This window comes from Ammodytes marinus (assembly GCF_949987685.1).
Source record: "Ammodytes marinus genome assembly, chromosome: 4".
Classification (NCBI taxonomy): Eukaryota; Metazoa; Chordata; class Actinopteri; order Uranoscopiformes; family Ammodytidae; genus Ammodytes; species Ammodytes marinus.
In genome coordinates, this window is record NC_137233.1 from 32874514 (window position 1) to 33018692 (window position 144179).

The following is a 144179-nucleotide window of genomic DNA, read 5'->3' on the forward strand; positions in this document are numbered from 1 at the left end:
TCCATTTCATCACTCAATTTTGCCCATCTGATTGTGTTTACCTTGCTCGATTTAAGCAATGCAGCTCAGGGTTCACAAACTTTTGCACATACAACAGTTGTTAAATAATTTGTTTTATCTGTTTTAACAATTGATTTCTGGAAAAGAAAAATGTTGTATTGATGAACAAACATCTGTTATTTCATATAAAAAATACTGGTATTGATAAAAATTAATTAATAATGGTTAAAATAAATACAATTCCAAAAGGCTCAAGGGGTTCACAAACTTTCAAGCAGCACTGTATGTTCGCCAAGGGAAGGGACCAATGTAAATAAATGAATGCTTACACTTTAGAGATATACAGTATATCACAAAAGTGAGTACACCCCTCACATTTCTTCAAATATTTCATTATATCTTTTCATGGGACAACACTGAATAAATGACACTTTGATACAATATAAAGTAGTCAGTGTACAGCTTATATAACAGTGTAAATTTACTGTCCCCTCAAAATAACTCGACACACAGACATTAATGTCTAAACTGTCGGTTACAAAAGTGAGTACACCCCTGAGTTAAAATGTCCAAATTGGGCCCAAAGTGTCAATATTTTGGGTGGCCACCATTATTTTCCAGCACTGCCTTAACCCTCTTGGGCATGGAGTTCACCAGAGCTTCACAGGTTGCCACCGGAACTCTCTTCCCCTCATTCATGACGACATCACGGAGCTGGTGGATATTGGAGACCTTGCGCTCCTCCATCTCCTGTTTTAAGAAGCCCCAAAGATGCTCAATAGGGTTTAGGTCTGGGGACATGCTTGGCCAGGCCATAACCTTTACCCTCAGCTTCTTTAGCAAGGCAGTGGTCATCTTGGAGGTGTGTTTGGGGTCGTTATCATGTTGCAGTACTGCCCTGCAGCCCAGTTTATGAAGGGAGGGGATCATGCTCTGCTTCAGTATGTCACAGTACATGTTAGCATTTAATGAACTGTAGATCCCCAGTGCTGGCAGCACTCATGCAGCCCCAGACCATGACACTCCAACTACCATGCTTGACTATAGGCAAGATACACTTGTCTTTGTACTCCTCACCTGGTTGCCACCACACATACTTGACACCATCTGAACCAAATAAGTTTATCTTGGTCTCATCAGACCACAGGACATGGTTGCAGTGATCCATGTCCGTAGTGTGCTTGTCTTCAGCAAACTGTTTGTGGGGTTTCTTTTGCATCATCTTTAGAATAGGCTTCCTTCTGGGACAACAGCCATGCAGACCAGTATGATGCAGAGTGTGGCGTATGGTCTGAGTACTGACAGGCTGACCCCCCACCACTTCAAGCCCTGCAGTAATGCTGGCAGCACTCATACGTCTATTTTCCAAAACCAACCTCTTGGTGTGACGCTGAAAATGTGCACTCAACCGTCTTAAACTGGGCCGCAGGGCAGTATGGCAACATGATAACGACCCCAAACACACCTCCAAGATGACCAGTGGCTTGCTAAAGAAGCTGAGGGTAAAGGTGATGGACAGCCCAGCATGTCTCCAGCCATAAACCCTATTGAGCATCTTTGGGGCTTCTTAAAACGGGAGATGGAGGAGCGCAAGGTCTCTAATATCGACCAGCTCCGTGATGTCGTCATGAATGGGTGGAAGAGGATTCCAGTGGGAACCTGTGAAGCTCTGGTGAACTCCATGCCCAAGAGGGTTTAGGTAGTGCTGGAAAATAATGGTGGCCACACAAAATATTGACACTTTGGGCCCAATTTGGAAAAATTTTCTTAGGGGTGTACTCACTTTTGTTGCCTTCAGTTTAGACATTAATGGCTGTGTGTCGAGTTATTTTGAGGCGACAGTAAATTTACACTGTTATACAAGCTGTACACTGACTACTTTACATTATATCAAAGTGTAATTTCTTCAGTGTTGTCCCATGGAAAGATATAATGAAATATTTGAAGAAATGTGAGGGGTGTACTCACTTATGTGAGATACTGTATGTTCAAGCTCATGTTCAGGTAGTTTATTGTCATTATATGCCAGATTGGTTTAATCCACCCTGTGTCTACCTAGCGATGGCTTAAATGTAACCGACATTCCTTTATATGAAAAAGTTTAAAGCACAGACAGTGTTGTTGTAATTACTCAGAATTCCTCATGGGGGTGACAGAATTTACGCACTATAGCTTTAAGACATTTAAAACATTTTTTACATGCTAATGGTATTGTAAAAGGAACTTTACCTGTCTTCAGTTGGTCTACTGAGTATCAACCTACAGAATAGCAATTTATTTTTTTTATTAACAGTTTTTAACACTGGTTCATGTATGGTATAGTAGGTCTTCCCTAATCAGAGTAGCCTCCTATGTTGTGAGGGGGCTACTCTGGAAAGAGCACAAGGCCATTGTGGATGAAGAAACAAGTGCTTTTGGAGTTTTCTTGTAAGCAAACAAACGTTATGTTTATATTTAGTGTCACACCTAAACAGGGAACCACTCATAGAAGAGAAAGGCGCAAGGCGCTACCAGAGTTCAAAAACCATACTGAGAATGATTCACGATTAACATTATGACATCATGAATTGGTTGAAATTAGTCAAAGTCAAAGTCGAAATTATTTCTATAGCACATTTAAAAACAACATCAGTTGACCAAAGTGCTGAACAAAATAACATATAAGATACAAGAAACAAAAGTGAGTCTTCAGCAATATATTAAACTGTTCAACTTTACAGGGATCCAGGTTCTATTCATTCACACACAGTCATACTAATGAGCATATTTGAACTTTCACGATCATTAACCTCATTTACCACCAGCGACAGATAGCTGTTTTTGGGAAAAGGCTTTAAACCCCCCACTGTAACTGTCCAGCAACAAATGCCAGCCAGACACACCCTGCGCTCCGAATCGCATACTCTTTCTTTTTTCTATTCTACATACTACATCCATCGATAAAAATAATCTAGTTAGGATGCAGTAGGCATACTATTGGGACATACTTTTACTTATTTATTTCATCATAGCATTGCGCCTTGATCTTGCCTCTTGCTTTTATATCCGTCACATTCCTGTTTGTTTTCATATGGAGGCTCTGTCGATGTGACGTCACTTCAGGTTCGCACTGGATTAAGGGTCAGAATCGACCAGATAGGATGCTGTTTTCAACACTAAAAATCTTGGCCAGATATAGTAGCCATCCGGGTCTTTCTAACCATCCTAAATCTGGCCACAAGAATCGGGACATCCTAAATCTTTTTTCTACCATACTAAATAGTAGAAAGTGTGTGATTCGGAACGCAGGGACCGTTAGTGTTTATAGCTGGCGAACAGAAGGGCAGCACCTCTAATCTTCCTGCGTATCGGAGAAGTGGAAAAGGAATATTGTTACAGGGGTAAATCAAGACGAATGATTTCCCCTCTTCTTTTTCCACACTAAGTCCCTCATTCATTCGTGGTTGTTCCACACGATTCAAAACCTGTGCTATCTCTCACTGAAAGCTTATGATCCACGTTGACTGTTGAGGTCTGAGCGAACAGTAATTTGCATTTTAAGTGTTGAACTGCAGTACGAAAAAATACATCCATTTTGCATAGGCCTGTGGATACACCCTTGAAAGTCCCGAGGGGGCTAGGAGTGTGACCAATCAGTGGTTGAAATCTATAGCTCTCCCGGCTGTGAGGGAATTTTGGGTCTTTAGTTGTAATATTAATGGGAAAGATTGAGAGGTCATATATGCCAATCTTGTGTGTCTGTCTGTCTCTCAGACTCTAGGTCAGCCTTGGAGCCTGTTAGGAGACACTTAGGTCAGTTGTATAGATAAAGTCTCATCTCCTTAGACTCTAGAATGTTATGTTTCAATGTGTTCAGCTCTGAACCAAAACATTGGTACGCTTGGTGCCCGAGCCGGGGAGGTGATAGAGATAGCGCGAGGTTAAAACACAGCTCTAAGCATGAGTTTGTCAGAATTGAAGTGCAAGTCACGAGAGTTGCAGTCCGGTTCTCCTTGGCCAAGTCTGTAATAAATATTGCTTCATAATTCATCCAAGTCTCCTGAAATATTCTTCCACCTGAGTTGACCTCCAACCTTAAACAGAACTTCCATCACACCGGCGAAACCTTATCCATGTGTATCTGTCATTCACCTTGTCAACACAACACTATACTTGTTAATGGAGCCGAGCTAATACAGCAGTTAGGCCCTGCAGTAAACCTAGTACACGCCTATTCCCCGGATGGGGGGGCCACGGGGAAAATAAACTCACACTGAAACAAACAAGCAGAGCAGCACAAGGCCTAGCGAACAGAGGAAGTGGCTTAGAACGATGACGTCGAAGTCTCGCTCCAGTTTCAGTTGAATGCTGCGTTCCTTTATACTCGGAACTCGGAGATTTCCGACTTGGTAGTTCCGAGTTCCGACCTGTCTGTGTTCCAGTGCATCTGCTCGCAAAAGTATGGACGCCTAAAACCTTTCTCGTCCAAACAACTAAACGTTAGGCTCTAGCACGTTACCGTTGCCAGGTACCGGTAGATCCATAGACTACAATATGTAGTGAAGTCGGAAATTTCCGAGTTTCCAGTACAACTGGAACGCACCGTCAGAAGCCGGATCATGATACGTCCCGGCCAAACGTTTTTCGGTTGGTTGGCTAATCCAGAGTGACACTGAGCAGATCCAATAGTTTTAAACTTCAACAGACACCCACCTCCAAGTGAGTGAACGTTTGTCAATAGAGCAGTTCCAGACCTTCTGTACAAATGAAATGAAGTAAGATTGTCTGGTTGGACCAGGCTAGTGCCACTCTGGATCATCCAACCAATGGTTTGGTCGTGGCGTATGTCATGAGCCGGCTTCTGACGGTGCGTTCCAGTTGTACTGGGAACTCGGAAATTTCCGACTTCACTACATATTGTAGTCTATGGATCTACCGGTACCTGGCAACATTAACGTGCTAGAGCCTAACGTTTAGTTATTTGGATGAGAAAGGTTGTAGGCGTCCATTCTTTCGTGAGCAGATGCACTGGAACACAGACAGGTCGGAACTCGGAACTACCAAGTCAGAAATCTCCGAGTTCCGAGTATAAAGGAACGCAGCATTCAACTGAAACTGGAGCGCGACTTCAACGTCATCGTTCTTAGCCACTCACCCTGTTCGCTGATTGGACGGCTTGAGATTTTCCTGAGCTAAAAATCAGAAATTCGCCGCAGCCCCAGACTACTGAAGGGAAAATGAAATTTGAGCGGAAGTAGGTAGGCGGAGCCAGGCTACTGAGTCTTGTGTGCGTCATTGCCCTTGCACTGACTTCTCAGTGTGTATTCCCACAGGTCGCCTGAAAAATAGTCCACTAGAAGTGTCAACTGTAATGTCTGGTTCTGCCTTAGTCACTGGCACGTTTTCACTGCAACATTAAGCATGAAGCCAAGAGCAAGAATGTTTTTGTAGGAACAAAGAAATGCAGCATACAAACTTCATCATTGTTTGATAAGAAGTGCCAAGGAACTGTAAAAAATCCTAGACCTCTGTTATCGACTGGCTACCATGCCTACACCCACCTGAAAAGGCTTTCCTGAAAGATAACAGCTATTGATTGTGGTAAATATCTTGTGTAGGAAAATGTTCTTTTCTGTTTTATTGAACAAAACAACAGCTGTAAATCAGAGGCCATGTACGTGGTCACAGAAAAAAACAACGTTTCTAGTTAATCTCATGCTCTTCTTCCAAGAATCAGGGGCGAAGGAGGGGTGAAGTCAGGCCATGTATTTCACTAAGTCCCTGTGTCATATCTGTGACTTCACATAACTACACAGTGAGTCTTGAAAAGCTACTTGTATAAATAAGTCAGTTAGCAGCAATGAACTCAGTTTTAACCCTCACATGTTTTCAGAAGTCTGGTGTTAGGAATAAGTGCATAAAGCATGGCAGAGTTGTCTTAAAATGATGCAGAATCCATAGATTGTCCCCGTTAGGTCTGGCTGCACCACAATAAGCATCCACTATGACACCCTGCATGCTGTTTGGAATGAGTGTTCAAAATGAGGGGAAGCGACTCCAGGCTCAGCAGGTTTCTATACACAAGCAGACCTTTCTGCCTTAAACTCCTCCTCATAGTCAACCAGCAAATGTGTCAGACACTGCATTCCAAATCACATCCTTTTTCTTTTTACTACACTACATACTAAAGTACAGAAGAGTTTTAGAGCCACAGGAGAGAAAAAAAAAATCAGATAGTTTTTTTTCTTCATTATGTCGAGAAATTTCAAGAATAAAGACGAATACTCTTCAATGCTATTGGAGTTAGTGGGACATTTATGTATTTTCAGCATACTACAATTGACGTGCATGTATTGGGACGTCTTAAATCTTTTTCTGGCATACTAAATAGTATGGAAGTATGGGAATTGGAACGCAGGGTCAGTGTTCATACTTTCACATTCCATTGTGGTAAATCACTGCAGTCTCTTCTCAAGCTCAGGTCTGCACATTTTCAGAAACTAAGTCCTTTGTGTACAACAAGCAAATCAAATGTACTGTATGTTATCCCTTTCAGTTGGACATTCACAGACATTGGCAAATAAATGGCAGGAAATGGAACTTTTCCAAATTCCAAAGTGCAGAATTTCATACAAGAACAACATCCTACTTTTCTTTTCTTTTGAACTTTATTAGGAAATTTGACAAAAGATCATCAGTATAAAAAGGCTTCTCGTTTCACAGTGTTTCACAGAAAGACTTAAACATAAAAATACTGTAACATTTAACCGTAAAAACATCTCAACATCTTACTACATGTTCTCAAGCTCAGTCACTTTGGTTTCACAAGTTGCAACATCATATCATGTGACTTTATTGTTGCATCATCTGTTTGTACGGCTCCTGAACCATAACATATGGGTTTACTCCCTCTGTCTGTGTATGTGTGTGTGTGTGTGTGTGTGTGTGTGTGTGTGTGTGTGTGTGTGTGTGTGTGTGTGTGTGTGTGTGTGTGTGTGTGAGTCACCAGTGTACAATGGCCGATGAGAGTATTATAGAGTGAGTAGTGACTATTGCTTCACTCTTCCGACACAGGTTGGATGAGGTTTTCCAAGAAAATCCCAGAGTGATTTTCTAGATCCCTGTGCTGGTTCCAGGTCTCCTCCCTGATCCCCTTCACCCGGCCGTCCTGCAATGACACCATAGATAGTAAATAATATGGATGTATCATCCGGGCTGACCTCAGTTATTCACATGGCATCCAATAATCCTGGTATATGCGCGTCGCCATCTTGTGAGATTTTTACTCCGCCTCACGTCGGGGGGAGGGAGATACGCCCATCTAGCTGACGTATACCTCCGAGGCAAAGTGAGGGACAACGGGAGGAGAGCTGTCACTCGAGATCGCGCCAATACATTTTAACCTCAAAAAGAATAAAAACTAGCCTGCTAGAAAAAAATTCACCCCCCTCAGTGTTGTCATGGAGATATGACCTAAACATACAGACTAGAATGGTTCTGTGGACCAGGCTGTAAATAGGTTTAATAAGACTTTGAAAACGGCCTGTCTAACAAGTGAGTCAAAGAAAAATTGCTCAGTCTTGGTACCACCCCCAGTGGCCACCGGAAGGTACTACAATTTGTGTCACTTCCTTATTGGATGCTGGTAAAAATCGCTGAGGTTGGGGCTTGAATGACACACAGGCGTTTAAAACAAACACACCAGCTGATCCAATTCTCTTTGTGAATAGAAATACTGTCCAAAATTGACTTGGTGTGATTTTCTTCTTTCTGGGGGTACTGGCAAAATGACAGTAGGCCTACCCCATATTGGATACTAATGAACTTGCCCATTATCAGAAAATATGCTTAAAAAAAATCATTAACTTTTTTGAAAACACTGACGAAGATTAGGCACATTGACCATGACTCAGCCTCTAAACTTCTATCAGACATAGGAACTAGTTCTGATGGAAGTGTGGCCACTTCCTACCCACAGACAATTTTTTTTTAATATAATTACATAAGAAACAAACTAAAAGCCTCAACAACATATTGTGGTTCAGAAGAAGGGAGCAGACTTCACAGGGAAATGTGTCCTCTCCTGTCTGTAGTGGTTTAGCTTCTTATAACAGGAACGCACACAAACCTCTCGAGTGTCAGCCACCACAAGGATGATGTCTCCCTGCTCAAACCGGAGCAGGCCGTCTTCAGAGCCTGCATGGCTCTCCAACGCCACCCCCTGGTGAAAATCACAACTCCCATTAATGCAAGCTTACCATTTAGGGGCAGTTCACTTGAATCATTGCATTACATTTTCCCAAGTTTGGAACAAGTTTGAGATTTGTTCTAACCCAATACAATGGAAGTGCACTTATTTTTGTTTTTGGAGCACCTCACATATATGAAAAAATGACATAAATACATTTCAACAGCGACCAGTTTTTCCAGACACTGTGTCCGTGATGATATGGTTATATGGCTTAAGGTGGCTAATCTAGCAATCATTAGCTAGATAGTGTGTGTCATGAACATATTATAAATGGTATCACTACATTGTAGTATTTAGCATTTTCCCAAAGTTGTCACTTGTGGTCACTGTTCACACAAGTTAAATAAGCTGTGTTTACACCACAGGAACTAGGGTCTAAACCTGGTCAAATAGTTCTTGGAACTCAAAGTTCCTGGTAGTTTTGGTGGAAATGCGGCAAATATCATTCTCATGTTGGTAGGAAGTTCGACTTGGAAAATGTTTATCAGCCAAGCTAGCCATTAAACAGGAAGTATTAGCATAGTATTCACGCTAAGCTAATGTACTAACTCCATGTCTGAACTAAAAGGGGAACTCCACTGATGTTACACAACTGTGTTAGAGGTCTTGGGCAGGGGTGGATTACTGCACGGGCACACCGGGCACAGGTCCAGGGGCCCATGGGCTCAGGGGGGCCCTTAGCCAGAGATACTGATAGTAACGTTTCATGTCACATAGTCAAAGAGCTCAGTCACTCATGTCAATAACAGGGTCCAAAAAGGAATAGCCTAAATATAAGGATACTCATTAGATTTAACAAAATAGAAATCATCATAGGCCCCTCAACAAGTAGGGGAGAAATACAAAAGCAAGTTAAAAACAACAGCATTAGTAGCTCTGTCTAAGGGGCTCCATGAGGGGCCTTGAAGGCCCCCTCACACATAAATAAGCTTTCTATGTGTGAATTCTAAATGGTTCATAAACAGTAGCTATCCACCCTTTATCTGTTGAAATGGGCCCCTCCATCGTAGAACATGGGTCTGCAGACCAATCTACTGTTTTTACAGTTGCAGAGTAAAGAGTGCTGCCTGTTTAAGAAAAATCTGAAAAATAATGTTCCTTCTGCATCTCAGGATTTGATATAGTCTCTAAAATTTCCTCTCAAAGTGCACCAGATTGATGCATTTTACTTTTAAAAAGGTAAAAAGTACCCCCGCCCGGACCCCCCAGCAAGGTACAGGGTCCCTCCAACAGTATCCCAAACTCCTGTGGAAAACACTGACTTCCTTAATATGTTTTTGCCATTAATTGTATGTATCGGTGCGGAAAAGTCAGTGTACCTGACTGGATAGGGACAAGTGGGGGGCCCTTTAAGAGTTTGTGCCCAGGGGCCCATTATCTCATAATCCGTCTATGGTCTTGGGGAGTACAACTTAATAAGGCTATGTAAAACAAATCTGTAGTCAATCTGTAGTTCTGTCGCATAGATTTATGATCCTTTCTTTTCCTAAAAACCGGTCTATCCTGATTCAGACAATTCATTGATAGAGTAGGCTACTCTTTAAAAACGAGACAAGACATGACATTGATATTGACCTTATCATCTCACCCAGACAGAAAGCAGGGAAAAAAATATATTTGCCAACATGTCTTAAATCATAGTTCTGTACAAGGGTTGACCCCGAAAAGTTGGCTACTCCATCGTAGGAGCCCCGAATTTGAATGACAATCTCACAGTCAAATAGTCGCAAAATAGTCGGTTATGAATGTATGTATGGGGGGCTGAATGTCTGATTCTACATGGGATTGCTTGGTTTCTCCCAATAAGTCATGATGCATCGCCTGTTGTGGTATAAATATCAGCCTATTATACTTGTATTAAAACTAGGGCTGTCAAACGATTAACATTTTTAATCAGATTAATCACAGGATTCTGTGGATTAATCACGATTAATTCTACCATTCGAAATAGGCCCAAAAAATTACCATTTTCTCTGTATATTGTTGTATGAATTGAAAGATGTGTGTGTGTGTAGAAAAGGCCCCAAAGTTCATAAGTTAGTGTTTGATAGTTCTTACAGTGTGTTAAGATGTGTTTTATTCAGTGTGGATAACTGTCAGTTAGGGCCGTGACGTCAGTCGGCCAGAGAGTCTGTTTAGTAAGTTTCCTTTCTCTTCTCCCTTGGTCAGGTGTGCGAGCGTGCATGTTGCCGCAGTAATCGATCATTCCACATGTGAAACGTATTTATTTAAGTTTATGTGAATCACCCGTGTGTGAGTAAGTAGGCTACATTCAGTCCCGATTGCTGTGATATAGTTTATGCATGTTATTAATGGCCACGATTCGGGGTCGCAACAGCTGTTGTAACGTCTCCTCACGAACGGAGTTTAAGCCTTTGTTTCTTTTCCTGCGATCTATGCTGCTGCCTGCTGTGTCTGTGAAAGAAGGAAAAAAAAACGGATAAACCATACCTCCTCTCCTTGTCTCATGCTTATAGTCTGACGTTTTTGGCCCTAAGTGGTGTTCTGGCCGACACCTCTGAAGTGAAGCCAGTGATAGCCTATAAGCAGATCAGCGCGGTACTGGTACATCCACCAGTTTCCTCCGCTATAGTGTGTGTGTGTGTGTGTTTGTACGCACGACCACGTTCTATGGGAATGTTAATTTGTAACTTTATATGTCCATGGGTGGGATGCACGGGGTGGATCATTCTGCACATGCCTGAATTGCGCATGTGCAGAATTCCATTTGCATAACGCCGTTAATTCCAGAAATTAATCACCCTGCGTTAATGCGTTAATTTTGACAGCCCTAATTAAAACAAATGAAAAGTTGAATCAATTTCCATTGAAAGTGTGTGTGTGAATAAAACACCATGGTAGATTAAGTCTCAAAAAATCTATTCTTATGCCAAGTCCAGAACACAAACTGTAAACCACAAACCCATGTCTGGTGTAGAAAGAAAATTAAAGCCAATGTCGCAAATGAGAATATGGACGAGCAGAAAAAAAAAATCACGATTCAACGATAAGTCGACGAGAGGAAAGATTGGAGCAATCAGACTGGACTATGTACATGCTCTGTGTGTACCTTGTATAGGAAACCTGGCAGATTGCAGGGAGTGGATTCATCCCCTGAGTCGGCCGTCTCGTCCTCATGCTCAGCAGCTAGAAGGCGGGGGCCTAGGTCTGTGGAGCGGAAAGAGAGGCGTGGGGCGGGGACCGGTGGAGGTGTGGACTTGGCCTCCTCAGACGGTGGATCGGCCCCGTTGTCCTGCAGTGCACTGTGGGTACCTTTGCTGTTTGCAACATCAGAAGGACCAGACACTTCCCGAGTTGCCAGATCTGACTTTGGCACTCCGACCCCAGAATCATCCGAATGGTTTGTAGCGAGTTCTGCTTCCGTGTGGACCACTGTCTCCACCTCCTCTGGACTGTGACTCCTCGTGCTCCTCTCACTGTTCTCCTCCTCACAGCCGGACTCTCTCCTCGGTGTGTCTGTGCCGCTGGAGCTGAGGTCAGAGTCCGAAGAGTCCACTCTCTTGGATGAGACAGCGCTTTCTTCCAGTGGCGGGCTGCTGGTTTCTTTAGACATGCTTTCGCTTCTCTCCAGAGTCGGCGCGGCGTCTTTTCCGTTCTCGCCGGAGGTGTGGAGGGAGACGTGATCGGCCGGGAAAGCCGTGTTGCAAGGGATGGGATTGGAGATGACCAAGGACTTTCTCTTCTTTGACTTGCTGGTCGTGCTATTTTGAAGAGAAAAGTACATTAGTTATCTTTTGGACTTACTGTACATATAGCATATTATAATGCCTCATTTCCACTGAGCATTTCCTAGGTGCAGACTAAGGACAAAAGGTGACAGAGCATTTGCTGTGGCTGCTCCCAATCTCAGGAACAGTCTTCCCCTGAGTCTGAGAACTGCCCAGTCTATTGACCAGTTTAAAACGTTACTAAAGACTCACTTCTTTGCTTTGGCTTTTAACACAAATTGAGCTTTTTTGTTGTTGCTGTGTATCTTAGGCCTATTAGTTTAGCATTGTATGTACAGCACTTTGGTCAACTAATGTTGTTTTTTAAACGTGCTATATAAATACATCTGACTTTGACTTTTTGACTGAGCACCACGGGTTGGTTTGGTTTGGTTCGGCACAGCACAGCAGGATCTGGCTTGTTACCACTGCCGACCCTTATCTATCATGAGATCATAGCTGCAGGACATGGGTGTAGCCCGCTGATGGAAATCGCCACAAAATGCCCATGTTGTATAATCAGTCCATTATATTGCACACAAATTACATTGATATGTTGCGTGTTATTTACTAACTAGGCGTGAGGCAATCTTGTTGGGAACACTGTAACCATGGATGAGTAAACATGGCTTACCTGTTCAGACCCTTGATTATGAACGCTTTTCCCGAGTGTTGAGTCTCGAGCTTCTTCATCACATTGTACAGATCGTGGTTCAGCTGCGACAGAAGCACAACAAATAACTCAATTCAATTCAGTTTAATTAAGAAGGGGACAGTGCAAATGAATAGAACACATGATCATACATGGGTTACAATTGACAAAAAGGCTATTTTTCATCTGTAGTCCCCTGACATCAATGTTAAAAGAAAAAATACAATTAAACAAGATACAAAAAACAACATAAACAGGACGGAACTCCAGAGCACAGAACAGAGCATCACAGAACAGACAGAACTGACTAACCAAGGTAAAACAACACAACACAAAGCACCAGTGAAAAAATACAACAAAATAAAAACATAGTGTGTTGACTGTGAGGGAATTTTGGGTCTTTAGTTGTAATATTAATGGGGAAGATTAATAGGCCATATATGCCTATCTTGTGTGTCTGCCTCTCAGACTCTAGGTCAGCCTTGGAGCCTGTTAGGAGACACTTAGGTCAGTTGTATAGATAAAGTCTCATCTCCTAAGACTCCAGAATGTTATGGTTCACCGTGTTCAGCTCTGAACCAAAACATTGGTACGCTTGGTGCCCGAGCCGGGGAGGTGGTAGAGATAGCGCGAGGTTAAAACACAGCTCTAAGCATGAGTTTGTCAGAATTGAAGTGCAAGTCACGAGAGTTGCAGTCCGGTTCTCCTTGGCCAAGTCTGTAATAAATATTGCTTCATAATTCATCCAAGTCTCCTTAAATATTCTTCCACCTGAGTTGACCTCCATCCTTAACAGAACTTCCATCACATTGACCACATTCACAACAAAGTATTCACAAAATATAAAAAGTAATTTATTTTCTTTTTTTAACATGCATACAGTTCTTTACAGGACTAGTGTGAGTGAGGGGAAAAAAAAGAGATCAGTGTCATATCTCACCACGCTCATTTCCTTGTAGAAGACATCTCTCAGATTGGATATGTTTTGGAACACCGTCACATAACAACCTATCCGGCTACAGAGACAAAGACACAATCTCAGTTTTTCTTTCAGTTTGTCCACATGACGCTCTTGAACAAACTACAAGTCAGCTTCAGTTATGTTGTCCACACTTTGACACTGATAAAGACAAGTGGTAGAGGCGTGGTGATCCCCCTATCAACCCCCTCCCCCCCCCCGGGCCCTCAGATCATCCTCAGCCAGTCTCCTCTCCACCCACACATCAAAACTCCGCAGCCTTGGTGACAGAGCCTTTTCCAGGGCAGCTCCCAGGCTCTGGAACAGCCTCCCCCAACATATCTGTGACTCTGAGTCCCTCACCATCTTCCAGTCCCACCTCAAGACCCATCTCTTCTCCTCTGCCTACCCCTAGATCACCCACCAACCCAAGCCCCATCAACTTTACATTTTTCTTGTGTTTGTTTACTGTTATGCTCCTATGTAAGGCGCTTTGAGTGCGAGAAAAGCGCTATATAAATTGAATATATTATTATCAAATATCATTAATTCATCCATATATCTGCTATAGCTATCTTTAAAAAGGCAAAAAAAAATCCCTTTCAAATAAAAAATAAATAAATAGTTGTGTGTAGTTGTGGAAGTGTGTATTTGATATTGTGGACCTACAATACCTCTGATAGAGAACAGGCAGCTCCTCTCTCAGCTCGCTATTTAATTCTTCAAAGACACTTTGGGCTTTGTTGAACTCTTCCTCTGCCTGTAAAAGAGCATTTGAATTTTTTTTTTAAAGAATTAATTACTTTTTATAATGTATGTGCAATGTTTACTGCAATACTAATAACTAACCTTTGTTATTTTGGCTTCATCCTTTTTCTTGGCACTCTGCAGCCCTTCCAGGTGGTGCCGTGCTGAGTCGTAGTCCACCAGCTTGCGACCGCGTTTCGATACTCGTTCCTAAAAAAACAGACAGAGGTTTTAGTTTCTTCAAGTTATCATGATCCTACAATAAAGTATAAAAAAATAAGTCAAAAAGCATGGCGTTACCTTGACCTCCGGGAACTGGCTGCTGTAGTTCTCCATGGTGCGGACAATCTGGTCGGTGAGTTTCTCTTCGTAGTCGTTCCACAGCAAGTCTTCACTCTATCACACACAGTTGGTAACACATGAAGGCATCTCTTACTCTCCAAAGGCTATAAGCAACTTTAACCGAGGCACACACATTGTTTCAGGATAGGAACGCTGTTACACGCATAAAAAAAAGCATGACTGTCTGGGAAACCATGATGTTTAATATTCTCCAACTGAGAAGCTTATTAGCAATCTATTCTGTTAACTGACATAGGCAGTGCACTCTTCCCCGTGGAATGCTCATTGGTGAAGGTAGAAATTGCATTTTGTAGACCGACTACTAATCTGTGGCAAAAAAATAAAAAAATAAAAATAATCAGTGTATCCAGTACATTGTTAATTACTTTTATAATAATGATATATTAACTTTCATACTTTTAATAATACAATAATGTACAAGCGGAAGCTGTCGCTCACAAACAATTAGAAATATTAATTTAAACTCTTCGGATCCCTTCAGCTCTGAAAGCCATTTCAGGATCTTTCAGTTCATTTTTCTAGCTTCATTGCCCTGTAACTTTACTGTTTTGGTTGAGTCTCCAGGCTCTCATCACCCTTGTTTGCAGGAGCAGCAGGCAACTTGTTAGCAACTAGCTGGTGAACATATGTGGACTATTTAGCAGTTGAAGATAAGGCCTGGAACACACATCCTACCTCTGGAGCGTGTCTGCATCTGTTACTGCTGCGTCTCTCTTGTCTGTTTTCGGCCATACATGCAATGTCTCAGCGCTGCTTCTAAAAGCCCTGTCTTTCTACATAGAGTTTTCATAGTTAATTCCCATGAATATGAGGTTGTTTCATGTCATTTTATGACGCATATGATAAATATTGAGTTTCAACAGTAATCCGTGTGCCTCCCTGCCTTTTGTTTTTCCTCCACATTTTCGCTTGTGGGATGTTTTATATTGAGATAAACAGGGAAATCTTAAAACTACAGTGAATGCTGCTGGTATGACTCAACAGAGTATTTCTCTATCAGTTAAAGTAAAGAGACCCGAGAGAGACGCGCATCTCCCTGGAGAAAATAGGCTCCTCCTCCTGAGGTAAAGTGAAGCGTTGCTGCAGACGGGCCTCCGATGGGCGTTGGCAGGGCGTCAGAGGTCTGATGTGTTGCTGCTGTAGTGTGTTTACACGGTCGCCAAAAAAAAGTCAAACACAGACACGCAGTAGAGGTACGATGTATGTTCCAGGGGTAAAGAAATTCAGTTTCAGTAGTTGGTCGAGAGTCCAAAACAGAGCAAGTGAATGTTGGACTAATATTTGCCAGGTGGCCATAAAACAAATGAATGATTCTGCTGCAGGATCTGTAGATAAGCATTCGTTTGCTTATACGTTAGCCGTCAAACTATAAATTACAAGGCCAGAATATGTCCAACACATATGTAAGTTTAGCTTGTCATGGAGTTTTGCAGCAATTAGGCCAAACCAACAGACACACCGAAAATGGAGTAATGCCACTTTAACTTGAAATGGAAAATACGCTTATTTTCATATACTGTATATAAAACTTTGATCACTTTATTATATTACCCTGTTGGCATTCTCTTATATGCACAAACATTCACATAAAGCCATCATTATAAAACCTACCTCTGTAATGACGTCAAGGTCCTCCACTCCATTCCAGTCTGGTTCGTAGATGTCTCGCAATGTCTGGGACAGCCGCTTGGACGTCTCATGCACGGCTATGGAAAGGAACAGCGGAAATTGTGGAAGGAAGAAAACAAAAGTCTTCAAATATAAATCATGACATTATTATCTAGCATCAGCAGTGCATTGTGGGTGGTATTGTTTTCAGGGAGGTTTGTGGAACTGTTGCTACACCCACACGGAGAAGGTCAGAACAACACTGGTTTCCTGGCTGGCTTTGCCAACAATGCAGGAGCTTAAAAGCTGACAACTCTAGAAAGTCACAGCGGTTTCTTGCCCGTGATTCACATATGCAATGCTGTGTCTGCACTTTTTTTCTCTCAATCCAGGATTCCGTTTGTTCTTGTACAACATGGCAACGCAGACAGAATTGCAAAAGTCGACACCGAAAAAAAATCCAAGAATAGAAGTAATTTCACTTCCATTTTTATTCACCGACTCAAACGGGTATAGGCCTTCCAAACCTACCTTTAACTGCTGCGTGGTGGGCTTTGACATCTTTAAACAACCTGCTTCCGTCCATCTGTGCACCGCAGCAAAACATAAAAGCAGAGAAAAACAATGAGGATGATGTTCAATAACCCCCAGTCATTTGTGGCTTATCATTTCTCAAGAGCTCGTGTGGTCAGAATCACTTTTGGTCAAAATAAGTGAATATCTCCTCCTCACGATTGGCTACCTCCACGTAGCCTACTGTGACCAAGTGCTGAAAAAGTAAATCCATCTTAAATATAAAGCCCGGGCTCTGTAAACATGCATGCTGCTAGCTATGCCCCCCCCCCTCCACCCCCCTCTCTTAGCAGAGCAACCACACACACACACACACACACACACACACACACACACACACACACACACACAGACAGACACACACACACACACAGCTATATGGTGCATCAAGTTCCACTCTGTGTATATTCAACAAGGTGGAGTTTAAATTCAATAACAATCAAAATATTTCATGTGGTGATGATAGTGGTAAAGTGAAAGCAACATGTCTCGTCAGCGTGTAGACTTCCTTCCTGTTGCTGCTAGTCAGTTTCCCAAAAACATGTGCTGTGTTGCATTTAACAGTGAATGAGCTTTGAGCAACTTTAAAGTAAAAAACCTACAGTGTGTATCTTAAGCCGCACAGCAGCAATTGTAGCCACAAGTGAGTTACGGCATAACAGTGAATGCCTTAAAAATGTTGAAAATACAAACAAGGTCAAGACATTTTTCATTATAAATCTAAATCTATTTCAAAGAATCTATTTTTTGCATACAAGTTAACGGTCAAAGCAGACCACATCGGGCTGCTGTAGCTGAGTGTTAAACCCTGCTTTAATGGTTTTTCATTTGTAAAAGTAAGAGTGTTTTATTTCCTCTTTCAAATGTTACTTAGCCTCGCTCAAACTCCTTTCAAAATGAAAAAAACTGGGTGAAAGTTTTAGTCTGTGAGGATGTGGGTAACCTCCTTCGAAATGTAGTTTATTTGTACATCCAGTTGATTGCATATTACACATTATTTTTCATCACATTGCACATTTCATTTTAAAAAGGTGCAGTGTGTAATATGACATCATCAAGAAAGTTCTACAAAGTTCTAGAATGCAACACTCCCTGGGTAACCCCACCCCTTTCGAATAATAACAGAAGCTACAGTGGCCTTCAAGGACAAGAACAATTCTAAATTTTAAACAATGCACCTGATGACATTCCAACTATGATACTTTCAAGATGGCGGCACTAGGCTTTGGTCCAAGATATGCAGAAATATGGACATATATGAGACCCTTTCTAAAGGAAAAAAATAATAATAAAAACATTTTTTTCAGCTATTATGCACTAAATTAAATGTACTTATGGATATTATAATTACTTTCTACAAAATCTGCTAGGAAATAAAACCCAAAATTCTACACACTGCAGGTTTAACTCTATATTTTTTATTTTATCGTTCTCACTGCACTGTGGGTCAGAGATAAACGCCATTTTGATTCTGATGTATGTCTTGCATATATCAGAACTGACAATAAAAGACTTTGACTTGACTTTAATGTGATCATACACCATCTCCATTCTAAATGTGTACACAGGTGTCTAGAGGAGACGCAAGCGTTTGGGCAGTATGGATAGGAGAGTAAGAAAGAGTTGCTTCCTGTTTTCAAGGCCAAGCTGACTGTCTGATCATGTGGCATGGAAACTCAACGACAAAACACAAAACACGGTCGGACTCTTCGGACTCAGCAGTGTGAATAAATGAAACGTATTAAATAGAGCAAACTTTTTCATGACCACTTTCTTTTCCCAATGAAAAAGCTTTAGGCACTGTCACAGTATAGAGATCTCATTGTGTTAGAGTGTTTGCTTCACCTGTTGTTTGTTGAGGCTGGTGAAACACTGCTCGAACTGTTCATCCTTGGTTTCCATGGTTTTGCCCAGTTTCTGAAGGACCTGAGAGAGGACAACGGAGTCACAAGACGTTTCAACAGCCACAATACTTAAAAGGTGCAGTGTGTAATATGACATCATCAAGAAAGTTCTACAAAGTTCTAGAATGCAACGCTCCCTGGGTAACCCCAACACTTTTGAATAATAACAGAAGCTACAGTGGCCTTCAAGGACAAGAACAATTCAAAATTTTAAACAATGCACCTGATGACATTCCAACTATGACACTTTCAAGATGGCGGCACTAGGCCTTGGTCCAAAATATGCAGAAATATGGACATATATGAGACCCTTTCTAAGGAAAAATAAAATAATTCAAAAAAAAATTCAGCTATTATGCACTAAATTAAATGTACTTATGGATATTATAATTACTTTCTACAAAATCGGCTAGGAAATAAAACCCCAAATTCTACACACTGCAGGTTTAAAGAAGTGAAAGAACACCAGGGTTAATGCCTCAAACATCTACCATCAGTCAGGCTGTATTACAGCAGCCAGACGATGATAAAGGATCCAATAAATTCCATTTTTAAATAATTGTGACCACAAGATGTACCTTACTGAAAAATAAACTTGTCAGTGATCTCTGGGGGACTGACTATGTAACAGTGACACTGTTTGACTAATTTGTTAAAGACCTCAAACGTGTTTGGACTTTCTGTACTGCAACTTCTTGTTAAATAATGGTTAACATACACCAATACTGCTGTATGAATTATGAGCTAATGTTGGGATACATTTGCCCAAGTGATTTAGCGATCTAGAATCATTGCAGACTAAATTGCTCCATTTGTAGTACAGCACATAGGCTGCAGGCTGGTACACTGCTGGAACTGAAGGGGACACACATTGCTTCACTACAGAGTCCTTCACAGTTGACTGCGTGCAGCTGTTTGAGAACCTGAATGCCACATTCAATGACCTTTCAAATCTTGCAACAACAAGGGTACTCGTATCTTTCATGTCTATTCCTCCCACTCACCATGATACTAATATAGATATTCCTGAAACCTCCAAACAAGCTTTGGTTTGGTCTACTTGCAACTTCACGCTCCAAAACATTGTGTAGACAAATGGCTGTTGTGTTTGAGGTGGAGCATCCTAAATCAAACATGTTGACCACAAAACTGAGCAGTAAAAAAGCCTCCGCGAGCTAGAGGAAGTGCACAGTCAGGAAGTGGCAGCAGCTTTTGTGTCCGCACTCAGCTGTACAAGACTGAACAGCACAACCATGCTAGAAGAGCTGCTGGGGGGTGGGGGGGGGGGGGGTCCAAGCTGCTGTTTTAAAGAGTGCATCAGGTTAAAAAGGGGCCAATCGTTCAAATGTTAGACAGTTACAGCATACAGTAATAGCCGGTTCAGAGCGTGTGGGATATAGTGTTGTATATACACGGGTCTGTTTGGTCATAATTACAGGTTTTTACACGTTCTTATGCAAATATGGTTTGACTTGAGTCCTGTCCTCTCACTGTGGGCAGCATTCCAACATGAGTTACAACTTGACACAGATATAAATTAGGAAAGTAACAGTAGCTGCATGGTATTTCTAAAACAATGCTGCTGTTAACACACACACATTCTCTCATGGGCCAAATTCTACTGAGGTAAATATTTGCTGCCTTATAGCCTACAAATCATTTGAATGAGCTGCTGCTTGTCCCCGTGTCAAGGTCTTGTCGTAAATGTAGCCGAATGTAGGCTAGATGCAACACTCCTTCAGATGTGCCTCATATTCTGTTTCCAAACCAAACCTTGCATTGAGTAATACGGACGACAAAAGCATGCGTAACGGGCATACACTACCGCAGATACCACCAAAGTTTGCGCAACTCTCTCGTGATACCCTACCATACTGTTGACAGTGCTTTTAGTTCTACTAGTTTACGAGTTAAATGGACCCACTGTAACTTAATAAAAAAATAGGCATTTCCAAAGCTCACCTTCTCCTGAGCTCGGTTGAGCGACTTCTGGACCCGCTTGGCGAGGAATCCTGCTCCAGCCTGGATGTTCGGGCCCATCTTATTGTCTGCCATCGTCTCTGTTCTCTCTAGTTGTTCTCTTCCACAGAGCGCAAACCGCCTCCCGTCCGCTTCCTCTTGAGAAACTGCCTCTCACCGCTGTTCTGCGACTTCAGTTCAAGGCGATGGAGGTGGAGCAACACAAAACGGTGTCAAGACGCGCGCACACACACCCACACACAGGCGCTGAAAGACCCAGCTGAGAATGAAGGCCTGGCTTCACGTCATCCTCCTCAGCACTTGTTCGAACCTGTTGAAGGAATGAATGAGAGGTGTTGCACCATGCTACTCGTCCAAACAGACAAGGTGGAAGTCATCCGGCGACTAGGCTACTCACCTGGAAATCATGTGCGTAGATTGCGTTTCTCCGATGATGCGTAGGCTACCTGACTCAGCAGCGTGACATAAACAGGGGAGCAGCAGAGATGCTAGCTTCAAATGTGCATCAAAAACTCAGTTTTTTTAAAAGTCAACAAACAGAAATAAGTGATTGTTTGTAGGCTAGTTCCCATGGCAACAAAAGGTTATCCATTCTTATAGCCAAAATGCACTGTAAAACATGCCACATTTTTTATGATAGCCTATTTTTTTAAAGTCTTTATTGAACATGTTAAAAATAATACAAACACAATAAAACGAATGAGCAGTAAAAAAGGAAAAAAAAAAAAAAAAAAAAAAAAAATGGCATCCCAGGATCCTAAGCAACAAATACATAACTCAAATAATATAGCCTACTTCATGTTCAAAAGGGATAGGAAGAAGTTAAGGAACACTTTTCTGGTCCTAACCCCTTTCTATAGTTGTTCACAAGAAATAATAAATGTTTAGTTTGAATCAGTCAGTGTCTATGATGTTTGGCTCGTGAGTTAAAACTAATCTTAAAACTTTTGGACTAGACAATAACAAAATAAAATAATGGAACAGATCAAAGAAAACCATCAAACAGAAAACAGCAACACAGAAATTCACTGCTCCAGGTCATAACAATTCCATATTTTGTTTCGGAAGAGTTTTTTTTTAGTTTTGATATTGTTGTACATTTCTTCAGCTCATCATCGCAGTTGTTCCAGAGACTTACAACCTTTGTCGTAATACATTGTAGTTTTGTATTGGTTCTTATAGATGCTTTGTTGAATATACAGGTTCCTCTTAACTTGTATTTGCTTTCTCTCAGTTGGAACAGCTCCTGGATGACATGAGGCAATTGGTGATTATTTGCTTTGAACATTATTTGAATAGTTTTATAATCGATCAAATCTGGAAATATAAGTGTTCTTAGTTCAACAAATAATGGATTTGTTGGTTCTCTGTAAGCGGTTTTATGTATAATTCGTATAGCTCTTTTTTGCAGGATGAAGATTGGATGTATATTTGTTTTGTATGTGTTCCTCCATATCTCCACACAGTATGTCATGTAAGGAAGTAAGGAGCAGTACAATGTATACAGGGAGGTTTTATTCAGTAGGTCTTTGGTTTTATTCAGTATTGCTATTGATTTGGATATTTTGGCTTTAAAATAATTTATGTGAGGTTTCCAACTTAATTTGTTGTCAAGTAATACTCCTAGAAACTTTATTTCAGTTACTCTTTCTAGTGCTATGCCATTTATCGTGAGTTTCTTTTCTGTGTTGGTTGGTCTATTCCCAAAAATTATAAATTTAGTTTTACTTAGATTCAATGTGAGCTTATTTTCATCAAACCAGATCTTCATCCTGTTCAATTCCTTTTCCATAGTATCCAGAAGCTGTTCCAAGTTGTCTCCACAGCAGAGTAAATGTGTGCCATCAGCAAAAAGAATAGTGTTGACCGTTTTTGAGACTTCACATATATTATTGATGTACAGAATGAATAATAATGGCCCTAACACTGAGCCCTGGGGCACCCCACATGTAACCTGTAGCAATTGTGATTTATGATTTTGAATTTTCGACATATTGTTTTCTGTTCTATAGCTGGATAACCATGCCAGTGCAATGCCTCTAATGCCATATCTTTGTAGTTTTTTTTATTAACAGCTCATGATCAACGGTGTCGAATGCTTTTTTTAAAGGCCTACTTCACCGGTTTGAATATGAAGGTGTATTGAATTCTGAGATCCTATGTAGTATAAATGTGCAAATTTTTTTTTAAATCGGTTCATCCTAGCCTGAGAAAAGGCAGAAAGAGTGTTTTTTATAACCCTATATTTCTCTTTCTCGTGACATCACAGAAAGAGATGTCACGAGACACCTTCATATTCAAACCGGTGAAGTAGGCCTTTAAGTCCAGAAATATCCCCACTGCATATTCTTTATTTTCTATTGCCTTAGTGATTTTGTCTACAAATTCTATGATTGCAAATGAAGTAGTTCTCTTTGCTCTAAAACCATATTGTTGTTCATACAGTATGTTATGTTTGGTGATGAATTCATTAAGTCTTGTGTTGAATATTTTTTCCAGTAATTTGGAGAACTGGGGAAGCAATGAAATGGGTCTGTAGTTTGAGAGTACATGTTTGTCTCCAGTTTTATGTATTGGTATGACTTTAGCTGTTTTCATATTGTTTGGAAATACACCGGTTTGAAGAGACTGATTGCAGATGTGAGTTAGAGGCCTTGCTATACATACAATTACATTTTTGACAGTGCACATATCAATATCATGACAGTCTGTGGACTTGTTGCTCTTACATTTTTTAACATTTAATAGGCTATTGTCGATTGGCTACCCTGCTGTAGGCTATAGGCCTTGATTATTTGAGGCCTATTTCATAACTGATACCTACTCATATAGGCCTATTTCATCATCAGCTTGTTTGATGAGTGGCTATTGTTCCCACATCCGCTTCTCTGAATAGGAGCCTAATATGACTAACACTCAGGCATCCCAACCCAATGTGATTTATATGGCTACTTCAGTTTGAGTTTGGGTTAAGGACTATAAAGGCTAAGCCACCATCAACTTTACATGTTCCTTTTGTTTGTTTACTGTTGTGCTCCTATGTAAAGCGCTTTGAGTGCGAGAAAAGCGCTAGGCAATATAGCCTAAATCAAATATATTATTATTATTATTACTTATTCACTAGGCTAGTCTTCCACATAAATGACAGCTCTTTAACAGAGAGCTATGGTCTACACAGTGCTAAGGTGAACACCAAGAAGAAGAAGCTTGATCCAGGCAGCTGACAGTCAATCCTGTGCTCTGTGCAGAGGGAGAGGAGCTTTTTGGTTTCTAGACATTATTTCCAGAATGGGGCTTAACAAGCAAAAGTTGTCTGCTTTTTACTGTGGTTTTGCCTTCCCTGTATATTCCTGACAATGTTCCTAATATGTCTTTCTTGAGCAAAGGCCTTGAGGGACATTGCCGGAGGAGATAGGCTGCACAATGGTTTCTGGACTTCATCCACACATGCAACAGTGTCTAGTTTCAGACCCATGAGGCAGTGGAGCTCCTCTGTACAACGGAAATATGTCACATTCCCTTGAATGAGGAAGTAAGTTGTGAACAACATCAAACACCACAGGCCGATACTAGGTTTGTGTACAGTTATTTATATTGTTTTGGCGATGAGGTTCAGGCATCACAGCTGGGTGGTTAGGGTCAGGGTAAGGGGACAGGGAGAGGTTAGAACCATAACCAGTGAAGGTGACTTATTTCCGTTCTACAGTGGAGTCCCACTCCCCCATGGGTCTGCAAGTAGACCCCTCTCCATACATGACCTCTTCCAGGGAAAATGCTGGGAAAAGGCTAGACCAGGGGTGTCCAAACTTTTTTCACTGAGGGCCACATACAGAAAAATCTACGAAGGGCCGGGCCACTTCGCAAAAATAACACATTTATCAGGACATGTAGCTGCTCTGATGTTTAGTTTCATAGTGTCTTCGTAAATTGTAATCCTTCTTCACGGCAACACTTTCCTTGCACATTAAACAGACACATTTCCCCTCTTGTTTATATGCCAATGATACACCCAGTGTTTTCTGCCTTTGCGTCCAATGTCCAGCAGGGTGAAAATAGTATCCAGCCGAGGTCCCGACCCACCTAGGGGGGTCCGGGGGTATGCCCCCCGGGATATTTTTTAAAGTTTTTAAAGTGAAATGCATGAATCTGGTGCACTTTGAGAGGGAAATTAAGAGGCTAAATCTGAAGAATTTTGTATGAAAAAAAATGGAGATACTGGGTCGGATGAATTAGAAGCTATTGGAGAAGGACACATAGATTTTCCATAATAATATTAATTTAAAATAAAATATTATGCAGGGTCCTCTGGGATGGGCTTGTTGCTCTTTTTCTTTTATGGGACATATTTCTCTGTAATATAATAATAATAATAATAATTGATAGGTTTTATATAGCGCTTTATTGCCTAAGCACTCAAAGACGCTTTACAGGGTTCCAGGTTCAATTCGTTCACACACAGTCATACCGGTGGTGGTGAACTACGAAAGTAGCCACAGCTGCCCCGGGGCAGACTGACGGAATATAATGAGTGCATTTAAATTATTTAAAAATTAAAAGCGCCATATTACATTATATTTTTAAAATGTGCCACGGGCCAATCAATCAGTTTTGACACCCCTGCACTAGTGGGTTAACTAAGAAATGCAAAAAAAAAAAAAAGGGCCATATTACATTATATTTTTAAAATCGGCCGCGGGCCAATAAAAAGCGGGCGGCCCGCGGGCCGTAGTTTGGACACCCCTGGGCTAGACTATGTGTGAAAGGGGCACTAAATTAACCGAAGTTCTACAACTTTCCTGATAGCCTATGCGGCATTGACTAAACAATTATTACTTTGGAGTAAAATTAATGTCAATATGTAAAATATTTGTCCTACTACTGATAGCCTATAGGTATGAAATAAAAAAATGCACACATGAATGGATTACTGAGGGTTTATACCAGGCACAGGGCCACCTTTTGTTTAGGTTCTGATAATCCATGCGGCCTATAAAGAACTATCTCTGTGGATGTCGATGGCATTACCCAGGGCCATACAGCTCCGAGTGGCGGCCAAGCCTTCCACACGCTGTTTTGGAATTTGGGAGTTTGAGAAGGACCACGGAGGAGATTACATTGTCACACTCAAAGGCTGATGTTTATGTTTGTGATGATACAGTATTTTAAATATTCACTATAGTGAAATGAGCCAAAGTAATGAATGTTAAAATATGTGCAGAAGTTTTTTTTAGTTGTTTTTGGTTGTCAGTGAACATTTTGTTAAGGAGGAGGCACGGGGATACGGGCTCATGACCTCAGAAGACTATCATTACAGTAACTTGTTCGCCTGTATCTGTTTGTATTGTATTAGTAAAAAAAAAAAAAAAAAAAAAAAAAGGAGTGGTCCTTTAATTATCCGTAGTCTCCTGTCTCAAAATCTAATTGGGCCATAATCTGTTGGCAAATTGGGGTTCTGTTTAATCACTACTTGTGATACACTACTTTCACCAGCAGATGGCGGTAAATGACAAATTATTTGCTCAAATGTTGGTCCATGAGCAACCTTACATCTGATTGGTTACATGTTAGACAATCAGATGTACGGTTGAGAAAAATATGTAATGGGCAGGAAGACATTTATTTTGTGTAGGCCTAGTATTTATTTATCTTTCATTCTGATGCTATATTGTAAGACTAAGATCCATACACGCTGGAGCTTAGTTGTTTCTTAATTTAGGATTAGCTGCCTCCTGCAGGTGCCTGTAGGCCCCGTTGTTCCTATATCGTTGACACAACTAGTACGAAGTAATTATGTATTTTACCATAACACGTGCCTAATCACATACTTTGGATTTGATCAGCTATTGGCTATTTCGGGTGAATTAATGGCCTTGTACTAAAAGGCAACCCTGTGACGTTTTTATGGATGGGCGCGTTTTGAAGCAGGAGATTAACCGTGTGGGCGGAGTTCTTCCTGTTGACAGGGATCATACATATATGGACAGGGGATGAACAACTGCAAATGCGGCGAACGAGGTGAGTCAAATCGAGTGCACCCAGAGTAGCAAGGCAAGAAATAGTAAAAGACGTTTGGCGCGGTTGCCAGTCTAGACTAGGCTATCTGCTGACAGCACAGGGAGAAGAGCCGAGGTCTGCCTTTCTCGTATTTTCCTCTCGGAGAAAGGGACTCAGTGGCATAGAGACATTTACTAAGAGAGGATTGGTGCGTTATAATTTGGGTGTTCTGCCCTCAACTCTCTAGTTCTCCGTCTATCGAAGCTTGCCCTGCGCAGGCGGGCGGAAATAACCTGGAAAATGCCTCCCATCGAAAACGACACCGGGAAGAAGGATCTCAAAACTCGGATACAAGGCCTTATTGACTCCAACCAAGTCATGGTCTTCAGCAAAAGCTACTGTCCGTACTGTGTTAAGGTAAGGTATTCATTTAGTCTAAACGGGAGGCTTTGCAAACGCCGGTGGGAAACTTCCATCTTCTCCCGCGAAGTACACGGGCTTGGTCTATTTGCTGGCTACTGCTCGCTCTACACACCGTCAAAGAAAACGGTTCGCTGGAGGCTACATGCAAAGTGCATCCAGCTCAAACCCACTGACGTCAAACTGTTTGCTAGTTTACGGGAGGTAGACGCTCGGTGAAAGATAAAGTGTCACACACGTGTTAGCAGGTTATCTGAACGTGGTCGTTTCCCCTTTTTACAAAGTTAGTTACATAATTATTGACTTTTTGTTCATAGCTTAGCCTACTAAACTAACCAGCCCGTAAATTAAAGACGTCCTGTCAATTCGGCAGGCATAGCGTTCACAAAGCAGGCTTGTTTTGTTTGAAGTTCCTATCTACTTGGTGTGATTTCCTGTTGCTAAATTCTGAACAAACCAGTGTTTTTAAACTAATGTCAGTTTGTTGAAGCAATACATCAGTTTTAAGTGAATATTTGCTAACATGACAGGATTTTTCTTGCCTATAATGGCGTCCTTGCATTGGGAGAATATATATTGTAACTTGAGGGCATTAATATCTTTCTCATCTGTGTCACTGTGTAGGTGAAAGACTTGTTCAAAGAGCTGAAGGTCGAATGTAACGTGGTGGAGTTGGATCTCATAGGTAAGATGGAGACGTAATTAAAGCGCTAACATGCCATGTTTATGTTTGGTTATGTCTCTGGTAGTGTGTTGCTAAGTAATTCAACTCGGGTAGTTTAAACAAAGCAAGTCGCAGTTTATTTTTCAATTATTCATCCAAACTCAATGTGGTGCACGCTGCTGGTCCATTCAGGACTGAATGTTGTACAACTCGATCACACATTTGGTATTGGTACAATGTTCTCAACCCTATGATGCCTCTTAAGAGCTACACTTGCATGTTGCTATTCTCTTAATATAGTTACACTTTAATTGGCCCCACCTGTTGCCATTCATTATCGGACTCTCAGACTAATGGAGGCTGTTCAATAAACCTTTCATTTTGATTTACAGTAAACACAGTTTTTGTAATAAGATAAACGTCTCTATTGTGTAGAAGTTATTCCTGTTGAAACTGATACTGTGTGTTAAAGAGGCACTTACAACTTAATTAACCATTTATTAATATGATGGTAATGTAAGTTGCATTTGAATCTACACACTTTGCAACAACACATGTGAAAACTGTCCTCCACTATACAGTATAGTAGGGATGTTGAGTTAGCCCGGACTGCTGTTGTCTTCCTTTGCAGCTGCTCAAAACCTGCTGAGTCACTCAGTGACCATGTCTTGGCCTGGTGCCATATCTCAGTTAACTCCCACCTATGCTCTGTCTTGCACTAACATATTGAGACAGCAACTTCCGCTAGTTTGACAATACTTGAACCTTTTTAACTTCCCAACATTCAAAATTCAAGACAAAGTAATATCTTGTAAGAAAGTGAAGAGTGATATGATTTTGACCAAACTGTTAAAATCAATGGGCACAGCGGAAAGCCTGCAACTGATTTAAAAAAAAAAAAATATTGCCCAATCTTAGAAGATAGATACTATTGCAGATTATCATGTCCTTTGGAAAATGACCATGGAATGCTTCAACAATCCTATTAACAAACAATAACCCTTGTGTCCCAGAGGATGGAACCAACTTCCAGGATATGCTGCTGGAGATGACTGGACAGAAAACGGTCCCCAATGTCTTCATCAATAAGACACACCTAGGAGGCTGTGACGACACACAGAAGGTGAGGAACCAACGTGTGCATCTGATGGACTGTCTCTTCTGTGTTCTTCCTTCCTGCCCGGCCTCTTTACAGCTCCAATGTTGCTGGACAGTCTATTAGTGCCAGTGCTCCATTAAGCCTAGACATTTCCCCTCTAGTTAAAGGGTTGGGTAAAAACAAAGTATCCATTGTGAGACCAAGTGGATCGTAGGGGAAAGGATGGAAATGTTATCCTGAATATTTGTCAATGAAGTTCCAATTGACTGTTTAAATGATTTAGTATTTTGGTGCTCAAAATCGTGTTATACAATCCATGCACAGTATCTCTTCAACTCAAGATCACTTCATGAAATGTTATTCAATCAAGTGGCTTGTTCAGAAGCATGTGCAATCAAGCCTGTATTGCTTGTTTGTTAGAAACAAGAAGCCATAGGCACAGAGTTTTTGTTTTGTTAATGCAAAGAAAGAGGTGTAACCCTAAACTATCTAGATGTGCCAAGCGGACGTGCCACTGAACCATGCATTTTCCTTATCCAAATACTGGAAACATAACAAAATGGCAACGGCGATAATGCCCTGTGAGGTGTCGTCTTTCAGGAAGGTGGTGAGCTAGGTGAGGAAACTCTGCATTAACAGCGGCTACACTCCATGTCTGCAAAGCTCTGTACGTAGCAAACATGCTTAAAGGGAGAGTCTATGACATTACACAATCCATGTGTTCCAATACCCATACTTCCCTACTATTAGTATGCCAGAGAAAGATTTAGGATGTCCCAATACATGCAAGTCAATTGTAGTATGCTGAAAATACACAAATGCCCCTCTAACTCCAATAGCATTTTGGAGTATCTGTCTTTATTCTTGACATGTCTCGACATAATGAAAAGAAAAATTTCCTTATCTGATTTTTTTCTTCTTATTTGCTGTGACCCTAAAACTGTTCTGTACTTTAGTATGTAGTATAGAAAAAGTATGTGATTTAGAACGCAGGGTGTGTTTCCCACAGGATTTTGGGTAACTGTGGGGGGTCCCAAACCCTGTAGGAGGGTCCGGGGGCATGCCCCGCCCCCGGATGAAAATGTTGTACTTTTTAAGTAAAAAGCATCAATCTGGTGCACTTTGAGAGGAAAATGAAGACGCTAAATCAACTGTCATATCGTGATACAACATTGTGTTAATGTCTCCTCCAGGCCTTTAAAGACGGAAGCCTGCAGAAGCTTCTGAGCGGAGACAATGAGTCTTATGACTACGACCTGATCGTGATCGGAGGAGGGTCTGGAGGCCTGGCCTGCTCAAAGGTGATAGGACAAACACATGTTGAAGAGTTACTGTAGTGGATGTTGCTGTGTCGTGTACATTTTGTGGTTTGCACAGTGAGTGAAACTAAAGCTAATGTGGTAACGCTGTAATCAGTAGCCACTGCTATTATTGAGCCGGTAACTGTTTGAACTGGCATACAAAGTGTGAAAAGCTACTGACGTAATGCTGCAGTAACACTGGCTCTGTGGACAACAGGAAGCTGCGCTGTTGGGGAAGAAAGCCATGGTTCTGGACTATGTGGTCCCCACGCCCAAGGGAACAACCTGGGGTGAGATGCTTTGTTTCAGGGATACCCGGTGGAAAAACATGTGATACGGTATTCATTTGAATCTAATTTCGGTTTGTATCTAAACAGTTGTATATGTGTTCTTCTGCTGTGTGGGGGGGTATCAGGCCTCGGTGGAACCTGTGTGAACGTGGGCTGCATTCCCAAGAAGCTGATGCACCAGACGGCCATCCTGGGCACGGCCATGCAGGACGCACGCAAGTTTGGCTGGGAGTACGAGGAGCAAGGTGAGGGCTCAGAGCAGAGACCCAGGAGGTCAAGGAGGGGGGACATCGCACCAGCCTGGCGCGGTAAATCAGAGGAATGCCTCGTCAGTAGTCACCTCTTGTTGCATTGCTTCCATTAATAAGAATCTCCGTCTGTCTGTCTGTACTCAGTGAAACACAACTGGGACACGATGAAGGAGGCGATTAACAACTACATCGGCTCGTTGAACTGGGGCTACCGGGTGGCTCTGAGAGACAAGGACGTCAACTATGTCAATGCCTATGCAGAGTTCATTGAACCACACAAGATCAAGGTAAACAAAGTCATTGTGAAATAAAAGGAACGTGTAATGTTTTCAACAGATGCAAGTTTTATTTTGACATTGTCTTATCTACTGATTTGGTCCAGTTCCCATACAGACAGACACCTGTCCATCATCTTGATTAACTGCCTTTTTTCAAATGTTTTGTTAAGCTGCGACACTCTTTTAGTTTTGTTTATCTTGAAAAGGCTTTGCTCCAGCACCCTTTTTTGGCTGCCTTTCAGCATTGTTGTTTTTGGCTTTCCCTAATTGAGATCACATCAGTTGTGGAACACCCAAAGTAAATAGACGGAAATAAAAAAAGCTGCTACTGCAATCTCTCACAGCTTCTGTTTGTTTTTCTGACAGGCGACTAACAAACGAGGGAAGGAGACCTTTTACACAGCAGATAAGTTTGTGTTGGCTACGGGTGAGAGGCCGCGCTACCTGGGTATCCCCGGAGACAAGGAGTATTGCATCACCAGGTGAGGACCGAGGGCCAGTTAAGTGTCTGCTATAAAGGGGGACTGTAGCTCAGTGGGTAGGGTGGTCGACCCGCAACTGCAGGGTCAGTGGTTCGATCCCCCGTCTCCCCGCCACATGTCCAAGTGTCCCTGGCAAGACACTGAACCCAAAAATTGCACCCTGCATGGTAGCTCCTGCTATCTGTGTATGAATGTGTGCTCCAGTTGTAAGTCGCTTTGGATAAAAGCATCTGCTAAATGACATGTAATGTAATGTAAGATGATTCCCAAGCTCAGAATACTGCTTTAGCTGCTGTGTGAAGGAACCTGTCATGCCATAGTGTGCCTTCTCTGAAAACACAAACACACCTTTTCATGATGGAGACGCTTGTCTCCTCCGCAGGTGGCTGAGCCCCGGGGGCATCAAATCATCTTGGTTATGTAAGATTATCCTCAGGTGTCTTTGGTGACTATGCTGCTGTGTTGGCAACCTACGTGTATACTCATGCTACCCACTTATGGAGCTTTTCCATTACATGGTACCAGCTCTTGCCTTGGAGACTGGGTACTTTTCTGGAAGTGGTTTTCAATTACAAGATAGTACCCATGAAGGCACTAGGCCTATCGGACGATATAAAACAAATTAACACATTAATTCCCCCCCCTGTGCTTCAGACTTATGTTAGCTTGTCAGCTGTGTAGGTGTGTTTTGGCTGCTATAATGTAACGCCAGCTACATTGACACACGCAAAGCTAATCACTTGACTTAGATGCATGATATCGCTGCCTATCTCTTTAATTTGACAGATGACGGGTACGAGCTTAGACTGAAATGTTGCGCAGCACAACTGTATGCTACACATAGCCTAGTTATCAATAGTTAAAGGTTCAGTAAGCTAAATGGGACCTTTTAGCTAACTTCCTGTCAGTGGCTGCAGTTAGCAGTCCCCTCGTCAACACATTAATGCACTGCGGACTTAGCAGCGAGCTGGTGAAATATGTCTTGAATGTCTTTGTTCTTTGAGTATTTTTAACCCAATTTATATATATATTTTTTTCCCTTTTTAATCACTGTAAATGAGGGCAACCTCAGTGTATCATTGGTTGACTTGAATTGAATGGTTTGGTCCTCTCCACCAGTGACGACCTCTTCTCGCTGGCGTACTGCCCGGGGAAGACCCTGGTGATCGGGGCGTCGTACGTGGCTCTGGAGTGTGGAGGCTTCCTGGCCGGTCTGGGTCTGGATGTCACCATCATGGTGCGCTCCATCCTGCTGAGGGGCTTCGACCAGGACATGGCCAACCGGGCCGGGGAGCACATGGAGGAGCACGGGGTCAAGTTCCTCCGCAAATATGTCCCCGTGAAGGTGAGCCTCAGTCAGATAGCTAGTCAGCGGGTCAGGGACAGTTCCGCCTCAGCTCAAATGCTATCTTTTAAAGTACATTTTGATTTGGAAATGTGTTTAATAAAATAAAAAATCGAGATTACAGCAAAATCTTCTAGTCGATTTTTTTTATTTGACAACAAAAAGCAGTTTTCTTTCCATTTGTTGACTTTTTTGTCTGTGTGTCTGTCAGATAGAGGAGCTGGAAGCAGGCACTCCTGGCAGACTGAAGGTGACGGCCAAGTCCACAGAAACCGACGAGGTCATCGAGGGAGAGTACAACACTGTATGTACCGATCTATCACTTCATCCTTCCCTTGACTCTAAAAACCATCTCTGTAGTTGTATTGATATAAATGTACTCACCTGTCTCCCGTCAGCAACGTTTAGTGAGTTGCTGTTAATGTTTTTTATAACGCACATGTTCTGAGGGTATATTAATTATTTTAACTTCTGTGAATTCTTTCTTCATGTAATGGGTTACTCTTCATAATAAGTGGCTGAAAGCTACACACCTGCAGTTAGGAGCGTCGCTTCACTTGATATTGTGTCGTAAATTGCAGTATGTCCGTCCTGGGAGAGGGATCCCTTCCTCTGTCAACTCTCCCTGAGGTTTCTCAATTTTTTTAATCCCGATAAAGGGTTTTTACTGGGAGTTTTTTCTCAGCCGAGCTAAGGGTCTAAGGGCAAGGGTGTCGTACTGTATAGAATGTAAAGCCCACTGTGGCAAATGTCTATTTGTGATGTTGGTCTATACTAATAAAACTGATTTGATTTGTAAACTAAGCTGATTCTCAGCTCTACTGTGTAAAAAGATCTTAAAGTAGATTTAATCATCTTAAACTAACTGAACCATAATGCGTTGCACCCATTGGTGTGTACATAAGATGTCTGTCACTACCTTGCCGAAACAACTCGAGGACTTCCTTCCAACTAAACAATCCATTTCCTTGTTTGTCAGGTTTTGATAGCAGTGGGCCGAGACGCATGCACAGACAAGATCGGCCTTGACAAGACCGGGGTCAAAGTCAACCCCAAGTAAGTGTTTATTATCTCATTGTATGTTTTTTTTTTTTCTTCTTTCTACATACGTCCCAACCCATTACAAGGGTGTGCCTACGCCTTTAAGACTCCCAGTACAGTCATGGTGATTCAGCAGTTATTGCTCTGCAGGGGAGGTGTGTGTGTGTGTGTGTGTGTGTGTGTGTGTGTGTGTGTGTGTGTGTGTGTGTGTGTGTGTGTGTGTGTGTGTGTGTGTGTGTGTGTGTGTGTGTGTGTGTGTGTGTGTGTGTGTGTGTGTGTGTGTGTGTGTGTGTGTGTGTGTGTGTGTGTGTGTGTGTGTGTGTGTGTGTGTGTGTGTTGGGGGATTTGGTAGGGATATAGGATCGGTGCCTTGTTAGCAAGATGAGAGCCCCCTGTACACTGCATCAGTTGGCTTTTTAAATGGTTTAAAATCAAATAATCAAAATGTAAGAGCTTTTCATGCTTGTCACATAGATTGTGTCTGCTCTTGTTTAATGGGCTCTATCTGGGTGGATGACTTCCATCAATACATAACCTGTTTAAGGGCTGAAGTTAGAACAAATACAGTTAAAAGGTCTAACAATTTTATTTATTTCAACATTCCTAGCTAAAAAAAAGTAGCCTTTGCTTTGAGGAGGTTGTCTTTCCACTGTTTTGTGAATGGCTGGTTGAGCCTATGAGACCAACAGGGATTAAGACAGCTTGAGGCGCTCAGGGAGTCACATGCCCCAGTCTCATGACCTCAGTAGTATTCAGATGAAGCCGCCTCATGGTCAGAAGGGCCTCTGAGTTCAGGGGCTAATGTAAAGGAGAGTAGAACCTGGCTTGGATAAATACTAAGACAGATGTGTTTCTCCATTCTGCCCCACGTCATAAGTTTAAATAAATACAAACCAATTATTATTAATTAATAATTAAAGGTTCAGTAAGCGGAATGGTCAGTTTAGCTAACTTCCTGTCAGTGACTGCAGTTAACAGTCCCCTCCCTCGTCACCACATTAATGCACTGCGGTCTTCAAGCAGCGAGTTATCTAGCATCATCTCAGATCCATAAGTGTGATAAAACGTGATTAAAAACCATCAAAACAGACATTAGGAAGGATTTTTACCTGCTCTGCTATTGTAGGCACATACACATTAACCCGTCTGTCGCTCTGCACCAGGGATGGAAATTAACACCCGCCACATGCCAAATGCGGGTAGATTTGCGTGCTGGCGTGTAAATTGTGTCACTTCACCCGCCACTGTGTCGGGTAATACTTTCCAGTCAGGTCCGATCGAATTTGCATATTTAATACATTCGTCATGAACATGATGACAGGGCGCTGCACAGTCCCACAGTTTCTTTTTGCCTTTCTAGTCGAACTGAACTACGGCGCCATCCGCTCCGCTAGGAAATACTATCTGCGAGTTAACGTGTGGAGGCATAAGTCGACAAATCAATCGACTTACTTTGCCCCCTTTTTTTCTTCCCACAGCAGAGGTTGAGGTGCTGAAAATAAAGTGAAAACTGCGCTTTTCCTTTAAGCAGCAGAGCTGCCGCCGTTGTTACAGTATTTGCATCAAAGCCCTAATGGTAATACAAATGAGATGCTTTATTTAAACGCTGTCCGTGCTTAGAGGTGATTTTAATTGTGTCGGCTGAAACAGAAACTAACGGAGGGATTCGGCTCACTATAGTCCCTTGAGTCGCGCAGTCAGTTTGTCGACATGGCTTTGTGTTTTAAGGCTCGAGACATACAATCAGATCGCATACAAACAGGGAAGCCTTTCCCATCGGTATCGCTAACGGGGAGAATATCCCCGGTTATTATTTGAGCCTCAAACCACAGAGTTCTTCCCCGTGCGGTGGCTCGCGCACTCACTAGTGATCTCACGGTGAAACGCTGCTTTGCTCGGACGAAGGCATCGTGTGTTTCTAGATGATTTAACGTCATAGTCTCAGACGAGCGTTTAACATTATGCTGCATCTTTTGCACTGCACTGTTTTTTATCAACAGTGAAAACATGGTCCCACAGCGGACTCTTATGTGTAGCTGATTACTTCATGCACGCACCTTGCAGAAGTGACGCTCCTGCAGCGCGCTCACGACCAGACGTGACACGGTGACATCTCCCATTAATAAAACGGCATAACTCCCTGATTTTCAGATTTCTATTTTTAAATTCGACTTGAGCGCAAGTGGAAAACCGGTCAATGTGTCGACACATTCACATCCCTAATGCATATGGAGAAAGTGATAAACACTACCACACCACAAAGACTGATCAGACCTGCATCTCTTATTAGTTAATGATATGAAATGTTGATATTGTGCACAATATCAACATTTCATATCATTAACTAAAAAGAAAAAAGAAATCTAAAGGTAACTTCAATACTGTATTATAATTATTGACTAAATGATGAAAAAAAGGTGTCTGCAGGGCCAGTGAAAATATACAAGGGGCCAGTAAAACTCGGATCTATTGGCTAAGCGGGCCAGTTGGGAAAAAAAGTTGCATTGAACCCAGAGTATATATGGAGTTCAATTATACAATGTTTTGAAATAAAGATGACGTGTATTGTGTATCATATATAGTAAGAGTGTACCATTTGCAACTCAGTTCCTTGGTAGCACCTACTTACAGTACAAATGACTTCTGATGGAAAACATTTGTATGAAAAACACTTTCATTAGCTATTCTTACTATTGTATTGTTTAACATTAACGCATATATTAAAAAAGATATTGCATATAAAAAGTGGCTGGTAAAAAAGATGAGTGGCTGGTAGATTTTTAAATCTACCTGCCACAGTGGCTGGTAGGCAAAAAAGTTAATTTCCATCCCTGCTCTGCACGTGCACCGGCAGTGAGACGGGTGCCAGTTTGTAGCGTTCTCTCTTCTGATTGGTTATCAGTAGTGGGATCCCCGAAAAGTTTATTTGCCGATTACATGCAGAGCGAGTGACTGAGAGATCGGCTTTATGAAACGTGCACACTGTATAAGTGATCACTGTATGAATAAAGAGCGATTTAACACTTATATTAATATAAATAAATCGCTTACTTCACCTTTTAATCAGAGGCTGACCTTTATTCTGGCTAAAATAAATGTAATTCTACCCTAAAAAGGCAGACAATATGAAAGGTATGGTTTGTGATCCCTCACTGACCTCTCCGTGCCTTTTCTCTTCAGGACTGGTAAGGTTCCAGTGAACGATGAAGAGCAGACCAACGTGCCCCACATCTACGCCATCGGAGACATCCTGGAAGGCAAGTGGGAGCTGACGCCTGTAGCCATCCAGGCTGGCAAGCTGCTGGCCCGCCGCCTCTATGATGGCTCCAAACTCAAGGTAAGAGACACATTTTCCTGTGAGCGTGTTAGATTTGTACATGCTAAAAACAAGGTGATAACTTACACGCAACACCCACATAAGACACATGCACACGTAAGAGTCCTGCACGGCTCCATTTTATAGACCTGCATCTGCCCGGAACCCTTCATTTAAGATCCTCGACCCGACCTGCCACCCGTGATCAAACACACATAGACGCTACAGTCTCCCTGACGTGTGTGTGTGTGTGTGTGTGGGGGGGGGGGGGAAGCGTGTGGCTGTGTGTAAAGGAAGAGAAAAGAGATGGACGTCACCTGTTCGCTTCACAGTAAACAATAAGAACAACAAGCTTCTCATGATGGATAGGTCTTGTGTCCACATACCTGCAAACTCGTCGCTTTTCGGCGAAAATCGCCGTTTAGAATCAAAATATATGACCCACGTGAATCGTATAGATCCGAAGAGTTTTTGTTTTTGGGAGGGGGGGGGGGATAGCGGCAGCTGCCAGAGAAGTCAGCCAGCGCTTCCCAGACTGGACTGTGTGGGCGAGTTACCGTAGTGTGAGACAAGGGAATATCGTTATCTTGGCAATAAAACATCTTTGGTAGACGTCATGAGTATTGTCCAATCAGCGTTAAGATCGGGCACAGTAAAGCATCACTGCTGCCGCTGTGTGTTCAGACTTTAGAATTGGCTAAAAGTCTCAATCAAAGCCCTTTTGATAATAAAAAATTAGAGGCTTTGATTAAACACTGTCAATGCTGCAGAGGTTAATGTAACAGCCTACTGAAACAGAAACTATACGGAGGGACGCAGCTCACTGTACAGTCCCTTTATTTAGTCGCGCTGTCAGTTTGCCGACATGGCTCTCTGTTAGACTCGAGACATAGAAAAAGATCGCGGAAGCCGTTCCCGTAGACAAAGTTAACGGGCAGGATATCCCCGACTGATTTCATCCATCAAACCACAGAGTTTTTTCTGAGCGGCGTCTCACTCGCTCACTGGGTCTCCCGGGTCACAGCGATCGACTCGCTGCTTTGCTGAGGCGGAGACTTTGTGTGAATTTAACATCACGGTCGTAGACGAATGTTATAACTTTATGCTGCATAGTTTGCACTGCACTGTTGACCCACACAGGACTCTTAAGTGAAGCTGACAGTTTAATGAGCGCACATTGCAGAAATGAAGTGTCTGCAGTGCGCTCACAATCAGAGCCGACCGACAGGCCCCCCTCCCCCCCCCAATTTATTTTTATTTTTATTTTTTAGTTTGTGTGTTTGATATTAACATCATATTATTATATCATACAAAAAAATGAATACAATGTTTTGATCTAGATTGCGTAGTTAATAGCCCAATAATTTAATCAGTTCATCTGGGAGGTAATCCAAGTTTAACTGATCACGTCACGTTCACGTCCAGTGTGTATTGAGTTTATTTAAAAACATTTGGAAATGGGGCTCAGATGCCCATGCACTGTATAAGCTATTTCAGCCTCGTCTGTGGAAAAAAAGATAGCTGGACAACAGAGTTCTTCTGCTTCATTCCTCTCACTGCATTTAAAGAAGCTTCTAATTCATCCGACCCAGTGTCTCCAAATTATTTGTTCACACAAAATTCCTCAGATTTAGCCTCTTAATTTCCCTCTCAAAGTGCACCAGATTCATGCATTTCACTTTAAAAAGTTTAAAAAAAATCTCCCGGGGGGGCATACCCCCGGACCTCCCTAGGAGGGTCAGGATCTCAGATGGCTATTATTTTCACCCAGCTGGACATTGGAGGCAATAGTGGAGAACTCTGGTTGTGTGAATGATATTTAACAATAGCCAATCGTTTTGACAGCGAAAAACACCCGACCCCCCTAGAAGGGACGGGTGTTTGTCACCTTTTTCACCTCCTATGAGTTTGCAGGTCTGGTCCATTCTTCCGGTAAAGTGAAGAGTAAAGTCGCCCACTGTTCGTCTACCCCGATGAACAGTGGGCGCTGAGGACTCCTCTTCTTCCCCATGTCCACTATCATCTCCTTTGTCTTGTCCGTGTTGAGGGTGAGGTTATTGTCCTCACACCATGACACCAGACTGGCCACCTCCCTCGTGCAGGCTGCACACAAATTTCACCCACGGCCTGCCCGCGTTTAGTTCATTTCTACCCGAGCCCGTAAATGTATATAAACGAAAACAAATACACAGCTTTATTTGCAGGACTCTGGCACACAGTCTATAGGATAGTGGAAGTATTTTCCTTTTTCTTGACTCATATTAATGATGATGCTTTTGGTGTGTGAAATTGTTGCATCTTGAATGAAACTTATTTAATAGTGAACTAGAAATTCCAGTCCAGCTTGTCAAACGGGTGATGGGTTAGGGTGACTGTTAAGGTGTGCCACAGTAAGTGTTATTATAAAATTATATTAATTACATTTAGCCATTTTTGTTCCCCCTTTTTTTTTTCAAATTTTTAATTTGTACTAGCAGTGTTGTATAAAATCCCTTATTCATCCACTGAGTTGAACAACAATCTCAAATGCAATGAAGGAGAACACTTTTAATGTCTTCTGTGATATTTATTTTGTCGGCACAATGGCTCTTTTAAGAATACGAGAACTCTTATTTTGACTTGTTATGTTAATGCATCCGAGTTAGCTTAAAGGCTAGCTTTCATCACAAACTAATGGACTGACTGTGTTGGTGCAGTGTGACTACGTCAACGTTCCCACCACCGTCTTCACCCCACTGGAGTACGGAGCCTGTGGCCTGTCAGAGGAGAGAGCCACTGAGCTCTATGGACAAGACAACATCGAGGTGACACACACACACACACACACACTATCGCACAATCATCTGAATAATGTATAAGCGATCTGGTTGACCTGACTGTTACGCTTGTAACAGACTTGATTAAAGTATATTCAAAGAATGTATTCACTGATTTAAAGAGTTCTACTTTAATCAGTGAATACATGTCATACATTCGTCTCACTTGCATCTAGATTCTGCATATAGTCAGTCACATGACACAGCCATCTTGTAGACTTTGATGTTTAACAGTAGCTGGGGTTGTGTTGCCTTTTGATCAGTCAAAGAACTTGTCTGGTTACATTTGTTTTGTTTGCGATTTCCCCCTCCTTGAATGTGTGTTTACAGTAAGTGAGCCAGCCAGGAAATCTTGTGTATGACTCAACGTTACAGTCATATGAACTCCTCAGTACACCCAGACAGAATTTGACTGTAGATTAATTTTTTGAATGTGTCATTACCATAAGAACCTGTCTGCCTAAATCTCATGAATGTGACTTCCGTTGCACTAATCACCCTGTGTTCTGCTCTCTGTTTTCAGGTGTTCCACAGTCTGTTCTGGCCCCTGGAGTTCACTGTGCCCAACAGAGACAACAACAAATGTTACGCCAAGATCATCTGCAATAAACTGGACAACGTACGTTTCATTCTTCCTTTTCCCACAGTTTGAGCCTGTTTGCATTTGGCTGCTTGAACATGTGATTGTGTGACTCGGAGGCTCATGGTGTGTTGTTACTGTTAACTATAGAGTCGCGTGATCGGGTTCCACTATCTGGGTCCTAATGCCGGGGAGGTGACCCAGGGTTACGGTGTAGCTATGAAATGTGGAGTCACCAAGGAGCAGCTGGACGGCACCATCGGCATCCACCCAACCTGTGCTGAGGTGAGAAGTCAACTGTCATTATTAACTTATGGATATGGATAGTACATTTTTCCTGTATTCATTTGTTTTTTACTTCCATCCCTTGGTGGTCTGCAGTGTGGGTTGGTCCAATGTTTGCCTTCCGTCATATAATAGCTTACTGTCAAATTATAACTCAAATGCAGTGTTGGGACTTTGACTCTGGCTCACTTGAAAATCTTTGCCTCCTGGTCAATGTAAAACTTTCAACGTCATTTTTAATGTGAAAACAATGTCATTTGCACGAGTGGGCAATAACAAAATGGCCTGACGCTACAGCCCAGTCTAAAATATTGTTTGTGAAACTGGCTAAAATACTCATCACTCTTTTTTTACAGTGTATTGCAATACTATCCTGTTGACTTGACTAGTGACAATGAGTTGACTAATTTTTTTTAGCAGAAAAACACCATAAAACATATTTAACTTCAACATTAAGTTGTGCATGTGTGAAGTCCTGATTGTAGATTTCAGGCTGATATGTAAAGATTGGCTCTCGCATTCAGAATGAAACTGAAAACAAAACCAAAAATCACTCTGTACTTTGATCAGCTTCGCCACGGTCATGAACCTTTGCTCTCTGCTAAAACATTTCCTGCTCCCCCCCCCCCCCGGGACGTGGTTCATTTTTCAGTGTAATTCTGTATGAATGATCTCTTGTGTGCCAGACACAGACCTGAACAGATGAAATAAGGGCACAGCCACAGGCTATGGCTTAAAGAATTAACATGTCTGTTTATGGTGGAAGATCCTTTTTTAAGTTTTTGGTGGATCTTTAGCTGTATTCATATTTGAATGTGATTTTCTGTCATCTACGGTGATGCATTCAGTGCTGTAATTAGCTTAATTAAAGATCTCAACATTGCATACTCATTATGATAATTTAATATGGTGATAATTGCAGCATTACAGCTGCTTAAGTGCCTCCTGTTTGATGTTTTCTATTACTTGCATTTCCATTTGGTAACAAAGTTTGGCAGTGTTAATGACACTGTGTAATGCCCATGTCCCAATTTAATATTCTAAACCTGCGGGAAGCCTGTAAAAGCTTTATAATTAAAGCCTGGTCGAAAATGGTCAAATCTTTATATTATATCAAAGTTGTCTCCAATAAGCAATGACAAAAATCTATTTATTTTGGATTTGGGTTTTCAGGGTCTTTAAGCTTCAGTGCCTGACGTGTGTTTCTCCTCATCCTTTTTAGATCTTCACCACTATGGAAGTGACCAAGAGCTCTGGTGGAGACATCACCCAGTCCGGCTGCTGAGGTTAAACCCTGCTGGTTTAGTGGGCTGCTCTCATGTTAGACTCTCCTACCATCTCTCTCTCATCAGCCTATTAGCTTTGCTCTGCTGTACAGGGCAAACAACAAACACCATGGCCCAGCATCTCATATGGTGACTGAGTGAGCTGAGGATGTGAGCTAGTTTTGATATGAGTGCAGCCTGCTGAACAGCGGGGTTACTCTGCTGATATTTCCACTGGACTCCACCAGTGTGTCCTTCTCAGAGGAGTACCAACACACACACACACACTACTGCTGAACGTGTGTGTGTGTGTCTGGGCTGTTTGTGACGTCCTGGCCCGTAACCTGAAATACTCAGATGGGCGAGGATCGATGTCCCTCTGTAGAAGCACCTGAGGGTGGTCCAAAACCCTTCGTCCACCCCCCCCCCCCCCCCCCCCCAACTTAAACACTTCTCATTCAGCCCTGTTATATAGGTGGCATACAGACAGAAATTGTCTAGAAGTAAAACTGATTTAAATTGGCACACACCAAGGTTTGATAGAATTATGGCTCTTAACTCTGGTCCAGCTTGTGACGGAAACTTATTATTTAATCTAAAGGGTGTGTTGAGTGTGTATATTTGACATGCCCTCATCATTCCACACATTCCTCTGACCAGATCTATAAGATGAAATTGAGGTGCGCACACACGTGGCCGGTAATATTTGTCTTTTCTGTGTGGAGGCACCAGGGCTTTCTGCCTTGGTGAACTCCCTTATATTTACCAAAATGTTCCAACAAACAAAGTGTGCAGAGAGATCAAGAGCCGACAAGCCTTGACGTGCTGCATCACAACACTTATCAGGTGGAATTGAATGGAAAAATACCAACTGAATTGTACTGAATGCTGTGTTCAAGAAAAACACATTTTCAAAAAGTTTTTACTCAATTAATTTAATGCGTGTTTGTTGCATCTTGCTGTTCTACATTATGTGTATGTAAAAGATAAATGCAGTCTTTTAGAGGACATTTTTTCTGGCTGCTGTCAGTGACATCTGTATAAATGACCACTGTAGATTACTCTCAAGATTTAATAAAGGATGAATTCACCTTCACTGACTTTGACTGTGTCTCATTGATCTGCAGCCACAAACTCGAAATACTTTGATGCTATGTCATGCTATCTAGCTAGCCGGCAAATTAAAGGTGGAGAAAGCTTGTTGTGAAAATCAGTCTCCTCCATCGGTACTGTGTTTGGGTGAGGGGAAAAAAATGCAGTGGAAATGCTCTGTAAACGGGTATGTTGCCAGCTACAGCCCCTCCTATTTAAAGATCCTTTGTTGACATACCATTTCACAGAGCATATTGCCTGTGTATTAACACCAGCTTTTATTTCAGAGCACATACAGTAGTGATGTAGCAGATCAATAGGAAATATCCACATATTTTTACAGGTTATTTTGATTTTTTTACTTAGATTTTTATATCTTGGCACTTTATTTTTAAGCACTTTATGACTCCCCAGGCTTGTGTACATACTGTTGTGTTTTGTGTCCATTGTTGTCTTGTATTGTCAAGTGTTTTTAACCACTACCTCTTATGCTGTAATCAAATTTGCCCTTGTGGGACATTTAATAGAAACCTACAGTAGATCAATATCATGTTGTGCAGCCTATTCATGTGGCCTACATCAGAGAGCTGTGGAGATATAATAGCATGCAGCATTGGGTGGCTGTTAGTGTCTCAATGTGGGACTATTCAATCTGTACAAGTGGCGGTCTTGATCAATAGCGCACCGGGCTGGTGTGAAGCTTTTGTTGGGTTCAGGGGCTCCCATCTGAAAGCACTGTCACCTGCACAGGTCTCCATGACGACTCAGGCTTTGATTAGTTTAATATGGCTGATGCCTATTTAAATAAGACAACCCGTCAGTGATGTGAGGTAATTGATTCACTGGTGTTTGTTATTCCAGCGGCACACACAAAAGCAGAGGTCTGTCTTATACTGTATGTCTGTGAGGCTGCTGAGCTTCTGCTACCTGTGAACGGCTTGGCCAACTGCACTTAATGCACTGTGTATTCATAGTTTCACACAGCCAAATGGATGAGGAAGGGGTGGAGGGTTAGACCAAAAAAAGTTGCTTAATACATGTGCCTCACCCTGCACAGAATGAACCTCATTCCTCTAAAGCTGCATGGTTAAACGGCAGGTTGTCAGTTGATGCAGCATAAATTGACGCACTACATTTTAGTCAACTTGTTTCTTTGTGTCGGTTTGTGTTTCCTTTCCAGTCACAAAATGCCCTCCGAACATTCCAAAAATGACCAATTCTACTGTGTTAACATACCATTTTTTTCTTTTTTACAAAACCGATTTTTACAAAAAGTGATTTTGACAACAAGCATTCTTCAGAATCACAGACTCCAACTTCAATAGTAATTCATTGTGTCCTTTTCTAAACCCTTTGTGGTTGTTTGGCATCTCTGTAATGGTTTTGTGTCCGTTTGTGGTCATTCTTCTTCCCTTCCAGTCAAAATGTTCTCCGAACATTCAAAAATAACCAAATCCTTTTTTAGGGATTTATGGTAATGTATGCGTATATCAAAGAATTGTTCGCAAATATAAGATCAAAATTAATCTCAGAATGATTAAAGTCTTAACCAGAGAGAAGAAACCTCTTTCCCCCTGCGTTTCACATACTTTTTACTACACTACATAGTAAAGTACAGAAGAGTTTTAGGGCCACAGGAGATAAAAAACAAATCGGATAAGGGAGATTTTTTTTCATTATGTCAAGAATAAAGACGAATACTCCAAATTGCAATTGGAGTTAATGGGGCATCTAGGTATTTTCAGCATACTACAATTGACGTGCATGTATTGGGACATCCTATAACTTTTTCTGGCATACTAAATAGTAGGGAACTATGGGGATAGGAAAGCAGGGTCAGTGTCTTCGTCTTGCGGCTCAATTCAGTACTTTAGTCATTTCATTTTGAGAATATCTCACAACAACCAACATGCACCTGTTGCAAATCAAACTGACCGTTTTTTACTCAACCACCCTGCAATAAGGAAATGACATTTCACAATGCTAATGAATGGAACTAGAGAATCGACAAACCTCATTGCACTTAGCTGATATTATCTGTATAGGAATTATCCTTTATCTTTTAAAAACCCTCATTTTGAAACAGCGGGCAAGGCAAGTTTATTTGTAGAGCACATTTCAGACACAGGGCCACTCAAGGTGCTTTACAGGAGCAAGAGTAAAATACATCAAGTACAGAGTACACATTAGAAAAGAGAATGAAAAACATGAATATAAATAAAACATTTAAATAAAAACAAAAATTACATGTTAAAAGGGAAACAGAAAAGTCTTCAGACTTGATTTAAAAGAGCTGAGTGTTGCAGCAGACCTCAAGTCTTCTGGGAGTTTGTTCCAGATATTTGGTGCATTAAAACTGAGAGCTGCCTCTCCCTGTCTAGTCCTAACTCTGGGGACTGTAAGCAGTGGCGTGCACAGACATTTTGGGGGGCAGGTGCTCATTGCAAAAAAAAGCGCACAATATATTCTATCGATGAATGACCAAATCATTTTAAGGGTACTTGTACAAAATCCCCCCCTGGCCTAATGACTTTTAATACCCGGCCACACATAGTGTTTCTCAAAGGAATTTGGACCCCCCTGGACCTTCTAGGGGGGTCAGGGGGAATGCTCCCCAGGTGCACTTTGAGAAGAAAGCTAAGGCTAAATCACCTGTGTCAATGTGGGCTATTTAGTACTATTTTCTGGAATAATTTGGAGACACAGAATTACCAAAAAGCAGAAAGAAAAAATGTACGTGTTTGAAAAAAAAAACAGTCAGTTTCGGATTTTTTAAAATAATCCCTTATCCCGAATTATCTCTTTTTTCTTCAAAGGTTTTTTTATTAAATCACAAAGTATCAAACAGCTGCAATACAATGGATTATTAATTGTTTCCCCTTTTTTCCCTCCCGAACATATCCCACCCATATCCCACCCAATCACAAACAGTCCTGCATTAAGAGATCAACACACAAAGCAATACACAACGTCAAAAAAAACAGAAACGAAACACAAACACAAACACACACAACTAGAAACAAAAACAAACAACCAATATGAAAAAAAAAAAAAGAGGGGAGGGGGTAGCTACTCAACCATTGTGGTCGGTTTCTCATAATAGTCCAGGAAGGGGCGTCACAATCTATAAAATGTAGTCTCAGATCCATAGGCAGTACAACAAATTTTCTCCAGATTCATACATGACATAATGTCTCTAATCCAATCTGAGTGGGAGGGAGGAGCAGGATCTTTCCATTTGAGCAAGATAGCCCTACGAGCAAGCAAAGAGGTGAATTATCTCTTTGAAGTCTTCATTAGGCCCCTGATCTCCGTACTAATAATATCCTACTAAGGTAAACAAGATTTAGGTTTACAAGATTACTGCAAGTCTGGTAACATAGAAATAACTTATGGTTGGGACAAAATAATATAATTAGCTTATATAGCTTCATGATTTAGTACCACCAACCCACTTTGCGTAGTTAAAATAAAATGTGTGGACAGCTTTTAAGATATTTCAATAACATTTGAGGAACAGTTCAACATTAAAATCTGAGCTTTAAAAGGCCAACTGGTCTTAACTTAGCCTGGTTGTAACTGCTAAGTAGGGCGTAGTTAAGACCAGGCTTAAGAATGGGCGTAGTTAAGACCAGGCTTAAGAATGGGCGTAGTTAAGACCAGGCAGAATGGACAGTTAACATGACTCTGGTCTTGTCTTTTAACCTCTCCTTTCTAGGCATTATACTGCAATTTGTAAATAAAAAGAGACCAACCATATAAAATAAGACTGCTTGGTTACATTACAACCAGGCACAAGGCTACTTTATCAGCAGGCAATTGGGAATTGCCTGTTTGTCATTTAGCAAATAAATTACTGCATGTGTTAATTATATAGCCTAAAGTAAACCTAAACAACATTAAATATTCAGCATACTGATAGATTCACATGCTGTACCAGTGACAAACTCCGCCGAAATTAGTTGTGTTCATCACGTCATATCAATTTTTTTTTTTTTGGGCTAGCTTGTGAAGCAGGACAGTCGGCTAATTTATGCTCAGCTGTGTGGCGCTGCATGATAGAGGCTACTTTAAAACAGAGACAGATAAATGCAAGTTATAGCTTGGCAACTGAGGCTTTGGGGGCACACAATACACTCTTGACTCCATTCAATGTATGTGTTACCTCGCTGGTGGGGCAGGGCAGGCCGGGGAGTAGGTGTGTGTGTGCAGCAGCTGTGAACTGCTGCGGCAACGCGCCTCCGTTTGTGTCCACTCCATTCACGTTGAAGTGTGTGTGGAGGAGGAGGAAGGGGGGCATATTTATTGGGGCATTATTGTCAAACGTTTTTAATCGTTGAGCATTTATAGATGATAATGTCGGCATGGGTCACATACACTGTAAAAAAAAAAAAAAACTTTCAGATTTTTTTGATTTTTTTCAAAAGGGCACTTGATTGGGCCAGGGGAAAAGGGCACCACTTCAGGTCTACCTGTGCACGCCACTGACTGTAAGTAGACCTGTCCCAGACGACCTAAGAGCTCTGGACGGTTCATAACGGATCAGCAGGTCAGAGATGTATTTTGGCCCTAAACCATTTTGGGCTTTATAGACCAACATCAATAGTTTCCTTTGATTCCTGGGAAAGCTGGAAGTTCCCAGAAGGACACTCACGCCTTCTTCCAACACTAAAGTAATCACAGAGAGGTCAATCAGCCCTGTCTCACTATGACTTGCTCATTTTAACACAGTCCCCTTAGGCACCAGCCAGCATGAGTGACTGGCCATACCCAGACTTATGTAATACAATATATGACAGCTGTGGGAGGCGCATGACTAGAGGAAACTCCTTTTGCATTGTGCTTGCTGGAAGCGATTAACCCTCAGGTCAGTCAATGAGGTTAAGTCAGTGGATGAGCTACTAAACACATCTAAATGAAATGATATGCTAGTTATTGATTGATGAGATAAAACTGTCTTGATCTTAAACGGAGTCATGCAACCATTTCCTGTAAGATTTGGAAAAGTTTTATGTGAAGCTGGTGACTCACCCTGCATTTCAATCCCGATACTTCTAGACTGTGTATGTAGTATGCCAGAAAAATATTTAGGATGTCCCAACACCTCGATGTCCTTAAATAGGCCTCCATCCAGTTGCATTTTGTAGTATGGAAAAACAAAATTCTCTTGTCTAAATAAAGTAAAAAAGAAAAAGCATTTGATTGGAACCCAGGGCTACTCTGCTTCTTACCATTGGAAAAGACAATTACAGGAAAAGTACTCATTTCCCCACTAGATCCAAATTCAGATTCCAGATAGTGTCTTACACGATCTCCAGCTGTCTTGATTTACATGATATGCCCTGCATTCCAATTCCCATACTTCCATACTAGTATTAGTACGCCAGAAAAAGATTTAGGATGTCCTAATACATGCACGTCAATTGTAGTATGCTGAAAATACATAAATGCCCCACTAAGTCCAATAGAATTTTGGAGTATTCGTCTTAATTCTTGACATTTCTTGACATAATGAAAAAAAAAACTTCCTTATCTGATTTTTAAACTCTTCTGTACTTTAGTATGTAGTGTAGTTAAAAGAAAAAGTATGTGATTTGGAACGCAGGGTATTTGTGTGCACTATGATGTTACTTACAGTCCTTGGCCTCCAGAGGGCAGCCCACTTTTACAAATGATGGCATTCTTAAGGCATTGAGACTAGTCTTTTTTTAACTATGCTGAATACATTTTATTACAGCATGATATAATTTACATCATAATGAGCCGTAGTCCTCACAGACACACTAAGCTACAGATAATCAATTTCGTATTTATATGATGAGTTTCCAAACCAACTTTTTCCCCCATCAAATTGAGTTTAAAGGGGACATATTATGAAAAACAAAACATTTCCGGTGTTTGGGCACACTTTTTAGGCACACACAAGCTTCAAAAAGACAAATATGTCAGTTTCTTCTGGGACACTTATTTCGAAAAAAGGGGGGGAATTTGATGGTCTGTTCCAAAAAACACCGACTGATGACGAAATTGGTCGGTTTTCATTATCATAAATACTCCCACGGGAAAGCTCTCCAGAAACTCGGCAGTTGATTGGCAAATCAAGACGCCCCCGTTGGTAACCACACACACCTGGCTGAGCCTCAACTTGCTCATGCAACAACAGAGTAGAAGCAAGCTGCAGTGTTAGCTCATCCTCAAGCTACCATCACACCCCAGCCTCGAAGCAGACCGGGGCTGAATTGATTTACTTAATTTTTTGTTTGGCTATACCAACCTTTGCTTGGCAATCTAGTGTGATCTGCCGTTATACTGGAGTGTGGAGGAGTGTGTGTTCAATGTGTGTAATGTGCTTTAATTTATCCCTCCTATAATAACCAACGCCGACTGAAACGAGATAATGCCGCTGGGTTAAGTCGTTGTCGCTAGTTTAACCGTTAGCTTTATGCTAACGTTTAGTTCTGTGAGTCTGTCCTTGACAGCCCCTGTGTGAAAAACAGACGGGGAAACTGTATGGTGTGTTGGAAACTGAAGAGTATTTGTTTGTTGTTGACAGTGTGTAGTTATGCAAGCAGTCGTGGTACATGCAGCAGTAGGCCTATTACATATCCAGTGTAATGTACAATATAATAAACAGGAATACTGTAAGTTGCCTCTGCTGCTGTTTGTTTCCTGTCCATTATATTTCAAAAAGCACACAGTATCACTCAGAACTCGTTGCTTCTTGAGCAAGGGCTATACTGAACTTATTGGTAGCCTATCTTATTTAATAATGGAAGAAAAAATATATTTTCATTAGTTTGTAGCTTTGCCATAACTACAGATGTATGTATATTTCAGCTAGGCTACATGATATAACATTGAATGTGCCATGTTTTACAGATATAAGTGACCTGACGGACCACACTATCTGTTCCATCAGAGGAGGATGTGTTCACTGGGTGGGACAGGTGGTCTTCTTCAGGGCCCACCAGCAACAACTGGACAGTTACATACAAGTTATGGCTTTGCTTCTGTTTGATATGTACACTTTATATTTCCATTTCACTGGCTATGAATAAACTGCTGTATTTTTAAGTATGGTTTTGGTCTTTTTGAAATGTAATGATACTGTTTTATAAGAAATCTTCAGAGAGATAAAGGGTTGAATTAAAAAACGTATAAGTCAATGCATGTAGATCGGTCAGAAAAATAGTCCAACATCCTGACTATGAAAATGTGAGTTTCAAGTAATCCTTTACTACACGAAGCAAACAGTGACAGTTAGCAACACAATACATTTTTTAACAGTAAAACTTTATTATAAATGAGTGATCACAATACAAATGATACATTATCTACTACTAGATATTGAAAGGGTGTCAGATAATTTGCAGCTCTGACTAATTATTTCTATACTTTTTTTTACAAAAGATAATGGCTTTCCAGTGAATCTTGACATGATACATTCCTTTCCTGCCGCGTTACTGTACATGTTTACATGTTACCTCAGCATGGCTTCACAACCAAAGCTTTTTCACTCCACTTGGCTGTAGATCATTCCCCAGTTTAACCTGTAGAGACATACATAAAACGTTGTATGTTACAAGTTAGGAGGCTTTTGCATAAATACTTAGCTCATATTCTGTTATTGACTGTGAGTCTGTGACATATTTAAACTGTATTTACCTGAGGATACTGTCAGGGAAACCAGAAATCTTGATGCAATTTTCACAGTTTTCAGCTCAGACTCCTGCCTGACCAGGTTCAGTTGTAAAGCTTTTGGTTTAGAAGTGGTAAGTGTGCTGACATTTGCTGTAGAAATGAAGGTAAACATGGTAACATCGATCTCCATGCTGCATTGGCCAAAAGTAAACAAAACTGACAGCTGGGCGTGTGCCATGCCCATATAGGTAGGTATAGAGTAAATGAGCAGGGCGGTGCATGCACGCCCATGTAGATCTGACCAGTCAGAGCAGACTAGTATTTTTGCGAAGGGGGGTAGATGTCAAAACCAACCTTTTGAGATAGAGAGCAAAGAAGGCTGGAAAAGGCGATGAAGAAATGGGCAATGGTAGAAAACTAATGGGTTTTTTGAACAATAAACCATTAAAACCTTTTCTAGTAGACCTCGGAAATACACATTTAAACCCGAGTTTTTGCATTATATGTCCCCTTTAAAGGTGCACCGTGCGGTTTTTTTGTTTACAATCGCAGAGCCTGCAGTTAGTTTACAGAACGTACATTCCCTAAATGTAATTCTTAGTATAAAAAAATGCTATCATAAATCAACCCATTATCTTTTTAGGTATCTGGAACCATTTGACTAGAATATGTTTGTAAACCAAACTGTGGGCCCTGCTCCTATAAAAAAAAACAACAACAGTGAAACAGTAACTTTTAAAGTGGCTTTCAAACGTCAAACAGTGTGCCTGGGATCCACTTTGTTCAGTGAGGACAGCTTGTTTATTCAGTTATGAGAATATACCTTAGAAAATGTCTACTTCTCTGAAGGAAAAAACTTACATAGTACTCCTTTAAACAATGCAAGTACAATTCCTTTTTTTACTCCATCACACACATTGTACACACTGTAATGCATGTGGATAAGGCCTCTTTTCTTTTGCAGTGATAAGCCTTTTGGACATGATGTTCCCCATAAAGCAGCATGTGTCCCCTCCTCATCTGGTTGTAATGAATCTTGTGGGCTGGTTTTTACGGAAGAGTTAGAAGGAGGGCTTGCTTGCATGCGTGTGTGGAGTGTCTCTCTCCAGCCGGGAGTGGAGCCTTGGACACGTGTCAGAAGGGGGAACACAGCTCTCCCTCCTGCCTGTGGCACGTCACAGACAGACCAACGCACTGAAAATAGAGGAGACACTCACACAACAACCAAGTGCTCTCAACGTATCTGTGCTGTCTAGTAAACTATTGTTAGGGACATTTACTGAAGGTCACCTTTTACGCAAAATTAACTTCTTCAACATTTTTCAAAATGAAAGGTAGAGTCAGCGATTCTGGAGCATCAGCTACCTGGCTGTGCCGTGTGTGCACTGAAAAGAAAATTCAGTGTTATTAAAGAGCATAGGCTCTGAGTCTGTAAAAAAGGGCTATTTAAAAAAAAAAGGAGGCCCACCTTAGCTACAACATGCCCGCTTACAGGCTAGACTGTGTAGCTATGCTGGATTTTTTTTCCTCCAGCGCACACACGGAACGGACAGGTAGCAGATTGTAAGGAGATATTTACTGATTTTAACAAAAAGTGATTTTGACAACAAGCTATCTCAAGAATTACTGACTGCACCTTTAATGTGTGTCCCCGCCCCCCTTCTTAGGTCATGAAGAATTAAAAAAGCGAAGTGTTATAGAGCTCTCAGATCATTTTCCAACAGGAAAACGGGCAACAATGTGCCGAACATACTTCTGTAACCTTTGGCCATGTATTGATTGATGAAGAGTGGTGTCAACGATTCTCCAGAACGCTTGTTGACAAAATAACTTTGTCAGAATCAGTGAATGTCTAATCACGATCGGCTACCTGTCCGTATACTGTGGGTGCGCTGAAAACAAATCTGGTTTTAAAACACACAGCCTAGGCTCTGTAATCTGGAATGTGGCTAGTGGGCCCCCTTTGTTTACATGTCCATTTACAGAGTCTATAGGATGTGTATTAACACTGAATTCTTTTCTCCCAGAGGAAAAAAAAGGAAAGAGTCTTTTTCTTGGTCATGAAGAATTGAACAAGTTACCAGCTGTATTTGAGCTTTCAGAGAATTTCCCAACTGCTGTAACCTTTGGCCATGTATTGATTTGTGCTTCAGCTCTTTTTGTCTGATAGGTCAGTAGCTAAAGGAGTTTGTGTTGACTCGTCAGCCACGACTAACCCGCAGTGGTTACCCATCATTCCACTCTCTCAGACAGTAAACAGTGACAGGCTTCACACCGTCTCGCCACGGGGCCCAGTGGGGTTTGCTCAGTCGCGTGGCTCCTAACCCATACTGACTTCTCCCATGGAACTGACCCACGCTGTCTAGGGGAGATGGACATGCGGAATGTTGCTAAGGTCAAAGGTCAAAAGTTTGGGCCTCCCAGCCGCACTAATAAGCAAGCTTCAAGAAGCCCCCCCCCCCCCCCCCCCAGACCTGAAGGTTCACAATGGGAGCATGTCATATCACATGTCGGATTTAAGTCAGATTTTGAAGGCCCTTCAACAGTCATGTGCTGTCTCCCGTTGAGGAACTGTTTGACATTCAATTGAAATGTTTTGCTTTTTTGCCTCACTCTCCGGCACAAGAAAAGCAGACAGAAACCATTCCTGTGACTGTGCCTGCATTTTTGATGTATGAAAACAAAATTCATGCTGGAACAAGTGCTTGTGACGGTCACGTATGTATTCGAGTCTAAAATGAGATAACATGTTAGAAATTAAGAGTGCAACTTAACATGTTGAATAATCTCGAGTCCCAACAATCACATAGGAGTGTTAAGCGATGTTGTAGAGCAGTGGTTTTCAAACTGTGGGGCGCGCCCCCACAGTTCACATATTCATCCGCGCCCCCCCTGCCATAACCCCATAACAGTGCCGGGGTTATGGCAGGGGGGGCGCGGATGAATATGTGAAAAAAAAAAAAAATTTTTTTTTTTTTTGGAGTTTGTGTTTTTATATTAAGATCACGGCATAGCTGGACAAGAGTTCTTCTGCTTCGTTCCTCTTACTGCATTTAAATGCATTCATTATATTACAGAGAAATAGGTCTTGTTAAAGAAAAAGACCGCCAAGCCCAACCCAGAGGACCCTGCACAATTCTTTTTTATTTTAAATTAATATTTTTATGGAAAATTCATGTATTTCTTCAATAGCTTCTAATTCATCAGACCCAGTGTCTCCAAATTATTTGTTCACACAAAATTCCTCATATTTAGCCTCTTAATTTTCCTCTCAAAATGCACCAGATTCATGCATTTCACTTTAAAAAGGTGAAAAAAAATCTCCCGGGGGGGCATACCCCCGGACCCCGCTAGGAGGGTCTGGTTCTCCACTGGCTACTATTTTCCTCCAGCAGGACATTGGAGGCACTAGCGAAAAAACACTGGATGTGTGAATGACATTTAACTCTTTCTCACTCCGCTGCACACTCAGTCACTACTATCCATGCTTAAAGGAAGCAGGATTAAAACACTGGATTAAGATGTTCAAATGTATTAAAAAATGTGCTTAAAAATGCACAACATTTTTTAGAATGTTTCAAAAATATGTTTAAATTTGTAAAATAATTAAAAGATCTTTCAAAACACACAGGGATTTAGAAAAAAAAATGGGGGGGGGGGCTCCGCTGAAATTTGTTCTCTGAGGGGGGGCTCACTCTCTCACACTTTGAAAACCCCTGTTGTAGAGTGTATGTTTAGACCTGCTCCCCTTGACTACCAGTGTTTGAGCTAAGCTAACCTGGATGAGTGACCTCTGCTCATTTCTATATCTAAAATACACGCACTTACAGGAACGGTTTCTGTCGCCTTTTATTGAGTTGGATTTAAAATGTTGGACTACTCCTTTAAACTCCCTGTGTTGCCCACATTGGTGTACAAAACATTTAAGTATTTGTGTACTAAACTGTATCATACTGTGTACGATTGCCAAAGTTCCAAAGTGGATCAAGAGATAAGGGTTTGCTTTAGAAACCTTCGATTAGACTCATCCCACACAGTCATCTTTATTTCTTTACGTTGGCCAGATTGAAAAGAGCAGACTTTTACTGCACAATCCTGGCCTCTTCAGGTCACCATGGCTCCATTTTTAAGCTTCCACAATAAAATGTTGGAGACACGGACAGACACAGGAAGTATCACGAAGATAACTTGGAAGAATGTTGCTATGAATTGCACAATTTAAGTGCATTAGCATCAAAGTGTAACTAGATGTATGCTTTTATTTATTGGGGAATCATGTCAAATGTATTGGGGCACATCACTGTATGACAAACACATTACCCTAATAATTCATACATTCCTGTAGTATTTCTATCAGGATAAAGCTTATGTTATCGTGCTCAGGAATGTCTTTAAAGTGGACTGACCTTTGTACCTTTAGCTGTTTTTTAAAGTAATTGGATGGCTCTGCACTACCACAGGTTACTGAGGCCAATAATGGAACAGGGGAGGATGAGAAATACAATGATTAAATAACAGAAAAAGAGAGAAAGAGAATAATAATAATCGTGGATTTAACAGTGACTTATGATGTACTGGTGAGAAGATGAGGAGGGACCCACAGTAGTTAATCAGCTTGTCAGGGGTTTGGACGTCCATGTGGAACACTACAGCTGTGTTAACGCAACACGGGACAAACTGAACTACAAAGGATATCTATTCATTTTGGTTCCAAAATAAAGGCATGAAACATCACACTGCAAATGGAGGTCAGTTTTTATAAAAAGACTACTGTACAACTCAAATGAATTAATTAATCTTTATTTTTTTTAAAGGAATAAATATTGAATAATAACAAAAAACGAATAAAATAATCAAAAAGCCAATTGCAACATGACACACACTAGACCTGTTATTAATTAAGCTGTTCTGTTGTATCTAATCATCTTTTTTCATTTTCAAATAAACTTAAATTCAAGATGAGACTCAAGTTTATCAGAATCAATTCTGAAAAACGTGCAGTTAAAATGTGAGTAGGCCTTCTTTTATTGTACATATCCACGTATAGAGATGACATAAGCAGTTTACCTTTTATTTATCTCCATCTATGAAAACTATAATTACCTAAACATGTTGGGATGAGAACAAAGAGAGAAACAGTCAGCTACTCCCAACAAACAATCCATCAGAGCAAAATGCCTATTGACCTATTGGTGGAAGCTGACGCAGCAGCTTAGGCATACCCTCTTCCAGAATACATTCTATACAACCTATTTGATGACAAAAACCACACCATACAAGTGCCAACAGGACATTCTGATAATACATATTTAAAAAGGTTAAATGTGGATTTGCTATTGTGTGCTTTATTCATAAATGTAATAGAAAGACATGTACTGTATCTCTTCAAAATCATGTTCCTGATATGAGCTTTTCATTTAAAAAAACTAGTCTGGCTTGACCACTTCAGCCAGCGTCTATTAAGCGCTGGCGTCGGCAAACAACGCTACGCCTCCATTGGCTGCTTCCCGGGGTTAGCCCCGCCGTAGATGATTGTGATTGGTTTAAAGAAATAAAAACAGGCCAGCCCAGTTTCCCCCCCGAATAGACGGCTCTAAACGGAGTGCTTCCAGACCATACTACTTGCTGTAGTTTGGTCTGGCTTTGCGAGACTAAAAAAAACAGACGGTTCATTGGGTTCCCATGAGTAACTTTGTTTATAATTCCTATGAAGTCCTCTGTGCATTAAGTAGGCCTATATAGGCTATCCTGTCATGTCAGAGTAAACAAGTAAAGCTGATTAATGAAGAGATATTCACTGAGTGAGCACAATATAAACTAACATGCTGGATATTGAAAAACACACAGGGTCCTTTTAATGTAGGACCTACTTAAACTTTGGACTTTTAGGCCATATAGAATGCACAACACATTTTCTTCTGCATAACAAGCATGCACACACACACACACACACACACACACACACACACACACACACACACACACACACACACACACACACACACACACACACACACACACACACACACACACTACTTTTCCTAGCACACACATTAAAAGCATGCAAGCCTATATAGGAATAGTCGATGGTTTAGGCCCTACACGACTATTCCTCGCACACTTGGCTACTTTTCTTTGCACACACTGTACGTACATAGTCTATAAAAAGCATGCATACACTTTCCCTCACACAGCTTTTTCTTGGAAAGTAGCCTACTAGTGTGTGAGACAAAAACGTTAGTGTGTTCATGCATTCTTGATATGGCCTAAATGGAACCTCATATTATAATGCAGCCGTCTACCAATAGTGCAATGTGTTGGTTTATCTCATATGTGTTGGGTTTTACTTTGAAAGGTCGCATCGGAACTCACTCCGGCTCGCATGTAGTTTATTGATGCGCTGCTAAAGCTTGTGCCTGGGGAGAAAGGCAGGGGTTAAGGAGTTTGGAAGACGCAGTTGGGGCATGTTACCCCCACCCCCCTCTACTCAAACAGAGCTGCTCCCCCTGCTCGGTCTCCACACTGACAGCAATGCAGCCTGCTCCACTTTCTCTGAGCCGGCTCGCACTAATGTTAACACGGTAACACACGGGGCTCTACAGCTCTCTCTCTCTCTCTCTATTCACCGCTGTTACTTCCAATCCAAGGATGTACCGGGAGATAAGGAGCAGCGGAGGTCAGCGAGCCCGATCGGTGCTCCTGTCGGTGATAAAGTAGGCTAGAGGCACCGCCGTACGAATAGAGCACATCGAGTGTTTTTTCTCTCGCATAAACCGTGGCAGGATTCGGCCGCGCTCCTTCTCAGTCCCCTCCAGAGAGTCAGGATGAGGAGCCCTAGAATCATTCGGAGTGTGTTCGCCCTGTGTCTGGGATGTTTCTTTATGCTCATCGTCTACTTTAACAGCAGCCTGAAGCCAGGTGAGCAGAACAATCTCTTATTTATCAGCATACAATGGCCTACAACTGAATTCATGTTTGTGTTGTCTTCACTTTCCACCGACCTCATCAGGGGATAACTAGCCTATCTTCAATCTTCTATTGTTTCCAAATTATTTTCCCCCTCAAGTATTAACAGTCATCAAGCTATAACCAAATTGCATTCATTCATTCAATCTAGCTTATCCTTGTAGGTTAAGAAAATAAGAGCATGTCTCCTCTCCAATAAGTCAACTGTGTCAGAGTTTATCACCACCTCTTTGCCAATACGTTTCAATCATATCAGCTTGACTTAACTTGTCAACTGTAGCCATTAAATGTTTGAAAATTCATAGAAAAATAAATCATAACCAAAGTTACATAAACCATAACATATGTTTTCTTCAGTGAAGCTATTTTATCAAGAGATTGCATTACATTTTGAACACACTTTGGACTACGAATGTGTAGGCCTATTGTAACAACAACAATTGCAGAACCTAACAAAAGTGTACCAGACGTTGTCAAAGAAACTGCATTGCCTGTGGGTTTGAGTTTACACTGTCGAGCTGTCCCACTCTGTACAAGGGTTATGTTTACTAATAAAACCTCTAATCTCACTCACTGTCAACAAACAACAAAAACCATGCACATGTCACATTAGGGCATACATGGAGAAAGTGGTTAAAGGTACAGTGTGTAATAACTGTATTTTGACGTCATAGTGGTGAAAGTTTTAGATTGCAACACTTCCTTGCTAAACCCCTCCCACTGGACTTCAAGGACAAAAATCTAGTTACTAAAGATGGCATTATCCATCACTGTCTCAAATGGTCCCACAATAGGGATGAGTTATAGATGTATAGTTATTTATTCTATCGTAGAATAAATAACTATCTTCTTCCTCTTCCAAACAGGTGCATTTACCCAGGACATCCACTATAAAAATGAGTAAGGGCGTTAAGTTTGTCCGTTCTGTGCTACTGCAGAAACATGGTGGTGCAACATGGCTGCACGTCCTGCTCCTTTATATAAAAGGTTCATTCTCAGCGGTAATACAAAGGGAAACCTCTTATTTTGTGATCATACACTACTTAAAACAGACTTTCATTTTGACCAAGTCTGTTCTGAAAAAGTCTATTCTATTTACACACTGCACCTTTAATGTCACCCACACACACACACCCAACTCACCAACCACCCAAGAGTCGGGGAACAATTTCATTAAAGCAGTGATTAGTGGAGTGTTTCCTCTGCCTGCGTGTGCGAAGGCTAGGGATAGGTTGCAGCTGGCTGGTAGCGGGGCTGGCCCTTCGCTGAGATCTGTCTCCACCTCTTCCAGGTCCCCTCTCTGCCTCATACAATGGCCTCATTCAGACATACCCCGGCTCTATCACAGGCCAAAAAAAGCTCATATAGCCCATACTGTGAGAAGCGTTAGGTTTTTCTTTAAAGAAATTTAAAGAGAGGGGTCAGTCAGTTCCGAAAGGTGTGTGATCGGGCAAAAAAAAAACTGTTCAGAGGAATCTACTGTACGGTATGAATGACCCAACTCTTGTGGGGGGACCAGAAGGATTTGATTGAAATAGTAGTGCTGTGCCACCACTGAAGTAATGATGTGTGATGCTGTATATGCTGGCTCAGTGGAGGTGTCCTGGGTTAACAGTTAACACCATGGGCTTATACTGCACTGATAAGTCTGCTGTGAGAGATAGATCCCAGAAGAAAGTCCCACCAGAATGTGTTTCATTCATTTCCACGTCCTTGTTAAATAAGCAGTATAACTTAGTTACTTTTTGGGTGTGGTGCACCAGAATTTCTTTGTTGAGAAGCTCTGATTTTGAACCAACCCACCATATTAAACTGAGGCGACATACCTGGAGGTTATTGTTGATACTGAGACCAGCAAAAGTGGCAGAAGAGGGTAAACAACCTACTGTTTGACTTCGCAAAATGTCCAGGGTTCATTTTAAAGGATGTGCACAACCACTGCATAGCCACTGCATAGGATACGTAGCGGTAGCTGTCATGGGCACACAAATGCATGGACCAAAGCAGGTATACGGGGCTGTTAGTACAGAGATAGTTAAAGGTGAAATATATGAAGTTGACCCCCCCACCCCCTTTTTTTACATCTAGGTTGGCCCTGGTATTTAGGTGTACGTCGTTATGTACATGGAATGCATCTCATGTTCCAACCATCAAAGCTGCCTGTCAGCTTTAAATCAAATTAAATTGGTTTCAGGTACGTAGCCAGACCGTCCTATTTGCGTTTAGAACATCTACACCGTCCCTGCCCCCCTCCTGCTGCATCTGGGCTAAAGGTCATATTTGTTTTAATACTATATAAAGCTTCAAGAGTGTAGCCACATAACAAAGGAAAGGAATGCACCGCACAATCACAGTAACACTATAAGGTTGTCTTGAAATAGATCTTACGCTGTGTCGCATACGCCGCTATGTCATAGACACGGATGGAAATTGGAGTTGTACAGAAACATGAGAGGCCTCATGTGTATTATCTTGATTTGAGACAATCCATTGTGATATTTATAGAGATCCATATTTCTTTGAGAGACCCGGGTCTTTTTTCTTTAGAGAATTTCAGGAATATTTGACTCTTTGACTTTCTGAAGGAATGACAGGTTGATATATGACTCCTTGCTGTGCAGGATCTTTACAACAAGGGCAGCTGTGGTTTCTCTATAAAGTTTACAGAGACATGTTGTGTGGTTCAGCATGGTCTGTGCTTTATAGTTAGGACCTTCTCCTTTACATCCCCCATGGCAGTAAGACACAGATGTCAAGGGTAACATTCACAGATAAAGATGATGTGTTGATTCTTATCAGGTATCTAGCTTTAGCTGTTAAAGTACATCATTAGACTGTTGGCTTAAGGGCTGCTGTCAATCTTTCTTGTCTGGGCTTGACTTTAGGCCATGACAGTCATAAATATTAACTGTTCGGGACTCTGGCTTAATTGTGACACCTGTGGCGCACTAAACAGATCCGCTCTGACTGCTCAGGACATAATGTCCCGAAAACATTGTTAAGACTTATTGTGAGGTTATCCAATTGAAAACAGAACAAAGCATCCACAAGGGAACAGTGTGTGACCTAATCGTGGATTGATATCCTGCAGTTGGCAGTAGAGATCAGTTGTGTTTGCTAGTTGTGCTGTCTGGCCTGGTCATCTGGGTCTCTCTTGTGACAGGTCAAAGTGACCTTGCTGATGCGGACCTGTTCTACTGCTGCCAGCTGCATGTTCAGGACACAAGCTGCACAAGCCGATGCTTCAGCAAGCACTTTGGAGCACATTTATTTTTTGTTTCATTAAGACATCTGCTTTTGGTGCCTCAGTCCTCATGCTTTGATTTTTCAGGTTGATACTCTCACTTATATTGCTCCATTAGACCTCTACATACATCTGTTGTTCTTCTACAAGCTCTTAGCCATGCAATGAGTCCAGACTGTAATATTTTGACAAGTATTGGAATTGGATAGATTGCCATGCATTTTGGCAGTCAAGGTCTCAAGAGGATGAATCCTTAAGGTGCGAACACACTGCACTCCGCGCGAATGGGCGGCGAGCGGTTTGCGCGTCCAGGAGTTGAGAATATTGAACTTATAGCCAATCAGCGTTGAGCTCCTCCCGACGGCACTCACTTCGGGACGACGGACAGAGGAAATTAAGATGGATGAAAACAGTGTACAGCTATCAGTTTTGCTTTATGAACCAAGTTAGCACCGGTAAGCTTGGGTAAAGCACCATCAGCACAGCAGACTGGTGCTCTCAGCACTGGTTAGCACCAGCGCCAGCATACCCCCAGAGTAGAGAAGGCTACTCTGGTCGGGCGGCGGACACAATATGACCCAATATGATCACGCGGCGCGGAACCTGCGATTTGCGTGGCCAACCGCCGCGCCGCGGAGTGCAGTGTGTTCTTAGCATTATGAATCTGCGATCCCCTGACTGATCTACTTGATGCATTGCAACAACATTTGGTGCATTTGCTGTATTTGCTTTATGCCATATATACTGTAGGTGCATCATGTTGACAACCTTAGTGTAAGCTGCATTTACACACTGTGGCCACAATGGCAAGGAAAGGTCAGAGTGAAAAGTCCTTAAAACTGTCAAGTAGATTGCCTAGATCCTCTGAATACCATCATCTTAGAATTTTAGCGCGGTTTCCCTCCTGCCGTTTTATGTTCGCTTAAATGGAGTTTCCCACCTTTTCTGCGGTTCGTTTGTCCAGGTGACATCTCAGCAAGCGTACTAGAGTGTGCACCAAAAGTGGACCAACAAGCCAAACGAGACCTTGTTGAAGCCGTGGTCTCGGTACACTGCTAAACAAACGTGAGTGGACTGACTTCGACTCAACTGCAGGAAGCACTGAGTGATGAGCTCTCGTACACAGCTGTGCTATGCATTATTGGATGAGGAAAGTGATTTACTTCCTGTAGGTTTCCAGCATGTAAAATTCTGACCAATTGTAGAGCAGTTCAGGAACTACATTATTGCTCCTGCCCCAGACATATCTGACCACTATGTGAAAGAGCATTGTCATGTGGCTTATGCACGCTGCATTTTGATTGGCGTCACCATCTCATCAGACCAGAGGTAACGATAGTTGTTGAAAGAGAACAAAACGTGTTGAAAAACAAACCAATGAATCATTCTTGCATCTGGTGCGAAACCAAGGAAGCAAAACTAGAAGCGGACTGTCAGGTGTGAAACCGCCCGTAGCTTGTTCAGACCGGTTACTTTCTGTATGACCAAATACAGAAATGTTATGTTATGTTATTCCCGTTAGCCTCAGCTGTACTTTGTGTTTGGTGGCAGTTATTAAATGTTAGCATGCTAACAATAGTGTGCTACTGCCATATCATTCAAACACATCAATATCACCCTCTTGGAGACTTCTGAGTCAGAACAACAGGAGGTTTTCCTGCCCTTTTAAAGTCTTCTGACAGTGTGCGACTGCAGCATAGTCTCAGTTTAGTCAACTTGGTGATCTTCAGCATGTTAACATCATCATTGTGATCATTTCTTTGTAGGCTGACATAAGCATTCTGTTCAAAGCAGCGCTTTTTCTAAGCACATCTTTACAGATAACGTGGCTACAGACTCTCTCTTGGTCTTGCTTTGGTCCATTTAATGTTCAAAGTTAGGTATTCCCCTGAAACAGGATAGGCTGTTGACAGGCTGTAGAGCAGACAATCAGCTCCCAAATGAATGATTTAAAGATTGGAGAGGATCCAGAGGAGCAGATGAGACAGCTTTGTCACGCCTGCTAATCTAAAAAGTGCACATGTCAAAACATTAGATCTCCTTCAGTGTTGTTTGTCTTAAAAATTTTAGTTTGCCTAGAATTTTTTTTATAACTTTTTCAACTTATTATAATAAGTACTACTAAGTATAATGAAGGTGTGCTGGGACACACAACTGGACATCAAAAGTATCCAACTCACATTTCTGTAAACCAACCCACATCAGTGCACATCAGACCCTCGTAGGCATACTCTCTAAACACAGATATCACATCTGCATACATTCTTTCAAGACTAAATAAACTGACACTACAGCACCCACGCCTCTGCCTTTGCACTAACACCCTTCACACTCGCATTTTTTAGCCTAAACGGATCAGGCTTTCCTTTTGTACAGTATGTCTCTCAGTATAGCTGCTCTTTGGCAGGAGAGGCCAAGGAGGGGCCCGAGTTTTCCCATAGGGACCTAAACACAGCTCCGTTTATGGCCCGGACAGGAGGAACACACATCAGCCTTTCTATACTTTGCATTTCCTCGGTTCTGTATGAGCCTAAAGGAATGCTGCAGAGTTTTGGGTCTAGACGGGGTCAAACCAACAGGACTACTCCTTGCTTTTTGAGAAGGCCTCATGTGGGGTTGGAGAATGTCCTCACTCCTCAGTTGAGGAATTTGCTGGGGAACAGCTGACACAGTGTTTGTAAGAATAGCATATGGAGTCTATAGCTTGCTGTAGGTGTCTTTGAAGAATTTTTTCACCTGTGTGGCAACAAAAATAGGCAGCAAGCCTTCCCATGTTTCTTCTTCACTCCGCACAATTTCCCATGTTTCTGCCTGGTGTGATATTTAGCTTTTTTAGAAATTCAATCGGTTAATTCCTGGATACTGTAGTTTCAACTGGCTGTGTTAAAAACCTTGAGGCAAAATGTGGACTGTGAAGTTCCCCTCGAGCGATGCCACATTAGCAGAGAAGTAATACTCATTGATCCTAGTCAGTTTGTCATCTCACCTTGTTGCTGAAACACTACCAATTTGCCAGGCATTAGTCAGTTCCTAAATGACTGCTCACTATGATGACCGTGATGATGTGTTTCATCTAAGACGGGGTAAAACCGGTATTTATTTGGGAGTGGTCATGTTGCAGTGTTTCCCCTAGGTTAACTGCTTTGGGGGGGGTGGGCCACAGTCTTTTATTATTATTTTGACAAACGCAATGCTGTACAACTACTTGTACTGCAATTACAAACCTTTATTCATTTATTTTTTTAACAATTAAAATCACCTTTTTTGCTAAGGACAGGCTGTTCTAAGCACTTTTCCAGTAGCCTACTTTCAATCACTTATTTCCACTGCCACCTCTGAAGTCAGACACCTCTGATCCATTGATTGAGATGATCCATATAAGATGTCTAGCAGCAGAGCTAACCGTTGGCATCCTGGTCTCATTAGATTACATTAGATAAATAGATGACTTCTGTTGTTATTTAGCACAAAGATCACGCAGAATTCGCGCAAAATGAAGTTTAAGCATTTCAGGAAGAAGAAAAGAAAAGGGTGATGTAACACAGCGGTAAACATGCCCCTGTCCCAACTTTTTTTTAAACATGTTGCACAAAAACAATAACGTTTATCAGTTTAAACAAACACATATGATGCGTTTGTATTGTTTTATATTGAATAGAGATCGAAAAGGATTGGGGTTGTACAAATAAAGAGTTGTTTGCAACTGCTAACCTGGATTGAAAGCAATGAACACACATCCACAGTGTAAAAAGGATGAGGTGACTTGTATTGTTTCTTGTATAAAGCAGATTTCAGTTAATCAGCCAACTCTTAAATCTCAATTGTTGGATAGAAAAAGCACTTAGTTTGATCTTTAGATTGTTTCCCTTGAACAGTGATACCTCTGTATTGAAACACAAGGTAAACTTTGTGTCCTTCATATATGAATGTATTTCTCATAGGTCATAACAACACATTCAGTACTGTATGTTATTCTGCCTTCACTGTGAGTGTACCGGCTGGTTTACTGCTCATAAGCTGCTTGGCACTCATGACTGGCTCTTGCATGAAAGCCACTAAATAGCCTCAAATCATGTGTACTTGTAAAAACAGTTGCATACAGGTGAAAAATTTTTCTGTCTAAGCAACTCTGCAAGCAGCAGAGAAGGTATAGATTGTGAAAAATAGGGTCTTTTGAAAGCAATAGAAGCTCAATGAAGTTCATTTGACTTTTACATATGAATTTACGTATGAATGATGACACTGCCGAATGGCATTCATATGAGGTCTGTGGAGTGAGCAGCTGAAACAAATGTCTTGCTCCTTGACTCAGCTCCGGCCATGCCCCCACCTTCCTGCTCTCAAATCTGCCCGCGTGCTGCTGAAAGTGTTCCGGAAGGAAGGTAACCAATCACAACGGAGTGGGGTTTGCAGGGGGGGGGGGGGGGGGGAGCGGGCGGAGATGGCCGAAGCACAGTGTTGACAGAGCATGCTGAATCGCCCAGATGAGAGGAAGCGTTTCCCGAAAATCTACATAGTTTTTTGTGATGTGATTCGTGTCAGGTTGCTCTATAGCAGTTTTTAACAAGACATTAAGACCAGAAACGTAGTATAATAGGAGATCTTTAAGCTGTGAGACCCAAGGGCTGTGTGTGGCGTATTTGAAGTGTGATTTCTCAAGGGGTTGTTGCCTCCCATCGTTCGACTGTGAAGGTTTGTGCTTCCACGAAGACACCTTAATACCAGAATAAAACACTATTATCAAAAGTGTGACTGGAGGCTACCAAGGTATGAGAAAAACATCCCTCTCTACTTCCACCTTTCTGAAAACCTGTTTTCAAAAACACAGATTTCTCTCCCACCTCCAGCTCTTATAAGCACACCACTAGATACCCCTGAATCCAACTGGCAGTGAGATGCAAACTGGTAGTTAGATTAAGGGCCCGCACTGGGGGCAAGTTGTGCCACAAGACAACTTTTTTTTTTCTGAAAGCTATTTCTTGAACAGTTTATTTCAGATCCAAGGTTATTGTTGCCAGGGATGCACCACACCCTGAAATATATGTACATATTTAAGCTGGAGTCATTCCTGTCAAGGCCTCACTTTAAAGTCACTTTGAGTAAAAAGTGGCACAACTCACCCCACTCTCCCCTATTTGACCTTTAAAATATAGTTTGGTATTTTTGTGTTTCATTTACAAATGTACTTCTCGTTGAGAGCTATAGATGGGAAGATCGATGCCAATCTCATATCTGTCTGATCCCTATGAAGCAGCAGTAAAGCTAGCAGTTTGATAGTTTAGCTAATGCATAAAGAATGGAAGATGAAACAAAAGAGTTTGTGTATAAATCAAACAAAGTCTTAACTAGCATGCTTTAGTGGTTCTTGTAAGCATCGTGTTGCCAGTCCAGTCCTTGATCTAAGGTATAATACACGTTTTGTCTCAAACTACAAAGAGAGTTATGCGATTAAAATAAATGTAATTCTAGGTTCGGTTAGTGAAGTGTGTACGGTGGCTCTGACCCTATGCAGCTGTGTAATCTGATGCTGGAGTGAAAGCTCATCACTGCAAACAATAGCTCAAGCTTTTACCCAGCATCGCTAGTCTACAACATATCTAGACTTGATCTGGGTCCCTTGGCTTCTCCTCAACCCATATAATAGACTATGCAAAAGTAACTTCATTTAAATACAATAAGTTGTATATTCTTGACTGCCAAAGCCTTTTTTTATCTGCCATTATATGACCACTGGAGCAGATACAACTGTGGCAATAACAAACCACAGTATTGTTCCTGTGCAACATTGTTACTGCAGTGTGCTCTTTAAGTTTCTACTGTTTTACATCTGCTCCTTTACTAGAGTTACACCACATAATATATATTGTTTTAATCCCAAAACGTTTTACAAGATTCAGTGTGATGGTAAAATGAAACTGGTTTATGCCTGTTGTTCAATCACAAATGATTAGTATTTCTTAACTTTACATTGTTTGTCTTTTACCTCTTCATTCTTCTGACACATCTTTGCACTGGAAGTTATTTCAGTGGGATTTCATGACAGGTGTGTGTGTGTGTGTGTGTGTGTGTGTGTGTGTGTGTGTGTGTGTGTGTGTGTGTGTGTGTGTGTGTTGTGTTTCCTCAGCCTCGGAGTCGCTCGGTGAAAGAGGCAGTGGGCAGAAGTCGAGAAGGAGTCCTCTACAGACGCTTTACGATGGTGACCAGGTCTGTCCCCTCTAACCACATCGCCAACAGTCTGTAGTAGCACATCTTATTGAGGCTTAGCCTGAACTCTTCTTGCACAGGAAATATTTATTTGGAACCTGTTTATATTCAGGTCTACTTGTGCATTTTGGGAGGCATTTATTCACTTATTTAAAGGTTCTGTAGGCAAAATGGTACTTTTAGCTAACTTCCTGTCAATGACTGCAGTTAACAAGCAGCGAGTTATCTAGCATCATCTCAGATCAGTGTGATAAAACATGATAAAAACCATAAAAACCTTCATTGGGAAGGATTTTTACCTGCTCTGCCATTGTAGGCGCATAAACATTCACCCATCTGACGCTCTCTGCGCGTGCACCGGCAGTGAGACGTGCCGGTTTGTAGCGTCCTCTCTTCTGATTGGATATCAGGTTGTGGGATACCAGAAAAGTTTATTTGCCGATTACATGCAGAGCGGGTGACTGAGAGACCTGTGTTATGAAGCGTGCACACTATATAAGTGAGCACCGTATGAATATAGAGCGATTTAACACTTATATTAACGTAAATATATCGCTCACTTCACCTTTAAACTAAGACTCTCAACTAAATCGGAGCTCGTATTTCCTAAATTCAGACAATGTCTTTAAGCCTGGGACAGAGTTTCCCTACGTACAAGAGCCGCTCTGCACAGTAATGAATGAGGCCTCTGGGCATGTTCTCCTTGTGCCCCTGTGGGTTCTTCTGTGTCCTGCAGTACAAATGCAGCAGACGTTGGATGGAGACACACATTGTGGACCAAACAAATACTAAATAGTACAGTTATTAAATGCTGCTGGTAAACCAGTGATGACATCATTGTCTGTAAACAGTTGTCATAGCGACTGTCTTTTTTTGTGTGGGTAGTTGAGTTCAGACCAATAAAAAGTGTTCACAGTGATCCTGAGTGGCTGGGATTGCTCTTCTGGAAAAACGAATCGCCAATGTGCTTTTCAAATGAAAAGTTTCAATATTCCATTACCATCCGTTTTATTGAAGTGAACCGCTTAAAGGCAGAGTGTGTAAAGGGAATTGACATTTTTCAGAACAGCCCTCGTAGAAATGGAATAGAATATCATAAGTATGTTTTAATTATTGTATAATCGCTGGAAAATAATCGTTCTTTTATTACCTTAGAATGAACCTTTTATATCCTAAAGGAGCAGGGCGGGCCGCCATTTTGCACCGGCATGTTTCTACTGTAGCACAGAACAGACAAACTTAGTGGCCTTATGCGTTTTTTTTTTTTTTACTTAATGGTTGTCCGACGGAATTGCAACTGTTTGAAGAACCAGATTAAGTTCTTTTGAATAAATAACTAAATACATCTTCACCTCATCACTTGATATTTTGTAAAGACTTAAGGCAGTAAATATCTTCTTGTCCTTGAAGGCCACCATAGCTTCTGTAAATTCTCCGAGACGAAGCAAGGGAGCATTACGATCTTGATTTTTGACCACTGGATGACGCCAACATACTTAATTATACTTCACCTTTAATGAAGATAAATATTTCTTTCAGCATCATCATCATTATTATCTACTTTGTGTTTAGTCGTTTTTGGAATATGTTATCATGCCAACACACTTAACTAAGGTGGTAAACATCCTTAGTAAACATATGATTTTGAGCATGCTAACGCTCCTGTGCCTAGCCTTACAAAAGCCTCTAGTTGGCCTGGATGTTGGCTGTTAGTCTTGCTTTTTTATTCAGCCACTGGTCTTTCAAATATATGTCCAAGGCACTGTGTGTGAAATATGCTAAGCCTCCATAAACCTCAGTCTCCTACGCAAAGGTATGAAGAATGTTCGACTTTCAGCCATCAGCATTTTTAATACATCTGTTTTGCACCAGCCCTCACGAATATATCTCGGTTCATCCTCATCCTTTCGTGCTTTAGGCTGATACACACATCTCCCCTGTTCTTTGATGGCTTGATCCTTGACATTTATAGCTTCTTTGATACTTTGATGCAATAAAAAAAGATAAGCCATCTCTATGTAATTCCACTATTGACGTTTATTGAGAAGGATTCATGGCTTTGTGTGGACAATGTCGGAGTGCTCAGTAACTTGCATTTGATGAAATAAATGATGATTTAGGAGTTGTTTGACTTCAGATTGTTATCCATAGATTACATGAGCATGTTGCCAGTCTACTGTAGACCAATAATTAATTAATTGATTAATTAATAGGGGATCTCAGTGTTTGTTTGTTTGTTTGTTTGTTTGTGTAGCCATGCTAGTGACATGGGCTAGGGATGGCAATGGTAATGTCAATCAGTTGTTCTGCCCACCACCTCGGTCCAGACTGGAATAACTCAGAAGCTATTGGATGGATTGCCATGACAGTTTGTACTGGAATGCATGGTCCCCCCTGAGAAGTCATGATTCATTCTGAAGTCAGCTTTTTCTTTGATAACCAACACGGCTCAGTTTAAAATTTAGTTTCAAAACAAAACTCCTCATATTTTCTCTGACATGATTTTGACATCGGATCCCCCTGACCTCTCGTCTAGTGCCATTATGAGGTTGACATCAATATTTTTTTGTTAAATGTGTCAACAACTATTGCATGGAATGTCGTAAAATTTTGGTTGAGACTTTTCCCCCGGGAGGAATTGGAATAATGTAATCCCACCAATCTCAACTGCCATTGTGTTTAATGCTAATTGGCAACATGGCAGAAGCCACACATGGTACCATTATGGTACCACTGCAACTCTTTGACACGTTGTATCTTTTTAATCCCAATAACATATCTTATTCAACCAGTTTAATGGTTTCATTAATCATGCAGCCAATCTTAGATACGTTTGTAGCTTGTGATAAAACAGTTTTTATAAAAAAGTGAGTGAGATTAGTGGTACCTTGTATATGATCAAAAGTGATGGAAAGCTTTTCTCTATGAAACAAGAACTGTTTATTAAAACGGCATAGGAGGAATTGGGGCGATTTTGACTGGGGTCAAATTGACCCCGATACATTTGTATTTTTAAAAAGCACAAATTAAAAGGGAATCAGAAAACAATTATATGAGGTCATTGCGGACAAATTAGAAAGATGCTATCATGTCAATATGGAAAAAAACCTCTGAGGAATGTTTCCAACACCTTGTTGAAAGTATGCCACAAAGAATGAAGGCAGTTCTGAAGGCCAAAGGAGGTCCAACCTGGTACAAGCAAGTTGTACCTAATAAAGTGGCAAGTGAGTGTGTGTATGTACATCTATAAATCGTTAGCCTCATAGCATAATTGCCTAAATCATATTTACTCTATTCTACTTTTACTCTACATCTACTCCAACTACATCTACTCTACATCTACTTTACCCTAACCCTTAAAATATGACTTTTATGGCAATTGTGCTATTAGGCTAACGAAAAGTAGATGTAGAGTAGATGTAGAATAGAGTAGATGTAGAGTAAAAGTAGAGTAGAGTAAATATGATTTAGGCAATTATGCTATGAGGCTAACAAAATAATAATCATGAGTTTCTACTGCCTTAATCCACAAGTTTTCATCCATGTGAATGTTAGACCTGCACTTGGAGAGTGGCAGTCATTCTGTAACAGCTGCTCTCAGTCTATTCTCCCTGTGAGGAGAGGGCGTCATGCCAGAAAGCAACGAGCCTCCAGCTGAATTTTCTTTCTTACAGCCTCTCTTGGTTTCCCCAGCAGAGGAAGCTGCACAGCTGTCAGGATGGAAACAGACACATTTGAGATGATTTAAAGGTGGGGTCAGCGATTCTGGAGAATGCTTGTTGTCAAAATCACTTTTTAGTCCAAATCAGTCAATATCTATATATAGATATTAATAGATATAGAATATTATATATAGATATTAATATAACATGCCTATTTAAAAAGGGATTTTGACAAAAAGCATTCTCCAGAATCACTGACTACCATGCAGTTTACATCAAAACATGCCCCTGTCCCAACTTTTTTGAAACGTGTTGCAATTTTAAAATTGTATATTTGTTTATATTTACAAAAACAATGCATTTGATCAGTTTAAACAAATACATATGATGTGTTAGTACTGTTATTTATTGAATACATGTCGAAAATGATTAGGAAATGATCACATTCTGTTTTATTCACATTTTACATAATGTCGCAACTTTTTTAGGAATTGGGGTTGTAATATCAATATATATTGACCAGTTTGTTGTATTTAATTTGACTGATATATTGCATAATCAAGAATTCTGAATAGGGATAGCCCTTGACTCTCTCATATTTGCAGCACCTGACCATACACAGTCAGACGTTAAGATAAATCCCATTCAGGTTAAAGTCTCACACACCAGTGGCTAAACGTACAACACTGACCATCTTATCAGAGTTTAACCTTATTGGTTATGCTTATCTGTATAGACAGGAAACACCATTAGCATAACAGTCATGCCTCAGGCCCCCTGATGACATCATATTCAATATTTTCTTTTGGCCTGCATTCTTGCTTTCAAAAGGATCTTGCATATAGCCTTTGGTTTGATAAAAAAGCCAGAAGTTATGTGTTTCGTTACCTATAAATCTTGGCCTTATACAGTATAAGTGCTGCTTTTCGTAAAACATTGAACATATGTGTGTATCCAAAACACTTAAGAAGACTTTGATATTCTCATTGAATTGCATGTTTGTCTTTTGTGGTGTATCCTGGTAGCCATTTTAACATCCTCCAGAAACTGTACAACATCCTGCACATGGATCGCATGAAGGGATTAATTAATGTCTGAGATGGAACGACGGCTTTGTGTACGGTACGCACACTTCTGCTGAGAGAAGGGTCAGTGTTGGCCTGGCTGGGCAGTCTCTGGCCACACTGGTGTATCCTTGATGTTCCAGTGTCTGCCCGGTAAACACAGGGAGCCACACATTGAGCCACACATAGGGTCAGGCACCAAGTTAAACTGAGTGACTCAAGGCTCTGACCACTGCAGCGCTGAGGGCCAGGCTGAGTAAATGAAAGAAGTAAAGAAGACTTTGTTTGTGCCACGAAGAGGCCTAGATGAACTGGGTGACCCTTGATTTTTATTACGGCAGTGTGCGGATGGCATACTTAAATGCAACACATTTTACTCATCAAAACTGGTTAACAGGTTAACCTTACATGAAGTAGTACTGCATATGTTAAAAAAGGGAGTATTGAGTCAGCGTTGTTTTTGGCTGACGTTTGAAAATGACGAAAGAAAAGAAATCTGTGTGGAGATAGAAGTAAAGCTTAGTTGCCACACCTCACCCTTCAACTCTGCTTCCCACTACTATAGGAATCAGGTATGCTGTCAGTAATCTCTTCTAAGTCACTTCTTACAACATACTTTTATCGGAGAGCCTCGTCATCTTTTATTTGAGTTCAAACGCTAAATCTGTTGAAATGTTGAAGGATTGTCCTTGTCGGACTACAAATCCCATTCCATTCTGAGATTGGATCAGTTGTGATAGTATTATACATTCTCCAAGTTAATTTGATCAGATCTTGCGAGATCGCGTCAATGATATACTGTTTTCAACAAGCCAACGGTTTAGACAGATTATCTAAACTCTTTTTGAGCTAAAAACATAAAACAAAGTGTTGTTTAATCCAGTAGATGTAGTGTTTACAGCGTGCAGTAATTGCCACTAGGGCTGCAAATCATTACTTTCAGACTATATAATAAGATGATTGTTTTAATATATTAATTCATCATTTGTTCTTTTTCCACATCAAAACATAGTGAAAAATGGCCATCCAATTCTACTGGTACTGAGGTTGATGTCTAGAGAGGTCTTTGTTTGCCAGATTTACATCCAAAATCGAAAACAAAATGTACAATAATCCAGGATACTGGATTTAGCAGATGTTCAAAATAGTTGTAATTCAAGTGTGGTAGGTGAAAGATGAGGCGTTTGAGCAATAATTGATCATTTTTTATTGTGTTGTCTTACGAATAAATTTGGCTAACCTAGGGGTTTGTTTAAAGGCCAGGACACACCAGTCCGACTACCCGAAAATGGAGACTGCCGATTCAGGGACCTCCAGTCTTCCCGTCGCGGCCGAAAAAGTGTAAAGAACACACCAAACCGACTGCTGACTTTCCGTACACTCTGCGCTTGCGCGGGACGTAATGTCTCCATAACAGCAGGCGGCGCTAATCTGTATTGTGGCTCGAAAAAATACGGAAGCCGGAAATGATGGGACGGCTCTCTAGACCATAAACATAGATAGAAATACGTATTATATTTATGGACCATAAAGAGCACCATTTTTAGCAGAGAGTGTTGAGCATGGTGTCGAGCAGTCAACAAGGGTTGATGCATGTGAGTACTCGCTGAACGAAACAAACAAACACATTAAAACGATGGCTAACTGTTGTTAGCTGTTTGTGCTACCCGCCTCACTTCCGGGCTTCACTGATTCGCTAGCCCTCCACAAATCAAATTGCTCCAACTGAAAGACTGCCCGCCGCCGATTGAACATTTTCAATCGGCTCAAAAGAAGCCCTACGACGACCGATTTCATGGCACACACCAAACAGATTCATGTCCCCGCCCCCTCCCGACTCTACGACGGCGATTATCGGGCCGGTGTGTCCTGGCCTTAAGACTATCTGAGCGATTTTTGATCAACTCTCTTTCTGGCCACATTCCCAGATCTTTGGAGAGTCCAATAATATCATGACCTTGCTTCTGCACAAACTGGCTTCATGCTTTTACAGTAGACTAATGACAGCTTCAGATTCCATTACTAATCCTTCTTAGTTTTAATCCTCCATTCCTTTTCCCTGCAGGTTGAGTCTGCGGTGCAGGCGCTCCACCAGGGCCGTCGGGAGGTGATGGAAGAAGCCTGTCGCTCCTACACCCGCAAACGCAGAGTCCTGATCCCCGAGGACCTCAAGCACGTCATGGTGGACGACACACACGGCCTGCTGTACTGCTACGTGCCAAAAGTGGCCTGCACCAACTGGAAGAGGGTGCTCATGGTTCTCACGGGCGTCTCAGGCTCCCTCCGAGACCCGCTGGCCATCCCCGCCAACGAGGCCCATGTCCCGGGGAACCTGCGCACCCTGTCGGAGTACTCCACTGCCCAGATCAACCAGCGCCTCCGCTCCTACCTGAAGTTCGTCTTTGTGCGCGAGCCCTTCGAGAGGCTGGTGTCCGCCTACCGCAACAAGTTCACCCGCAGCTACAACACAGCTTTTCATAAACGATACGGCACAAAAATAGTGCAGCGGCACCGGTCTAACCCTTCCCCCGAGGCTCTGGAGAGAGGGAACGACGTGTCCTTTGAGGAGTTTGTGTATTACCTGGTGGACCCGGCCACCCAGCGAGAGGAGCCCTTCAACGAGCACTGGGAGCGGGTGCACTCTCTGTGCCACCCCTGCCTCATCCACTACGACGTGGTGGGCAAGTACGAGACGCTGGAGCAGGACTCCCGCTACGTGCTGCAGCTGGCCGGGGTGGAGGAGCAGGTCAGCTTCCCCGCCTCGTCCAAGAGCACCAGGACTACAGGAGACATGGCGGCGCAGTTCTTCCAGAACATCAACCCCTTCTACCAGAAGAAGCTGTACAACCTCTACCGCATGGATTTCCTGCTATTCAACTACTCCATACCAGCTTACCTCAAGTTTAGCTGAGGCTGGCATGTCACTCATTCAGCACGGACTGGACTTTAACTCGTGGAGTATGGACTCTAGTAAGGGGCGCACTCACACTAGGCATTCATACTGTGCCCAAGCACAATTGATGGCTAAAGTCTAGTTTGTTTGACTGTGTTAGGGCTTCCTTGGCCCTGGCACAGCTTGGCACGGAACGGATGCAAATGTACGAGCACGCACATAGCGGACGGCAATTCATATGAGACTGTGTCCCGCGACCCAATATGTCCATGCACAGAACAGACTTTGAAAAATGTTTTGCCAAGTGTTCGCATTGGTCTGATGTGGAAGTGGATTGTTTGCTGCAAATTTGGCTGGATCTAAATATTCAAAAACAATTGGATACAAACACACTCCTGAACACAAACCCAGGCATATTAAAAGACATGTGACGTATTGTCAAGAAGCAATCGTGTCCAGGCCAGCGGGGGAAAAGAGAAGGGGGGGAAATCACGTTTAAGCAAGCCAAGGATCAACCGGGTCAAGTTTGAGTGCGCCGTTGAAGTAAACTCTGTTTTGGAGATGTTTCTCTCTTTGTAGGCCTCACTATGGACCACTGCAAATGTCCTTGAAGATTTGTCCTGATTTGAGCTCTAAAGTAACTTATTTGAACAGACAAATCAGGCAGAATAACGTCTGTGCACAAAAGAGGTCACCAGTATGAGAGGACATTTGATCACAAGTTGTTGCCTGTACATTTTGCTGTCAACAGTGATACAGTGGATGTCGGCCACTGCCTTTTGAATGTATGCAATTCAACCTTCAATACTCAACTTCTGGTTTCATTTCAGTCATCTGCTGTTTCAAATGAGTAATTTCCACAACAAATGAAATCAGCATCGGCATCATTAAAGTATAGAATCTTATTTAGACGTCAATGTCCCCAAACATGTATGTGCCTTTGATCCCGTGCCTTTTTTTTTTACCCCTTCAGACGATGACAACTTTTGTAACTGTGACAGTATTTTTTTGTTTGTGGAAGAGATTTTTTGTATAACTATAATTTTGTCTTAATTTATTGTGTTATTTTTTACTTCACAAGGTCAGACAAACCACAATAGACACAGATGCCTTCACAATTTTCAAATAAATGCATTTCAGGAAGAATTTGTTTATTGGTCTGAATATTAAGAGTTGAACTTCTGATACTTGACGAACTGCTATAGAGATGTCATTTAGAATACGGCTATCACAACAAAGCATGGCTGGCAACTTTTTTACAAATGTGAGAGCACTCCAAAAAAATAAGGAATATTACCAACTTTTGACGCTATTTTCAGTTAAAGACAAGCATCTATTCTAAAAGTGCATATCAAATAAGTGAAAAGGCCCAATAGAGGGATCCATAATAAATCATTTGTTAACAAAAATAGCACAGAGGAATATCCGTATTGTCAACACTTGGAACACATACTAACATTAAGACAGTTAATACAACAGGCTATAGTCATTGGTACTGTGCTGCACAGGAAATATAAAGTCTAGTACAAATTTAAACTCAGAATTCTTTGTGACACATAAGAGAACTTGAGGCGTGTCATGGTCTAAAAGGCACAAATCTACAGAAAATGAGCACAATAAAATCGAACATTCATCCAGACAGTGCAGCATCTGATTGAGTTATTTATACATTTACACACACTTAGATATTGTTATAATAATTATTATTGCCATAATACAATCATCTGCCTTAAGTTCTAACATTTAAGAGCCGATAATAGGTGTACAGATGTGTCAACAGTTAATACAATGGTTTTACAGGATTGCCACTTGTGTCCATTTGAGGTGGATTGTATTCTTATTTTTCACAAAAGGGCTGAGTGGGTTGATGTTGGTATTCAGACAAGTGAGTTTTTTAAGGAACAGTGTGCTACTGCCCACAGTCAGCTGGTAGATATGGGTTCAAAGTGAACATTGTAATCACACTATGTTTTATTCCTGCCTCAATCCTGACAACAGAGAAATTTCCAGCATGGGAAACAATTTTTTTCCAAGCACATAACAGGGTAACAAATACATAAATAAAAATGTATCCAAGTTGTTCAAAAACTAAAATATTGTTATATTGTTCTTTATGAGTGTAAATGTTTGCTTAACTGTCTATGCAAGCACACAGTAACAGTTTTACCCATGTCGTCTGTAATCCTCCTCCATACAAAAAGGACCTAAATTAGCCAGTTGGTCTATTGGATTACCCCACCTACCTACCCAGCCACGACTTTACAATCACTAATTTAGTTTCTTTAAAAAACTGTCACTAAATTAAAACAATCTAAGAGGTGCTTTTGTTGGACATTCTCCCTTTATTATCTCGTTATACAACTCCATGACCACATGAACTACCGTAACACCCTTACATTATAAATTGAGAAGAATGAAAGTTTACCTCAATTACTGTCTCAATTACTAGAATTGAAACGGCAATAAAACAAACCCTCTTCAAAGAAAGATCCATTTTTATTGTGTTGATTTACAGAACTGAAATGTGCTACTGTAGATTTTTTTTCTACAATCAAACTGTCAGTGGTAATCCACAGAAGAGAGAAGGAAGGTAGTATGTTCTTATTCAACCACAGGCTATGATGGGAGAGGACAAGGAGAGCTGCATTTACTCACACCTTTGCAGGTAGAGAATGTGCAGAGTTTTGTGAATGAATGGATAATGGTTTAGTGGGTGAGCATTTTCCTCCCAATGAAATAAATGTGAAGACCTAGAATTGGTCTGTTTCTTTACCTTAATGCTGACTGAAAATATTGTGTAATTGAACTTATTTGACTGAAAGACGTGCTTGAACTAAGGACCTCTGAGGTCTTTGGCTCTAACAAAAGGCTGTTCTACTGTTTTGAACGGATGATCTTACCAGCCTATTGGTGGAAGTCAAAGACATGTTTCCAGCTTGCTCTGCTGATCACAACTGACGGTTGTCTGTTAGTCTGCTTGGAAGCTGGGTGAGTGAATCCTTCCTCTGATCACCTGATAGGATGCAGTTTGGACCAGTGGCTGCACAAACTCTCCCTTTATCAACTCCTCTGACCAGACCTATGCTAGTCTCGTTAGCGGTAATCAGTGATGATGTTCTAAAATGTTTACTTCCCACTCTACTTTACCATTGATTCATTCGTTCTAGTTTTTCTTAGCTGCTGTGTCAGAATCCTTAAATGAAAATGACTATTTTCGAAGCACTGAGTAAAATAGTGTCTGCAGTTTATGTGTATCGCAAAGCGTAGTTTTGCCATTTAGTTGTATGCATGATGTGTAAGTTAAAAAGATCAAGCTTGATTTTGAATTGATTCAGTGCAAATGCATTTATTGATTGCAAAATACCGTTGCTCATATTTAACTAATTTTTCCTCTGCTTAATCAATTTTCAAAAAATAGAATGTAGTATGTGCTTGCAAAAAAATATTTGAAGTGTTGAGGCACAAAACCTAACGCCATGTTTTCTTTTATCATTTGCAGCTGCTTCGGCCACTTGCATCATAGAAAAGAGTGTGTAGTGTGCAGGACCACGAGTCTGTGTCAAACTCCAGTCTTAGAAGAACTGACCATCAGAATCAGTCTGAAGCTCAGAGCCAAGAAGCCGGTCCCCAACAGGTCCCCCAGAGCTGTGAGGTATGGGATAGAGAAGTTGTCTGGGTCTAGTCCCCTTCGCCACAGCCAGCGCACCATCAGGTCAGCCACCAGAAGCAAAATCACCACCTGAACCATGGCAGTAGTTGGGGTAAAAGTGTCAAAAGACAGTATCCCAGATTGGTGTAAAACAAACAACTTGTCAAAGCCCCTGTAAAGCCAAATGCAAAAACAAAAAAAATCCTTCTCGCTACAGGATGTAATTTGGGGGTTTTGTTGCATAATAGTAAGCATCTGAAAAAGGTTAGGCATATGTATCAATATATATTAAAGATATTGTCATTTTAGTTGTATAAACTTTACATAAATTCAGTTTAGATGAAGCAGGCTATGCCCTGGTTCTTATTACAAAATAGGTGTTTTGAACTAATCACAGCAGTTCTCTCCCCGAACATTCTGTAAAAACATTGACTGTTGGCGTGGAGACTGTTTGATACAACCACGCAGACACATTCACGTCAAAAAGGTCTAGAGAATTTTTTTTTTTTTTTAAACTTTAACTTTAACTTTAAAATGTTTTTAACATTTCATTTAAATCAGAGTTTTGTCAAATCTTATTGAGACACCCCACTTTGATATTATTGATTGATTTTTACTATCTTAGACCAGGTTTTGCAATAGTCTGGAACTGACCTGGAGCAGAGCTGCACACAGGTAGCAGATGATGAAGGTGGGCATCATGGCATTGCGGCCCCCCTGCAACATATGGATGGTGTACAGGAAGAGCAGGTGACCCGGGACTACAAGGGTGACGAGGACTCTGGCCGATTTGGAGTTCACATCTGAAGAAACATGGAATGTAATTCAAGGCTCAATAACAGCGCCAACTTGTAGAGGATTCCTTCGAAGAAGAATAGCAAACCCCATGGAGTGGGGACGCACGTTCTGTCAAATGTTTTGCATTTCTGCGCACAACGGTGCGCAGCTCAATAAGTAATGAATGAAATACTTCTATATTATTTTTTCAAAGAGCTTTTTACACTCTGGTTTTTGTCTTCGGGTAAAACAAAATATCACACGTAGCTTCAGAAAAAGCAAGGCTAGCTGTATCCCTCTGTTTTTAGTCTTTATGCTAAGCTTAACTAAATGGTTGCTGGCTGAAGCTTCCTATCATATTTTTCTAGCTTACTAAATAGTATTGAGGTATGGGAATTGGAACGCATGGTCATATAGGTCTTTTTGGACATTACACAAAAACAGAAAATCAAGTTTCCCTGTATCTGACCTGAGGAGCAGAAGGTAGCCCAGGGTCCAGGGCAGGTCTCCCTCATTTTAAATGGAAGAGCTCCAGGAGCACTCCAGTAGTGGAGGTAGGAGGACATCCTGCTCGCCTGAATGGCCACCAGATTCCCTCCTATACCTGCATGGATGTGAAAGAGGACCACACTGATCAATTCAATAATAAACATTTAGTGAACCGAGCAATAACAAAACAATAAGGGCGTTTTAAGACTGGCCTGAAGGTAGCAGCATGACGGATGGAAATGTGTTGTTGCGTCTGACAAAAAAAACAATAAAGGAATACTTCACCCATACGGAACCGGCGTACTATCATCAAAAAATCCCTATTATAATATAATGAATGAGGTTTTTCTTCCCTCAGTCTTTCCTCAGTCTTCTCTTGGCCCAGCTGTCCTGTTAATCCTAACCCTATTTCCCATGTGTGACAGTGAGACCATAAAACACTCTTTCTGCCTTTTCTCAGACTAGGATGAACTGATTTCAAATTTTTTTTTGCACAATTCTACTACATAGGATCTCAGAGTTCAATACACCTTCATATTTCCACTGGCGAAGTAGGTCTTTAACAAAACTTTATTAATGTACTTCATCACCAAAAAAAAATAAAGATTTAGAGCTTTCACAGTACGTTTTAGTATGTACCAATGTGAAATGCTCAAAGTATAATCACATACAAACTGCATGAGCTTCATCAGTTGTTCTCTTACCGGCATATAACCATAGGAAAAGGCTGAGCGGTCAACTTTAGAACATCACAGTAAAACACCATTGGAAAATGATTCACTGTCCAAACAGTAATTACGCATAAAATCTATTCAGCAGTTATTCCAAAATCGTGTGTTCCCATGGGAATTTGATCTTTGAAGCTGGGAAAAGGCGATGTGGATGTAGAGCCATATTCATTGTAACCATGATTTCTTTAAGAGCCAAAAAATCTTTGGCTTGCAGAGCTTTGAAGCACATGGGTCATTTAAACAAAGCAGGAGAAGTATTCCTGGCAGTGTTCTTCACTTCTACATACTTGGTCTTTAGTTGAGTATTTTTTTCTGTTACTTTATACTGTAACCAAGACATTTCACAGGGAAATGTTGTAATGTTGATAAATATTTAACATAGAAAAAAATAACATGATATGTGTATATGATATGATTCAGTTCTACAATCCTATGAAGTACCTCACATTGGTTCCATGTTAACATTATGACACTCTTACAAGCATTTGTTAACAAATGTCCCTCTCGAAGGATACTCTGTATATAATCAGTACTTTTGATTCTAGAGGCATTTTGTTATTTGAGTACAATTTTGAATGGGTTGTATTTGTAAGGGAGTATATCTGAATACTTCATCCACCACTGGTCTCTGGTGAGCAGGGCAGGAAGGGAGACTGCCTTTTTGAAATGCAAATGCACTTCCTGTATTGGGATGGCAATACATGCAGGAAGGATCCTTTGGTAGCCAGTGAATGCATTGTTGGCATTCTCATCAGGCTTGAGGTTCATGTAAAGACCATTGTTTTCCCACTCTACTTAGTATGCAGCTCTGTGGGGGAGTGAAGATCTGGCTCTGTAGGCCCCCTCTGAAGTTCCTTTGACAGGGAGGAGACTGCTCAAATTTAGCAGCGCTTTAATACCTCGTGACTGATTCCCAGTGCACATTGGAGGCCCTTTTGAATAATAATTGGATTTAGCTGCGGGGCATCTGCATGCTCCAACAACTTACACATGGCAGCAGTTGGCAACTGTATTGATAATAATCAAGCTAATTATGAGGCTTAGATGTCATTCATCAAAGATTACAGGTGTTGAAACACTATAAGCCCATATTCCAGCCCTACTTACTCACTTGGGAAAACATGTCAGTACTCATTTCTTCACTTAGAACATGTGGAAGAATTGTCGCGATTTGTTTCAGCTTCAATGAAAGGGGATTAATTAAAAGGGGATAATATATATTTTAGGCAAAAGTTATTTAAGTTTTAGTCCAAATTTCATCCCTATATGCTTCTAAAACCAGGTGTAAAATAGTACTCAAGCACATGCTCCTGACAACTCCAAATTCAACTCCAACTCTTAAAACAGTGACAAACAGTCGTTTTTTAACACCTCGCCTACCGAGCTCATCAACCCAACTTCTGATTAAAAAAAAGGTTCTAAGCCGATGTTGTAGCACTAGGTAGGCTAGTTGGTATTAATATCAACTGCCTTGATAGTTGGCAAATTCTTCAGTCCCGTCGACATTTCTTTTTTCAGGAGATATGGATCACATATAACATATTTAGCAGTTTTCTGTTTATATCTTTGTTTTATAATGACATCTGAACTCAATACAAGCTTTCCACTTCAACATCCATCACCGCTACTCGTCACTTTCACTTCCTGACCACCAGCATCTCTTTGAGCGTCATCTTCTTATAACATTAGTGTGCTATATAAACCATATATTGAGTGTTCATATACTGCTCCTTAAAGGCCTACTTCACCGGTTGGAATATGAAGGTGTATTGAACTCGGAGATCCTATGAAGTATAAATGTGCAAAAAAAATTGAAATCGGATCATCCTAGCCTGAGAAAAGGCAGAAAGAGTGTTTTATGGTCTCACTGTCTAACCCTACATTTCTCTTTCTGTGATGTCACAGAAAGAGAAATGTAGGGTTAGACAGGGGAGGTTAAGTTATATGTTACCAATAGGTCATTTTTCCACTCACCATTTATGACTGGAGAGAACACTGCTATTCCCTTGAAGTTGGGATCGCTCACAGTCTTATCCAGAATCAGTCCACCAATACTGAGAAAAAAGACATCATACAGTAAGGGCCACATCCACCAAGAGAGAGAAGAGAGAGGGAGAGAGAGACATAGACAAGGGGAGTACAGCAAGTGTGCAGGAAATTTAGTACACACTTTAAATACACAGTATTTGCTCCACTAAAACAGCCTGTTGCAATTAGCGCTGGCCTTTGAGTATAAGGTATAATTTTTTCTGTCATTTGCACTGGTTTAGCGACCATGAAAGTGGTGCAATCCTTTAGTGGATGTGGCCCTAAGAGTCCAATTGAGACAAACCAGCTTTATTTACTGATTTATTGAAATGAAATAGGCACATATTTTCATTTGACAAAAAAATCATAAAGTTGTTGGACTCAGCAACTGGTAGAGATAGTGTCATGTGTGGGCTCACCTGCTGATGGACATGGCCAAAATGACTGGCTGCCAGCCGGACTTCAGGACCTCTCTGATTGGTGGAGAGTGACGGGCAATAATGACCCACACTGGGATGAGGAGTAGGAAGAAGCCACACGTGGCAGGAGGCAGGTACCACATGTCTGGAGAGCAAGTAACATGCACACAATACATGTGAAAACAACTTTCATTACACAATTAATATATTTAGTAAATTTAAATGTTCTGTATTTAAAAAAAACAGTGGACAAGACACATTCTGACCATGACAGAAATGATGTAATACATCTGGAATACTTTTGAAATGTACTGCTGCCTTGTTGGCAGGCTTAAAGCATCCACGTTGGACGATGATACCCTCTTCTGGCTGAATACTAAAATCACAACAATTACTTTTTTGCCTCATCCTTTCCCTGCGTTCCGAATTGCATCCTCTTTCTTTTATCTATTCTACATACTAAATCTAACTATAAAAATAATCTAGTTAGGATGCAGTAGGCATACAACTGGGACATACATTTACTTATTTATTTCATCATAACATTGCACGTTGATCTTGCCTCTTGCTTTTATATCTGGCGCATCCCCGTTTGTTTTCATATGGCGGCTCCGTTGATGTGACGTCACTTCAGGTTCCCACTGGATTATGGGTCAGAATCGCCTAAATCTTTTTTCTACCATACTAAATAGTAGAAAGTATGCGATTCGGAACGCAGGGCCAGTGTTCACTAGTGTCCATATCACAGGTGCAGGCAAATATTGTACTGAAAGTGTGCTGTGACCTCTGTAACCGAAGAAGAGACTGCTGACCCCAGCAAGCAGGGACAGTGTGATGAGGTCGCCCAGGCTGGCAGCGATGGGCGTGGCCACGTTATCAGGATTGATGCCCACTCTCCTGGATCCAATAATCACAGCCACCATCACCAGACCTGACAAAGCACAAGACCAAGAACTTGACCTAGAAGTAAAAACAATACGCTGTACAGAAACTCTATCCTCTGTGTATGTACAATACTGCATTCTCATTCATCTGTGTCTGACCTAGAGACAGGGCAGCAATAAAAGCGGTGGTGACGCTGCTGGCACACAGAACAGCAGCCTGGATAAGATCCACTCTCCCTCTGGTCAGACAGCCTAGACCCACTGCTGCTACCGCTGCCAGGAAGCCCACCACTGTAGCCTGGAGCTGGGGGGAAGGACAGAGCAGAGGGACCTGAGTCATGTTCTGTGTGTGCTATCAGCCCATCTGTTTACTCTCATATCTCTCTGTCTGTCTCAGAGAAAAGAGGAAGTGAGGGGCAAACACATTCAGAGGAAGACAAGAGACGTGTAAGAATGTGTTCAATACTCAATGACTAAAAAGAACATGGATACATTGTTTTAAATAAAGGTTTAACCAACATTTTGCTAAATAACCGAAGAAATTATTACAACTATAATTTATTCTATTTCATATATATACTGTTAATAAAACAGTATATACACTCACCGGCCACTTTATTAGGTACAGCGGTTCATTTTCTTGTTAACACATCAGCCAATCACATGTCAGCAACTCGATGCATTTAGGCATGCAGACCTGGATGGGACAACTTATTGAGGTTGAAACCGAGAAACAGAATGGGGAAGAAAGGGGTTTTAAGAGACTTTGAACATGGCGATGTTGAGGGTGCCAGGAGGGCTGGTATGAGTATTTCAGAAACTGCTGATCTACTGGGATTTTCACTCTAAACCATCTCTAGGGTTTACAGAGAATGGTCAGAAAAAGAAAAAATATCCAGTGAGCGGCATTTGTGTGGACGTAAAATGCCTTGTTGAAGTCAGAGGTCAGTGGAGGATGGGCATACTGGTTTGAGATGATAGAAAGGCAACAGTAACTCAAATAACCACTTGTTACAACCAGGGTATGCAGAATACCATCTCTGAACGCAAAACACGACCAACCTTGAAGACCCCACCTTGTGCCACTCCTGTCAGCTAAAAACAGGAAAATGAGGCTACAATTCTCACAGGATCACCAATATTGGACAATAGAAAATTTAAAAATCATGCCTGGTCTGAGGGGTCACAATTTCAGTTGCGACATTCAGATGGCAGGTTCAGAATTTGGCGTAAACAACATGAAAGTATGGATCCATCCTGCCGTGCACCATCAACCATGCCATGTTCAAAGTCACTTCAACCCCCTTTCTTCCCCATTCTGATGCTCGGTTTGACTTCAGTACATTGTCTTGACCACGTCTAAATGCATTAAATTGCTGCCATGTGATTGGCTCATTAGCTTTTTGTTTTTATAAGCCATTGAACAGGTGTACCTAATAAAGTGGCTGGTGAGTGTATATGTATACATATACAGTATCTCACAAAAGTGAGTACACCCCTAACATTTCTTCAAATATTTCATTATATCTTTCCATGCGACAACACTGAATAAATGACACTTTGATACAATGTCAAGTAGTCAGTGTACAGCTTGTATAACAGTGTAAATTTACTGTCCCCTCAAAATAACTCGACACACAGCCATTAATGTCTAAACTGTTGGCAACAAAAGTGAGTACACCCCTAAGAAAAAATTTCCAAATTGGGCCCAAAGTGTCAATTTTTTGTTTTGCCATCATTATTTTCTAGCGCTGCCTTAACCCTCTTGGGCATGTAGTTCACTAGAGCTTCACAGGTTGCAACTGGAACCCTCTTCTACCCATTCATGACGACATCAAGGAGCTGGTGGATATTAGAGTCCTTGCGCTCCTCCATCTCCCGTTTGAGGATGCCCCAAAGATGCTCAATAGGGTTTAAGACTGGTGACATGCTTGGCCAGTCCATAACCTTTACCCTCAGCTTCTTTAGCAAGCCAGTGGTCGTTCGGAGGTGTGTTTGGGGTCGTTATCATGTTGCAGTACTGCCCTGCGGCCCAGTTTATGAAGGGAGGGGATCATGCTCTGCTTCAGTATGTCACAGTACATGTTAGAATTCAATGAACTGTAGATCCCCAGTGCTGGCAGCACTCATGCAGCCCCAGACCATGACACTCCAACCACCATGCTTGACTCTAGGCAAGACACACTTGTCTTTGTACTCCTCACCTGGTTGCCGCTCCACACTCTTAACACCATCTGAACCAAATAAATGTATTTTGGTCTCATTAGACCACAGGACATGGTTGCAGTAATCCATGTCCGTAGTCTGTTTGTCTTCAGCAAACTTTTTGTGGGGTTTCTTGTGCATCATCTTTAGAATAGGCTTCCTTCTGGGATGACAGCCATGCAGACCAGTATGATGCAGAGTGCGGCGTATGGTCTGAGCACTGACAGGTTGACCCCCCACCCCTTCAAGCCCTTCAGCAATGCTGGCAGCACTCATACGTCTATTTTCCAAAGCCAACCTCTGTGTACGACGCTGACCACGTGCACTCAACCTTCGTAAACTGGGCCGCAGGGTGGTATTGCAACATGATAACGATCCCAAACACACCTCCAAGACGACCAGTGGCTTGCTAAAAAAGCTGAGGGTAAAGGTTATGGCCTGGCCAAGCATGTCTCCAGACCTAACCCCTATTGAGCATCTTTGGGGCATCCTCAAACAGAAGGTGGAGGAGCGCAAGGTCTTTAATATCCACCAGCTCTGTGATGCTGTCATAAATGGGTGGAAAAGGGTTCCAGTTGCAACCTGTGAAGCTCTAGTGAACTACATGCCCAAGAGGGTTAAGGCAGTGCTGGAAAATAATGGTGGTCACACAAAATATTTACACTTTGGGCCCAATTTGTAAATTTTTTCTAAGGGGTGTACTCACTTTTGTTGCCAGCAGTTTAGACATTAATGGCTGTGTGTCGAGTTATTTTGAGGGGACAGTAAATTTACACTGTTATACAAGCTGTACACTGACTACTTTACATTGTATCAAAGTGTCATTTCTTCAGTGTTGTCCCATGGAAAGATATAAAGAAAAATTTGAAGAAATGTGAGGGGTGTACTCACTTTTGTGAGATACTGTATATACTGTTAATAAAACAGTATATATACTATGTATACATATATATACTGTATGTGTAAGGGTTGTATGTGTTCGCTATAAACCATATAACCAGTGGAATTCTTTAACGTTTTTTTTTGTTTTGCTTAAAAAACTATCTGTCAGTTAAATTAAAATTTTTAACATAAATGTTTGAGCACTGTGCATGCCTCTGTATGCTAATGTTTAGCATATACTGCTGTGCTCACTTCAAAACGAAAGGCCAACCAATTATTTGCGGGAAAACTGAGATAGATAATAGCATTAGGTATAACTATCATAACATTTATTTACTCCTTTCCGTTTAAATAGATAAAACTTTCAATTGTACTATTTAGTGTATCAAACTTTGAAGGATTGAATTGCTTGATTTACCAAACAGATACTGTGTTCCTTTACTTTTATCCACGTCTATGTCCTTGTAAGAGTCATATGTACCCTGTTGAATGTAACACTTTTGTGTTTAATTGGCTGAGATGCATTCATGAAGTGTTTTGAATTGTAGGACATGCTTATCACCCCAGCAAAACTTATTGAGATTAAAGTAAATGTCTTGAAGCCAGCAAAGAGGGACGAATCGATGATGTGTGTGTGTTAATAGGATGGAGAGTTTGTGAGGAGGAGCAGTGTTTCACCTGAATGAGAGCCAGATTACAGGTCACCAGCCTCCACTGCTGCTGGGCCGCATCCATCTGCCCTGTGTTAGCCTGTGGACGCAAAACGCACCATTCACGTAATGACATGTCTCAATCACATGCTATGGGAATGGCTTCTGAATTGTTTTCAAGTACATTAATTCCAACTTCTTGTCAACATGGCAGGATTCCCACAACAAATGGGTCTTTTGTCGTCATTAATAGCTGATGAGTTATACTGTCAAGAGGGTTTTTGCTGAGCTAAGCATATGCTTTGATAATAAATGGTAAATCAGTGGATCCTGAGGTTAGTGAACTTAATAACAACAAAGTATAGTTCTGTTTTTTAATTCTGCAATTGGCTACAACATGTTGCATATGTGAGTCAGAATGGTAACATAGTGTTTTTTAGGGCGATTCACTTATAAAGTACGTATAAAGTGCTAATGCCTGCCACCAATGTAGGCTACACAAAAGCCGACCTGTTTTGGCACTGGCACACAGTGTGTGTATGTCTTTATGTTCGTGAGTGTGTTTCCACTCACTGCTGTTGACAGTCTGGATGCCAATGTCATTTCCAGATTCCCCTTGAGCCCCACCAGGGCTGGCACCAAGATAAACACCTCTGAGATCTCCTTGAACACCTGCCAATGCTGAAAAACATACAGTGCTCTGTTAATGCCAATCTGTTCCCAAGGATATTCACAAACACAGAGACAACGCAGTGAAACTACACTGCAATAAATAGCTTAAACTGGACACTCAACTTAATATTGTAATTTAGTACTTTTTTTAGGTCAATTGGGGCAGGCGAAACAAGTTCTGAATAAAACATTGACACAAAATAAAAGCATATATTTGCTTTTTTATTTATTTACACATGTAGCAGTTAAGGAGCAAAATGATCGATTATTTAAGCTCTGCTTTGGTTTGGACCTATTCCTGGGGGAATAATCTGGCTCTTAACCTGCTAAATGTTCCACTATGTTCACCAGCTATCTCAAACTTGGTCTGTCTGCTGTTTGGTGCTTAGCATACAGTGAACTTTTAGAGCTTTTACTGTGAAAACAGCTGTCTGCTATAGCAGAACACTACTATACTAAGCTGCAGGATAGACAGCTCAACAATAAGCAAAAACCCACTATAAAGCTCCGAAGGTAATTGTTTTCATAGTGGTATTTCATACACTGTTATTATAAGAGCACCAAGTATAGTTGCTTAAATAAATAAAGAACCTGCCAATGGAAGTACATATTAATAAGTTGTGCCCTTCAAATGCTTATTTCATTGTTGTAAAACACACATCAATGGGCCTTCAAAACATTTGCCAATTAACAGCCAATGACCTCGTGTGGTCTTCTCTTTAGCCATGACATGCATGCAACAAGGATACAGTATAAAGAATGTATCAAGGCCTACTGCTGTCTACTTATTTTGATATATACATATTTTCTTATTGTCATTTTAATATACTGTATTTCTGATTTCTGAGAAATAAGACTTAGATCTCAATGTGACTTCCTAATTAAATAAAGTATAAAGAATCCCATTCATCTTTGGTTTGAATCCGTCTGCCTTCCAGCAACTTGCCACTACTACTACTACACCTCAAGCACACAACCTGAAACAATCAACCTAACCATCACTGTGGTGAAGATGAAAAGTCTACCTAGTATATATCATGTAGCTTTTAGTGTCAGCACGCAAACAACAAACGACTCTGCTATAGAAAACTGAGCTAAGTACAATCATGTAATCTAACATGTTGCTCAGACAGACCATACATTTCTGCCCATACATGCACTCTATCCATGACTAGGCCGTGGGCTGAGCGGGTCAGTTTGCATGTGAAGCCCCTCAGCTTCTTCCCCTGGAAACATAGCTCCAGAGCCAGATGGGTCACCACCATGGCTGATCCCCGTTAACCCATTCCTGCCTTGGAAAGTCTTGGTAGGGATTTGCAGCTCCCCTGCACCGCAAAAGAAATCGAGTCAAGTTGATTTGAGACGGATGTAATGATCCATTTGGACTGAGGGAACACCAAGCAGGCAGGGAAGAAGGAGATGAACTTTCCGACTGTTCCCAAATGTCTTCAACTCACTCCGACCTTGTGATGGTTCATAAGCTTCAAACTATTTAGCTTGAAGAAGTCGTGGAGGAAAATGAGGGCCAAAGAGGGATACAACAAGCTTGTTTTGCCCTTCACCTGTCACCCCAACACTGGTAGGGCAGCAACACAAAGTACCTTTGCTAATGGTGGAGTAGGCGGAGGAAGCTGCTCTCAGCCACTTGAACAAAGCAAACACACATGTCATGCACACATATTAAGAAACACACACACACACACACACACACAAACACACACACACACACACACACACACAAACACACACGCTTTCTTCTCCTCACGCCTCACTCTTCAGCAGACGGGCGGCCGAGGATGAGCGCTGGAAGCACGGCCTCTCGTGGGACCTGAAGAAGGTCCAGGTCCTGTAGGACAAGGACATCCAGAAGGCCAGCAGCTTCTTCTCAGCCCTCCAGTGCCTCCGGTCCTTCTCCTTTTCCTCCTTCTCCCACCACACTTCCTTCTCTTTCTCCTCGTCGCTGCTGTGCTGATGCCCTGACAGAGCTTGAACACTCTGGAACTCCTTCCTCATTTTGAACAGGGGTACGCCGGGAAAGTCCGTCCAGGCTGCGAGTCGCGTGAAGGGGACACTGCGGGATGCTGTGTTGACGGATGGTGGGTCTGAAGAGGCAAGGTGTCTGTCGTGCCTGGGGCTTCCACACACATCTGAGACGTGATGGCTCTCTGTGGTGGAGGGAGGGACAAGTCAGAGGACAGTGTGTTTATGTTTGTGTATGTGTGTATGTGTGTGTGTGCGTGTGCGTGCGTGCGTGTGTGTGTGCGTGAGGGTGGTGGTGCCTGTAAGCAAGGTTACCAGACTGTATCAGGACTCTTCTCCCTTCAGGTTTTGCCTCTTCATCCTAGTTATTTCAGAGCACTTCAGAAGGATACTGCAGTTGTGCTCTCCTCGCCCCCTCTCTCTTTGGTAGCTCCTCCTTGCTGTGTCCCTGGATGTCCTCACTAAGTGTGTGACGCACTCAGAGTGTGGGAGCAGCAGCAGGTGCCGTACCTGGCTGTCACAAACACATGGTGTATGGAGACAACGTTTATCCTCCTTGACCTCGAGGGGGAACACACATGCTGCGACTACAAAAGCAATCCCCTGGACTTTTTTTTATTATGCCACTCATTTGTCCGTTTTTGTCTTTCATGGGTCAGTTGCTATTCCATGTAAAACAAATATTTGCCAAGGTCTGGCACAGAGAAAACAATCAATAGCATCTATTCACGCGTAAAACTGCTAAGGTGTAAAGAAAAGACAGACACGTCCTAACATTTCTAGTTTTAGTCTCTTCTTACACCTTTGTTCACACTAAAATGTAACAAATAGGAAGGGCATAGGACTGCCACAAGACAATGTCCTTGCATGTATGCACAAGCACACACACACACACGCACACAGAAACAAACAAACACACACGCGCACACACACACACACACACACACACACACACACACACACACACACATGACATGACATGACACAACACCCACAAGGACAGTGACTCAGCTGAAAAGTGTCCCTGAGGCAAGGCTTGGAATGTCAGCTCTCTGCAGCTCCCCCTTCTGGCTGTAATGAAACATTTCAAGGCAGCAGCTGCTTCAGATGGAGTAGTAACTGGTGGTTGTTTTTACACTTAAATTAAGGAGTCAAACCACTCTTTGGGAATAGGGGAGTTGTCTTTCCTCTTCTTAAAGGTCAAAGGTCACCTTTTGTCATATTGTGGGAAACTAAAAGTTACATAAATGCATGGACATTTCCAGGCAGAATTCCAACTCACCACAGTCAAACAGAAGCCCTAGAAAAATGCGGGGCCTCACAATATTTTGTAAATCCTGAACCTGTCAATACTTTTCATATAATGTATTGACCCCTGTCCAAATACAGCAGGTTAGTAGCTGCGGCTTCTGTCAACACCTCTCAATGACACTGATGATGCATTGCAGCTCTACTGTAAGCAGGTAGTAATTCAGACATAACACAAAAGAATGTTGGCCTTGTTTCCCAGATACTACACTTCAATTATGTTGTAAACTCTTATGTATTGCCAGGACCTGTTAATATTTGACCATGGGACAGGGTGACTTTACAGGCTTATTAGGTCACTTTGACCTCCAACACCCAAACCAACACCAACTTAGTCCATTCACCTCTGAGAGACAGCAAGAGTCAGAGAGATGAACACATGGATGGACAGGTGGGCTTACCTCGTTGGACCTTAGTCTTACTTCTAGGAGCAATAATTATCGGATCATCCTTTAATACAGGTTCTCTCCTAGCCTGCTTCTTCCTCTGGGTTTTCAATGATATCAGTTCCTGTTCTTGTATTGATTCCATGTGTTTTTTTATAATGTTTTTTTAAGTAGGTAATACTGCTGATATGTCTGATTCCTCTTCTTTTTTCTTACGTAAAGCACTTTACTGTGTTACCTTTTTGTGTATAAAAAGTGCTATAAATACAACTCCATTTCCGAAAAAAGTTGGAACGTTATGTAAAATGTGAATAAAACAGAATGTGATAATTTCTTAATCCGTTTCGACATGTAGTCAATAACTAACAGTACAAACATATCATATGTATTTGGGGCACATAAGGGGCAAGGTACAAACTTAAAATGTAATGCTCATGACCTCAGGTGGCATTACATTCAAAAATTGCATGATTTTATAAAGGATATTACTACATGTGCCATGGAACACTTCAGAAAACCATTGTCTGTAAACACAGTTTGTTGCTACAGCCACAAATGCAAGATAAGACTCTAATGAAAGCCATATATTAACAACATCCACATATGCAGCAGACTTCTCTGGGCCTGGGCTCATCTGAGATGGACTGACGCAAAGTGGAACAGCTGTGGTCTGATGAGTCTACATTTCAAACAGTTTTTGTAAATCATGGATGTTGTGTCCTCGGGGCTCCAGAGGAAAAGGACTTTAGAATGGGATTTTTTGGTACTGATCACCTTGTGCCTGTCCTGCTATGGTCCAGACTACATCTCATATGTACTGGTGTCACACAGCTGAGATCCACCACCAACCAGTCACTAGTGTATCACTCACCTGCAAATGATCCAGCAGCATGCCGGCTGTCGCCATGCCCAGCCCAGCCAGCAGGTATGCAGGCAGCACCTGGAGGTAGATCACCCTGGATGACTCTCGGAAGGAAACGTGGAGCTTCTCCTTCTCATTCTCTTCAGGACAACTACATCTGCTGTGATTCATGTCTGGTCTGCACATCTGCCAACTCTTTGTGACCATGCTATAACCAAACTGCTGCCAACTAGAAGAGCTCATTACTGTTTGTCTTTCAATCTGTCATCTTGCCGTGTGCTCTTTTATTTACTTTCACAGTCACTCATATGCTCGATATGTAAAAGACAAACGTTTTATTGTTTCTGCAGTACAATTGATCAGTTTTAGGATTATTACTTAACCAAATTGTATGTATACATTCACAATGCTTAGAATTGATCTCCTTTCAAAGGGTAATTTAGATGGTTTTCTGATTTATTCACTCAATTCCTTCAAAGGTGTTATCATATGGTCATCAATGGACATCTTGTCTATTGATGACCACTTGATAACACCATTGTTTTAATGAATCTTTTTCATTTGAGACTTTTCAAATTCAGATTGACTCCATTCTAGTCATTTAGAATCTATAGTCACTGTAGTGTCCAACAATGTAAAATGATGAACATGTATTTAAGTTACTAATTTATGAATAATTAAAATATTCACAAGTACATGATTTATTACTTTTTTTTTTACCAACAGATGGCACAATTACGCCTCAATGTCGTACAAAACAGAAATCTGCCCTTTCATTTTGGAAAATACATTATGTCAACAGATGGACAGGAGAAGTTATATTACACCACCTAAATACTACAGGTATACTTTCTGTAATTGAATTCAAAAAGTGAAAGTCACATTTATTCTAGATTCATTGGATATAAAGTGATATATTTCAGGCATTTTCTTCTGTAAGATTTGGCACCTGCCCACTGTGCCAAAACCACCAATAACTGGTTAGCTGACGATGGAATTACTGTGCTTGATCGGCCAGACAACTCTCCTGACCTGAACCCCAAAGAAAATCTATGAGGTATTGTCAAAAGGAAGATGAGACACACCAGACCCAACAATACAGACAAGATGAAGGCCACTATCAAAGCAAACTGGGCTTCATAACACCTCAGCAGTGCCACAGGCTGATCGTTACCATGCCATGCTGCATTAATGCAATAATTCATGCAAAATAAGATCCCAGACCAAGTATCGAGTGGATGAATGAACATACTTTTCAAAAGGTCGACATCTCTGTATTGAAATATTTTTTCTGACTGGCTATTTGGAAGGTTCTAATATTTTGAGATGTTGGATTATTGATGAGCTGTGAGCTGTAATTTGCAAAACTATGGAATATATGGAACTTTCACTTTTAAATTACAGAAAAAAATTAGCTTTTCCATGACATTCTAATGATATGAGATGCACCTGTATATTATCATAGTTTTTATTATATCTACTTCTATAGATTTTAAATACAATTCAAATACTTGGATTTAAAAGAGTCTGTGCAAAGGTAGTAATCATATTTGTTATTTTCTTTCAGGATAAGAAGGGTTTATTAAAGGGGTGTTTCATGTCAGTAACCGAAAATAAACAAGAAAAGGCTTCTTCAGAGAACAGAGAGACAGCCCACAAACTATAAATATTCACCCAACACCCCCCAGCCCCAGTAAAGGTCTCATATTATATGTCAAGGGCTGAGCTCAAAGGTTGGTCCACAGTTTGTTCTCTGGATTTAGTCTCTGTTGGAGCCGCTGACGCTGTGTTAGACATGATGTTTTGTTTATTAAGTTTTCATCCTACATCCTCTGTTGTCTGTTGCTTGCAATAGCTTCTGAGCTTTTTGTTTTAGATATGATGTGTGGTCTCCTGGGGAGTATTACTGACATTTGCTGGCAGACTCAGGCTCTTGACTGTCATCTAGTCGCAGTTGGGTTTGTAGGAACTTGGCAGTGAACAAGATCAATGCAAAAAGCAACACGAGGACACAAGAAGTCTCTGCAGTAAAGGTTTGGTCCTTCTTGAAAATGTCTAACTTTGTATAGTTTTAGATTTTAAGCATTTGACTGATGGTCTTGCTAAAAGAAATTACAGTTTTGTAACAGGATACTTGCATATTCACAAATTAAATGATTAGGTCATGCATTGATTGTTTTTTTTCTTAAGGTGCGTGATGAACATGGCCTGGGCTTGCAAGGACTGGCAGCAGAGAGGGTCTGGTGAGAAGAGTGGGACCCAACCTCAGTTCAACAGTGGCTCCACCACTAGAAACACCACTATCCGTCTTCGTGACCTTTACGATCCCAAGCCTCAACCTCCAAAAGCCCCAGTTCGGATACGCCCTCCAGGCCCAAGGGCTCCCTCGGTTCAGGAACTCAATTTGAAGCCCAACTTGCCCAACGATGTTCCTCCCAAGGCGATCATTAGGAAACGAGCTAAATCTCTTCCTTCCATGGCAGAGAGGAAAAAGGAACTTAGGAGCTTGCAGGTACGCTTTGTGGACTCATTGGGCATTGAGTTAGAGGAGGTAAAGGTCTTCAAAGTTCAAGAGCAGCCCCTGGTCCCCCAACATGTTATGTTCAGGCTACTCATGAGCTCCGAACTGGCTTTCGGGAAGTCGTTGGAGATGTCTTTGCCTTACTTCAAGCCTTGTTTCCCTGAGAATCTGGGAGCTCAGCCTGACTTCCTGAAGCATGTCTGCGCTCAGAGCGTTTGTCTGGAGAAGGTCCTGTGTTCAGAGCAGGGGATCACAGGCACAATACAAGTACTCAACTTAGCATACGAGAAAGACGTCACAGTGCACTACTCCTTCACCAACTGGAGAACACAATCGACAACCGCAGCAACCTGGGTATCAAGCGGGCACCATGGGGAGTGCCAAGACCCAGAAACAGATGTCTTCAGATTTCGTCTGCCGGTCCCACCCTTCATATTGCAGCCGGGAGCCATTTTAGAATTTGCCATTTGCTACCACGTCAAAGGATCGAATTATTGGGACAACAACAATGGACACAATTACAAACTGTCATGCCACAGCTACAAGGTGACTGTGCCAAGGGAGTGTGAGGACAGCCTGCTGCACTTTACCTGATTGTCCAGGGGCTGGAAACACAATACTATGCAGTAACTAGTAGCTACAGTATGTTTCCCTTCACTTATCAATGGCAGTTGTGGATCTAATTAGAACAATGTTTAGGTACTTTGCCAAATACTGTATTTGACTTAATTTTGCAGGTAAATATTGAACTTTGCTACATTTAGGTGAATGCTGTAGTTACCTTTCAGTTTTAAATGAAGAATATATGATCAGATTACAGATATGTATATATATTGAAAACACTAGAAATACCACAATGGTAAAAGACTTGGGAAAAATTGGAGGAGAGTAATACTTTAGTTTAAAGGTGTAATAAATAGTTAGTAAATACTGCTTCCTTTGGAGATTTTTTAGGATCTAAATGGTTTGTAAAATGTGTCATAAAAAGGACGTTGTAGAATTTGAGATATTCAATTCTATAAGTTATCAATTTAAATGTTGCTTGGAATTACTGTAAATATTGAACTTCCACAAAGTTGGGACTTAAAAAAAGGTGAAGACTTCCTTCAGTATGGGTCAAGCTGTCCAAAGACACATGATCCTACATTTCCCATCTATATTCTTCCCATATTCTGGTTCAAGTCATAGATTGCTGTGTTCCTGCTGAGCTTTTATTTTGATTAAATCCCTGCTTACAAATGAAAGTGCACGCTTTGCACTTTAGCAAAGTCTGGTGGTGACCCAATGTAAATGACAGTGAACACTTGACACAGAATTTCAATATAAAAAAAGGCCGAAAATCCATATTGTTTTTATGTGTCAAACTTAACAATGTGTTGGTAACCTGAACAGCTGTTGTGTGTTGTTTACTTTCTGCTATGATCAACCTCACTCTCCTGGGGCTGGGTTGGGTTTTGGGGGAGGATTACAGGCAGCAGTGTTAGCCCGCCTATGTTTACAGGATGACCTTTCACCAAAAAGATTCCTCTTGCTATGACAGGGCCAGATTTACTGAGAGATTTCTGGCTGGCTGTAAACGCTTGGCTCATGGGAGGACATTTTTTCCATCTGGATTGCTCACTGACCCTGCATGGCATGCTTTAAACATGATAGCAGCTATCTGAACAGCCAAAACAACATTACTGAGCATGTGGAGCCCTCTCAACGTGATCAATCAGTCAGAGAAACCTAAAATAAAGTTCTTAAAATAAAATAAAATCTAAGAAGTATTTCTTCTGATTCTATTAATGATACGTTCAGCTATAATTGCAATAGAGGTACATACAGTACTTTCGATTAAGATCCTCCAGGAACAAATGTTTGATTAAAATTGTTAAATCAGATTGAAATGTATGGTGTATTAAACAGTCCACAGTTTTGGGCTTTGGGCTATCTTGTCGTGATTGGAATTCCCATGATTTTTTATAGAACCAACATTGTTGATGGAAGTGCTACTCTGCAGCTACACTGTACACTCATCATCCACCTACTCTGGGAATGAAACATTACTATTGTGTGCATAATTTGAAGCAGACGTTGCAGTTATGGGACACTAGATGGCACCATAGCTCAAATCTTAGACCTAACCTATTCCATTTGAAACACCGTAAATGTCAGGAGCATGTTTGATTTTTGTTTGTGGTGGAAGAAGTATTAAGATCCTACATGTGCAATTTGAAACCTTATAAATTGTAAATATGATTTTTTTCCCCTTAAGCTTTTCTGAATTCACTACTGAATGATAAAAAGGTGTATGAAACCCTTAAAGGGACATTAACCTCCATCATTAAAAGGGTTTACCCTCATAATCCTATCCCTGACTCCTGAGAGCGTATACGCTGGTCCTCCACTGGCCTTTAAAATCTTGTGTAATCAATTAATTTACAGGTAAGATTAACCATTCTGTAACATGAAATGAAAGGTTTATTGTGTTTATTGTATATAATCTGGCCAGTGCTGCCTGGGTTTCATCGCTAATCGACAGGTGGCTCGTTGGTTTGAATCTTCTTCACATCAGTCTTGGCTGTTGTGCCAGTGTGTCGTAGAGGCAAAACATCCATGATGCCTTGCAGCGCTGTGCCATTATTTGGGGCTGTCATCTTATCCCTATTGCCAGTAGTAATATAATATAATAAGCCACCATATTAGGAGCCAACATGATGCTCAATGGTGACGTTTGCTCCGGGGTTTGGGAAATATAAAAACCCGAAGCAACATCAGGGCTCCAATCATTAAAACACCATTATGGTTTGTGTAGTCGTGATGAGAATAGCCGTGTAATATTTGTTCTTTGTTAGTGTTAGGCGTACGATTGATTCCCTCGTATGAATATTTGATCAACAGTTCCTTAAGGTAGAAGGTAATGTGTAGAGCTAATGTATGGTTCAAAAATAACTCCGCGGATGCTAAAAGCGTAACAATGACGTTGTGTAGCCTAATTGCTCATCACTGGAAAATAAGGGAAAAAATGGTCCAAAAATATGTAGTGGCCTATAACGAGAATCCTATTTTTGACCCAGAAAGTCATCATCATCATCACGCTTACAGTTGGCTAAAGACTGTGGAACATATGTTAACTGTGTGCATGATTTACCCTTGGCCTTCATCCATTTGAAGGGACACCCGGAAGTCAGGGGTATTCCCTTAGTTCATCCCACACAGCTCCACAGGTTACCAGGGCATGCTCTGGACCGGACGCTAAGGCCACCACACTACAGTTTGTAGCTGCTTGTTGTCATTGCTCCAGACAGCGAGTGGTCCTTGGAGCACTGTACAATTAAAACCGGAGCTGCCATCTGTCGCTCATCTAGCGCCAATACGTAGACTAGGTAGCGACTCACGTGACATGCATGTTGACGTCAGAAAAAGATGATAAAAAAAAAATCGCACTTCCAATAAGAATGCAGCGATGTAAGCATACCAAGGTAACTTCTACTTCATTTTTTTTTCAAATTAAATATCAGGTAAAAAGGGTGTTTACGTTCTGTAAGAGGTTTTTTCAATGACCTCAAATGCACCTACAGTAGCATTTGAATGCGTTTGTCGTCTGGGGATAACGAGCTCAGGGTCTCAGCAAGTGTGGCGCCACATCAGACATCAGTTAAGTAAGTGAGTCCGACACAATGGCTTGTTTGTCTCATTCCCATTCATTCAAAAAGGAACCTGACGCAGCAGCACAGACGGTTATTCAATAAACAACTGGTAAATTGGACAAATGCAGTCAGGTGGACTGGTTTCCATGAGGCGATTGAACCTAACTAACCTGCTTAACGCCATACAAATGATGCATGCGCCTCATTGGTTAGAAAATAATACATGGCACGATGAGAGGAGGAAGGTCACTGCCTGTGTTTGTAAACTAATTGCAGCTTGATCTGATCAATGTACATTTTATTATCTGCATACTGAGGTACCGACATGTTGAGATAAGTATGAAGGGATTTACAACCCATTTATGATGTGTATTTATCAGCCATTCCTCACCCTTACTCTGACCTTTGTGAGAGAAACGACTCTTCCAAATCACGTTTAAAATGACCACACATTTCTGGTATGCTGTTATATTAAAGCTACATTGCGTAACTTTTTCACATCAAATGAGACAAGACAAAACAGAGCTTGTTACAAATTGAAAACCTGTATTGTGCAGACAATAAATAGTGCTTACAAAGGGTTTTTTTCTCTGTCTTTTAACACAGACAAGGTTTCTTCAAGGTTTACACTGTTGATATGAAACGCATCATCAACTGAATCGGTGAGACTCATGCCTCGTTTCCACCGAGCGGAGCGGCTCAGAGCGGGACAGCTCGCTTATGGTAGATCTGACGAGCATTTCCACCGCCGACCCTATCCTTTAGGTAGGCGGGGTTTATGACCCTATCCTTTAGGTAGGCGGGGTTTAGGCTGTGGGACACAGAGTAGCCCACTGATTCATTTAATGAAGAGGAAACAGACCACACAATAAACAGAGTGCTGCGCCGACATTTTTCACTAGACACAAGACTCTCTTCACTCCTGCCGAGGTGACTACACACAGCGGTTTAATGCGGAAATGATTATTTCGTCCAATCAACGAACGGTAGTGTGTAGCTCCACCTTTTTCGGCACCCTTTCAGACGGTTTGGTACCCCAACGGAGGAGTACTGAAGCAGCTCAGAGCAGCTCAGCTCCCCTATTTCAGGACCCTACCCAACTTTTGGCAATGGAAACGCCAATATAAGCGGACTGAGCCGCACCGAACTGAGCTGCTCTGCTCGGTGAAAACAAGGCATAAGACATCGTGTGACTTCTGATACTGGAGTGGGACTGGTCGTCTCGGTCACATGCACCCCTTCCCCCACACACACACACACATGTGGCATTAGAAAAAAAGTCTTTCAAAAAAAGTCCGTTTATCAAAATATTTGTCTCTGCTCGTCTATGGCTAGAAGCACGCCATGACCTCGTTTGTTCCCCCCGCTCCTCCGAACAAGGTGAAGTGAGGGTTAAGATCATGTTCCTCTGGGCAGAAGTGGAGCTTTCCTGCATGTGTCCCAGCTCTGGATTTCTAGAGACATAGCCTCCAAGGTTCACTGGAGCAGAAATACCAGGAAGACCCACTGACTGTGGGCAAGGGCGGCTGGAAGACTCCATAGCAAAAGCCTTCACTGACTTAACCAGATATCAGCAACTCTTCACAGAAGAAACCATTGCTAAGGCCGGTGGAACCTGCAAAGAGGGAGGAAAAAGGAGGAGGAAAAATTGAGTGTGGGCTAAAATATTCACACATTAGGACTAGGGGTTGCATCAATCAAGAGTCATATTATTAGCCCGACGCACAGAGCTCTCAAAAAGCAGCCAATTGGACTATGCATCAGCAGCAAAACCTCTGGCTATTTCAGGGTTTTTTTCTTCACACATTATTGGACGTGGACAAATCTAAATACGTTCTAGACATTCATTATAGTGGTGAGGTGGCGGAAAAAAGGATGCAGCTCTCATATCTCAAGATGCCTATTTGGCAACTAAAGTTAATCCCCGGTCTGCACTGATGTGAGACATGTTGGATAATGCATTTTTTGAGTCTTTGCACAATGTCACAATGACCCTGTAACGCGGAGCAGACAATAAGGGCAAAAGAAGAAGGTAATAGGCTCCCCAAACTCACCGCGTCAAATGCTTGCTCGACGTGTGGACTTCCATCTCGTTGCTTTTGAACTCGTTCAGCTCCTTCCGTATCGCCGCCTGGGGAACAGGAGCAACAGAGAGTGAGCCCAAGGTGTGTCCTTTGAAATACATTGATGCAGTCCATGGAGAAGCAACTGCTGTTCAGGTGCAGATTATGCAATTTAACTCGGTTTAGTGTCAAGGAAAAGCGATCATGATTTAAGCCTTTTTAGAGCCACAATCACAGAAGGAGGATCTATAGTATAAGAGATGTCTAACATGAAAGAGAGGGGGTTTCTGCAAGGTCTTCATAAGCCTTTCATGCCACATAGAATGAAATGTAATACCTGTACAATCTGTCAAAATAGTCTCACTTTTAGTTCATGAGTGCAGCATGTCTCCATACAGTCATTTGGACTTTTGTAAATGTACTTTCTTATAATTTTAAAATGTTTTAGTTATATAAATATTTTCTGCCTTTATGGGATAGAACAGACAGTTAATATGGGGAAAGAGTGGAGGTGTGTTGCAACAAAAGGTGGCCGGTTGGCACCTGTGACACAGACACAGACACAGGCGTATTACCGCACACGCTGACAGGATCATTTAATCAAAAACTTGCATTATCATAACATACACCTCTGGAAAAAATTAAGAGACCACTCCAAATGTTCAGTGTCTCTCGTTTTACTATTTATATGCATATGTTTGAGTAGAATGAACATTTTGGTTTTATAATATAAACCACTGACAAACTCTCTACCAAATTCCAATACATTTTTTGTCATTAAAAGCATTTTCAATGAGTTATGTAGAGATTGAAAGAAAATCCAGACTGGTCTCTTAATTTTTTCCGGGGCTGTACAGTATGTAAAAGGACAGTGATCTGTCCTAAAAACAAAAGGGAATACATTTTTTTTTTGAAGCTACCTTGTCGGAAGCGGACAGGCGGGTCCAGGGCTTGTCCGCCCGCCTGTCGTAGTCCTGAGCTTTGGCCACTTCCACATAGTCACTGAAACGAATGAGGATCTTCCTGTCCCGCAGCTCGTCAACTGTCGGCCGCTGGTTCAACTGAGAAAAAAAATTAAGATAAGAGCGTCAGTGATGGCGCTCAGCTATTCCCATTAGGATTAAATAATAATAACAACAACAACAACAACAACAATAATAATAATAATAATAATAATAATAATAATATCTTTATTTATATAGCACCTTTAAAAACAATGGTTTACAGATTAATAGGTGCTAGGGTAAAAAGACATTGAGGAAGAGAATAAAAATAATAAATAGACGGCATCACATAAAAGCAAGTCTATAAAAATGTGTTTTAGGAAGTGATTTAAAAGAGGTTACTGATTCAGCCAGCCTTAAATGAAGCAAAGCAAACCAGATGACTTGCAGCCGCCTACCTTTCTGTTGAGCCGCTGTTTGATCTCCCTCCTCTCCTCCTGTTCTGTCTGGTCATTTCTTTCTGTTGAGACAAAAAAAAGACAAATATTATAACCAAAAAACCCAAAGTAAATCATTGAATTACACCGACTGTATTGGATAGATGGAAATCTATTTCATTTGAAATGTAAGAAATATTTAGGCCTGTTTAAGATGCCTGGCTCATGACATCGCATAGCCTACCGAGTGTCAAGTTAATACAGCCACATACTGTTTACTCCATGGGACTGGGCAGTGTATATGGTCTGTGATTAACAGAGCTAATATGTCTGATCCTTCTCTGGATCAATACTTCTAGGTAAGCCAGAGGACAGGCCCTTGTAGACTTCCAACTCTTGATCAGTGCAGAAAGATCATTAGGTGTTACTACCCCTGCGTTCCAATCAATGTCACTGTCTGAGTGTATTTCTCTCATTTCACAAAAGCAGTACGACAGGAACACATTTGACAATTACTTTTAAGCAAATGGGCAAAAATGTTCTCTCTTAGCAAAGGCATAGTATATAGTGTATATTGGTGTTCCAAAAAAAAATAAGTATGTGTGTGTGTGCGTGTGTGTGTGTGTGTGTGTGTCTGTGCGTCTATATGTGTATCCAAACACAGACACTGAAATTCACAAAGATAAAAACAGCTCAATGTTGACATTCATCCTGTTCGTATACCTTGACATTTTTGATATTACTATATTACAGATGTTTGGTGAATTGTAACATTATAGGATGTGGATGGGACACATTTTACTTTTATTGTTATAAGCTTTATAGGCCATAAGTAAGGATACAATTCATTAAACATCTGGAAAATCATTCAAATAAATAGGTTTCTATCATCTATTGGCAGCAGGGTCAACAAGTGTGGTTTTAATTTAAGTCTGTGTGCCATATGATTGCTTCTAATGGGTGGCAAATTTAAATCTTAAACAGCAAAACAAATTAAAATACATTCAAATCAATATTATTGCTAAATCTCTACCACACTCTATAATCCCCCTCATTTATTTTTTCATTAAAAAAATTAGTGCCATCATGTAAATAAACTGGCATTTAAAGGGTTAAAATCCTTCAAATAAAGATGAATATGGTTTGTATGGTGATGACTGAAGTTGAAAAAGAAAGTTATGAAGAAAAAACATGGAGAAAAATACAATCATTGTATTTGTATATACATATCAATTCTCAATGTAAGTAAAATGCCCTTAGGAGGCTATTAAGGTTAAGGATGTTAAAAGGCATTTAGATTGTGGCTAGGAGGTGAGCTTGGGTCATTGGACATGTCCTGGTTGTGTTTAGCTGTTACACATGTTGAAGTGCAGCAGGGAGAGCTAAGGGGGGCAGTGATGAAAACAGACAGCTGGCCCAGAGCTCACAGGTGGCCCGTCTTTAACTAGGAGAGACACAGTTCACTACAAATGCAGGACTTCATTCCTTATGCGGCTGTTTTAGAATAGTACTGGATGGTCAGGAGTCAGGGAAGCATGGTTAGCTTCACAGTTTCAAATGTTACCATTTTGACAACTGCGTCATAAAGCTACTCTTCTGAATGAAACAGTGTCATCGCCAAACAAAACGGGAGATTAAGGGATTATAAGGATTGAAATAAGTTAAAATCCCCATTTAAAATAACAAGATGCAAGAACATACAGGAACCCCAATCAGTATCTGTCAGTATAGAGACATGTTCCCAATGGAATATTACATTGATTTTGGGGCTTGTTGTCAGGGTGTGTCGTTTGCTGTACACTACTAATTCAAACATTAGAAGCATTTGAATATTTTTCTTGAGAAAAATTGTAAAATATAATACAGTCAAATAAATAAGAGGGCTGCAACAAATGATTCATCTCCCAATCGTTTTCTCAATGTATTCTTAAAAACATGACTCAAAATATGAATTGTCTATTAAAGTATGTGTCACACACTCATTTCTTAACACAATAGTTATTTCAGCTGTAGGAAAAAACGTTTTTGAAATTTCCACTTTGCCCAGACTGGTTTAATGCTATTATATATTAAAACGGAGGTCTAGCCTAAATAAAGGCAATGTGAACTATAACGCCAGGATGATTATAGGAATCACATTCCTAATATTGTTACTGTTCTTTAACTATAACATCAATTAAACATAGGCATACCTTTTTTATAGTAAGTTTATCTTAATATCTGCTAAGCACTGAACGAAATGAAAACTGTCCTGTTATTTATTTATTTATTTATTTTTTCGGATATTAATGCATTCTCACCTAGCTTTGGCGATAAAAAAATAAAATAAATAATAATAAAAATAAAACTATCGATGGTTGCTCTACTCACGCTTTAAGATGTTCCGACTCTCCAGCTCCTCCGGTGCCGGCCTCTGGCTCAGTCTCCTGCGAAAAAACACCAGAATTACGTTCTGGACCATCTTCCCTCCGTCACTGCCGGGGGTTCCCTTCCCTAAACCCCTCCTTGTGGCACACAGTCCTTTTCACCACTAGCCTTCTACTAGCAGCACTTATGATCACTGAGCGTGCAATGCGCAGCGCCAAGATCCGCACATCCAGAAAGCAAACACCGCGTCCGGCCTCGACTCCAAAACACCGCGGCTCTCTTCGCTATTAGAACATTTATTAAGTCTCCACATCGGGGGGAAAAAAAGCCAGGCTGCGCGTTGGATAGCACGCGTCAGAGCCAACACAGTGAAGAAAGGGAGACGTTCCCTGAAAGAAAAAGCTTGCTATGGAGATTAAGTTTGGTAAGTGAACAGTGTTGGTTGTAGTCCCTGCGGAGGTGTGGAGGATGCTGCGCTCTGAGCTATACCCTCTCTGTGACTGTGAGTGAGCCGTGCTGCACAGCCCTTCTTACCACATGCATAATACTAATGTGAAGGGGCGGGACTGAGGAGGAGATTCCCCATGCACACGAACACACACACACACACACACACACAGGCACGGGCACACACCTACAGTACACACAGGCACACGCTGCACCCATGGGAGCTGACTGTCCTCACACAGTCCTATCACAGCCTTAACAAACATACACCAGTGTTGTAGAAAAAATAACCCCATCTGAATTCTGAACTGACTTTTTTTCCATTCGATCACACCGCATGAGAAAATGCAAAGTGTAGTTTATGACACACAGATGTATGTATGAAGATATTTTTTTTTACCAGAAAATAAATACAATATGTGCTTCACTGAACTATGGATGGTGAAAAAGGCCCACCACAATTTCAATGTCTTTAAATTGCTTTCTTTGTCTGCTAAGGCGAGACAATGCAGGTGAAAAGGGTTACATTTCTAACTTAAAGATATCATCATTTCACATTGAAAATATTACAACTTAGAAATGTTAAATATTTCAATTTGGCAATAACTAATTATGAATAAATGACATAACAAGAATGTGGATTGAGATGGCATGAAAGCAAGCGGACACACTGTGATACTAGCACGTGCAGTTATGCGTTCATTACGAAGCCCACACGTTTAACGAGATCGGGTGGCGGTGTCACTTCTCAGCATTCTGCATCAACTGAATTTCAGGATTCCTCTCACATGGCTTTCAAAGACAAATAAATCCCCACCCCCGCCCCCATCCCCATCCCAACACACACTCCCTGCCACACACACACACACACAGCTGTTGAGGGACTTCACTGGATTCCAGAGAGGAAACTCATATTACCTCATGGAAAACGGATTGAACTCAATATTTTGATTTGATTGGAAAATGTACCTCGCAAGTTGACCATGGTGGGATAATATGAGCCGAGCGAAATAATGCTCAACCCAGGACACTCAACTATTGTGCCAAATGAAAGGCAAAATGACTGATCAGAAAAATACATAACTAGCTTTGACTAGTTACATTAGCTTTGCTGCGCTTTCCCTTACTCGTGAGGATGTTCTCATGACGTGTGTGTGCGCTACAATGGATAAATCGATCACGACTCACTGGAGTAAAAAAGGTGGGAGCTTGTAATATAATCTATACTACTTTTATGATCCACCAGACAAAAAGGGTAACTTGGGACCACAATGTAATCCCTCTCTCACTGTTGGCAGATGAAACTATGATTCACACCAGCAGAGACAGCAGTGTAGGTCTATAGCAGACCAGCACCAACAGAACATGTGATTGAGAGCAGCACAGCACATGAAGTATTTTAGAAAAATATTACTGTTCCGTAAAATAACGGCAAAGGACTGTAATTTAACAGACTGCCTTGTATATTAACAGTTGTTGTGTTGTTTTTATGAATAACAGGTTAATGCCGTTGAAATCCTGCTGCAAATTTACAGCAATTGTTTACAGGAGCATGTGCAGTAGCTGACAGACCAGCAGTTGTTGGTTTGATTAACCCACTTCTCATTGGATTAACATGCACGTTTATAGTTGATCTGATTTGTCTTCTAATCACGTATTATGGACAAGAATGAATCATGTAATGAACAAGAACACGATTGATTCATGTCATCTCAGCATATTCCTAGTTAGTTCATCAAACACATGCCCTAGTTCATTTTGTTGAGCACAGCACAGCACAGCACGGCACAGCACAGCACGGCACGGCACGGCACGGCAAAGCACAGCACAGCACAGCGGCTTTAAGTGCTCAATGGAAAGGGAAAATTACATTTATCCATGGGTACACGGTGTCTTCTGCTTCGGAGCAAGACAACCTTTTCCTCTCCATCCTCCAACACGACTGCGGTAGACAGACAGTTTTTTTGAAGGCTGGGTTCACTCAAGAGCGTCCTGGTACCATCTTTAAATTGTCAAAATGATTCCCTTGAAGTACTTAGTCAAATTTTCAGTCCATTTTGCAGGTTGTAGTATGAATGTCTACTATCATTAGCCTCATAGCATAATTGCCTAAATCATATTTACTCTACTCTACTTTTACTCTATACAGTATCTACTCTATTCTACATCTACTCTACATCTACTTTACCCTACTCTATTACCATTAAAATATGACTTAGGCTAACGAAAAGTAGATGTAGATTAGAGTAGATGTAGAATAGAGTAGATGTAAAGTAAAAGTATAGAGTAGAGTAAATATGATTTAGGCAATTATCCTATGAGGCTAACGCTATGCTGCCCTGTCTTTTAGGAGAATGAAAGGTATGAGACTGCACTTGGTAATTGGGGACAGGGCTTCTGACACGGCCTACTAGTCAGTGGTCATAAACTCCACAGGTCTGTTGCAGGAGGTGATATCTCTGGTCTCCTGCATAATACTCAGATGTTGGTGCCCTGGACATACGTACATGTCCTCGGCAAGAAGGATCGTGAGTGACCCATCACACCCCCGGGCTACGGCCACTTCCAACCCCCCCCCCGCCAGGCAGGAGATACAGGTCCCTAGGGAGCCGGACGAAACAGGCTGAGGAACCGCTTTCTACCCCTGGGCAATCCGACTCCTAAATGCTTGACATTCCCCCGCCCCGACTGGACACGTGCAATCCTCTACCTTCCTGTTTTTAAAGAGACACTAAAATGTGTGTTCTTTTGTGTTTTATAAGTGGCTGTGTGAGTCATTTGAATATCTATATTTTTTTTTTACATTTTCATATTTATTATTTTATTGTTGCCTATTGCTGCGGTCTGTTTTTGCACTGTTTTACCTATGTTGCACTGTGGGTGTAGCCTGGTGCTACCAGACCATCGTACTTCATTTAATTTGTACAGAAGGTCTGGAACTGCTCTATTTGGCAAACGTTCACTCACTTGGAGGCGGGTTTCTGTGTCTGGATCAGCCAACCAATCGCATTACGTTTGGTTGTGACGTATGTCATGAGCCGGCTTCTGACGGTACGTTCCAGTTGTACTGGTAACTCGGAAATTTCCGACTTCACTACATATTGTATTCTATGGATCTACCGGTACCTGGCAATGGTAACTTGCTAGAAGCTAACGTTTAATTATTTGGATGAGAAAGGTTGTAAGCGTCCATACTTTCCCGAGCAGATGCACTGGAACACAGACAGGTCGGAACTTGGAACTACCAAGTCGGATATTTTCGAGTTCCGAGTATAAAGGAACGCAGCATTCAACTGAAACTGAAGCGCGACTTTGACGTCATTGTTCTCAGCCACTCGCTCTGTTCGCTGATTGGACAATCAGAAATCTGTTCGAGCAGGATCCCACTAATACGCCCCAGCCCCAGACTGACTACTGAAGGGAAAATGAAATATGGGCGGAAGTAGGTAGGCGGGGGGAGCCAGGCTACTGTGGGTGGTGAGCGCCACACCAATTTCGTTGTACAATGCACAATGACAATAAAGGCTGAAATAATATGAAATCTACACCATGAGGCGCAGAATTGTCCAACACAAACGGGATTCTTAGAAATACAAAGGGGGCTTTCATCTTTTAAACTTACCATTTTCAAAGCACAATACCTGAATATGGTTCTGAAGACTCCATATTTAATTTTAGCTGACAGAAAATCATTTATTCAGTATTTGACCAGTTTAGGTCAGATTCGGACCAAAGGCAAAATTAATGGAACGCCTTTTCAAAGCTGTACATTTTTTTCCATGGGCCCGCACCAATAAGAGGGTGGATGGCACCTACAGCGCTGATCTAAAATAAGCTTTCTGTCACTGTGAAAGCTTCAGCTGTGACTGGGACCACTGAGGCTTTCATAACACAGGAGCACAGACATGGCTGTACTGGAAGCTGAGGGGAGTCGATGTGCTTAATGGAGCAGAGCTATAGTAGGATGTGTGGTCTGCAGCGGAAAAACATTTCAGGTCAATAGCCTTTGCCTCAGTTCTCACAAAGGAATAAAATCTCCCGCAGCCACTTCAATCCCCAAAAATATACATTAGATTTGTTTTACATTAGGAAACTTTAAAAGGTGGACTAATTCTGGAGAACGCTTGTTGTCAAAATCACTTGTCTTCGATAATCAGTGAATATCTCCTCAGGATCCGCTACCTCAGACACCTCAGGTCCGTACTGTGTCTGCACCGTAAAAATAAATCTGGTGTTAATACACAGCCTAGGCTCTGTAAACTGGTATGTAAACAAGGGGGCCCACCGTATCTAGCAACATGCCCCTTTTACAGAGCATAAGCTGTGTATTATCACTGAATTGTTTTTCAGCGCACACAATACGTACAGGTATCGGACAGATATTCACTGCGTTTGACAGAAAGTGATTTTGACAACAATAACCGCTGACTCCACCTTTAAGTGCTGGGGATTTCACACAAAAACAAATCCAAAACACCATAAAGGTAAGACTGAGTCACCCCTGTTTTATTTTGCCAAACAATACTATTGGGCCTTTAGTCACAGCCTGCTGCACAGTTCACACTTCACAAGTGCTCACACCCACTCTTTTTGTTCAGAGGTAAAAGTTCCTCGTTTGTTGGAGGACGCACCAGCATGTCAAAGCAATGAGCCGCCTGTAAGAGCAGGGGCTGATGGGAATGTCAGCCCATGTGAAGAGTGCGGGAGCATGGGTATGAGTCAGGCGCCACGGGCCGGGCTGGCCTGCCTGGCCTGCCTGCTACTGCCCACTGAGGTGTGTCCTAATGCCTCGCTCCTTCCCCTCACTGACACAGCCCGAGGACAGCAGTGCCACGCTCCGATGTGGAGTCTGAGTGAGACCAGGAAGGCACGTGGAGCAGGGGGGCGGGGGCAGTTTGGGGGTAGCTGCCAGGAATCATTGAAGGAACCATCTTCAATCCTACCAAAGGCTCTGCATGTTCTGTATGGAACTTGGTTGTGGTTCAGGACTTTCAGGACTCCTTTAAGTGTTGACCTGGATCAATCCAACTGTTGCTAAGTCACAATTAATATATTTATCAGTGATTCATGAGAACCGGGACAAAAGGCCGTCTTCCATATGCAACTGCTATTATGTTTAAAACTAAACATATTTAAAATTGTAGATGTTATTAGGGATTAAGAATAGAATGTCTGGAGCACAATTATCTCCTTAAATTAAATTGTATCATTATGTCAAATATATGACACTTGTTATCTTCTCACGACGTCCAAAACAGTGTGTCCTCAGAGAAGGTTTCAATCTTTCATATGCAATAAAACCTTTTAAAAATGTACTTTAATGATTAAAGAGAGCTTTTTTTAATCATAAACAACTCTAAATAATCTCTCATATCAATAAAAACAGTTTTTCTACAACACATTCATGTTTTATAAGGATGCTAAGTGGTGGGACCACTTTACTATAAGTCAACACCGTCAGACATTTTATTGTAAAATGTAATAAAATCAGGCGGAATAAGGGGCAGCTGTCAGTTTGAAGGACCTCTTGTCAAATTCTACCTCTGCAGAGTACATTAGAGTCAGACAGGCTCTGATAAATGTTGTAGTTTTAGAATATTTTACATTCCGAATCCTGAAAGTCCTGTGTCACAACCATGATATGTCAACACCGATTTACAATTTCTGATCAAATTTTTGATAATTTTATTTTCCTGAAGTAGTTCATATTAGCACCTAACATCAACAGAAAAACCAAATGGCTACTAAATACATTCCATTTGTTATGTTTCAGAAACATTAAATATGTCAACACCGACAGGAAATCTGACGGAGTTGACATCTGACGGTGGTGATAGGCCAATGACGGTAAAAAAAACAAAAGCTGTGAGGTTGTGTCAAGGCTCAGCTCAGTAGCTTAGTATATGTTGGATACATACATGTAATTTAATGTGCTGAAACATAGGGATTGTATTTTTTAACATTGTACCCTGTTTTGTCCCACTTCTCAAGAATCACTGATATACGTTAGTACATCAGCCGAGAGCCAGGCTCGCTGTGCTATTGATGATAGATGAATTGGACCAATTCAAAGGCTGGGACATGAAACCCAAGAATCAATTATGTATCTAGCCAGTTGTTTGTGGCAAAGGCTTTGCCCTTTAGCACAGGTCCACAGATTAAGTGGGGGAACATGTCTGGCTCAGAGCAACCCGCTGGTGGCACAGTGTGGAGCAGGCATGGCCCCCCTATGATATAGGTTAGTGTAAGCCATAACCTTTAATGCTTTAGAAACTTCAGGTGGTTCTGTTAGCTAAAGAACGTATCCATTATGATTTTTGAATGTACTGTATGTTCCTATGAATAAACCAGACGAAGGGTCTGCAGCCATGCTGGAGGCTACATTCAGGCAAGGCAGTGCTTTGGGGTAAACATGCTCACAATGGAAATGCTAACATTCTGATGTTGCAAATATGACGTTTGCTGTTTTTACCATCATAGTTTAGAATTTCTGCATGCCAACATTAGCTATTTATTAATAAAAATTAATACAAAATGGAAATTTGACTGATGACAATAGCGACACTAGATCCAAAAGCAATCGACTGACTGGCGGATCGACCGACTGGCGGACAGACCAACGAAGCAAAACTGCTACACCTAAAAATCTGGGTCTGACCTGAGTGTGGTCTATCTATCTATCTATCTATCTATCTATCTATCTATCTATCTATCTATCTATCTATCTATCTATCTATCTATCTATTTATCTATCTTTAAAGCAAGAAACGTCTGTCTGTGTGTCTGTGGCTCGCATATCTCTCTGAGTTTTAGTCTGAACGGCATGAGCTTCCGGATATTGCTTGCGCACAGCACAAAGGTGTGCATCCTTCATTGTGAAGTTTTTAGAAGTACGTGCGCACACTGAAGGCCACACAGTGAGCGCGGTGCATGAAGTAATCTCCGAATAAACCCCGCCTCCCTCTGACGAGCGGGACACACGCAGCAGACCGACACAGCCTTTGTTACTTCCTCAGCAACTCCTCTTCTGCTACACCTGTCCGCATTAGTGGTAAGCAAAGTGCACTTTATGTTATTTTCACTGTAATAATACAGCACGGTCTCGGATGCTTCCACAATAAAAAGGTAAACCGAAAGGCCGCGCGCGCCCGAGTCCCACACACACAGCTGACTGCTACTGACACGTTAAAGTTAATATCCGTTTAAAATGTAAATTGAAAGCCCAAGCGCACCCACGCGCACACACACAAGTCCCCCCCCTCCCCCCCACACAGCTGACTGCAAGCTTAAGCGCGCCCGCACGCGCACAAGTCCCGCGCACACACACACACACAACCACACAGCTGACTGCAAGCCCAAGCGCGCCCATAAGTCCCATACACACACACACAAGTCCCATACACACACACACACACAGCTGACTGCTACTGACACGTTAACGTTAATTGACAGTTATCCAAACTCGGTCTTATCGTTCAAATACCTAACAGTAATGGTAATGGGGTTGACAATGTTGTCATGGCGTGCAGCATAGACTCCTTTTATACACAGTGCAGCCATTTACTATATAGGCAACTGATTGTAAGTTTGAGTGCATTGTGCAGTATGGATGGCAGTTTGCAGGGTACCATAATATCAGATTTTATAGGTAACACCTGTACAGCTCGATTCTTCTTTAGGCTTCAACACTTAATTAATATACACATTTTGTGTTTCATTTCACTTAACAAAACACATGGAATTAGTTTGTGGTTATCTTTACACAATACACTAAGGAATGTTGCCCTACTCTATAGCCAACTTCAATAAAGTAGGTTACTGATAATAACCTTGAACAGTGTAAAATTAGCCATCACTGATAGCAGCCAAATGTACTGTCTCTGTTTCTTTGTTTACCTGCTTCCTACGGGCACTGCACTAGTCCTTTCAAAACAAACTAACTGTCCTAAACCAGCATTGATTTCCTACTGAAATGGATATCCATTAAACTATAAACCTGATGTGACCTATTTAAAACCCTATTTTGGATTGCATAATGTACAGTCAACTGGTATGCCAGAATCAATGCTGGAAATGGAAAATGACCAGGCTTGGTAAACAAACAACCCTTCTATATCTGTTTATTTTCAGCCTGGCCTGAGAATTGAGCAGTGGGTGACAAGCAAACACAATTAGCCACGTACGGAACGGGTCACCCTCTCTGATCACTGTCGATTTAACCCTTATTTGGCAAGAACATTTGAAAAAACTACTGGTGTTCAGTGAGTGAGTGGGTGCAGAGGCTTCGAGACTTCTGACATTTCAATTAGAGGGTGCTCAAAGCCATTGTATAGTGATAATTACTGCACGTCGGACAGGGATGATCTATGGTGGTGACAACATGTAATTTGAGGATTTCGCTTCACACCATATATGTGTATAGGCTTTGTCATCTGGTGCGTACGTCTCTCCAACTGCTTCACAATATCTGCCAACTCTAGGCCTGTCATTGGCTTGATGCCCCGGCTGCTATGCTGCTCGCTTTAAAATACAAAAATAGGAACCGGAGAGGCACATCCTGAGGGTAGAGTTCCCTGTGTAAAGACAAAAACTACACAATGCCTTCATCTTTTTAAACACTAAGCTGACCACAGCCATGTTCTCTCACAGAACGTTTTCAACACAAGCATCCAACAATATTAAACACTGCTGCAGTTGCACATCTTGCAAACTGAGCTACCTAGGACAACTAAGCATAATCTGAGATCTCAGTCAGTTGCTCTGCATGTAATCGGCAAATAAACTTTTCAGGGATCCCACTACTGATAACCAATCAGAAGAGAGAACGCTACAAACCGGCACCCGTCAAACTGCCGGTGCATGCGCAGAGCGACAGATGGGTGAATGTTTATGCGCCTACAATGGCGGAGCAGTTCAAAATTCTTCCCAATGTCTGTTTTTATCATGTTTTATCACACTTATGGATCTGAGATGATGCTAGATAACTCGCTGCTTGAGGACCGCAGTGCATTAATGTGGTGAAGTGGGGACGAGGGAGGGGACTGCTAACTGCAGTAACTGATAGGAAGTTAGCTAAAAGAACCATTTCATTTACAGCACCTTTAAGGAACATGTATTTGCCCATTGGTGGCTGTACTGCATCAATTACGCACTGTATCCTCTTTAATTAAATCAATGTAATGCTCCAAGTAGGCCAAGTCCTTGCTGTACCAGACATGGCTGTGCCTGTGCTCTTCACTGTGCTGAGAGATGAACACTCAAAGACATTTCCCCATTTTGTGAAAGCGATTGCTCCAGTAGCTGAGCTTGCTTGACAGAGGAGAGAGGGGAAAAAAAACAGTAGGGAATCCCCGAGCAGAGCATGCATTCATATTTCATATCAGGTGAAAGGGATTATGAGACTGAAAATATGCTCTGCAGTGTTCACAAGGAAAAGAGCAGCCGGCTGGCTTTCTGACAGCCTTGGTTGCCTGGAGATTGCTATTGTATTAAATGCGGTTCATAGAAATATACCCTGCGTTCCAATACCCATACTTCCCTACTATTTAGTATGCCAGAAAAAGATTTAGGATGTCCCAATACATGATGCAGGTCAATTGTAGTATGCTGAAAATACATACCCACTAACTCCAATAGCATTTTGGAGTATTCGTCTTTATTCTTGAATTTTCTTCGACATAATGACAAAAAAACATCCTTATCTGATTTTGTGATTTGGAACGCAGGGATGGTTCTGAAAGAAAGTGAATCAAATGGGATTAAAGAGTTTGCCCCAATGACACATGAGGAGGCAGTGCTTTAGAAGTCAGTGAAATGATAAAACAGCCTCAACCTTATTTAGTTATGATATTTCTTTATTGCCTTCTATGAGCACTGAAAAAAGTATATTATTGGTTCAGACTCCCAAGAGGAAATAAGATGGACTCATTTCTTAATGCTTCGTATTGCTGTCTAGCAGTCAGCTGTCGTGAGGTCGGTGCAATACTTAAGAGTTATTTATAGCACTCATGAACAGCAGCTGTGGTTAGTTGCCACCGTCTTGCTTCACGTAGTGAGTGGCAATGTCAGCAGAAATTGGTCTATGTGCCACAAATATCCAATTATTGGGTCCTCCGTGGCCCAGCCGACTGTGTTCCATACTGATTAGGCTTCTGTCTTCATCACTATCAGGACCGTGCGTGCCCTCCTTCCTCTTGAAATTCTCTTGCTCCCTACCATTGGTCAGTCACTATCCGACATGTAATACTCCAGACATGCCGACTGGAGTTTTAGTTATACTGATATTTCATTGTGGCAGAAATAGTCTTATTAGTCAAGTAACACTTAAATGAACATGGCCAAATATTTCTTATACTGTAGCTGTATATCTATCTATCTATCTATCTATCTATCTATCTATCTATCTATCTATCTATCTATCACATTTAAGCAATGACATGATTCCAAATCATGAATTCTCAAACATTATTCCACACTTATTATACCATGCTTTATCTTGAGACTAAACTTAGAAGGTCGGACAAGCTGAGCTGGTTAAAGCCCTTTCACAAACACAACAGACCAAGCCAACATGGCTGGGTTCAACTAGCCCTCCCACATCAAAAGCTATTAGTCTGTACAGTCCAAACTGTTGCTTGTTGTGGGGCTAGGTAACACTGTTAGCTTCATCTCTGTTAAAAGAGAATTCCTCAGAACTTACACAAGTCTGTTCATGGTTCAGATACTGCATTAAAAAAAAGTTGTATAAGGCATTTTGTGTTGCCAGAGGGATAAATGACACTTCATTTGGGGCTCTCTTCCTTCTCACTCCCACGCACATTGGATTGTGAACTCTTAACCAAGAACTCTCACCACAAACTTTCGTTTCGTGCCCCTGGTAACCCTTCAGGAAAAACAATATATTCATTCATAGTCAGCCTGCACATCAAAATGCCTTAAATGTACATCCAGCTGATTGCATATTGCACACATTGTAAAAATTGTTCATTACATTGCACATTTCAATTTAATTTATCTACTTTTTACTTTCTATTCTATACATACTGTTTTTATTTTGTACCCTTTTTGCACTATTTAGTATTTAGAATGCATTTAATGTAAATATTGTTTATCTTATTCTACTTTATTGTATTATTAGTATTGTTCCTATTGCACCTTACTTATGCCTGCATATTTTTAAGAATTGACAATAAAGTTTGACTTGACTTATCTTGTAACCTTCATGGAAAATTGACTTGATTTATTCCTGACATGAACCATTTAAAGTTGCACCTCACATTTAAGTAACGACCTGCCTATCTGTAAGTGTGCTATGTGGCTCATAATATTGGTTGCATTTTGTCTCGTCACCCTGCTGTTGTCAACAGGTTTCAGTCTAAACATCGTACAATGGTTGCTTGGCTTTGCTCTTTTCAACTTGAATTGAGCCAATGAGACCATCGATATCACCAAGATATGTCACTTTAACATACTGTAGTAAACATCTGCTTATCCTTATATCGCTCACTCTCTTTCTCCAGCGTCTGCTGCGTTGTCATCTTGACAGGGACGTCACACGACAGGTAAAAAGTAACAAACAATGGATTCAAAAACTCTGACAGTTTGCCCCTAAGTCAACAGACACACGGTCATTGCTCTCTCACGACTTCAGAGTATCAGGTAGACTGCAGCAACATCTATGTGGTGTTATACAGGAAGGTCTTCACAATGCTATCTGCACAAAAGCATGGAACAGAGGACAAATATACAGATGGAGTACACTGCAGCAAACTGAGTCCAGCTCTCCAGCAGAGCCACAGGGGGAGAAGGGGATGGCTCAATCAGAGGGGGACCGGGGGCGAGAACAAAATGCAGTCTCTCCATAATAGGGGAGCAGGGGGAAGGAGAAAGGGCAAGCTTTGTTTTGTGACGTTGATCATGGCTGCTAGTACTGCAGCATTCTGCCAATGGGAGCTATATTTAGAAACAGAGGGTTCCCTTCTCTGCTATCCCGGGCCGGCCCACTGCTCTGCATTCTGCTGCAGAGTGCTGCTCTTAAGTAATAGGGATCGATGCAACATTCCAGTGTGGATATATAGATATTTGGATGTGGTGCTTCACAGAACAAATGGAACTGCACTATGATGTGTTATGAGTATTACATCAGCCACCATAGGCTAATGCTAAAGAGGGGCTTTTAAAATATGTTCCTGATTTCACATTTTCTTTACAGAAATTCCACGCGGGCGTTTCATTAACGCATGTAAGAAAGACAGATGAGGAAAATACATTGAGGAAAAAAAGAAGAGAAAAGAAGGAATTTTTAAACGTATTATCTGCATGTTATCTATTGTCTATCAGTGCATCTGTGTCACAGGCAAGCCCCAACCACAGCGAGTTCTACCAGCATCCAACGCGGAAGTGACACAAATTGCATGAATAATTAGGGGCGCGGCTTCTTGAGTGACAGCTAGCCGCCGGCTGGCCCTCACTTCTCCTCGGAGGTATACGCCAGCTAGATGGGCATATCTCCCTCCTGCAAACGTCACATCAAGGAGGCGGAGTCAAAATCTGACAAGATGGCGACGCACATAGGCCAAGACGATTACATGCAGTTGAAATAACTGAGATCAGCCCGGATGCTAAATCCATTTGATATACTATCTATGGTCACAGGGTTGTTTCACTGTGTATTTTGTTTTCTGTAATCTTGGCTACATTTTAAATGAGGGCTGGCCATCAATCTCACGTTCTAGAACTAAATAAAGGTTTATCGATTGATTGGTACAATATGATCCAAAGACTGTCCCAGCAGTAGAGTAATGCAGGACTGTCCACGTAGTAAGCCTCTGTAGGAGACATTTGCAAATGTTCCTAATAAAAATCCATCAATAACCTTACCTTTATAATGCAAGAAAAAGGTGAATGCTGAACATAAAAAGGTGTTTAACACTTGTCAAGTAATCTGAATCCCTAACTGCTCCTCACCACCTCTGGAGGAAAGCCATAATAAAGCTTTCTTACCAGTAGGCCTCTTTGGATCCCTAACTGCTCCTCACCACCTCTGGAGGAAAGCCATAATAATGCTTTCTTACCAGTAGGCCTCTTTGAAAGGCAGGGGACAAGGCTCTGAATATACCAAGGAACTTAAAGGTACTATATAATCATGCTATGTAAACACAGAGATTATAACCATATGTAACCGCATGCAAGCTAAAGCAATGAAGTAAAAATGTAATGAATTATGTTGTTACCATGAAATGGTTGATTGATGTATTAATGAATAATATGATTTAAAGTACGTATGATTTAGAGGTACTATGATGTGTTATAATGTTAGAAGTATAGTCAGAGAAGTGCTGTCAAGAGTTGGAGTGACAGGATGCGGCACAGGAAGCTGGCAGCATCCTGTATAGGCAGGTGTCAAGATAAGAATCTAAGTAGAAAGTTATTGTTGTTGCCATGAGAGAAGTAGGTAACCAAATATTGCATCTCAGCAAAAGCAGACGGGGAGAGAGAGAGAGAGAGGGGAAGGGGTAGGCTAGCAACAGTTATTCATCATAAAATTGTGAGAGATATAAGGCAAGGTTTTGCGGAGAAAGAGTCAGTTAAGCCTTGTCGGACCTCGCGGACGGAAGCAAGCAAACCTCGGATCGACCACCCCGGAGAAGCAAGCTACGGACGAAGTAAAACACTAAGTCTCTGAAAAGAACTTAAGTCTCTGGACGAGATAGAGAGACAGCGCAGCAAAGACATCGCAAGACTTAGAGAACTCAACACTCTTCATCAGCTGAATCACACAGGGCCGACAAGAAGAGCGCTTAACCACTTCCACCCAGCTGAAGGGACAATTAGGAGAACTCTTTGTTTCAACGCTCACACTGTTGGACTGAGTGAATCAAGACCGGACGGCTAGGAGGTGTGGAAGGCTGAGCCTGACTAAGCTCCCCTCTCCTCTCCTCTGAGGAGAACTTTCTGAGACTTTGTACAAAGTTTGTGAGGATCTCCGTGCAGTTCCCAGACAACGGTGAAGGAGAAGTTGCTAGACCAAGTGACTTTCCCTCTGCCTCTCCACAACCCAACCGGATACCAATATTCCCCGCTTCAGCTCTGCTGCATAAGGTTAGATATTAGACGATAGAGTAGGGACCATTGTGAGAATAGCCAACCAATGTAAGTAATCATTGTGAATCTGAATTGAGCTGTATGCCTGCCTTTAATAGCAATAAAGCATTTAATCTTCATTTAACACGTCGTTGTGGACCTTGGATCATTATCTTTTCTAAGGTTGTAATGTACTAGGTGAAGTGGGTTCTTACATCTACAAAAGGTTCTTATAGGTTACTTCTAGCCCTTTAAACTAAACATACCCTTATGGCCTGCTGTCCTGGCCATTAAAACCCTATCCTAGCAACCATACCAAGAGCCTGGATCATTTAGAGGAGAGCTGCCATTAACTGATGCGACTGGTGTGGTAGTAAGACCCGAGGGCTATTCGGTCCTACTGCTGGGCCAGTGTAAGCAGGGTAGACATCAGGACGAAGGCAGTTAGAAAGCTAGGCGTGTCTCCTCGCCACCAGCTTAATTATTCCTAGTTTATCCTTGAACGAGTAAGACTCTCAGGTGATAGGAATCGGACCCTTTAAACGGAGAGCTGGTACCAGAACCTCCTGTACAGGGGTAACTACAACTCCGCGATCTAACACACTGTAATGCGTGTAAATAATTTCCCTTTAAAGCGGAAACTGTGGCACCTTCTACATGGTGATTATCAAACTTCAAATGCAATTAAAATAAGGTTGTTTTCTCCAAAATGTAAACTCTTCAAAGTAACTTATTGACATTTTAACAAGATTTTAAAAGACAAGCTCAACATATTTTCTGTTATGTGCTGTAACAGCTACCTACTGTACACATTGGAAAAAGAGCCTCACGTCTCTTATTCATTAAATCAATCCTACTTTCATAAATCTCTGTTAACATCTCATCTCATTCTCTCAAGGACTGACCCTGAGGCGATAAAGACTGAGCAAGTAGCCTGCCTGCATGGGGCGTATGGTGAGCTCCCTGTCTCTTGCTATAGATAGGAATTACATTTCGTCCGATTTTCTATTCAATTCGGCATTCCTTATGATTACAATGCAAAAATCAGCAAATATTTCTTGCTGGGTTAACAATGTTCCACATGTCGGTGTGCCCCTTAAAATATCACTTATGCAACGAATTATTTTTGGATGCCATCCCCATTTTATTTTATGGTTGCCACTGAAGGCAAATATTTTGTTGACCATTTCCCAAAATGGTTCCCAATGGCAACCGTTGCTGTCAGAATCCTTGAAGGGTGCCACTTTCAATTTACCATAAATCACACAGTGGCTTTAAACACTAGAACTGTTAGCATGATGTTTCCTTTGGTTTTAGGCAGATGTTGCACGTGCTAACTGATGACTGCCTCAGAATCATGTGGCCTGACATGTTTTTCTGCTGCTCTTTTTTTGTACAGGAGTTAAGGTGCCAATAGTGCTCTGTCCATGATGGAGGCTGCTATGTTCCTAATGTAAAAAAACACATGCGCCTTCCAAGGCCTTTCACAGCCCTCACACATAAGTGAGACCTTCAGACAGAACACAGCTCGCATGCCACCTTGACAAATACTGCTCTGTTCCATTCAGCACACAACTCATAGAATGCCACAGATAGACTCAGATTATGATTCACTCAGTGTGTGTTCACAATCTCTGCTGGAGCATAGATGTTTAGAGAGCAGAGTTTAGAGAGGCTCCCTTCAGCTCGTGTTGTGGCTGTGTGAGCGGCCTGGCCATGGGCGTGGAAGGGGCAGACCATGTGGTCAGCAGGACGGAGACGGCGGGCGGTGGACCAGCACATGGTGCCGTCACCTCACCCTCAACAATGGCATGCCTCAGCTGTCCACGCAGGCCACAGCTCTGACTCACTATGGTGACCAGCCAGCAGACCTGCCGTCAGTCACAGACAAGAGCTGAGGACTGCAGCCCCCAAACAAGAGGAGTCTGGCTGCAAACACAGCGTCTGGGCCACATCCACATTCACCCAACTCTGTAGATCTTTTAGCGTTAGCATAAACACACTAAAAGATATAGAAACTTGTTGCTCCAAATAAGGGTACTTATTTGACTATCCGAGAAGTCTATTCTTCGCTCTACAATTTAAAATGTATCAAAGTGAAAGCAAGAATACAAAACACTTCACAAATCTGCTGTGTGTGTATATGCTAATTCAAGCGGAATCTTTTCCAACCAGGGGCAAAAAAAGGGTTGGTTGATTCAGTAAATTAGGCTAACAAATAAAAAATAAAAGTTGTATTTTTCCTTTTATTCTCTTCTCTCTGCACCAGATGGTTCGATTACATGTTAAACTCACAAACAAAATCTTCTGTGGAGGATACCCCCAGATCTGCCTACAGTGGTGTAGTTCAAAAAAAGAATTGTGTGTTTTTCCCCCCGCTTTATAAGACAGACTGAAGAGACAGAGTTGAAATGGGGCAAATAGGTGAACGACTTGCAGAGAACGAGCCGGGCCGGACTCAAACCCAGGTCTGCTGCGAGGACTGAGCCTCTGGGGGTACGCTTTAACCACTACACCACTAGCGCCCCCTTGTAGTTTTCTTATTTTATAACTTATACATGTCTTGTGGATTTGCATGCTTTTGTACTATACAAAAGTAAGAAACCTTTTTCAATATATTGCAGTACTATTCTGAATGCAGAATTTATAATTGTGTGACAAACTTGGATTTGGATCACCTTAGTCCCCTAAGTAGGCCTGTGTGTAAAAATGCTGGAAATGGGATTCAAAATATGGAAAAAACATTCTCTCGGGGGTCCCACGTTTTTGTGTCCCCCTTACTTCTCAGAAGCAAAGTTACACCCAACATGAAACCAATTCATCCAAGATGGAGCCAAGTATAGTTGGCTCCATCTTGGATGCTTCTGCTCATAGCTGCTGTGTTGTGTGGCTCACTGTTAATACCATATATTTATTTATACATTATTTATTCCATGGTATTTTGCTACTCAGAGCACACTGTGTGTAATAGGATGACACACTGAATCACTCGTTTACCATTTACATTTGTTATCTTCTTCGATCATCATAATCTTTGTTGGGTGCTACTATTTAAAAGGGTGAAGCTGGCGTTATACATTTCTTCTCCTATCGTCACAGAGTAATCCATATCAATACATTTAGGGAATTTAATGTTTGTTTCTTTGTCAATAAGAATGCAGTATTATCAGTCTAACCCCCATATTCTATGTCAAAATACATGTCTAGTGACCTTTTTTTTAACCTTTATTTATACAGGTTTTTCCCATTGAGACCGAAGACTCTTTTTCAAGGGAGACCTGTTTTCCTTTCCCACGTTACCATTCACACACACATTCATACACTGATAGCAGGCTAACTATCGACATTCACACGAGGCAAGGTGGGTGAAGTGTCTTGCCCAAGGACACAACAACTATGACACAGGTGGCAGGGCGGGGATCGAACCTCCAACCCTTTGATCATCGGCCGACCCGCTCTACAAACTGAGCCACAGTCGCCCCATGATAACTTCTCATTACTGAAGGGAATTTTGGCATAAAGAGGAAATACCTGCAGTAAGGCAACACACTGAAATGACCAGCATGGAACTGCTCTGCCCTCATGTCCTTATCCAGCACTGTATGTAGCCTATGGGCTGTCCATAACCCAGCATACCCACTGTCCCCTCTGTGTGACAAAGAATCGATAACTTTCTGTATTATGCAAGAGTGATGGGGATTCAGTTTACATAATCAGTGTGTAGTGTTTGGGACGTGGCTTTGTCTCACTCTAACTTGAAGGCCCTGTGCAGACCACTGGCCGAAGTAAAGTAGTCCTGCTGCATCATGCCTTTTGCTATTCCACAACTAGCTGCTGGAATGATTTGTCCATGTGCGCACAGAGACGCACGTTGAGCGAGGCGTGCTTTGGAACAGCTTGTGGTTTATGATAAAGTCACATATACACATCAGACCAGCACATCAGACCAGCACATAGCTACTCCTGCCTAGCCAGATTGACGCGCAGCTGTGAAATGCCGCTGCTGTGAAGGCGTAGGAAAATGGGCACATGGAGAAGCTTGATGCCAGGGCTCAAATAAGCACCTGAGCAGCATTATTTAGCTGCGTGAATGTCACCATGCCTTACTCCTCTCTCTCTCTCACACAGCTATGATAAAAAGCAGGGCGGAAAAGGATTAACTGTAAATGAATAAGCTTCATCAAACGCTTGCTGGCATGTTGACACCAAGTCATCTCTTTTTATTTGCAGCTTTGACCTGTGCTGCTCCTGGGTCTGTAATGAAAGCACAGCCAGGACACGTGGGGGTTCATTCTCCTGGGAGTTCGCTGACTCCAGTGCTGACCTTTATGCTGCAAAAACATTATGTAATGACTAGAGCGCTGCGTGATAAGCATCTCTACAGCAATATAATGGCACATGTCAATCTATTTATTCTAATTATTAACATGCAATTTATATTGCTTTTTAAAATAATAAAATCGATGTACTATACATAAGTATATTAAGTAAATGTAACATTCTATAACAGATTCTCATCCTCTCTTTATGAGCAATTGCACGGCAGAAAAATGCCAACAATTGCAATTGTAGAGATTAATGAAGATGGATAACAGACTAGAGACAATGGTTAAAACAATAATGTGAGACATTTGCCAATGAATAGTTTAATTTTCATATTCTTCCTTCAAACTAAGACTTAAGCAGCAACTATCCAAGCAGCTTTGTTGTGGTACAATTGAATAATCAACCATTTCTGAATTAAATCATTCCAACTTTTAGTTTTACAGATACAAAATGAAAGTCAACTAATTTTTTAAGGTTAAGTGAATCCTCTTGTGACCCAGATAAAGAAAACCACCTTGTATCATCTCCCAGGATGGACAGAGGCCTACATGTACTGGATGTTATGTTTACATGTATAACAAGTGCTGGTTATGGTGTTGAAATGTATCAAAGTAGCAAGAAGCATCATTACAGTATCCCCAGACTCACTTGATGTTGACTTAGGAATCGACTATCCACTACTTTCAGTCTACTATAAATTGCTATAGTAAAATAATAGCCATCAAAGAACAGCATGCAAAACGGAGGATATTAAAAAGTATTAAGCTGGCGCTGCACAGCGTTGCTGACAGTGTTTTATATTCGCTGTATTATGTAGGCAAGCTATAATAGGCCTACTGTGCAGTAAACAGACTGTCGCTTCTTTTAAATGGGGAGTGAAATACATTAACATTAGGTGACAGTTTCCATTGTAGAGCCTGATTGATTTATTACCAGAACCCTTGTCCTCTAGTGATCACAGTTTAAATTATTATATAATTTCTATATTCATATAAGGCTATTTAACGAGGCTCGTCTGTGACTTTGTGATCACGCAAGTGAACAGTAACGATCGCGTGCAGCCGCAGAATTACATTTCAACCTGACAGAGTCTGTTCAGTGGCACAGACGTTAAAAAACTCCTGTTAATAAAAAAATTAATAATGATATACATACAATAAAATAGGTTTATTAATCTGAATGTAGAGCATGTTCACGATGTGTAAGGTGGTCGCATATGAACGGCACCAGGGCTGAAACTATTCTACTGATCAGATAAATGATCGATCAAACGTAAAATCATCAGGAAATGATAAAAACATCCCGATGGAGATTTTTATGGAGTGATTTTTCTTCAAACTGTACAGAGACGCATGTGACAGTGACACTCTTTCTTCTCAGAGTAGGTCAAATCCCCCATCCAGCAGGTTAGACCCATGGCGTATGTTGCCGCAGTAACTGAGTTTCCACTAACTCAGAGCGAACAAACTCTGGGTTGCCTCAAAACCAGCTACCTGAAACAGGCCCCAGGTCATCCTCCTGTCGCTTACAGGTTATGACATCAGTGATTCTTGAGAAGTGGGACAAAACAAGGTGCAATGGTGAAAAAATACAAACCCTATGTTTAGGCAAATTCAATAACATGTATGTATCCAACATATACTAAGCTACTGAGCTAAGCTTTGACACAACCTCCCAGCTTTTGTTTTTTTTACCGTCATTGGCCTATCACCACCGTCAGATGTCAACTCTGTCAGATTTCCTGTCTGACGCTGTTGACATATTTAACGTTTCTTAAACATAACAAATGGAGTTTATCTAGTAGCCATTTGGTTTTTCTGTTGATGTTAGGTGCTAGTATGAACTACTTCAGGAAAATAAAATGATCAAAACATTTCAAATAGGACTTTCAAGATTTGGAATGTAAAATATTCTAAAACTACAACACTTATCAGAGCCTGTCTGACTCTAATGTACTCTGCAGAGGTAGAATTTGACAAGAGGTCCTTCAAAGTGACAGCTGCCCCTTATTTTGGCTGATTTTATTACATTTTACATAATGAAATGTCTGACGGTGTTGACTTACAGTAAAGTGGTCCCATCACTTAGAATCCTTATAAAACATGAATGTGTTGTAGAAAAACAGTTTTTATTGATATGAGAGATTATTTAGTGTTGCTATTGATGAAAAAAGCTCTTTTTAATCATTAAAGTACATTTTTAATAGGTTTTATTGCATATGAAAGATTGAAACCTTCTCTGAGGACACACTGTTTTGGACGTCGTGAGAAGATAACAAGTGTTATATATTTGACATAATAATGATAAAATTAAATTTAAGGGGATAATTGTGCTCCAGACATTCTATTCTTAATCCCTAACTAGTGCAGTGCCCGTAGGAAGCAGTAGCTTATGCATGCTTAAATGTAACCCGTCTATCAAAGTGGGACATACAAACAGATGTAGCCTACACAGTGTCACACAGTCATTGAAATGGCATCGCTCGTCAATGTGACTTATGTTCTTTCTTTAATATGTGTTGCGCCATATAATCCTCTATTCTTTATGGGCAAAGCAGGTGAAAAATGTTTTTCATTGGTAATTGCAGCTTGAAGGCAGTAGCATTTATCTTTGCAAACAAAATGAAGGGCATTTTTGCATCTTACATAGTCTTTAGCTCGTTTAGGTGTTAGTTTCTAACAAATTTAAAACATTCTGTGTAAGCGATCATGTTAACATTCACCGGTAGCAGAGCTATCCGAGACCGTGCTAGTTTAAATGGAAACCGCTATTGACACGCTAACTGAAATTAGCGTCACTGTTGCGGAAGTGTTTAACCATACATTTGTTTGGAAAGTTGGGTGCATTGAATGAGGAAGTAACACCAGGCTGTGTCGGTCTGCTGTGTGTGTCCCGCTCGTAAATTCATGCTTTGGTCGCAGCGGCCAATCAAATCAGAGGGAGGCGGGGTTTAGCCGGAGACTACTTCATGCCCGTCGTTACTGTGGCCTTCAGTGCGCGCATGTATTCGCCGCCAGCATGATATTATTATAACTTCTACATATTCATATTTGGTCCAAAAAACCTCACAATCAATCAAGGATGCACACCTTCGTGCTGTGCGCAAGCCATATCCGGAAGCTCAGGCCGATCTGACTAACAGTCCGAGAGATATGCGAGCCACTGACACACACACAGACAGAAAGACGTTTCTTGCTTTAGAGATAGATAGATAGATAACATCTACAATTTTAAATATTTTTAAACATAACAGCAGTTACATTTGGAAGATGGCCTTTTGTCCTGGTTCTCAAGAATCACTGATGTATTTGACATAATAATGATCTAATTAAATTTAAGGGGATAATTGTGCTCCAGACATTCTATTCTTAATCCCTAATAACATCTACAATTTAAATATTTTTACTTTTAAACATAACAGCAGTTAATATTGGAAGATGGCCTTTTGTCCCGCTTCTCAAGAATCACTGATATCATATCTGCCCTTTGAACAAAAGGTATGGAAAATAACAAAAAAAATAAAAGAAAGCATCCACACGTGCCATACATCGGAAGATATCTCACCTTCCCTATATTCCAACTCACATTGTAAAAGTCTACCAGCACATCCTGCCACTGCAACATTCACTTACAAAGGGGGGAACCCGGTTTGACTGTTAATCCTATTAAAGTCTTCATAACATCAGCCTACATCCTTTTACATAACAGGACAAATATGATTATGTCGGGGGTTGCATTTCTCCTATGCCTTTCACAGAATCCTGTTCCCCTAAAAAACAAAACAGACAAGCTCGACCCAGAAAAGCTTCAGCCAAGGAAAGACATTTAGTTTGAAATATTTAAGCCAAACTGACTCAGGATCACATTTTCTGCAATTTACCACTTACAGTATTACTCAAGGCTGTTGATGTGGCATAAATTGCATCAGAATGTTAGAGAAAAAGCAACATGTCAAGGAGTGGTAAAGTAAACATAGGAGGACGAAAATATTAAATAGAATGCATTGACCAAAGTAGAGACACACACTTGCTTTGTTCCCGTTCTCTCATTCTCACAGAACTCAATGACATGATTTTGACTGCTTACCTACTGGATGTCCATACAGAACTGAGTTAATGCCTCGTAAAGCCTGAACCAAAACTGAACAACTTCATTAAAGCAGGATTAAAGGTGCCCTGTGGATTTGTGTTGTTGTAAACAAACGAGAGTTGTGTTAACATGCAGTGTTAACCACATAATACAGTACTGTGCCAATCCTTGAGGTCTTACACACATGTTGGATGCAATTGCGAAGGCGATTTCTCTTAAAAGTTGTTCACATGCACGTTTAGTAGCTTGCACTCTTCTTCTTTCCTGCCTTTGTTGGCATATTGCAGCATATCTTGGCATGATAAAGCAATCTGTACAGTGTAGTGGTGTAGCAGTAATGGGTATTGTGTGTCTAACCCTTACCCCCCTAACGCTAACAAAATGGGGATCCACTCATAGAAAACCTTCTGCATTGTGCAATGAGACAGAAAACACAGGCTACCTTATATTGCAGGGCTGTGGACATTTGCACTGGATTAAGTTAAGTGTAGCTAAACCAGCAACACAGCAGACTGAGGCAACTGTGTACCTGATACTGCGATAGACAGCTTCAACTGAATGCATGTACCATGAGAGAGGTTGCTAGTAACACATCCACAGATACACATCACAGGACTCGTCAGTTCTCTTCAGCTCACATTATAATCTTTCAGCTAATGGTTTTAGTTTTGTGGGTTTCCTCTCACTGTGCCTGTGACATCTGACTAACCAACTGTTCGCTAAATGCTCAGCCGCTAACAGACAGTTAAGAGACTAGCTGGTGAACATAGTGGGGCATTACACTGCTAAAAAGGCAGAAATAGGGACTTGAATTGGGTCACTAGTAACAACTATGTTGCTTCCTCTCTGCTGCATGCTTAAATATGCAACAATTTGCCTTATCAAATGTATATTTAAAGTCAATGCTGTGTGTGTAGCTTGATGCGCTGCCCCCTAGTCTTAAAGCAAACTCTTTTATTTCCTTTATTTTATGGACAAATGATGTTTCCCCATCACAGATATATTAAAAGGTGTGTCTCACAGGTTAAACATGACATTCATGTAGGCTTTTATAATAGGTCAGTGTGGGGCTGCTGCTCTACAGATGCACTGAACTGTGGGTGGGTGGAGGCCATGAATTATAGAATTCTCATGATTTCAGGTGAGGTGTAAGTGCAGTCTCTGACAATCATTCCGTCCTCACAGTGAGCCATGTTTAGTGCCATGGTGCCTGTAAAGATTACCAAACCAAAGATGGCCAAATAGAGAAGCCCAAAGTTTAACCACAAAGGCACTTAGCGGAGGATTGTCTGTCAAAAGACCAACCAACTTAACCATGTATCTAAAATACATCAATAAAAGTTAATAATCCAAAGCTTTGCAGAGAGCATCTACAGTGAAAGCCTTTGTGATGGGCATTTGGTAGTTGATTATGGAAGGGAAACATGCAAGCAGCCAAAGTATAGACAAAAATGATGTTGGGTGATGAAGAAGACATACATGGAGGGTGGGTGGTGGGTGAGGGGGGTACATGGATAGGGGCTGATGGCTGGCTGATGGGGGGTCCAGACACAGAGCCACCACTCACTTGGCCAGCTTGGTCTCTATCTGCTGGCGGATCTCCTGCCTCTCCTGGTCACTGCGGACGGGGAAGATGTTGCGGTCTTCCAGCTCCTGCTTACTGGGTCTGTTCCGAAGTTTTACAGTCAGCAACTCCTTCCTCATGGTACTAGGCAGGGTCCCTGTTGTTGGGCACAGATTGAGGTCAACAACAACAGTTATTGGGTCACATAGTTTTTAGGATTATTGTGCAAAACCCACCTAATCACCACACAGTGTGCTGTGTTTCTCTAAAGAGCTAACACCTTGTTCATTAAATGTGTTCTTACTTCAAGATGTTGAAAGTGTGTGCTTAGTTGTACAGCTAGACCACTAAGCCTTAGTGGTCTAGCTGTAATACCCAACCAGATGAGTTTCAAGTTCTGTTACATAATGGAAGGTGCAAGCAGCTTCATTCTGATTGGATTCGATTTTTTTGTCACTTTGGATTCAGTCACTATGGGGCCAAACAATGATCCTAATGAAATCCTGGAAACAAATCTCTAAAATGTGGATTGTGGATATTTTTGAAGGTAGTCCACTTCTAGGCAGATGTTCAGTCACTTTTAGTGCTCTTCATTTGTAGATGATTTGCCTCAAGGTGGACCTATGGAGCTCAAACTTTTTTTAGATGAATTTATAGCTGTCCCCAGACAAATGTGCTGTCACTACACTCTTTTTGAGGTCCTCTGAGATTCCCTTTTCCTCTTGGCATGTCTGACCTGTATGGGTTCACTTTGGTGAGCCTAAACTGACTTGGTTTTATCTCTGTTTTATCTAGTGCCGCCCAATTTCTTCCCTAAAGATCTCTCATTACATTTGTCCATTTCAACACTCAATTTCTCCCACCTGATTGTGTTAACCTGTTCAGTTCAGCAACGCAGCTCGGGGTTCACTAACCTTTGCAGATACAACAAGTTGGCAAATCATTTGTTTTTATTTTAGTCTTTTGACTACACAATTGATTTCCTCAAAACAAGTATGTAGAATTGATTAACACACACCTGTTATTTCATATAAAAATACTGGTATTGATAAAACTAATTAATAATGGTTAAACTAAATAAATTTCACGTAGTTTCAAGCAGCACTGTATATACAAACATACACATGCATGCCTCATGGTCTCAGGCATGTTAATCGCAGGCAGCCCGTGCCCATGACCCACATGAATGGCCAAGAATTAGGCCAGAGAAACAGATGCCGACAGGCCGCTGCAACGTAACACCAGTAAGCTCGCTGCTATTCGTCATCGCTGAAAATCTCCAAGAGATGATTTTGCTTCATTATTCACTGGCAGGGTGCTCAGATTCTCTTGCTTTCTACAGTAACGCCTCTGTAAACCTGCTCTAAAATAGCTCAAATCAATATATGATAACAAAGTCGGGTGTCTTTCTAGGCTTTCATAAAAATCTGATTGAAAATAAATGTTCATAAATATTATAAAAACGTAGTATAAACGTTACCTGTCTAGACTGTTTCACAAGACGGTGTGGGCGACGTGGCCGTGTCGAACGCTCTCCATGCCGACAGTCATTGTTTTTTATAGAACGTTCAGGCAGAGAACTGCCGTGATTGGTTCAAAAATACTTACTGTGTCACAAGAATCAGAGCATAGCCCGCCTCATCTAAAACCAAATTTCTGCAGACAATATCTTTATAATATATTTTTATTTGGATTGTTAGATATGCCTAACTCTTTTCAGATGCTTCCTATCATGCAACCAACTCCCCAAACCACAAAGGATTTTGAGGATTTGGTTTTAAAAATAAGAGCAAAGGTTTTGCACCAAAATGTCATTAGACCCACCAGTGATGACAGACTCGTTCCAGCTGTCCTGGTCATTCAGGTACTGGTCCAGCCTCCAGTTCTCTTTGTTCTCATCAGACTCCTTCTTGCTGTCCGTGTCCCCGGCCGGCTGCCTCTCCGTGCTGGAAGCCCGGGACAGACGGCCGTCCAGGCGCCGCTTCAGAGAAGAGCGTGAATCCTTTGTCTGGAAACTGAGGTCACCCATCACAAGACAAGCACAAGTCAATTCCTTTATTATACCACCGACAATTCTCCATTCTGAGAGATTAACACGTCAGTATAAAAATGTAGCTAAGACAGCAACAGTGAGAATTGGTTCAAGAGCTCGTTGCTGAAACCATACAACAAGGAATTTGGACGTCCAAATGAACTAACGGTCAGAGGAGGAAGGAGCACCCGGTGTTAAATGATTTAAATGAGTCATTCTCGAGCATGGGGACCTTTTTGGGGCTCATTTCAGGCTGTGTGAACTGGCAGTGACTTGGGAGGGATTATTTTTTGGGTATTTTGATGTTTATTTTATTTCACCGTTTGTCTTGATGTAAGTGGCATAAGTTGTTTTTTATTTATTCTTTCATACTACCTGTCTGTAACAAATTAACAACTTTTTCACTTTTCTATACAAAAAAAAAACAAAATAAATAAATAATGAGTCATTCTCATCTCTTTCTCTCCCACTTTCAGAACCTAAAACTGCCAAGTCTTTTGAACCTCTTCCTGTTTAGCTAGATGTTGCAGGTGGGATTCTAACAATGTGAATGACTTGTTGAATTCCTTGTTGATTCGTACATGGATAAGTTGCACAAAATATGTTAAATATCTTCAAGCTCAAGCTTCATAGATTTGCAGAACACGGCATGTAAACCTGTCAAATGTGGCTCTTGGAACTTGAGTTATGATTGATTTTTCAACATTTCATAGAATAATTCATTTTCTCTTTGGAAAATATGAATGTTTCTCATGTGCTAAAACCTACAAAGTAGAAACAATACAAACAAAGGCAACATAATATTTCAAAACATGTATTACAAATGCTATATACATCGTGCGACATACCTGTCCTGCCTGTGTTTGGTGGCCAGGGCACGGTGCAGTTCTTCAATAATACAGCTAGGGGGCAGCTGTGGGTGCAGTGAGCCGAGGTGTGGGGACCCAGTGGGTGTGGAGATCCTGCCTCTCAACAGGGAGCCATGACGGTCTTTGGGAAGAGTGAAGTTCCTGGGTAAGGTGGCCGGGGACTTCTTGACTGGCACTGGAGGAGCACCTTAGAAAGGAAAAGATCATCAAAGTGAGACACGGCACACAGCAAAGCAGCAGATGTTGCATCAGGTCTCTCCTGTTAAAGGTCACATATTATGCTCATTTTCAGGTTCAAAATTGTAATTTGGGTTACTAGTAGAAACTGTTTTCAATGTGTAGTGTGCATAAAAAAACTTTAATATTTCTCAAAGTGCCATTGTTGAGTCTCCGTTTTTTTAGCCTCTCTCTGAAACGTGTTTTAGAGTCTGTCTCTTTAAGCCCCACCTTCAAAAAAGACCCAGTCTGTGATCCCACAACCTTATATCCAATCAGAAGAGAGAACACTACAAACAAGTACGTCTTTCTGCTGGTGCAGTGCAGAGAGCGACAGAGGGGGGAATGTGTATGCGCCTACAATGGCGGAGCAGATAAAAATCCTTCCCATTGTCTGTTTTGATGTATTTAGGGACGAGGGAAGGGACTGCAAACTGCAGTCACTGACAGGAAGTTAGCTAAAAGAACCATTTCGCTTGGTAAAAGACTTGATAAAAAACATTCTAGTCTGTATGTTTAAGTCATATCTCCATGACAACACTGAGGGGGGTGAATGTTTTTGTACAAGGAAGTTTTTATTCTAAAGGTTTAAATTTACAAATAATTAGGGGAGCAGCCTCTTAAGTGACAGCTAGCTGCTGGCCCTCACTTTGCCTTGGAGGTATACGTCCGCTAGATGGGCCTTTTTCCCTCTGACCGACGTCACATACATTTTGGGAGTTTCTAGTCATACCAGGGACCTGAAATTAATTTAATGTTGAAAAACCATGAAAAAAAACCTTTAGAATCTTACCGTCCAGGCTGCCCAGTCTGGTGAGCAGTTTGACTGGCCGGCAGGCTGGAGAAGAGGTGCTGGCTCGTCTCTGAGGTAGGGCCGCCACCACTGCAGCTGCCTCTGCCGCCGCCACCGCTAATGCAACCCCAACCCCAGCCCCAGCTCCAGCCCCAGCCCCGGCCTCTGGTTTGCCCTCCACAGCCTCCACTTTCCCCAGAGGCTGCTTGTCACTGGGCTCACTCAGTGAGGTGCTTTCATCTTCTCCATCTTCACTCTGACTGGGATCTCCCAGTGTCTTTGAATCTTCAGTCACATCTTGTACTGCAGAAGAAAACATTATCAATGGCAATTCCAAGGGAGTGGTTTCAATTAGCATGTATCTGGCTCCACCTAGAGGACAATCAGAGACATGGCATCTCAAACTGAGGCTTCCACCGACACAGCTGCACCAGGAGAGAATGTTATGTAGGTGTAGCCAGTTTTATCAACCGGAATCAGTCGTTTTATTACTGATTATCACTCATTTTATCAGCCAAAATCATTACCTACCTATCTTCATTGACAACAGTTAAAACAGGCATATTAGATCAATTAAAATGTATCAAAAGGGAAGAGCCAAAGGTTCACTCATGGATTTCATAAGAAGCCTGTCAGTAACCATATGTCCTCTACACTATAAAGCATTGGTTGAAGTAGTATATGTACAAGCTGTGCACCACCAGTCCAGTCCAATGCAAATGTATGTTTTATTGGTTTTCTTTTTGTTTTGTATTCACACTTTAAAAAAAGAGTGTTCCTTTGATTCTGTTGGGTGTGTTGAAATGAATTACATTTAAAAAAATCAATGAACAAATTAAATGTCAAACAGAACTATATCAGTGATTCTTGAGAACCGGGAGAAAAGGCCGTCTTCCAAATGTAACTGCTGTTATGTTTAAAACTAAAAATATTTAACATTGTAGATGTTATTAGGGATTAAGAATAGAATGTCTGGAGCACAATTATCCCCTTAAATTTAATTTTATCATTATTATGTCAAATATATGACACTTGTTATCTTCTCATGACGTCCAAAACAGTGTGTCCTCAGAGAAGGTTTCAATCTTTCATATGCAATACAAACTATTAAAAATGTACTTTAATGATTAAAAAGAGCTTTTCTCATCAAAAGCAACACTAAATAATCTCTCATATCAATACAAACTGTTTTCTACAACACATTCATGTTTTATAAGGATTCTAAGTGGTGGCACCACTTTACTATAAGTCAACACCATCAGACATTTCATTATGTAAAATGTAATAAAATCAGGCGGAATAAGGGGCAGCTGTCACTTTGAAGGACCGCTTGTCACATTCTATCTCTGTAGAGTACATTAGAGTCAGACATGCTCTGATTGTAGTTTTAGAATATTTTACATTCCGAATCTTGAAAGTCCTGTGTCACAACCATGATATGTCAACACCGACTTACAATTTCTGAAGAAGTTATTTTAAATTTTTTGATCATTTTATTTTCCTGAAGTAGTTCATACTAGCACCTAACATCAACAGAAAAACCAAATGGCTACTAGATAAATTCCATTTGTTCTGTTTAAGAAACGTTAAATATGTCAACAGCGTCAGACAGGAAATCTGACGGAGTTGACATCTGACGGTGGTGATAGGCCAATGACGGTAAAAAAAACAAAAGCTGGGAGGTTGTGTCAAAGCTCAGCTCAGTAGCTTAGTATATGTTGGATACAAACATGTAATTTAATTTGCCTAAACATAGGGTTTGTATTTTTTCAACATTGCACCTGTTTTGTCCCACTTCTCAAGAATCACTGATATATAGTCACATAGAGGAAACTTAACAGCCACAGAAGCTCTACATTACCTCTTCCACAAGAACACATAAAGAGTTTTCAGTTTACTGACAAGGTGTCTGGAATGATCGATTCATTCTGTATTCACCACACACAAAGGGGGAAAGGACTTTATAGTCGTCTGGAGGTTAATCTACTTGGTTCATTTATTTCATTTTACGACTGGTTAAATGTCTCTCTTTCACCCGTCTGCAAAATGCATGATGGAAGTTAGCCGTCACAGAACTTTGATTTTACACTATATTTTACTATACTATTCTCGGTGTATGTTCGGCAGCAAAGTAGTGCAGTTGTTTGTGATGCAGGATGCGGGCCAATACTGATACTGATTTGGAAATTTGATATTGATAAGGATAAATCAGTTGATAGCCTTTTTTCTTTTCATACAAAAACATCACATTAAATTGTCAACCAGATACACACAGAGCAACACAATTTTCAGTTTGAGAATCAACCTGTGAGTGCTCTCTGGTGGACACACTCTGTTATGGTTTCATGGCTGTGGATGTCCTATGCACTACGCAGCTGACAGCACAGCAGAGAGCTACCTCTGTAACCCAAGGTGGCAGGGAATACATGGAATGGATTTTTCTTATATGAGAATTCTTCCAATGAGCAGACGGAATGGATTCGATTAACAGGGCGCTCTTAAAAAACAACACCGTGTGGAATCGAAATTAATATTTCATGACTTTCATTTTACACACCTCCGGAAAAAATACAGCGGCCCTGACCTCGGTGACCTCAGTGGTGCACATGTCCATGTGGTTTCTAAATGACCTCACAATCTGGTTGAGAATTTATTTCATCCAGTTTCTTGGTACTTATCGGCTGACATATACAATAATACAATTCATTTGCAATGAGCTGATATCAGACACAAAACTGTGTTTATATGTTGTGCCTTTTAGCCTTTGCCTATTTACACATGTGTTAGTTTCAAAGCAACATCATCATTTATCAGTATTCATGTTTCTATCCACCTGACAAGTCCATTATGTGCTCTCTGTAAGCTCTGTTTGTGGTCTGTACCAAATCCCCCCCAAAAAAACTGAATATACAGGTGAAACTCAAAAAATTTGAATATCGTGCAAAAGTTCATTTATTTCCGTAATTCAACTTAAAAGTTTAAACTAATATATTATATAGACTCATTGCATGCAAAGTGAGATATTTCAAGCCTTTATTTGTTATAATTTTGATGATCATGGTTTACAGCTTATGAAAACCCAAAATTCAAAATCTCAGAACATTTTAATATTACATGAAATCACTGATTTTTGATTTTCATGAGCTGTAAGCCGGAATCCTGAAAAGTTAAAAAAAAAATGCCTGAGATATATCACTATAGGTCTAATGCATCTAGACTATATGGAACTTTCACTTTTTGAATTAAATTAGATTAAAAAAAAACTGCTTTTCCATGATATTCTGAGAATATGAGTTTCACCTGTAGCTGCTTCTGTAGTTGCTAAATGCTCCACTGTGTTTAACAGTTAGTCTTTTAACTGTGTGTGCTGTTGGGTAAGGTAGTGTCTGTGTACACATACAGGTTTTATCACTGCAAACAGCTGCCTATTACAGCCACACAGCACTGCCACTGTACCTGTGGAAGCTTCTAAATCACTGCTCAGGTCTTCACTGGTGCTGGCCAGAGGGGCCACAGGCTCCTCGTCTCTGTCCTCCCCATCAGAGTTAGTGGGGGTGTCTGGGTCTTCAGCGTTCCCCCCACAAGCAAGATCTGACTCTGCACACAGAGGAAGTAGGGCAGAAATGAGTTTAGCTATAGCGCTTTGAGCATCATGTGGCCGAACAAGTGAACCGAAATCAGCTTTGAGTCATGTGCGTGCATTAGTGTGTGTGTGTGTGTGTGTGTGTGTGTGTGTGTGTGTGTGTGTGTGTGTGTGTGTGTGTGTGTGTGTGTGTGTGTGTGTGTGTGTGTGTGTGTGTGTGTGTGTGTGTGTGTGTGTCATCTTGCACCTGTCTCCAAGTCCCCAGGGTTCCTCCTGACCAGGTCATCTTTTTTCTGTCGTACAGCTGCCTTCTTCTCCACCGCTAAACAACACAAACATTTTTATGAAACTGCTCCACACATATGATATCGCACACTAAATGAAAAACACACAAAGCCTGGATCTTTTTGCCAAATACAGCATCAATGTTCCTACTCCTGAATTAGCCAGGGTTTACCGCCGGTGTATGGAAGTTTGTATTGGACATTATTATCTGTGAAAGCACAAATATGTGTGAAAAGAACTCTGTAAATATGTAGTCATATTAACGCATTTAGGGATCCATCTCAATGGGGTCTGCATATTGCACATCATATCATATATTCACATGTAGAAATGGATCTGTAAATGAGAAAATATGACTAAATGTTTACAAAGCAAGTTAAATACATTTGCAATTCAAAGATGTTTGTGTCCAAAGAAAAAACATCCATACCCGCTGATGGGGGAGGTCTTACTGCACACTCACTTGCTGGGGGCTTCAGCTTCTCGTTTTTCTTTTTCCTCCATTTCCAGGGCTTGAAGATGCGTCCCAGGCTGGCCAGCTTGCTGTTGCGGCGGACGGGAGGAGTCCTGACGCCTGACACCAAACAACCCGAATGAAGCGCTCTCTGCTGGTCCATCACATCTACAATGCAAAACAAACACAGAGGCTGTTAGAAGAATGGTCGGACGTGGTGACGGCTTAAAGGTGAAGTAAGCGATTTATTTATGTTAATATAATTGTTAAATCGCTCTTTATTCATACAGTGATCACTTGTATAGTGTGCACGTTTCATAAAGCCGATCTCTCAGTCACTCGCTCTGAATGTAATTGGCAAATACACTTTTCGGGGATCCCACTACTAATAACCAATCAGAAGAGAAAACGCTACAAACCGGCACCCGTCTCACTGACGGTGCACGTGCAGAGTGACAGATGGGTGAATGTGAATGCGCCTACAATGGCGGAGCAGGTAAAAATCCTTCCCAATGTCTGTTTTGATGGTTTTTATCATTTTTTAAATCACACTTATGGATCTGAGATGATGCTAGATAACTCACTGCTTGAAGACCGCAGTGCATTAATGTGGTGAAGTGGGGTCGAGGGAGGGGACTGCTAACTGCAGTCACTGACAGAACGTTATAGCTAAACTGACCGTTCCGCTAACTGAACCTTTAAGGAAGTTCTTGAGTCACTTACAATCAGCTGAATACTACTAGCACTGAAACCATCACGTGAGAGCAGCAAAGAATGGGTCACCAGCTGTATAAGCCTTATTGATTCCAGTGGGTCAAACAGAGGGGAGAAGACAAGAATTGCATTGTTTGTGTGTGACCCACGTGGTTTGAGGGCAGACAGAGCATACAGTGGCTTGCAAAAGCATTCATACCACCCCTTGAACTTTTATACATTGTGTCACGTTACAACCACACACCTAGATTTATTTTATTGGGATTGTATGCGATAGACCAACACAAAGTGGAGCATAATTGTGAAGTGGAATGAAAATTATACATGGTTTTCAATTTTTTTAAATAAATATAACACTGAAAAGTGTGGCCACCTCCGAGTCAATACTTTGTAGAACCACCTTTCACTGCAATAACAGCTGCAAGTCTATTGGGGTATGTCTCTACCAGCTTTGCACATCTACAGGCTGACATTTTTGCCCATTCTTCTTTGCTAAATAGCTCAAACTTCAGATTCAGCGTCAGATTGGATAGAGAGCATCTGAACAGAAATTTCCAAGTGTTTACAGATATTTTCAATTGGATTTAGGTCTGAACTTTGACTGGGCCATTCTGACTCATGAATATGCTTTGATCTAAACCATTCCATTGTAGAGCTGTCTGTATGTTTAGGGTCGTCGTTGTCCTGCTGGAGTTTAGTGTAGTTTAATAGGCCAGGCACATTTTATATGCATTCCATACATGATGATATCTATAAGTTAAAATGTTTAACCTATTCAACTGCAGTTATCTCGCATTAAATTAGTTTATTATGCTAATTACGCAAATTGCTCAATATGCAACTTTTAGCAACCAAGCCTAACTCATTTGCTAAGCCTATATGTGGCATTAATAAATGTTCAAAGGAAACAACATTTCTGGTTTCATGAATTTTCCAATAGACTGGGGTGGAGGTTCACCTTCCAGCAGAACAACAACCCTAAACATACAACCAGATATACTAAGGAATGGTTTAGATCAAAGCATATTCATGTCTTAGAATGGCCCAGTCAAAGTCCAGACCTAAATCCAAAATCTCTAAATTTTTCATTTTTTTTAATTTATAGAATCAAATACGTAGAATAATCAATAACAGTTATTTTATAACAGCATATTATTGGTTGAGCGTTAATTCAAGATTCACATTACAGTCTTTCAATCAGACTAGCTCTAAAAGACTCAGACCAAATCGCCTCATTTTGTATATCATCCTGTACTTTAAGAATCATCCATGACAAAAGAAGATTGTGAGAGTTTCCATAAATCCAGTATAAGAAATACTAAACACTATTTCTGTATTTAGTATAATTATAATAACTTGAAAACCACCCAAATACGATGCCTTCGCGTTGAATTTCAACTCCGTCATTGGCCTGTCACCACCGTCAGACAGGAAATCTGACGGAGTTGACATCTGACGGTGTTGACATATTTAACGTTTCTTAAACAAAACAAATGGAATTAATCTAGTAGCCATTTGGTTTTTCTGTTGATGATAGGTGCTAGTATGAAATACTTCAGGAATATAAAATGATCGAAACATTTCAAATAACTTCTTCAGAAATTGTAAGTCGGTGTTGACGTATCATGGTTGTGACGCAGGACTTTCAAGATTTGGAATGTAAAATATTCTAAAACTACAACACTTATCAGAGTCTGTCTGACAACAAATGTACTCTGCAGAGGTAGAATGTGACAAGAGGTCCTTCATAGTGACAGCTGCCCCTTATTTTGGCTGATTTTCTTACATTTTAATGGATTGTCTGACGGTGGTGACAAAAAGTGTCCAACCACTTTGAAACCATATAAAACATGAATGTGTTGAAGAAAAACAGTTTTTATTGATATGAGAGATTATTTAGTGTTGCTTATGATGTAAAAAGTACTTTTTAATCATTAAAGTACATTTTTAATAGGTTTTATTGCATATGAAAGATTGAAACCTTCTCTGTGGACACACTGTTTTGGACGTTGTGAGAAGATAACAAGTGTCATATATTTGACATAATAATGATACAATTGTATTTAAGGGGATAATTGTGCTCCAGACATTCTATTCTTAATCCCTAATAACATCTACAATTTTAAATATTTTTATTTTTAAATATAATATACAGCAGTTACATCGGTAAAATGTCATAAAGTTAGCCCAAATTGCCCAACACAAACACAAAAAAAACTAAGAATGGCAAATTTAAAAAAAAAAATCACTAAAAACTCCAAGATATTAAGTTAACTATCATGACGCATGTTTAGAGAATGTTTGGCTCTGCTACTCCACTAACAGTTTGGATCTATCAATGCAAACAAAAGGCTGTCAATCAGTGGCCATTGATTGGTCTTAGCTGCTAGTCTGACAGTGTGGATGGACAGACAGGGATAAGCTGTAGAGGAAGCATCACCATGACAGGCAAGGCAGGCAACAAAGAACCACAGAGGCCAGCTGAGCTATGGATGGATAGATGGATAGATGGATAGATGGATAGATGGATAGATGGATAGATGGATAGATAGATAGATAGAATTGAAAATGTGTTTATTTTGAACTAGTAAAGAAAAAGAAAAGAAAAACTACAAATGCAAATTAAGAAAACAAGTGGACAGACACATTAAAGTAAAATTTAAAAACAGTGAAAAGCACAAATAAAACCAAACTGTCCTTGTTCAACAGTTGCTCTAAATGTTAAATAAGGGTTCAGAATCTAGATGGACAGAGTGAGTGAGAGAGAGAGAGAGAGATGTTCCTTGGAGAAAGGACATAAATAGACCCTCCCACACAGTCTGGCTCTGACAACAAGCTGACACCTTAGGGAACCTACAGCTGTGAGCTGTGCAGAGAACACTCCGTGAAACACTTTCAATTTCTGTCAGCAGTGTCTAAATCCACAGCATCAGCTCATTGATATCCCTTAAGAAACATATGACATACACATTGGCACCTTGCAGAAAGCCAAAAGGAGGTGAATGCTGGTTTACACTCATATATTCCACAGGTGCAGATGGATTGAGTGTGTTGGGGGGACAGATGGTGACAGTGCCAGCATGGGGAAGGGTGGCCGACTTCCAAAGACACACAAACAAAAGCGCAGCATATTCACAATGTGAATCAGCAAGGTCAAAATTGTATTGAAATCTGAAATAAAATATTCTCCAATTCCACCAAATGATGCAGGTAGCAGCTGGGGATATACTTTCAACCAGCTGGTGCTCTATTTACACAGACGTCCACCACAGATTCAAGCTATCATGTTAATAAAGTATTCTAAACGTCCCCAAGAAAGGCTTTTCATTAATGCTGAAACTGACTTATTTTCGTGATTCACTGTTGAGTCTATACAATAATCAGTTGTGGCATCTTCACCAAGTGTATTTGTTGTCTGTTTGCAGTCTAAAACCTAAAAGGTATTCAAATTAGCACATTCGACAAAGACATGCAGCAAATCCTGCTAATTGACAGGCTCAAACCAAAACTCTTATTAGAAGAGCAAGCTCCACATTCCAACTGCCTCATCATCTGCCTGAAGAATCTCCAGCATATTTCCACGGGCCCAAGAGATAACATGACAAACATAACCGCCTCGGCGACCAAAAGAAGGGCCAATGGCCACTGAGTTTACTGACCCGTCAACAGCAACAGTATATTGTCCTTCCTTGGCTTTTTACTGAGAGCCCGATTGCTTCTCAACCCGCCAACAATGAGAAGCGGGTCAGTCGCCCAAGTGTTGAGTGCCTGCCTAGGAGGAGGCGGTGAGGGAATTCAGGTCAAGCTTAGTACTAGTAACTGTAGGAGCATGCGCGCACACACACACACAGTTCAAGCTGTCGTTGCCATGGTAACCATGCTGGATGCTGCAGAGAAGGCCCTCGGAGGCAGAGAGAAGCACCGCGGCGTGAGGAATAGGGAGTTGCTGGGCGGATAGGGAAGGCTTGTAGCGAGCTGCGGCCAATCACGGCAAAGCAACATGCAATTCAACAATGCATAATGTAAGTCATGGAGGGGAGCCGCTTGTATTTTTAATTTTTTTGCGAGTTACGTTGAAATATTTATGCACCTATTAAGGGTTGAAGTGAAGTGAAGTGAAGTGAGTGTCTTTTTCCTGTACATGCAGGGTAGGGAATTTTCTTTTCAAGACAATTTTTTATTACATTGCCTCGCTAAATCGCAACATTGTCCACTATAATGGTAATGGCACAATGCAACAATGAATGAAAAATGAAATTAATCTTTTCTTCTGTATTGTTTTTTATGTAGCCCTCAAAACAGTTATACTGATTTGTTTCTGACCGATTTGCAGGATTCTTGCAATTTAAGGTTGTACTTCCCACATGGCTGCTTGCTCTTTTTGTAAGATGGAATGGTATCCTGCATGATGTGCATAAAGTAAATCTGTCTGAGCCACTGGAAAAGGACTGTCCCTACGTTCCAAATCACATACTTTTTCCTTTTACTCTACTACATACTAAAGTACAGAAGAATTTTAGGGCCACGGGAGAGAGAAAAATATCAGATAAGGAAGTTTTTTTTCATTAAGTCGAGAAATGTCAAGAATAAAGAATACTTCAAAATGCTATTGGAGTTAGTGGGGCATTTATGTATTTTCAGGATACTAATATTGACGTGCATGTATTGGGACATCCTAAATCTTTTTCTGGCATACTAAATAGTATGGAAGTATGGGGATTGGAATGCAGGGAATGAGTGGTGAAAGTCAGAGGCAGCGCAGTGTGCTAAGCCTAAAGCAGAGGTCTGCCACAGTGCTGAGGATGCTAAAACACACGGAGCACCTTGAAATGTCACTGTAACCCTCATCCCTTCACAATCCCTCTGACTTGTTCGCATGGCTGGACATTTTGCTCTGGAGTGTCTATGGGATAACATAATGGTCACAAGGGTAAACAGTCAATGATAAAAAGTCCCCAGAGGCAAATTCAAGTATTTTACATATGGAAGAAAAGATATGCAAACTCTTGTGTTCATTTTTCTCCTAGATTCGATCCAGTAGGCCTTGTCATTAAACCACTTCAATGCATGTTTTCCAGTAGGTGACAGTGCAGATTATAATGTAGAAAATTGGCTATTAGTGTTCAAATAGTTCTTCATTTAGGCCTATTTGGAAAATTGCAACAAAAAAAGTGTTACAACTGTCCCTGGTCTCCCCTAGTGTGTCTATAGGGGGGCTGTGTTTGTTGTATTTATATTGTGGAATATATCCTGGAATATTTGTTTTAGTGATGTGTATGTTTATGATGTTTGGTTAATGTTGATGTAGTCCTATTGTGTTGTTGAATGATGGTGGGCTAACACGCTCATAGATAGTATGTGTCCGAATCATTCCACAAGATAGGCAGGAATGGCAAAACATGAAAACCCATTAATTTATTCATGTATTAGGCCGACTTTGGACTCTGCTGCACAACACGTGACTGCGGTGGGACAGGAACATTATAGTGATCTCATGTAGGCTATGGGAACAGCAATACTAATACCATATGGTCAATAAGTTATACTGCACTATTAGGCCTACAAGTCCCGCTGAGCACGTTATATGAACACACGTTCAGTGCAAATGCATGCGACGCTTCGCCGCAAATGAACTATAGCGTAAAGAATCAGACTCACATATGAGACACACAGCTGTCCAGTCCTGCTCCAGCGCTCGCTTTTCACATCATAGGCCGATATGTTCCGAAAAGAGCCGACGGGCTCGCACAGACCGGGGACTAGGATTTCGGGTTGTCGGAAGTTAACCGAAGACTGAAAACACTCCAAGTGACACTGTAGCCCACCTCGTTAAAATGAAGGGCGTAAAGATGCTGCCGTGTCCATAGAGAAACGAATTGTCAGCGTGCGCGTTTCATCCGCCT

The 144179-nt window shown here is 41.3% G+C and overlaps 6 protein-coding genes across 6 annotated transcripts in view; 3 read left to right on the forward strand and 3 right to left on the reverse strand.

Annotated features, from left to right (window-relative positions):
* Positions 1-6651: 6651 nt before the first annotated feature.
* On the reverse strand, positions 6652-20880 carry bin2b (bridging integrator 2b). Its single transcript, XM_080025616.1, has 12 exons — positions 20726-20880; positions 18705-18785; positions 16818-16872; positions 16290-16384; positions 14616-14711; positions 14418-14525; positions 14243-14328; positions 13551-13626; positions 12593-12675; positions 11301-11952; positions 8108-8200; positions 6652-7147 (listed from the first exon to the last, which is right to left on the reverse strand). The coding sequence occupies exons 1-12, from the start codon at positions 20816-20818 to the stop codon at positions 7037-7039; spliced, it is 1629 nt and encodes a 542-aa protein (XP_079881742.1). The 5' UTR covers positions 20819-20880; the 3' UTR covers positions 6652-7036.
* Positions 20881-26816: 5936 nt separating this feature from the next.
* txnrd3 (thioredoxin reductase 3) lies at positions 26817-43260 on the forward strand. Its single transcript, XM_080025607.1, has 16 exons — positions 26817-27154; positions 27782-27842; positions 28835-28944; positions 30114-30221; positions 30439-30511; positions 30637-30756; positions 30907-31049; positions 31407-31522; positions 32642-32867; positions 33079-33171; positions 33847-33923; positions 37089-37245; positions 39921-40028; positions 40564-40659; positions 40771-40905; positions 42128-43260. The coding sequence occupies exons 1-16, from the start codon at positions 27038-27040 to the stop codon at positions 42188-42190; spliced, it is 1803 nt and encodes a 600-aa protein (XP_079881733.1). The 5' UTR covers positions 26817-27037; the 3' UTR covers positions 42191-43260.
* Positions 43261-57444: 14184 nt separating this feature from the next.
* LOC307249080 (carbohydrate sulfotransferase 11) lies at positions 57445-76019 on the forward strand. Its single transcript, XM_080025704.1, has 3 exons — positions 57445-57821; positions 67238-67317; positions 74109-76019. The coding sequence occupies exons 1-3, from the start codon at positions 57728-57730 to the stop codon at positions 74952-74954; spliced, it is 1020 nt and encodes a 339-aa protein (XP_079881830.1). The 5' UTR covers positions 57445-57727; the 3' UTR covers positions 74955-76019.
* Positions 76020-78495: 2476 nt separating this feature from the next.
* On the reverse strand, positions 78496-92957 carry LOC307249164 (solute carrier family 41 member 1-like; the record flags this gene model as incomplete). The annotated part of the gene is made up of 10 exons (XM_080025799.1): positions 92868-92957; positions 88224-88331; positions 87679-87750; positions 84073-84217; positions 83814-83960; positions 83030-83174; positions 82557-82636; positions 79832-79966; positions 79240-79388; positions 78496-78675 (listed from the first exon to the last, which is right to left on the reverse strand). Exons 1-10 carry the CDS (start codon positions 92901-92903, stop codon positions 78496-78498), a joined length of 1197 nt encoding a protein of 398 aa, XP_079881925.1. The 5' UTR covers positions 92904-92957.
* A 1821-nt stretch (positions 92958-94778) lies between these two features.
* Positions 94779-96022, forward strand: ppp1r3db (protein phosphatase 1, regulatory subunit 3Db). The gene is made up of 2 exons (XM_080025390.1): positions 94779-94891; positions 95049-96022. The coding sequence occupies exon 2, from the start codon at positions 95056-95058 to the stop codon at positions 95971-95973; it is 918 nt and encodes a 305-aa protein (XP_079881516.1). The 5' UTR covers positions 94779-94891; positions 95049-95055; the 3' UTR covers positions 95974-96022.
* Positions 96023-100516: 4494 nt separating this feature from the next.
* phactr3b (phosphatase and actin regulator 3b) overlaps positions 100517-144179 on the reverse strand; it is a gene marked incomplete at its 5' end in the record, with an annotated part of 58806 nt that continues 15143 nt past the window's right edge. The window contains 12 exons of the mRNA XM_080026649.1: positions 100517-100626; positions 101066-101142; positions 101995-102135; positions 102477-102538; positions 104826-104881; positions 129334-129487; positions 131155-131345; positions 132211-132418; positions 133241-133543; positions 136697-136837; positions 137071-137145; positions 137572-137730. Of these exons, the coding sequence (XP_079882775.1) occupies positions 100611-100626; positions 101066-101142; positions 101995-102135; positions 102477-102538; positions 104826-104881; positions 129334-129487; positions 131155-131345; positions 132211-132418; positions 133241-133543; positions 136697-136837; positions 137071-137145; positions 137572-137730 (1583 nt within the window). The 3' untranslated portion in view covers positions 100517-100610. The remainder of the gene's footprint in view (positions 100627-101065; positions 101143-101994; positions 102136-102476; positions 102539-104825; positions 104882-129333; positions 129488-131154; positions 131346-132210; positions 132419-133240; positions 133544-136696; positions 136838-137070; positions 137146-137571; positions 137731-144179) is intronic.

Bases quoted from the DNA above. Each gene is read 5' to 3' on its own strand.
- bin2b (XM_080025616.1), bottom strand. From the start codon at position 20,818: ATGGCAGACAATAAGATGGGCCCGAACATCCAGGCTGGAGCAGGATTC. The intron at 16,385-16,817 runs GTAGGTTTGGAA...TCCTTTCCATAG, and splicing joins CCACCACGCAGCAGTTAAAG to CCGTGCATGAGACGTCCAAG. The intron at 8,201-11,300 runs GTACACACAGAG...GATTTTCACCAG, and splicing joins TGCCAGGTTTCCTATACAAG to GGGGTGGCGTTGGAGAGCCA.
- txnrd3 (XM_080025607.1), top strand. From the start codon at position 27,038: ATGCCTCCCATCGAAAACGACACCGGGAAGAAGGATCTCAAAACTCGG. The intron at 27,155-27,781 runs GTAAGGTATTCA...GTCACTGTGTAG, and splicing joins ACTGTCCGTACTGTGTTAAG to GTGAAAGACTTGTTCAAAGA. The intron at 32,868-33,078 runs GTGAGCCTCAGT...TGTGTCTGTCAG, and splicing joins GCAAATATGTCCCCGTGAAG to ATAGAGGAGCTGGAAGCAGG.
- LOC307249080 (XM_080025704.1), top strand. From the start codon at position 57,728: ATGAGGAGCCCTAGAATCATTCGGAGTGTGTTCGCCCTGTGTCTGGGA. The intron at 57,822-67,237 runs GTGAGCAGAACA...GTGTTTCCTCAG, and splicing joins TAACAGCAGCCTGAAGCCAG to CCTCGGAGTCGCTCGGTGAA. The intron at 67,318-74,108 runs GTCTGTCCCCTC...TTTTCCCTGCAG, and splicing joins CGCTTTACGATGGTGACCAG to GTTGAGTCTGCGGTGCAGGC.
- ppp1r3db (XM_080025390.1), top strand. From the start codon at position 95,056: ATGAACATGGCCTGGGCTTGCAAGGACTGGCAGCAGAGAGGGTCTGGT.